Below are 122680 nucleotides of genomic sequence, written 5' to 3' on the forward strand. Positions count from 1 at the left end.
CAAGCTTTAACTTCCTGACTGATGTCTTGAGATGTTGCTTCAATATATCCACATAATGTTCCCTCCTCATGATGCCATCTATTTTGTGAAGTGCACCAGTCACTCCTGCAGAAAAGTACCCCAACACATAATGATGCCACCTCCGTGCTTCACTGTTGGGAAGATGTTCTTCAGCTTGCAAGCCTCCCCATTTTTCCTCCTAACATAATGATGGTCATTATGGCCAAACAGTTCTATTTTTGTTTCATCAGACCAGAGGACATTTCTCCAAAAAGTACGATATTTGTCCCCATGTGCAGTTGCAAACCGAAGTCTGGCTTTTTTGTGTTGGTTCAGGAGCAGTGGCTTCCTTGCTGAGCAGCCTTTCAGGTTATGTCGATATAGGACTCGTTTTACTGTGGATATAGATACTTTTGTACCTGTTTCCTCCAGCATATTCACAAGGTCCTTTGCTGTTGTTCTGGGATTGATTTGCACTTCTCTCACCAAAGTACATTCAGCTCTAGGAGACAGAATGCATCTCCTTCCTGAGTGGTATGATGGCTGATCTTTTTATGAGGGTGTTTGTACTTGCATACTATTGTTTGTACAGATGAACGTGGTACCTTCAGGCGTTTGGAAATTGCTCCCAAGGATGAACCAGAGTTGTGGAGGTCTACACATTTTTTTCTGAGGTCTTTCTGAGGCTGATTTCTTTTGATTTTCCCATGATGTCAAGGAAAGAGGCACTGAGTTTGAAGGCAGGCCTTGAAATACAGCTACAGGTACACCTCCAATTGACTCAAATTATGCCAATAAGCCTATCAGAAGCTTCTAAAGCCGTGACATAATTTTCTGGAATTTTCCAAGCTGTTGAAAGGCACAGTCTACTTAGTGTATGTAAATCTCTGACTCACTATAATTGTGATACAGTGAATTATAAGTGAAATAATCTGTCTGTAAACAATTTTTGGAAAAACGACTTGTGTCATGCACAAAGTAGATGTCCTAACCGACTTGCCAAAACAATAGTTTGTTAACAAGAAATTTGTGGAGCTGAGAAAAACGAGTTTTAATGACTCCAAATTAAGTGTATGTAAACTTGTAAACATTCCCTACTTCAATTGTATGTACATTTTTTATTTTTTTAAATGTGACTACATGCCACCTGAACGGGAGCTCAGCAGGTCAGTTCAAGCATTAGGAAACAACCAGACACCATAGGCACAGCAATCGAATCCTGGCAAACTTTGGACAATTATTTTCCGTGAAACCACATTATCAGCACATTGTTGTTCAAATAATTTGTTCTATTTAGTATGGCCTCTGATAATTTTTTGTCTTCAGCGTTTTTAATAATACCACGGATGCACAGTTTTTGTGCAAAAAATATTGAACTGCCAGGAGACGAGCATTCAACTGACTTTCGTTTATTAGAATTCACACCTATCCATTGAACCACAAAGTTTTGATGGATGCAGAGTGAAATCATTTCTATATTTCCATCAAACGTGTTGATATTTATTTTGAACGGTAGGTGTCCATAATGTGCATTGTGTTAAAAGCTTTGAGTAATGAAACGTTTTTTTTTTTTGGCACAATTTGGTGAAAGCCCCGAAGGCTTCAGAAAGCTTCAGTTTCCCATCACTAGAAATTAGACAGATAAGTATAACTGAATTAAAAATTTAGCCAATGTTGTAGTAGCCTAATTATTCCTGGAGTAACAGTGGAACTGGATAAAAGTGCTTCTTTATTCTACAATTAAAACAACTGAGCTTCAGCACTTTGCATTCATTAAGTTCATTTACAGATAATAAAATTGAGATTTTAATATACACTCAGTGTCAGTTTTTAGGTAGACCACTCCATTCACAAAAAATGTTTTTCTCCTATAGACATTGAGTCAGGTGGCCGCGGCTTCCTATATAAAGCTATATAAAGTAGGCAGACAGGTATGGTATGATCGTAGGTTCCACTCCTATCAGCTAAAAATAAAAAATGGACATACGATCACCAACACGGGATAATTGGTGAGTGGAAAAATGCCCGGTCTGTCGAAACCCAGTTCCTGTTGCGAGTGAGGATTTGGCATAAGCAGCATGAGTCTATGGCCCCATCCTGCCTGGTGTCAATGGTACAGGCTGGTGGCTGTGGTGTAATGGTGTCGGGACTATTTTCCTGGCACACCTTAGGTCCCTTGATACCAATTGAGCAACATTTGAACCCCACACCTTGTAGAATCCATGCCACAAAGAATTCAGGTTGTTCTGGAGACCAAGGGGGTCCAACCTAGTACAAGATGGGTGTACCTAATAAACTGTATTTGAAAATGACCCAGGGACCAATCACAATGGGCATACAAAACAAAACATGATGTGATTGGTAAATGAGTTGCACACACAATCTATTGTTCAGATATTTGCGACTCATTTACCAATCACATCCTGCTTTTTTTGTAGTCCCATTGTGATTGGTCCCTGAACCCATAGAAGGGCATTTTGAAATGTATAAAAGTCTCCATGTTTTATTTGTAAAGTTAGTAGGCTGAACACTGACACTGATGAAGTAAGGGCAAAAATATGGTGGTTTTACTTTTAACAATGAAAAGGCACTTTTTATAAACTTCCATTGTCCACAAAGAGTTGCTGAATTCCCTCTTCACTTCAGTTTGCTCCTCAATTCATGCGCCTTTGGAGAGCAAGTTAGCAGCATTGTTCCCTTCCTCCTGTAGCCTATCCTAAGTAATTAACCCTAAAAGTGCCAACATATTTTTTTGCTTAAAAGTGCCAACGGGGGTCATTTTTAACCCCAAATTGGTAATGATTGCAAAGAGACACTGTCAAGAAGTAAACATTTTTTATTTTATTAATCTTTTGCGACACAAGCAAATTGTTTAAATTCCCCAAATAAGCATATATTTCTTACATTTTCACACATTCACAGTCAAATTTGATGTTTAAAAATAAACGTTTGTGTGTTTCAAGATTTGAACAGATATGTTCATACATTTCATCCATATCCATGTGATGAACATTTGTCTGTTATTCATTTAAAGTGTTTCTGTGATAGTCAGAAAAATTGGCGATTGGGCTAATCTGACCGATATGGGCGATATAGACGATATGGGCACCTGTGCCATCTGACTTTTAGCTTTAACTCTGGAACCCTATGGACTATCAACTCAGTTCCAAATGCATTTGAAAGATGAGACTCACTGTCTGGAAGCTAAATATGTCTTCAAATTCTTGAGTTATTATTTTGTTATAGTGGCTGCCATGTCCCCCAGGAAGCAAATCTGGGGTGCCTCCATGTCTGTACATTGTGCCAAATCACAAAGTTTACTATTGAGTCCACAAATTGAGTCCACATATTGAGTCCACAAATTGAGTCCACATATTGAGTCCACATACTGAGTCCACAAAGGAGAGATACTTTTTCATTCCTCCATATTAACACAGGAATCATGTTCATTGGTATATTTTTGTTGTCAGTAACTATTTGCTTGACAAAGTCCAAACATTTCAGAAGGACCCCATTGGGGAAACATTTACCCCTGTTGGAACTTTAATTATTAATACGAAATAAAAACATTGTCATAGCCTACAATTATTATTACAACTATTGCAGTTCGGCATATGCTTGAAACTATTTTGCAGTACAGTCTGAACATGAAGACCACACGCTGTTCTTCCCACCCTATCCAGTGCACCGCCAAACAGTGATTCTACCACACCGGCTTTCATTAGAGGTCCATGCGCTGGATGGCAGAGCCATCACCATAGTGAGCAGCTGACCACCAAGACCCAGACAGACTGGGAGTGGGTGGAGCAGACACTTCACAGACAGCTGTCAAGGTAGTCAGACTGTCAGACTTTTGGGTTCAAATGGGTCACACTTTTCTGCTGCTCTCCCCCTCTGATGACTCAAACACCTGTCAGGTCCTTCCTGGAATTATTTCCTCTCTCCTAGTTCAAAGTGAAGTGGAGAAGGTTAAGTCCAAAGCCTTATTGGGCCAGATAAGGTAGGCCAATGTATATGATTAGTTATTAGAAATGCAATCGTAATGTAGGCTAGCTAGCCTATTCTAACAATCAATTTACCACCAATCCAACAATCAGAAAATAGATAATAACAAAACTGAAAAATCTAATCGTATGGTGGTATGAAAGGAACTTTTGTGTCCTTTTTCAAAGAATGAAGAGACAGATATGGAGAAGGAAAATGATTTGTATGGTATACCTATTGTGGGGCCACCTACCCTGTTGGCCTACCAACCAGAGTTGAATCAACCTCCTGTTCAGTTTGAAAAGGTAATCAACCTCTCTTTCTCAACCTTTTTCCTCTATACCAACAGTGTGTCCTGCGTTCATGATGACGTATTTCTCATTCACAAGTGACGTACATAATATAGTTTTGTACAATTGAGAGGAGTAAATGAGTGATGATGATGGTGAAGATTCCCTACTCTCGGTCCCAGTGGTGTCCAGCTCTTGATCCTCTGGGGATCAGTCCGAACAGGAAATAGCGCTTGTTCTATGTGACTACTGCCAGCAACCCAGTAAGCCCTTCATATGCCGTGAACAATTGGAAAATAATCCTGACCTGGATTTGAGTGTTGCTGAAGATTATGTTTTTCTTCAGACGATCAATTCAAAGCAAACCAACGCAAGTAACAATGGGCCAGTCTAAGCCTTTTGGTGCTCTTTTCAGAGAGAGGAATGATTGCAGTCTCAGGTTCCTTTATGGCTCCTGGTGTGGATAACATGCTTCTAAGATTGTAGATATGGGTTTGAATCAAGATCCCTTCCACACCCATAGAAGAGGCTTGATTTGATGTTGTGTGTTTGCCTTATTTTTCCAACTCCAACAAACGCAATAGTTTCTCCTGGAATTGGAGTGGGCCTTAGCTGCCGTGGAAGGTGAACAGGAAGATTGATGTGGGTCCTCACCCACCCTTTATGAGCAAACCGTAGAAGAGAGCTGCAAAGGAGTGGACAGAGCAGAGGTGAGAGCGAATTTAATTGATGTTATACCCTGTCCAATTGATGTTATACCCCTGGTGCCAGCTACTTGAAACCCATGCAGTCAGTTCCTCTAATGGAATGATGATGCACCTCAATCACCTCTGACCGTACATGTGCAATTGGACCTTCTTAGACTTAAAAGCTAAATATGGCCAAAAGGAAGCGCTTTTCTGTCAAAGTCTTGAGTTTTGGAGATGGGAGGGTGGTTTGGGATTTCGATATTCAAAGAGATTTCCACTTAACCTCCCAGTGTCCGTCACTCTAACATTTTCTGATGGTGCACTCTGAGGAAAACCAACCTCTGTTTTAACCATTTTTAACTTCAGGTTGCAGGAATGGGGACTCCAGAATACCTCCAATCAGAACAGCTTTTTCTCAAGCTGTCACAAAAAAAACCTTGATACATTAAATTGTCATTTTTTGAATAATCTAACTGATAAATGAGATGCAGTATATTGACTTAGTACTCTTCAAGTCAATACTAGGTTATTTTCCTGTGTTTATAAAGGTGATGGTCTGATCAAAACCATCTCCTACAGACAGCCCAATGGATATCCCTCAGATGGATATCAGAGACTCCTCAGACATCCTCAGCCTTACAGGAGGAGACAGGAAGGCAGAAGGTACACCAAACCTGTACTGTCATTGACACCAGCTTCTCTCATCACTCTACACCTATCCCATTACTGTTCAGGTCCATGGACTGTACCATTTTATTAGCGACTTATTCGTTTGGTAATGTTTTGTATCCTTCTATTAAAGGCTGAGGCTGTGGATCTGTAGTTAACCGCCTCCTTCCTGCCCCCATGGATCCCTTTCCTCCAGAGTTGAAAATTCTAATCACGTTCTGCACATGTGTTTCTTTACCTCTACGTTAATCACAAATGTTGTTCTTCTTGCATGGGCTGTGTCTCAATCCCCCGCATCCGCCAATGGTGGCCTTCTGCACCTGCGGTGGTTTGTCAGACTATGAGACGTCCCCGAAAACCCCAGTGATTGAGATTTTAGTGTATTGATATTCGAGAGAGAGAGAGAGAGAGAGGAGAGAAGGCTGCCTAGATAGATATTTCTCTGGTTGGACGGCCTTATATGCAGCCTTCTCAGGGTCCAGGCAAATCTTTTACATAAGAACATACAAACCAAACATAATGAAAATGCAGTTAGGATCACTCTGACCGGCACTCCTATAGTCCCAGTTGGTGTTAGATAGATCGTGTGGTCACCGTATTTACCCTATTGGCTCACAGCAAAAACTTGACATTTTTCAAACACAATTTTATTGTTGTCTGCTTGTCTTAGTCAATGACCAACTACATTTAAGAAGAGTACAACATGCCTAAAGAATACTTTTCAGCATTGCCTGCTCCCAAGCATTCCCAAAACGTAATATTGTAGAGCTCCCTCATGCCCCTTTTCGCCACGTGAGTAAGTGTATTACTCTAGGCTACCTGGGGGCGGCAGGTACCCTAGTGGTTAGTGTTGAACTAGCAACCGCAAGGTTGCAAGATCGAATCCCTGAGCTGACGAGGTAAAAATCTGTTGTTCTGCCCCTGAACAAGGCAGTTAACCCACTGTTCCTAGGCTGTCATTGTAAATAAGAATTTGTTTTTAACTGACTTGCCTAGTTAAATAAAGGTAAATAAAATATGTGCTAGCTACCAACCAAAACATGAACCTAACCAAGATAAACAAATGGACTATAATGCTAGTGAGTGGAATTACGAACAGACTATACTACACAAGTTAAATGTCTTACCTGTGACTAAATGTTTTCCACACGTGTAGCCTACTTGGACACTGGGTCCCCACAATTTTCCACTGTCACAGGCCAAATAGCCTGAAGCCACAGGGCTCTGCATTACGAACCACAGGTTGGGGTTTTTGACCTGGTACATTTAATAACACGCCATCTTTTCGGAATGTTTTGTTATTTCTGTATGACGAAAAAATCGACAATGAAGTTGGCTCTTTTACACTGGGGGTCAATGGGAAAGAATGTTTGTTTTCCCCAATTTGTGGGCGTGGTCATTATTACGTGAATATCGACTCGGAGTATTCCTGTTCATAAGGGTTTGGAATTTTGGAAGGTTCAACAATCTTTAGTGAACTGACAGTTGATGCAAGACTCAAAACAACAGTCTGTCAAACCTGGAGGATTTATAAACTGTTTTTCAACTTGGTGTACGCAAGCAAAGCATTTTAATGTCTAATGTATGTCATTCCAGATTCATATTTTGTCAATATGAAGAAATATGTTATTGACATCTTGTTTTAGCACTACCAAAATGTTATATTGAAGACTCTGTTTAACTAGCTATCTAACAACTTGCATGAACTTAATTTTGCTAAATTAGCTAAATATATATTTTTAAATTAGCCTAGAGAATAAAAAATATTTAAAAGCAGGTTGTTACATGGTTTCAGTTGCCTATGGAGTCCATGGGGCTCAGAGACAGGGGAAGGGATCATGTCAAATGTTTCAACTTCAATGAAATCTCAGCCCCATCAACACCTTCCTCTTAAGATGTCCCAAGACAGATCTTGATACATAAAGTTGATATTCTCTTGCTGAACAGGTGAGAGTGCAATTCTGGGCTTTCCTTGACAGTTTTATCAACCTTTTACTGCATTGGGCTTAATCAGGGTCACACAGTGTGATTCTTGTTGGTCTCAAATAAATCTGCTTTGAAACAAAAGTATACACCTCACACACAATGGTTATGGGCTTAAACAAAATAAGTGACATGTACCGTGTCGGATAGAGTTTAAATGTATTCCGTTTTGAGTTTGCATCCCAATATTTACACTATATACATCACAGAAAACGGAAATATAACAAAACTGTTTGACATTGAAACACTGGATTTTTGTTGAAAATGTTTTCAATATACTGTATATAATTATTATTTTTCAAAAATATGAATAACCTTCCACCCATGAAGCCAAAGAGGGTGCCTTTTGGTCATTGAGTGCAGGAAAGTGCTACATAGAGGATACATCAAATATATCCCAAACATAAATTATAGAGAAATGTCTGGTCCATGTATTGATTGTTTTGTTTTGTCTTATTAATCAGGGATGCCAACATCACATGCTGCAGAGTAGATAGGATGGACTGATGAAGTAAGTTACGACTGTGCATGCATCTGACATTTTTTAAACATGATAGTTATTGTGTTTTGAACACAGACTATTTTTTTATTTTGTTAGGATACAAGGATGGAAGACGACATGTCAGCAACTCAACTCAAGGTAAGCTGTCACCTAGAAAATACATGTGAGAACACTCCATTGCAAAATATAACAGGCAATGTTATATTGAAGGGAACACAGAAGTGAACACAGGCAATGTTCACTTCTTCCAATGAAAACAGAGTGCTTAACTGATTAATTATATTTTCTGACTTGACATACGATAAAGCTAGGGTCCTAACTGGTGTCAAACATTAAGCCCTTATGGACGGTAGGGCTTTCTGCTTAAGGTGAGCTATTTATAATTACAAGAAAATTGCAGGATAGATGTGATGTTGTTATTGATGTTACTGTATTTATTATATGATAGCTAATTACTTTATTTCTTTCCAGTTAGAATTTTATAAGGAAGCTTTTTATGTTTGTTCTCTAAGCATCATGATGAATAGACACAGTGATCTACTTTTGTAATTTGTCTTCAGATTTGACATCAAATCTAGAAAGATGGGGTCCTACCTCACCGCCAACATTGAGCCGTACCCCACAGGAAGACAGAAGGCTACCAAAATATGGGAATCTGCCTCAGGTGGTACTGCACAGTGTTGTTAATCTCATGGACAAGCTCCATCCCATGTGGTCTGACTGTTTTCTGTTGTGTTTGTCTCTCCCAGCTCACCCATCCAGAAGGCCTTGTGATGCTGGGGCCAGACATCCTGCAGAAACATCTCCAAATGAAAAGCCTGGAGATATAATCTCTGCTGGACCGGATTCAGACCAGCGTGGCCTACCAGCATTCGGCCAATCCCCACAACATTAAGCCCCCGTACAGCCTCATTGCCCAGATGCATAGACTCAGAAGCACATGGAATAACAAACCTTGCCCAAAAGGACCAAAGCACCCATGGCCTCTAAATAAATATAGTATTAGTAACAACCCAAAGCCTGTGTTGTTTTTGTATAAATCTCGTTGCTATGGAACCAAGGCAATTAGCATTTTGCTAACTAGAAAGAACTACAGACCTGTGTTGTTGTGTTAAAATGTTACAAAGAAAAGGCAGTTTATGCTTCTTGTCTGATGCATTTTGAATATATTTTTTGGGTCTACTGTAAATTAAATAATGAGCCAACAGTCCCCCGAAAAAGAAGATGAGGCACCTCACTCTACACAATCACAAGTATGCCTAAAAGATGAAGCTGAGGTGCCAACCACCTTTGAACTCACAGTTGAAAACGTGCAGAGGTTGGAGCAGCAGTTTGAAGGCACAGAATGGCTGTACAGCAGCAGTCGCAACTTGGAGGGGTATGTGGAGCAATGCAGCCAAATGGACTGGGAGGCCGGGAGAATCGAGGAGATTTGTGAGCAGGATGATAATGGTAGGACTACTAGTATTATGTACAGTGCCTTCAGAAAGTATTCCCACCGCCACATTTAGTTGTGTTACAGCCTGAATTTAAAAAGGATTACATTTAGATGTTTTTGTTACTGGCCTACACACAATACCCCATAATGTCAAAGTTAATTTTCCAAATGAAAATCTGAAACGTCTTGAGTTAATAAGTATTCAACCCCTTTGTTATGGCAAGGCTAAATAAGTTCAGGAGTAAACATTTGCTTAACAAGTCACAATAAGTTACATGGACTCAATAATAGTGTTTAACATGATTTTTGAAGGACTACCTCATCTCTGTACCCCACACATACAATTATCATTAAGATCCCTCAGTCGAGCAGGGAATTTCAAACACAGATTCAACCACAAAGACCAGGAGGGTTTTCCAATGCCTCACAAAGAAGGGCACCTATTGGTAGATGGGTAAAAGAAAAAGCAGAGATTGAATATCCCTTTGAGCATGGTGAAGTTATTAATTACACTTTGGATGGAGGATCAATAAACCCAGTCACAACAAAGATACAGGCCTCCTTCCTAACTCAGTTGCTGGAGAGGTAGGAAACCGCTCAGGGATTTCACCATGATGCCAATGGTGACTTTAAAAACAGTTACAGAGTTTAATGACTAAGATAGGAGAAAACTGAGAATGGATCAACAAACATTTTATAACTCCACAATTACTAACCTAATTGACAGAGTGAAAAGAAGGAAGTTTGTACAGAATAAAACTATTCCGACACATGCATCCTGTTTTGCAAGAAGGCCCTAAAGTAAATGCTGCAAGAAATGTGGCAACGCAATTCACTTTTTGTCCTTAATACAAAGTGTTATGTTTGGGGCAAATCCAATACAACACATTCCTGAATAATTATGTAAATGAGATGTGGCTGAATTTAATTTTCAATAAATTGGCTAATTGAATCAAATATATATGTTATTACGGGGTATTGTATGTAGTAGATGGGTGAGATTTTTTATTTATTTAATCCATTTTGAATTCAGGCTGTAAAACAACAAAATGTGGAATAAGTAAAGGGATATTAATTATTTCTGAAGGCATAGGTGCAGGTATATAGCCATGAGATAGCTAATAAGATCAGAATCTTCAATGTAAATAGGCCATGGCAGGTAGATTGCTGTGGTAGACAGATACTTAATTACTCATATGTGCAGTAGCCTCTGGTTAAAATGATAGGCTAAGACATTTCTGAATAGTCTCTTCAGAGGAGCTGGACCTGCGAGACCACATGAGGACAGCTTCTCAGGATCTGTGCCCACGGTATTTACATAATTTATGTTAAAAGGAATCTTGTGACTTAATTTAAGAGTTGGCATATTATGATTTTTTTTTGCTGAATAATTAGAAGTTGAAGGAAAAACTTACAGTGCAAGGAGTTTTCAAGTTAGTGATATTATTTTGGTTGAACTGAATGCCCTGAACACCATCTACAGTAGGTTTGACTCTCCTGAATATGTGGAGGTCTATGCATTCGATGGCAGAGTTATATCCAGAATCAGCACGAGGACACAAACAGACTGGGATTGGGTGGACCAGAGGAGACATGAGGAGCATAGCCAAGGTAAGAGAAAAATGTCATTTTACTTTACAGTGGAGTAACGTCGTAATTACCAGGGGAGAGATGATTGGTGATTGTTATAGGTCAGACCCCCGAATTATGATGATCTTTAAAGTGGAGCATGTTGCTTCCTTAGTCTTCTACTTTATTTTCTCTTGACAAATTCTTCCTTTGTAGTCAACATTCAGTCAGAAGAAGTGACACCAAAACCTGCAGAGGAATCAGGGAGCCCCTTGGAATGTGTGGATACAACGCCTGACTCCACAATGCTTGAGGTAGATGGGCAAAACAAGGATGTTTTAAAAGAAGGCACTCACTTTGACCAATGTAGTACATTCCAATGTAGTACATTTCACTTTAAATGTGATCCAATAAATTGCTATTGCCTGTCTCTGAGTCCCTGTAGTGCTCCAAGAGCGTGCCTTGTGTTGAGGGGAAAAGTCTACATCTTCATCTAGGGCCATTTTAATTGTTACCAATCTAGCAGGCATCCACATCAAAGATTAACATAACTGTAGATACAATATCCTGAAATCTGGAGTTTCTCAGTTCTCAATGATTCATGATGAGCAATGTGGGCACTTCTGTTGAGAGTTTAATAAATGATGAGCTGCCTTTGTTGTCTCTCTTTAGAATCTTCCTAAAAACGAGGACCTGGAGATAGATATGTCCCTCGATAATGAAGTATTGGAAACTCTGAGCAAGCATTCCCAACCTCCCACAGCTTGTAGAGTAGAAACTAAACAGTCACCAACACATTTTGAGATGGTAATGTTTTATATTGTCACTGTTGGATTGTTTTAATATAACTTTCTCAGCACAGTTTTTTCTAAGGACGTTATGACTTAGCCTATTCAACTTAACACTGTCGCGACACTGATAACTGCATTACACATATCATCATTTCTTTCAGCAAATTTGCATGACATTTTTGGGGGAAAATAGCGTAACCTTGGTACATAGGCCACTGGCTTGATGGACATGCCTAAAAGGCACAGGTTTAGTGCACTGTACTGGATGTTGTCAGCCGAACTGAATGTCTGGTCTGCTTCTAGATCAGAAGGGCATCCAGCTCAGACTCATCAGGGGAGATGCTGGAGAGTGAGATGGACTCTATTCCCTGTGAGTACTGCCTACAGCCCAGGAAGCCCACTGTGACCAGAGACCAGATAGTCGACAATATGGACCAAGAGGCGGTGAGGCCTGCGCAAACCACATAATGCTCTCACACAAATCTTAATACTGCCAATAAGGACAAACGTTTTGTGTGAAACTGAAATATTTGTCACCATGGAAATAAGATCCATGGCTTGATACTTGTATATCTCTATTAGAGAGATACTAATAGAGATAGTCCAAAGCTCTAACCACTAGGCTACCCTGCCGCCCCTTAGATTGATAAATGAATCACTTCGATAATTACATTATACATCAATCATGGTTTTTTAAAATATGACTTTGTGTATTTATATTATACAGCTTTAATTCGAGTGAAAAGGCATTTCAACAAACTGGATCTTAATTTCTGACAGAGGCATGTTTGGATATCCCTTCCTCTGATGGGTTTGACATGTTTTTTTTCTTTTTCTTTTTTCTTTATTTAACCTTTATTTAGCTAGTCAAGTCAGTTAAGAACAAATTCTTATATAAAATGACGGCCTACCAAAAGGCAAAAGTCCTCCTGTGGGGACAGGGGCTGGGATAAAAACAATTAAAATAAATATATATATATATATAAATATAAATATAATGACAAAACACACATCACGACAAGAGAGACAAAACTACATAAAGAGAGACCTAAGACAACAACATAGCAAGGCAGCAACACATGACAACACAGCATGACAACAACATGGTAGCAACACAACATGGTAGCAGCACAAAACGTGGTATAAACATGATTGGGCACAGTCAACAGCACAAAGGGCAAGAAGGTAGAGACAACAATACATCACGCAAAGCAGCCACAAATGTCAGTAAGAGTGTCCATGATGGAGTCTTTGAATGAAGAGATTGAGATTAAAGTGTCCAGTTTGAGTGATTGTTGCAGCTCGTTCCAGTAACTAGCTGCAGCGAACCCGAAAAGACGAGCAACCCAGGGATGTGTGTGCTTTGGGGACCTTTAACAGAATGAGGGAGAAGCATTGGGGATAGTCGCATTAGAAGGGGTGAGAGATGAGGAAATGTTGGACAGGCAAGGAGGCATAGCTGAATCAAATAGGAATCCTGACTTAATGAAGTGGTGAATAAAAAACTCTTAAGGATCCGCCCCTTTTTTTTCAATTTTTAGCCTAAAATGACACTCAAGTCGAACTGCCTGTAGCTCAGGCCCTGAAGCAAGGATATGCATATTCTTGGTACCATTTGAAAGGAAACACTTTAACGTTTGTGGAAATGTGAAAGGAATGTAGGAGAATAGGAGAATGCTGATGGAGGACGATAGCACCCGGCAACAGTCAACAAAGCTCTATTTGAAAGTTGAATGCTTAAAACCAGCAAATCAAATTGTTTGGAGACAGACTTGGTGGAGACAACCGAGCACTGAAGGTGATCCTTGGTAAAGGTTGTCACTCCCCCATCTTCGGAAGATCTGTCTGCTGAAAAAGGTTATAATCAGAAAAGTTAACATCAGAATTCAAAACACTCTTCCTTAACCACGTCTCAGTAATGACCAGCACATCTGGATTGAAGCTGTGAACCCACACTTTCAATTGATCTAGTTTAGGTAATAAGCTTCAAGTGTTAACGTGCAGAGGGGCTAACAACAGTAGATGGGCCAGAGTGTACATGCACATTTCCAAATTTCATCAACAGTAATACAGTCAAGGCACGGCATAGTACAGGGAGATCTCTGCAGTGCTGATTTATGACATCTGAACGTGCATCAGATGGCAACAAGATCATATTGTACAGCAATTTCATCAGGTAACATGAATACAAAGCCGGCGAGAGAGGGTTAGAAATGGTATGGGAGGCCAAAAGTCTGTGTAACCAATAGAGAGTCAGATTCCCGAGTGTGGGAACAAACATAGTCTGTCCCACGGTTGGCTAAAGAAAGTTCGTAGTCAACAAAGCACAAAGGAGTCATTAGGCAATTAGCAAAATAGCTAAACGCACAAGAAAATAATTAAATATATAACGACTTGGGGCTAGCCATTGTAAGACCAGTGTCACTTGCCCCAACAGTGTGGTGGGGGAGACAACCAGGGCAGACAGTGAACAGATCGCCAGGTGGAACCCATAGCAGCAGTGCAGCAGGCAACGGGAGTAGGTTGGGAGAAGCTTTCATTTCTGGAGGCAGAGTTCTTGTAGAAAATGCCAGTGTGTGGTCTCTGAACAGCAGGGGGGGGGCTTCAAGGTCTCTGGATTTGGGTGGGGTAGCCTGCCATTTGTTGGGCTCAAAGGCTTCGACACGTCTCACTTCACACGTCAGTGCTAATTGAAGTTGTAACTTCCTGTCAGTTGTTTTGTTGTGAGTTGGCCTGGAAGATGACTACGTTTCTGATGGAGGAGAAGGAGGAGGCTGCATTCGCTGCGATCCAGGGGAGCAGGAAGATTGATGTAAGCTCTCACCCACCCTTCAAGAAGGCTGCGAAGGAACGGGTGGAGCAAAGGTCATGACCAGACTCTCGTATGATTGATGAGGCACTAAAAAGATCCCAATATAATGCACTCTTAATTTACTGTAACTTTGATATGATATCCCACAGCACTACTTTAAAACATCACTGAAATCTTAATGGTACTATTCTCAAACATCAGGTTGAAAGAATGGGACGCCCAGAATTGCATGTTTTCAACTAAACAAAGTAAGTCTACTCACAAGGCCACCACCCCTTTGTTACATGACATGTATTTTCTCATTCTTTAAGATACTGAAAGTTGTTTGGAATCCACTGATTAAAGTGAAAAACTTTTAATATAGTAGAGACAGACATCTTAGGCTGGTGGACTTTACTGACTCATTGTGTTGATGCTTTTAACATTGCAGGATCTAAAGTTAACTTGCGTAACACCATTTGCTATCGACTTTCAAATGAGGTCTGGACTGCAGAGAAGGAAGACTCATTCGCCGAAATGGAAATCATTGATTCTCCGAACACTCTCACACTTTATGGAGAAGAACAAGGACATAAGGTATACTAACTGAACTTTTAATGACAATTTTCAGCACGGGGGATGTTAACAAATAGATTAGCTCACTCAATATACTTCAGTGAAGGCCAATGGCTATGCTTGTGCAGTACATGTCAATTCATGATTGCTGTTTGATTTTATAGGTAAAGCACACACTAATCAAGCTCTATGAGAGTGGTCAATCATTTGTCACCATATTTCCAGATGGAACAGGACAGGTTTTGTATCCTTTTGGAGAGAATATTCAGAAAATGTATTCAAAATATACAATATATTGATTTTGAGTTATATGTTTTTATAACATTTTTAAAAGTATCGTTGATCAGAGAATATGCAGGATGGTCAGATAGTTTACCTTAATGGAGTGAAAGCTATCCATCAGGAAGACTTGCCATTCTCATATTTGCTGTCCATGGTGCTGATTACACCTATGTGATCCTGGAGGACAAAGATCTGGTACCCAACATCCAGGCCATCTTTACATCCAGGGGTCAGGCCACCTGCTATCATCCCAATGGTCTTATATGGTGTGTATAATATAGTATATTGCAAATGAAGAACGAAAATGGTACCCTATAGATTTTTAGCTTCCTTGGTGGCTGTGTAGGCCTATATTTGATAACTTGACATCTAGGGTGTTTCCGAAAATGCATGCTACCGTGCTCCGAGAATGCAAATTCGAGCATGGGAGGGTGGGAGTATGAGTCCAAATCGAAGTATGCGAAATGGCGCACAGACGGCACTTTTCAAATGTGTACTCCGTTTGTGCATATTTTGAAGCATGCATCAATGCAAGTTTAAACAGAAAGTATGCACAGAACATGACGCAACCACATAAAAAAATGATGCACACTTTCTTGAAATCAATTGCGGCCATTATTAAATTGCTGAAACGAGAGAAAATACACTGACTTCGGAATGACATGTTGACAATTCACATCTCATATGTTGCCTGACTACAATATTTTATCTTCATACATACATTAATAAATAAACACTGTGTTAATTTTGGAAGGTTTACCTGCCTACAATACCCACTGTAGTAAGTAAGTCAATAGGGTTAACTGTCTAGCTACTACTGTTAGTTAGCCATATAGCCACGAAGAATTGTTAGCTAGCTAGCCACCTACGAATATTTGACATCTACCTTGCATAACATTAGTTTTAGGTCATTTTGCCTGTTAAACTATCTGGTTAGCTACATTATTACAATTCACATACAGCTAGTTGATAGTTATGAAGTAAAATGTTTGCTTTGTGTGTATCTTGTTTGTTGTCTCTATTGTTGCCATTGTCCTGGCTGAGAAGGTTCAGTGAATGAGAGGTGCAGCGTGAGGTGATACAGTAGGGGGCGTGCGGGTGCTTCTCAAACAGGGTTGGAAATGTTACTTTCTAAAACTGAATGTTATCAATTGAACGACATCTATTGCAGGATAAATCAATGTTAAAGTTTACATAGCTAGCAATATATGGATGTTAAAATGCACTTTATGGGTTGCTTATGTTTGCTTCTTCTAACCCATCGCCAGGGTTGGGTATGTTACTTCTAAATGTAATCCGTTACAGTTATTAGTTACCTGCCCAAAATTGTAATCAGTTACGTAATTTTTGGATACCCAAACTCAGTAACATAATCTGATTACATTCAGTTACTTTTAGATTACTTATGTTATGGATTGGTTATGTAGGCTTCTTATAACCCATCGCTTTCGACCTCATATAATAATACGATTAAATGTTATCTTTACATCAAAAAACAATAATGCCAATAAATATTATACTCCTTGATCTTCAAGAACAGTACTTGGAAATATGGAAGTATAGATTTTCCAAATAGTTTTACCTGAGCATAACCCCAAAACGAAGGACTCACTAGCCAGCCCTACTCTGTTGTTTATGCTTTTGTTGTCATGAAGGTCTGATTGGGCTCATTGATTCGAGTTGGAAAAAAATTGCTGCGCTCATGGAATGGCATGCTTTGAGCACTACTGAAAAATGAATGTCATATGCTGCATTTGCTATAGGCCTGTTGTTTTTGTTGGTGACACTTTGATATCTTGATAATATGCAGCTGTTTAAAGGGCAAATTTATTTAAGTCCAAAAAATGTAAGCCCAAAAATGGATGTAGCAAATACAGATTGCCCCTTTTAAGTCTATCAAAAGTGTATGAGTTTAAGAATGTGTCCTTTAGGCCAATGGATTAGATTTTTTATCAGCATGAATTAGATTGAGCAATAAAAGCCTCACTTTTATTCCACAGGCTGGGATCCGCACTATGCAGCTGTTGCAAGAGCATATTTTTCCATGGCTGTCCACTGGTTTCAAAAACATCGATTGATAGGCAGCTTAAACTTGAATTCAACCATTATTGCATTCAAATACACAATTCAGATTTGTGAACAACCATCCACAACAACCACAATTCATAAGGCACAAATAGCTAAATGAGAGAGTAGCAATGTGACTCACATCAATGTAGATATCAATAATAAGTGATATGCGTATCGCCGTAGACTACACCACTGCTGTCATCCTTACCTCCAAGCTTTATTCAAGTTGGAAAATCTTTGGATGCCGACAGCAGTCGCACCATTGGAAGACCATTGAAAGCCTATTCCTGCTCTTTTCTCACGATCCATCAAACACATTCGGTGTGTCATCATAGTGGTCTCTGACTTGTGGTCAGACTCGCTCAGGTGGAACAAACTTAATATTGGCCTTTTATCAATATTGATTTGAATGGGAATTCAGAGGGGTGTCAAATATATTTTTTTTCTGCAAACAACCTTTCTGAATTTAAAAGTAATCCTCGAAGTAATCATTTCGTTTTTCAAAAGTATCTGTAATCTGATGACAATATTTCTGCTGGTAACATAACGGATTACAGTTACCATTTTTTGTAATCGCTTACATATAACGGACTACATGTAACACGTTACTCCCCAACCATGTTCTCAAATGTAATGATTTATGTGTTCCCCACACTCTCGTCTCACAAGAATGTACTCAAGAGAACGTCCTCGGAGAATGCACTCCGAGCATGAGCATGTGGAACATGGTAGTATACATACTGAGAAACACCGGTAGTATCTGTTCTGCATGTTGGATGTGATTTTGAGTTCCCTTTCAGTCGGTCACTCGGTATGTCATACTATGGAGAGTCAACGACCAATCATATTCACCTGAAGAAAAGTGAAATGACTCCCAACGGGTCGATGGATGCCGAGCCCACCCTCGGAAGCTCCAGCTCCTGGCTATAATACCGGGGCTCGCATTCATTTCCTCAATTCTTCTCTCTTCAGCTCGCCTGACGGAAGAACGTGTCATGCAATTGACAAACTTTTCAAGCACATGAAGACTACGAGATTTGGCTCTGACGTAGGTGTCTGTTAGTGGTGAGAGAGTACTTGTCCCCCTAGATGTTGCGAGTTTAGGTCTTGGTATCGGTTTCTGTGTTTGCTAAAAACCCACTACTTTCTGCTCTGCTTGTGTAGCCAGTACTTCCTTGGTTGAGTAAGATGGCCAGTGGTAAGAATATGTCAAAAAAGGCTAACAAGTCGAATTTGAATCTCCCACTGTGCCTTAGGTTATGTGGTTTCACAAAGAAAAGTACAGATATTCACGAGTGCTGTCCCGTTTCCCTGAGGTGGAAACACGCTCAAGATGCCTTGGTTAGTGTGACCATTGTCTCAACTTCCATTTGGGTATTGGGTTGACTTTGTGAAAAAGATTGGAGCTGCTGGCGAAGGGTCTTCCGGTGAAACAACCTCAAGAATGGGACTGTCTGAGGCCAGGAGAGTTCAGCATTTTATTTAACCAGGCAAGTCAGTTAAAAACGAATTCTTATTTACAATGATGGCCTATTGTGTGCCACCCTATGGGACTACCAATCACGACTGGGAGGGTTCCGTGTTGTTGGGATCTATTGTCCCAGGGGCATGGGAGAGTTCGGCACCCACGACTGCAGATATGCGATCTATGGGTTTGGCCAATGAAAAGTTGAAATTGAGGGCTAGTGGTTTACCTTCCATCGGGATTATGACTATACAGTGGTCACGTGCGCCCTCTACGAGAGGGTTGTATACATATAAGTGGCACACGTTAGAGGGTTGGTGTCTGGTTAAAGGAGTTTCTCCTTTTCAGAGCTCTTTGGAAGAAATGTTTGTTCTTGCAAGATTTTTTTGAGCTGGGCCTTTCTTTTTCCACCTTGAACGTTTATATGGCAGCTATCTCAGTGTGTCATGTAGGGATTGACAACTCTAACCCGGGGTCTCCTCCTCTGGTGATGCGGTTCCTTAAAAAGACGTGCATCTGCTCCGACCAGTGTCTAAGCCTATGGCACCAACCTGTGACCTGGCTTTGGTCTTGTGTCGGCCAAATGCATTTGGGATCTCCATCTCCATCAGTGCACCCTTCCTGTTTGGAGTTCGCGCCAGGCTACTGCAAAGTGATGTTACGTCCTAATGCAGCTTTTGCTCCCAAGGTTATGCTTATGTCTTACAGGTCCTTAGCTTTCGAGCTGTTCCATTTCTGGCCGCCTCTGTTTCCTTCCAGTAAACAACGGAGGTTGCATAGACTGTGAACGGTGTGCGTTTTACACACGTATATGGATAGGACTGCGTTTGTGACCAGATTCACTAATTCAGCTCGCGGCAGGGTGCTTTCTAAGCAGCGTCTTTCTCATTGGATGTTGGAGGCTCCCTGAAATATTGCAGCAAAGGACAACGGTTGGCTAGCGGTGTGTCACTCCACTAGGGGTGTGGCGGCTTCTTGGGCACTGTTCAGGGGCATGTTGATTGGTGATGTCTGTGCTACAGCGAGTTTGGGTTCCCCACATACCTTTTTCCCAGTGTGGCTCATAGTGTTCTTATGGCTGGGTCAGGGAGTGGGTGTCAAGCAGTGAGCAGGTTGTGCATATTATCAGCGTTACCACAGTTTCCTGTGGATTTAAGCCTTGGCAGCACGTGGGTACACCGTTTCCAGGTTACTGCATGTCTCCTGTTGGTTTGAGCCTCAGGCTGCCATGCTTCATCAACTCTGGTCCCTGCTATGTAGCATGTGCGCTATACCAAGTCACTACAGTTTTTCTGATGTTTTGGACTTGTGGTCCCTTGTACGAGTTCTGACATTTCAGGCTCACAAGGTATTGTTCTTGGAATCATGGGATCTATGGACTTGGTCTGCAGTGGCAGCGTGTCAGTGTGCATAGCCAAGTTGCAGCAGGTCCTGGTTCCCTATATGGGTCTCTGACAGTTCAGGACTCATGAGGATTTGTGCAAGTTCTCCCACTTAAAAAGATGAGAGAGGCCTGTAATTTTCATCATAGGTACACTTCAACTATGACAGACAAAATGAGAAAAAAATCCAGAAAATCACATTGTAGGATTTTTAATGAATTTATTTGCAAATTATGGTGGAAAATAAGTATTTGGTCACCTACAAACAAGCAAGATTTCTCGCTCTCACAAACCTGTAATTTCTTCTTTAAGAGGCTCCTCTGTACTCCACTCGTTACCTGTATTAATGGCACCTGTTTGAACTTGTTATCAGTATAAAAGACACCTGTCCACAACCTCAAGCAGTCACACTCCAAACTCCACTATGGCCAAGACCAAAGAGCTGTCAAAGGACACCAGAAAAAAAATTGTAGACCTGCACCAGGCTGGGAAGACTGAATCTGCAATAGGTAAGCAGCTTGGTTTGAAGAAATCAACTGTGGGAGCAATAATTAGGAAATGGAAGACATACAAGACCACTGATAATCTCCCTCGATCTGGGGCTCCACGCAAGATCTCACCCCGTGGGGTCAAAATGATCACAAGAACGGTGAGCAAAAATCGCAGAACCACACGGGGGGACCTAGTGAATGACCTGCAGAGAGCTGGGACCAAAGTAACAAAGCCTACCATCAGTAACACACTACACCACCAGGGACTCAAATCAAGTTTGCTAGAGAGCATTTGGATGATCTAGAAGAAGATTGGAAGAATGTCATATGGTCAGATGAAACCAAAATAGAACTTTTTGGTAAAAACTCAACTCGTCGTGTTTGGAGGACAAAGAATGCTGAGTTGCATCCAAAGAACACAATACCTACTGTGAAGCATGGGGGTGGAAACATCATGCTTTGGGACTGTTTTTCTGCAAAGGGACCAGGACGACTGATCCGTGTAAAGGAAAGAATGAATGGGGCCATGTATTGTGAGATTTTGAGTGAAAACCGCCTTCCATTAGCATGGGCATTGAAGATGAAATGTGGCTGGGTCTTTCAGCATGACAATGATCCCAAACACACCGCCCGGGCAACGAAGGAGTGGCTTCGTAAGAAGCATTTCAAGGTCCTGGAGTGGCCTGGCCAGTCTCCAGATCTCAACCCCATAGAAAATCTTTGGAGGGAGTTGAAAGTCCGTGTTGCCCAGCAACAGCCCCAAAACATCACTGCTCTAGAGGAGATCTGCATGGAGGAATGGGCCAAAATACCAGCAACAGTGTGTGAAAACCTTGTGAAGACTTACAGAAAACATTTGACCTCTGTCATTGCCAACAAAGGGTATATAACAAAGTATTGAGATAAACTTTTGTTATTTACCAAATACTTATTTTCCACCATAATTTGCAAATAAATTCATTAAAAATCCTACAATGTGATTTTCTGGATTTTTTCTCTCTCATTTTGTCTGTCATAGTTGAAGTGTACCTATGATGAAATTTACAGGCCTCTCTCATCTTTTTAAGTGGGAGAACTTGCACAATTGGTGGCTGACTAAATACTTTTTTGCCCCACTATATATTCATAACTGTACGTTTGTGTTTTATTTGCTTGTTTGGCAGGGTGAACCTGACCCAGCTGGGAGGCTCCTGCTGCAGTGACACCGGGGCTATGAGGAGGCGCTGGAGTTGGCTGGACCACGAGCCCCATGTCCATGCCCCTCCCTTCCAGCCCATCTGTCTGACCCTCAGCCCCAACATCAGCCTCCGCATCCAGACACAGGACTGCATCTACCTCACCTTCACCTCTCGCAAGAGCAGTGTGAGGTTCAACGTGGGGGCCAAACTCAAGGTGAGACACTGACATGGTTAATTACAGATTCAAGACACCAGGTGAGTGGCGTATATTACTCTAATCATGCGAGCACAGAATACCATGCTTTATAATGAGCACTGAAGTTGATCACACGTGTCACATCCTTCCACAGCGTTCTACTAACACCCACTCATATCAGAGCTGATCACTTTGCGTTTCCCCAGCTGGAGCACTTGAAGAGCCTGATGTTGCCTGGGCCAGACCTGGACCAGAGACACCTCCACATGAAGAGTGCAGAGATCTACAACCTTCTGCAGAGGATCCAGGGCTATATCACCTACCAGCAGTCCCCAAGTCCACAGAAGGTTACGCCCCAATATAGCCTGGTCTCTCAAATGGAGAGACTGAAGACACCTCTGGACAAGCACCACTCAGTCAAGAAGAGAGTTCAGATAGCTACCAAAGCCAAATAATTCATTTTTCATTAAATTGGATACAGCTACTCGTCTAGTCTCAAAAACAAAACAAAATTGCACAATGAGACAATAGTGCTTATGTATAGTGTGAACAATGAGACAAGGACAGCAGATATACTAATTTGTCATCCTTTTTAATCAGATTGTTCATGGATAAATACAGTAGTTACACTATACACACACACTTCTATACAGAGGATGCCAAAGAAAAAGCTGCAGTTAAGTTTACATTAACTTTGTAATTCATTGAATGTGGGAGTAGCATTAGGCAAATATATCCATAATATATTACATTTCTGAGTAAGACCACTGACTTCTCCATTCCTTTACAGTGCAAAACTGCTCTAGACAAAGGTCCATTAACACCAAGCTATAGAGAAGTCCAAGCATCCCAAATACAAAAGAAAAGGTAAAAAAAAGAAAAACAAGTTCTCAGGGTACTTTTAAAAAAATCTTTTTTTTTTTTACATGTACGCAACAAGTTGAAAAAAAAACATCAATGAAGAGAGCAAGAGGAAGAACTATCATTTGGAAACCACTGACACAGTAAAACAGAAGGGTTCCTTTATTAAAAACAGACCAAGGGAGCAGTGTTTAAACCTGAGAGCCCTGCAGCACAGGCTGTCATAGACCAGAGATCTCCATGTTCATAGAGAAAGGCGGAGAGATGTTACATATCGTGCAGCATGTTCTCTTTTCATTCCGTCTCTTAATCCATTAACAAATGAAGCATAAACGTGGCGGCTGCTCGTCGCTCATTAGCTACCTGACCAATGAATGAAGTTCTACCTCCTCTATTAGCCTGGTTAGAGTGTTCTTATTCCACCCGCTCAACATTCACCCTCATTTCCCCATTTGCTACGCTCACTGAATGTGCCAACTTATCTTGACTCAGAAATGTTGTATTATGATAAGAGAAATACAGCTGATATAGCCAATAACCCTTGTCTGTGTGGATCTCTCCCACATAAAGAAGTAAGCCCAACACCTTTACATTTTATTTGAACAAATTGATTCCAGATCAGTACCAAAAAGAAAGTCTTCATTTCACACTGCTCCTACCAACTGAGTGATTGAATGTCTAACTAGACCACGACATGCTCGGACGCTGTTGGTTGTGTCAGTGTTATGGGTATCTTTGGCCTTGTATAGGATCTCTGCAGGTCGAGGGCCAAAGACTAGCACAGTCCTTCTCCTAGACTTTTGCTCCACAAGCTCCAGGTCGGGCTAGGTCAGGGCTGAAGTAACCCTCCTGTCCAAACCAGACAGGGCTCTTCGGACCAGGCCTTCAGGTTACTTATTCACAGACAACAGCAGGTTCATCTGAAGAAGAGAGAGAGAGAGCATATAAAACTCAGCGAGGACTCACTCCACGAAAAACATCCAGTGTGACTTTGAATGTCGCTCCAGACACCACTACACACACACAGCGAAAACCTGAATAAACCAAGGTTGAATAAATACACTTGGAAAAAAATCTCTCGAGATCGAACAGCCATTTCCAGTAAGAGATTGTAAAACCTTGTAATACCTTGCCCTTGGTTATGATTTTATAAGTGAAGCCAGTGCCAGCTTTACCTGTTCCATAGAAGGGCAAGCGATGATCTGAAGGTCCTCGCCACTGTATTCCTCCTGAAGCAAGGCGTGCAGTCTCTGAAACACCTGCTGGATGTTGTTCTGTGGGAGAAAACAGCAGGTTAGCCAGAGAGCTGCTGGAGAGAAATTATCCCCTCGCTGGTCCCCTTTGTATCCCAGTTGCCATGTCAACGGTGTTATTGTGCACTTAGATTCACTTACTGTAGATTAGCACCTAGCTGTGCACAAAGAGCCATGATAATTACAGAATAATTATTTATTTTTAACAAGCAGGAATGAGGCTTAAAAAAAAAAAAGTAGCTGCAAATTGCTCAGCCTGAGCACCTGCTGAAAATATCCTATTTGTTATGTAGGTGTGTACTAAAACCCCTATGAGCTCCTGTTACTCTACAGGGTTAGCCTGGCCAAAGATCTGTTCATTTGTACTTTGGCAAGACAGCAGAAACATATCTGGGACCAGGCTAGCACAGGGTTGGCGAAAGGAGGAGAGTTTAAACTCCACTGTCTAACAGACACCCACCCGGACAGGCTTGAAGAGGATAAACTCTGTGTCTCTGTTGGCCAGGTACAAGGACATGCTCTGTAACGTGCTTGGCAGCTTGCTCTTCATCACCCTGTAGGTAGCCATCACTATGTCGTTGATCTTAGCTAAAAAGGGGAGAGCGAGAGCGTGAGTCATTTCTCAGTTCCAAGCCTTCCTTCCACCACATGATTTAGAGGTTCCACTGAAATATGATGATACGGTTTCTTACCTGGCTGTGCCCAAGGTTGTTGGGAGAGGTTGTACGTGGGACCTCCTTGGATCGCCATGGTTTTCAGAGCGGACACCTGAAACAACACAAGTTCCCATCTTCCTCAGTGAAGGACAACGTGAGTTAGTCTGGCGATCTTGACTATAAATCCTATTCTAGATTAAGGAAGGCATTTGTTGAAAGTGCTATAGACAGGTACCTGCCAAAATAAAAGGAAAGACTTGAGCAAATGAGGGTCACAAAAGTATAGTCGGTGCTTTCACACAGGTGTGGCTCCTGAATTAATTAAGCAATTAACATCTCATCATGCTTAGGGTCATGTATAGAAAAAAAAAATGCCCAAGTAGCCCATTATTTTGGCTACCATGGCTAGAAGAAGAGATCTCAGTGAATTTGGAAGAGGGATCTCAAAAGAGATCAAGGGGTTTAAAGGGTGTGTGTGTGTGTGTGTAAGTCACCAGATCTCAACCCAACTGAACAGGTATGGGAGATTCTGGACCAAATTCTGGAATTTCTTGTGGAAGAATGGTGTCACATCCCTCCAATAGAGTTCCAGACACTTTGTAGAATCTATAACAAGGCGCACAAGCCGTTCCGGCCCAACACCCTATTAAGACACTTTATGTTGGCATTTCCTTTAATTTGGCAGTTACCTGTAAGTCCAATTCATTATAACCACTTTAATACTGTATGACTTTTAATACTGTATGAGAAAGACCATAGATGATAGGCACTGAGTAGATTCAGAACAGAAGGTCACAATGTTTTAAAATGAAACCCATCACATTTGAAAAGGCCTAGATTCCAGTAGAATAAGATTCACCTTTGAATAGCCCTTTATCTTTCAGTTTTACTGCACAAAATCATGACCCTCAATTACCAGAAAAAGAAAAGAGAAAGTCCAAGGTCAGGTTTTTGAAGTCTGAGCCCCCAGGCTATCGGTCTGCCTCTCCACTCTGTCAGACTGACACGTTACCTTGGTGAGAAACTCCTCCAGATTCCCAACAAAGAGGTGAGTCTGCTGCTGGATGAACTGCTCACAGCTAAACTTCAGATGGCGGTCCACGTCCTTCTTCGAATCTATGTAGTGCTCCTTTATCTCCGGTGATCCCTAAGGTCCAACAGAGAGAGCGAGAGAGAGAGGGGGGGTTAGTAACTAGTAAGTGATAGTATAGATGAAACATTACATATACTGCCAGGTTTTCCTGACATGGGGATAGGACCAGGAGGTTTTTTTTCCTGTGTGAAAGTATTCAGACGCCTTGGATTGCTTAACCTTATACTGTTTTACAAAGTGGGATTCAAATCGATGTCATTTTTTGTCAACAATTTACACAAAATACTCTGAGGTGTAAGTGGAAGAATATTTATTTCGAATTCTTAAGATAAAATAGTCATTGCATAAAATAGTCATTGCATAAATGACTAAAATAGTCATTGCATAAATGTTCAGCCCTTTTTTTTCAACAAGCCTAAATTATTTTACGAGTGACATTTGGCTCAACATATCACATGGACTCACTGTGTGAAATAATAGGGGTTTAATTTTTTTTTAATGATTAACCCTTCCTCTGTCCCCATACATATATCTTTAGGTCTCTCAGTCAAGTATTGCATTTCAAGCATAGATTCAACTACAACGACCAGGGAGCATTTCGAAAGCCTCATAAAGGTCAGTGGTTGGTAGATCAGTAGCAATAACAAATCATAAGCATGGTCAAGTTAATAATTATGCTGTGGATTATATATTAAACCACCCAGACACATCAAAGAAAGTCATTCTTCTGAACTGAGCTGCAGGACAGGAATGAAACTGCTCAAGGATGTTACCATGAGGCTATTGATGATTTTAAAAACTGCTTCAAAGTTCAATGTCAGTGATGGTAGAAAACTAAAACATGGATCAACAACATTGTAGTGACTCCACAATAATTGCCTCAATGACAGTGACAAACTATTCCAAAACTAAAGTAAAACTGCAAAAAAACAAACAGGAAATGAACACACTTTTTGGCCTAAATGCAAAGCCTTATGTTTGGAGCAATTCCAACACATCACTGAGTAACTGTCTCCTTATTTTCAAGCATGGTGGTGGCTGCATCGTGGTATGGGTATGCTTGACATTGGCAAATACTAGGGAGTTTTTCAGGATAAAAAGAAACTGGATGGAGCTAAGCACAGGCAAAATCCTAGAAAACCTGCTTCAGTCTGCTTTACACCAGAGACAGAGAGAGTAAATTACTTTTCAGCAGGGCAATAACCTATTACACAAGGCCAAATCTACACTGGAGTTCCTTACCAAGAAGACTGTGAATGTTCCTGAATGTCCACGTTAGAGTTTTGACTTAAATCAGCTTGAAAATCTATGGCAAGACTCCAAAATTGCCATCTAGCCATGATCCAACATTTTGACAGAGCTTGAAGAATTTTGAAAGGAATAATGGGAAAATATTGCACAATCCAGGTGTGCAAAGCTCACAATAAGATTCCATTGTAATTGATGCCAAAGGTGTTTCTAACATGTATCGCCTCAGGGTGCTGAATACTTATGCAACGACTATATTTTAGTTATTTAATTTCTAGTCATCTTTTATTTATTTTCTCTCCACTTTGACATTAGAATATTTTGTATAGATTGTTGAAAAAAAAAAAAAGGACTAATACATTTTTTTATCTCACTTTGTAACACAAAATGTGAAGAAATCCAAGGGTTCTGAACACCATTGCAAGGCACTGTATATGTATTCTATATTTAAACCAAATCAAAAACTTTACCTCCAATAGAAATTCTAGGATAGCGTTGTGGCTGTTGAGTCTGAAGAAACCAGGAACAGATTTTGGGTTCATCATTTTGAAGGCAGCATCTGATTTGAGACAAACAAACAAAAAGACTCATCTTGCTGAAGGATTAGAGTGCCCTCTAGTGTTACAAATTAAATACTAACTTGACTGAAATTAGTGCTAAAACAGGAACACTTTTATCAAACGCTACAAGTTATACAGTATCTCAAGTTATTACCACGACTATAATAGTCATATGTGCATTTGATGGACACAATGGGCATTCCCCACTGATAATGACAATATAATGACAGGTTTTATGGAGCCAGAACATACATCAGCTGGCCTAATCTCTCCCTCCTCACCTCTGGTTCTCTTCAGGTCCAGAGAGATCTCCTTGATGGCAAAGTCTGTGTGGAAGGGAGCGATCTGTTCCCTCATGATCAGCAGGTGTTTGATCAGAAACAGCTGACCGTCTACCTGCGTCTGGACAAGATGAAGCCATAGCGCTAAGTATAACATCTGAATAATCCAAATGTAACCTTGTTCCAAAAACAAAACTAGCATTGAGCCATTTATAGAGGAAAAAATGAATAACATGCTAATCGTAAAGCTACAGTTGTGTTTCTCAATTACATCGTATACAGGCAGAAACGTATAACACAACACATCACATGCAATGCGCCAACCACCCCAAAAAAAAAATATATAATAATAATAATAATAATAGGCACCAACCTTGTTCTTTAGGATGACATCGGACGCTTTGAGCAGGGAGTGGATGCAGGCAGACAAGGCCTCTTGCGATAAGCCCTGGAAGACTGCTCTCTGGGGGGCCAAGAAATTCAATGCATCAACACAGGGACAACATGGTGGATGGTAGATTAAAGAGATCAAGAGGAAAGGTCAAATAGCATCATGAAATGGACTAGGCTCGTGATTCATTCATATGACTCTCTCATATATCGAAGAGTAAACATGCAAAATGCCAGTTAATCCAAGCACTCACATCTATGCACCTATAGAGCTTGGACAAGCAGACCAGCGTCCGCCTGACTGTGGGGTACCACATGCCATGCAGGTCAGCGGGAGAGATGGATGGCTGCAAGCGGGACGAGTCTATACTACCTGTAAGTAAGGGAAAGAGGAGGGCAGAAAGGTACAACAGTAAGACATATGCTTCTACACCTGCATTGCTTGCTGTTTGGGGTTTTAGGCTGGGTTTCTGTACAGCACTTTGTGACATCAGCTGATGTAAGAAGGGCTTTATAAATACAATCTAAGATATCCGTTTACACTAATTTGTAAACACTGACTTGCGTTACTGGCTCTCCGGTCATTTGGATCTTCAAGCTGCACGTCTGAGAAGGACGACTCCTGGGCCATTAGCTTCATCTGCTCTTCCTTCAGGCTCTGGGCAATTTTCTGTGACCCCATGAACGAGAAAGAGAGAAATGGATTACAAACTGTCTTTATTTTGTATCAAACTTGCCCATAGGAACAGATCTAGGATCAGCACAACTTCCCCAAATCTTAACCATTGACCACAGAAGCTGAGAAAAATGTAATGTCTAGCTGGCCTCAGAGACAAGCCCTTTATATTTTAAATCAGACAGCACCAAGTGTTCTGTAAACACCAACCCCAGAGGCTTGTAGGAAGACAAAACTAAATGCAGTGACTATCAGCTGCTACAGAATCACATAATACAATAATCATCAAGTGGCCCCTGTCCTTGTACCTACAGTCTGGCGTCAATTACAATCAACAAAACATTGCACAAACAGACCACTGGAAATCATGTGTATTACAGAAAGGGAACACTTAACTGTTAAACTCTTAAATATTCCACAGAGGGGAAAGAGGGGAAACAGAAAATGTACAGTGGCTTGCGAAAGTATTCACCCCCTTGGCATTTTTCGTATTTTGTTGCCTTACCCCGAGGAATTAAAATACATTTTTTTTGAGGGGTTTGTTATCATTTGATTTACACAACATGCATACAACTTTGAAGATGCATAATATTTTTTATTGTGAAATAAACAAGAAATAAGCCAAAAAAACTGAAAACTTGAGTGTGCATAACTATTCACCCCCGACCCCCAAGTCAATACTTTGTAGAGCCACCTTTTGCAGAAATTACAGCTGTAAGTCTCTTGACGCATGTCTCTATAAGCTTGACACATCTAACCACTGAGATTTTTGCCCATTCTTCAAGGCAAAACTGCTCCAGCTCCTTCAAGTTGGATGGGTTTTACTGGTGTACCGCAATCTTTAAGTCATACCACAGATGCTCAATTGGATTGAGGTCTGGGATTTGACTAGGCCATTCCAAGACATTTAAATGTTTCCCCTTAAACCACTCGAATGACGCTTTAACAGTATGCTTAGGGTCATTGTCAGGCTTCCCCTCAAGAATTTCCCTGTATTTAGCATCATCCATCATTCCTTCAATTCTGACCGGTTTCCTAGTCCCTGCCGATAAAAAAGCTGACACCACCATGCTTCACTGTGGGGATGGTGTTCTTGGGATGATGTAAGGTGTTGGGTTTGACCCAGACATAGCGTTTTCCTTGATGGCCAAAAAGCTCCATTTTAGTCTCATCTGACCAGAGTACCTTCTTCCATATGTTTGGGGATTCTCCCACATGCCTTTTTTTTCTGGCCACTCTTCCATAAAGCCCAGCTCTGTGGAGTGTATGGCTTAAAGTGGTCCTATGGACAGATACTCCAATCTCAGCTGTGGCGCTTTGCAGCTCCTTCAGGGTCATCTTTGGTCTCTTTGTTTCCTCTCTGATTAATGCACTCCTTGCCTGGTCCGTGAGTTTTGGTGGGCGGCCATCTCTTGGCAGGTTTGTTGTGGTGCCATATTCTTTCCATTTTTTAATAATGGATTTAATGGTGCTCCGTGGGATGTTCAAAGTCTCTGATATTTTTTTAGAACCCAACCCTGATCTGTACTTCTCCACAACTTTGTCCCTGACCTGTTTGGAGTGCTCCTTTGTTCTTCATGGTGCCGCTTGCTTGGTGGTGCCCCTTGCTTAGTGGTGTTGCAGACTCTGGGGCCTTTCAGAACAGGTGTATATATACTGAGATCATGTGACAATTAGATTTGACCTGTGTGCACTTTATTTAACTAATTATGTGACTTCTGAAGGTAATTGGTTGCACCAGATCTTATTTAGGGCCTTCATAGCAAAAGGGTGAATACATATACACAAACCACTTTTACGTTTTTTTATTTTCACTTCACCAATTTGGATTATTTTGTGTATGTCCATAACATGAAATCCAAATAAAAATCAATTTAAATGACAGGTTGTAAAGCAACAAAAAAGGAAAAACGCCAAGGGGGATGAATACTTTTGCAAGGTTCTGTACTTTACATTTGTATCTAGGGGTGACTCACTGAAAACAGCCACATCAGACAGACCCACCTCCATCATCTCCAGTTTCTCAGGATAGGCCAGGTCCCCGGGGGCGGGGTTGTATCCGATGATGTCAGTCTGGATGTAGATGTGTGTCCTGTAGACCAGCCTCTCCTGGACATCCTCCAGCATCTGTTTCACCACCGCGTCAAAGGCCCCCAACTGACCAGCTACAAACATAGTCAGTGTATCATTTCAAATCCAAAGTGCTGGAGTAGAGAGTCAAAACAACTACATTTGTCAATGTTCCAATACTTTGGAGCTCACTGTATATTGCGATCTTGTATGGTAAGATGTTCTGGTAAATGTAACATACAAGTGCATATTTCCTACAAAGAGTTAACTGTACCGGATGGTTAGAGTAACCAGAGTAGGTCCTTTGTACTGTGAATAACAGTACCGTTGTTGTGGACGTGGTCCTCCAGCATCTCATTCTTGAGGATGCCACAGAGCTCCGACAGGGTCTCCAGGTGGATAACGTGGATGATGAGTGGCCGCAGGACGTCGTAAAGCGACAGACACAGCTTCTCCAGCAGCTCACTAGAGGGGGTAAAACCCGACGGCAAGCTCCATTATTCCCATGTCAGACTAGCGAGCACAAGGCTCTAGTGAGTTAACTCACTGCAATGTATAGGTCATATGAGTCATCCTCTTGAAATAATATGTTGAAAGTGTATTTGTTGCTCCAACCGAGAAACACTAGCTAGTATATGAGAAAGCTAGATAATGATTTGCGTCTCACTGTGTTGAATTGTAAAGCTGCCGTTTTTGTTAATGAATGGCTAAGTCAGCAATTACTACAGTAGAGCCATCACATGCTGTAGCAGATACTATTGAGAATAATGACCAGGAAATAGCCATTCATGTGAGCCTTGCCTTCAAGACAAACACCCTGTACATATACTGAAGTAGAACAGGCAGGGCTCTTTGCTTCTCAGTTACAGACACAGCTTCTTCTGCAGCCCACTGGAAGGTTAGATACATTGACATGACACTGTGTTGAATTGTATGGCTGCCCTCAGCAAATTCAGTTAATGAAAACCTGAAGTCAGCAATACAACAATAGAGGTGTCATGAGCTTCAGCAGATACTATGGTGAATACTAACAAACCAGGAAATAGCCCCACCTCCTTGACAAACATATGCAGAATGTGTTGTAGGACAAACTGTACATGCTTCTTACTCACTCCTATACCAGCACTAGGGGATGGTGCTACTTACTCTAGTCTGGGCGTGGGTTTGGAGAAGAACTCATTGTAGAGCTGGTGCTCATCCTGACAGACGTGAACCATGAAGGCACAGCCACTACGCACCTGGGAGGAGAACACAGGACAGACAGAATCAGCACTGGCAAACCATGTTGAAGGCTTCTCAGATAATCTCAATAATCAAAAGTGAATGGATTCTAGTAAAAAAAAACAACATGTGGTCTTACTAATGCACAGTGGTCCTTATTGTTTTGACTGGTCAGGTCTGTGATGGTGGATGTGATGCTGGGGCTGAGGAGCTGCTCTCTCTGGTCAAGGTAGCACTGGTGTATCTCCTCTAACAGCTGGTGGTACCTGGGGATGCCAGAACGTGGGAAATAATTATACGTAGATGACAGAAAACATTACATAGGTGACGTGCTCCAGATAATGGCGTTTTAGCATACAAGAGCCCCATACTTACTCAGGAATTCTCTCTGACCTCTGCTCTATTTGTTCAATCAGTGTCTGAAAGAACAATCACACAATTATTCATCTCTAGAAAGACAACACATATTTGCACACCAAAAGAAGGGTGGCTCAGAATGTTGATGGTAATTCCAAAAGAAAAATGAAGTAGTTCTACTAACTCTGACTTTGGGTGCAGCTGCTCTGAACTTGACATAGTACAGTGTGAAGGCATTGTCTGCGTTAGCCAAACCCAATGGATCCTGAAAGAAAAGTATATTATAAACAGACATACAACTCAAGAGCGAAGACAGTTGATTGTGTACCAGTACCAAGTCACTGTCGATAATAAAAGTGGCCGAGGAGTTCTTCCTACCCTTTTTGTTAACTGGTTGGTGAGATTCTGCATAGTGTTCACAGTGTGAGTCTTCATGAAGTGCATAGCTTTAGACAGACATTGTTTGAACTTGGCCAGATACACTGGGTAGTCCTTAAAGTTTGGCTGTAGGTGAAAAATAACAGAAATAAGTCATAACACAATATAGTGACACTGGTCTACAGTAGAATACAGACACTCTCCATTGAGAGCTGTAAATATACTTACATGGGACGAAACATACTCTATACAGTCATCCAATTTTGAAAGCATTGGTATAAATCCTTCACTGTTTACAGACAGTGTGGGTGAGTTTAGTTTCTGCAAAGACAGAGCGAGAGAGATGATGACCTTTTGCAATGCTCGGGTTAGGAACAAGACTCACATACGGAGACATTTGCTCGAGGGCTTCAAGTGTCACAGCAAAGAAGGATGGATAAAAGGTTTAATCAGAAAACCAGCATACCGTGTTGAGGTTCTCCAACTCATTGAAATAGGAAAGCTTCTGCTGTATGCTCTCAGCCAGATCCACCAGTTCGGACTGTTAAAGAGAAAAGTATATGTTGACAGGGAACTATGATTTTGATAACAGGCTGACGCTTCATGTCCGATGTTGTATTTCATTACAAATGGAAACAGGTCCATACTACTATGATCTGTTGGTACCTTTTGTGCCGCTGACAGTCTCACAGCCTACATGTAAAATGGTTCTCTACCTGTTCTTTAAGGAGCTGTTCACAGGCCTCGTGGAGGGTGCCTGTCTTGTTGGACACAAACAGGTACTGCTTCTGCAGAGAGTCCAGGTGCTCGAGGGCAGCATTCACGTCACTCAGAATAGCATCGCATTGTTCCTGATAACAATTGAGATGGTCTCTCGTTTTCCTGCAGGGGTAACACACAGGGAACATTCCAGTAAATTCCTCAGAGATAGAGATCTAATGCAGTTTAGGGTGCACTGTACATAAATCTACTTTCAATGTGAGAAATCAGCAAGTGGAAAGACATGAACATCGAGTTCACCTGTGCTTAGCTCCTTCATCTTGATCCATTTGCGTCTGTAGCTTTGAAAACCAGGAGAAAAACTGCAACGCAAAAAAACACTGAAATAGCTAACTACTACACAACAAACTAACACATGCAACAATCATATAATATGAAAAATAGTAGACAGTAGAGGCATGTAATGACAGTGTGTGTATGTGCCTCAGAGGCTGCGTTTAGACAGGCTGCCCAATTCGGATCTTTTCTCACTAATCGGATCAGCTCTGAAAAAGAGCTGAAGTGATCGGTCAAAAGACAATTTGTGGAGAAAATATCTGAATTATTAGGCTGCGTTTGTAATCACAGCCAGAGTAGTAGCATTGAAGTGTAATGAACAGCAACGCACCTGTTGTGCTGTCTCTATCCTCTCATTCTCCAGATCAAGCATCTGAAAGCCCTTGAGCAGGACATCTTCTGTGGAAGCTGGTACAGTTGTCGTGAATGGGGACCGTAAAGAGCGGGATGTCAGGCTGCACAAGTCTTCAATGGGCAACTGGATACAGAACGCAAATGGGGTTTAGACCAACACATGACACAATCAATACTGTCATAGATCTTAAAATATGAGTTAGAGCTAGCTTTACCAGGTTTGATTGACAGGTTACTATGATATGAGGTTATGATTCGATGACTAATACTTGGCCTGGTGTGTTAGTGAGAGTTAGCTAAGCCTACTCACAGAAGTCATCAAACAAGCATAACAACTCTGGCAAGTTGTTAGCAAAGTAGCTCGTTAGCCTAGCTGGCTGGTGGCTACTAACTAAGACTCAACAAACGACGTGGCAGACGGTAGCTAGCTAGCTATATATATATTTGAGCTGGCAGCTAGCTAGGTTGAGTTGTGACACTAACTAATGTTATACTCCTTAGCAAGTCCCTCCTGACAATCCTGCAATGCAATCAACCAATTTTCCTTCTGGAATGCATCTTTGCACCTGTCAACTAGCTGCTAAATCGGTGGTAGCCTAGCTAGCTAGGTTATTAGCATTAGCAGCTAGCTTGTCAACTAACCTCTGCGGGAATAGGGAGGTTTTCAGCGGCAGCTCGGATATCCAGAATAGAGTCCGTTTGTTTTTCTGTCAGGGGAGCCATGGCATCTGCCCGCCGGTCCCACTGTGACAGTTTTTCACGCGTTTCTTTATCTGTCAGGTCCAGAAAAGAATGGTCTGTAGACGCCATCATCATTCTCAGCAACATTAAACGTCAGCAACAGACTACTTCCTCTTCCGGAAAAATAGGGGGAGGACTACAGCATCCAATGGTATGACTATTATTTTTCAGAACGATTTCTTACTCATTGGTGGTTGAAACGATTAAAACGTTGCACACATCAATACAGGTGATAAAGGAGTGGTGTTCTCAGGAGACATTTAGTGAACAGTGTATTTCCAGTGCAATTGGCAAATCTGTAATCTGTAAAATTGAGTACACTTTGACATTGTTTCACTAAACAGAGAAATTACACAACCCAAAGTGACAGCATGGAAGCACTCACTGCTGTTGCCCATCCATCCTACCAGTTTTATTATGGTCTTGGTAGACTATCTCAAATCAAATGTTATTTGTCACATGCACAGGATACAGCAGGAGTTAACGATACTACCGCTGCACCATCAAGAGTGTCTTGACCAACTGCATCGCGGCCTGGGACGGGAATTTCTCCATCCACGACCGCAAGACCCTCCAGAGGGTGTTGAAGAAGGCCAAGTACAACACTGGGACCGTGCTCTGATCCATTCAGGACACCCACTCGAAACTGTGCCTGTGGAAGGACCGCAGCATCATCAAGGACCCCATACACCCCAACCACGAGCTGTTCACTCCCTTACCGTCGGATAGATGGTATCGGAGCATGAGGTCTGATACCAACAGGCTCAGAGACTGTTTCTACACAGCAAATGTTCTAGTGTTAAATCAACACAGACTATAGTCTGTATTGGTCCACACTTTTGAGTGTTAAATTAACACTGTGCTTAGTGCTGACCCTGTTACCCTTTGTCAGTGTTAGAGAATTAACATTGTTATGCAATACACCCTGTGTAGTATTTTTAACACTATGAAGTGTATATAATTTACACCATTGGTGTTATGCAATAAAACCTCATATAGTATTTTAACCATTACACAAGTATTTCGCTACATCCGCAATAACATCTGCTAAACAAGTGTATGTAACCCTAAAAATATATTTTGATTTGAAGAGGTTGAAAAGGTGTTGGGTTAATGACATTACAATAATAGTCTTTATTGCCGCATGCAAGTGCTTTTAAAGACTTTACAACTGGCAGGAGACATACTCACACTATAAATAAACATAACAATAGCCTACTAAAACTGGTACAACACTTCCACTCACGGGTCACCACTAAGCCATTCCTCAATATAATTACCCAGTGTGCCTTGACTTTTCAAGTGAATTGTAGAGTTACCACCTATTACTGTATTTGTTAGAGACATGGTTGTTGAATTCATACTGTACATGTTCAGTCCTGTGGACCTCAAGTGAGTTTCTACTTTAGGCAAATGCCATCATTAAAATTAATCTCTTTATGACAATACATTGCATACTGTATATCATATGGCCTTGCTTTGATGGCCAAGTTTTACCCTAACACAGTGGTGTTAGGAACCTCCTGGTTTACAGGCCACATCAGGACTGCAAATCACATTATTCTGGCTTGCAAAGTGATGTGTAATTCCTATTAGAAACCAGTCAGAGTTAGGATATCCAACAGTTTTTATTCACCCACAACCTGCATTCAGAATGACTGTCAGGGTTAGGAACATTGACAAAGTAGTCTACCTAAATCATTTAAACTGGATCAATCATTTAAGTAACAGGCACAAGGTACATATAAGGTACAGGTACATATAACTAACTGATTGGATTAGTTTAGAAGTTTAGATAAACATTTTTTTAATCTTTGTGCTGCATAAGATTAATTAATTAATCAATGTACATGCAAAAACACAGATATTAAATACAATCCTAAAAAATCTAGCTACAGTAGGGCATGCTGGGCAAAATAAAATGGACACAATCACACTCAACACTGATTATTAACACCAATGCTCGGGTTATTTTACACCACTAAGTATTCATTTAATTTTTTGTTGTTGTTAATTGAACTCCTGAATCAACACTAGAAGTGTTACACTGGAAAATCAACACTAGGTAACACTGGCATATTTGCTGTGTACAAATAACTAACAAAACTTGAGACTGCTTTTTTTATTGTGTATAGATTGATGAGGATTTTTATTTATTTATAATGTGGAAGAAGGGAATGGGTTTGAATACTTTCTGATTGCACTGTACATGCTACCGAGGTGGCAGAAAACATTACATGCTGAATACACCGGCCACGAGCATGCGCCATCGCACGCGTGTTGATTTTGTCCATCCACACCCAACTCGATCAGTACACGCAGGTTCAAAAAATTAAAACCAACTGTGAACCAACTATATTATAGTGGGAATTTGTTACTTTTTGAGCAACCCAACCAAAATCACATGTGAGTTACAGATATGTCATTTTCATTAAAAGCAAGTCTAAGAAGTGGTTGATCTGTTTTGTTTTGTCACATAAACTGAAATTATTATTAAAATTTATAACTATTAGGATTTGGAAATGGAGATTTGGAGATTTTTGCATTTGCACCTTTAATTTGGGGGCATGTCGAAACACACATGAAACATTCGTGGACATTAAGGAAGCTTGCTACTGCTAGCCCATTTGTCTTGTGTGGGAAATTATTTAATAACACATGAAGTATTTATGGTCCTTTTTTGTTGTTGTAGAATTTTGACCCTGAGATATACAGAATCGAAACCTAGTAAATAATAGTTAGATTTAAGTTATCTTTAATTAATCTCTCCTCTTTTTTCTTTCAAGCAACCACTTGGGTTTGTATCTTCCTGATTTCCAATAAGGAGGGGACTTGTCCATCTCAAATGCAGACGCTCATTCATTTGCGCAAGCGGTGTGGGAAATGATTTAATAACATGTATGTGTACATTTATTTTGCAGCGCTTGTGCACTCAAGGTGGCCGGTGAGGTTAGTAGTGCACAGGTCAGCCGTTTCTTCACTTGCACCCACCCATAATTGCTAATAACCCACCACCCAACTACACTATATGACCAAAAGTATGTGGACACCTGCTCATCGAACATCTCATTCCAAAATAACAGGCCCCCTTTTGATGCTATAACAGCCTCCATTCTTCTGGGAAGTCTTTCTAATAGATGTTAGAACATTGCGGCCATGAGCATTAGTGAGCTCGGACACTGATGTTGGGCAGTTAGGCCTGGCTCGCAGTTGGAGTTCCAATTCATCGTTTGAGGTCAGGGCTCTGTGCAGGCCAGTCAAGTTCTTCCAGACAGATTGCGACAAACCATTTCTGTATGGACCTCCCTTTGTGCACAGGGGCATTGTCAAGCTAAAACAGTAAATGGCCTTCCCCAAACTGTTGGTCTGGGTTTGGCCGGGGTAGGTCGTCATTGTAAATAAGAATTTGTTCTTAACTGACTTGCCTAGTTAAATACAAGTTCAATAAAAATACATTTAAAAAATGCTTTGTTATTCCTCATCCACCAAACTTTACAGGTAGCACTATGCATTTTGGTTGGTAGCGTTCTCATGGCATCTGCCAAACCCAGATTCGTCCATTGGACTGGCAAATGGTGAAGCGTGATTCAACACTCCAGAGAACGCATTTCAACTGCTCCAGAGTCCAATGGTGGTGAGCTTTACACCACTGCTTGGCATTGCACAGGGTGATCTTAGGCTTGTGTGCAGCTGCTTGGCCATGGCGTCCCATTTCATGAAGCTCCTGATGAACAGTCATTGTGCTGAAGTTGCTTCCAGAGGCAGTTTGGAACTTGGTAGTGAGTGTTGCAACTGAGGACAGATGATTTTCATGCGCCACACGCTTCAACACAAGACGGTCCCGTTCTGTGAGTTTGTGTGGCTTACCACTTCTTGGCTGAGCCGTTGTTGCTCCTAGACTTTTCCACTTCACAATAACAGCAATACAGTTGACATACTATATAAGCTTTTATAAAGCTGAAAGATAGCATCTTAACAGACGGTCCCTAACCGCGCATCGATTCTCTCAAGATGCTGAAAGAATAAATCATATGTCTCTGCCCCTTCCATTTCTTTATTTTACTGCAAGAAATGCCTTATTCTGCACAAGTTCATTATATTAGGCTATGTGAAATGTTATAGATCACATAGTCAGTGTCCAGATTTTTGTTAGGCTGCTATTCCATTTAAATAATCTGAACAGTATAGTTCCCTTGACGTGCAATTTCCCGCCTTTTAGCCTCATGGAGAACTGTGTAAATCAATGACACAATATGTCAAACCCATCAAATGCCTTGCTTGTTAGTGCTCACTAGATTAGTGTCATAGCTGCAACAGTGCGTGAGGATTGCCAGGAAATCACATATTAAAACCCCATCAAAATATGTTGATGTATGTCGATTTTGTGTATAAAGCAAAAAATAATTATGTTTTTCATCCAGGTCTTCTTCCATTTTCTGCAGTTACAAACTAGGATGTGGAACAATGCCACATTCAAAACTACTGGGAACTGGGAACCTAGAAATCTCTGACTTCAGTGCGTACAAGACAACTAGGAACTCGGGAAAAAACGAGCTCCGACTGGTATAAAATCGTATTGAACAGTCATTCAGCTCAAAATTCTGATTCAGGAACTTGGGCCTCTTTCTAGATCTCTGACTATCGCACTGAAGATTACTGACATCATGATTTGACCTCGTTTTTTCCCGAGTTCCCAGTTGTCTTGATCCCACGACAACTCTCTGCAAGATGCGTCCTTCACGGTTTGAAAACAGTGACGAACATCACACGTAGCACCAACAGCTATGTGGGGGGAGGGTTCTTGAAATGTAACATCTCATCAAAATCTTGGAGCTGGGAGCTAGCGGACCATTCAAACCGTTTTTCAATACAAAATTCTCCATATCTCCAAGGGAGACGTGACAGCGACATGATTTCAGAGGAATGGCGACGCGAGACAACCCATCTTGTGACTGTTGAATATGTATACCACCTCACAGTCATCTCACATACAGTATGTAACATAGCAGGCACTTCAATCATCCTCTTTTACTACTTCACCAAATCTTTCCCAAACATTAAAATACTGTTCTGGCCTTCCCTTCTATTTCTGTTCAACTCTCCATTTCGCGTATTTTCTCTTAATTAAACTCTGACATTGTCCTTTTTGCCTCAGTGGATCAAGTTAACTTTTTCTTACTAAGTTCCCAAAATAATTTGGCAATTGGTGTGTAGGCCTATTTGGTGTGCTAGTTAGGCTCTAAAGCTTAGGCTTAGGCTACGCACTAACATGCTGACCACACAGTGAGCGTTGCAAAAATAAATGTACATAAATGTTATCCAATCATTGCAAACACACTGCTCGCGAGTGTGTGCGTTGCCAGGCGCTAAAAGGGAAGTTGGTTATAGTTGTGATGCTCAACGTGCTGCAAGTCCTGTCTCTAAAATCTCCTCATTGGATTTTAGGAGCATATACCCATGTGGGTGATTAAAAGATTACATGACCTCCACACTCCAGTTGGTTGTAGTAATTCACCGTAAGGTTGGTTGCCAACTGCCAAATAAAGTCCAAAGAAGAAAAAGAAGCCTGTAGGAAGGAGGAGAGAAGATGAGAAACAAATTTGGTTTACAGTTTTATCTGTGGATTAAATGTCAGAGTAGAGGACCTTGTGCATTTCAGATAAAATAACAACCTAACGTTTATATCCCAGGACAAATTAGCTAGCAACAGCAAGCTAGCTAGCTAAATTGCCATAAAAGTTTGGTGCTTTTTGACCTGTCCCCAAATTGTTTTGGTATTTCAACCTGCGTGTCCTGATTGCTTCTGGTGTGAGTGAACAAACCCTGTTCCTACAGCTACCCAGTACTTAATTTGGAAACCAAATTAAATCTGTTCGATAGTAACATGTTTTCACAACGAAACATATTTCATTAAACTGTTGACAGCACCTCTATCTGGGCGCTGGAGAAAGAAATTAAGGAGAGAGGGGACGAGATGGAAACTCATGGTGGTGAGATAGTCTGTAGCTAAACGTAAAGTGTCAGTCTATTAATTATGAACATTTAAAAAATTCCCTATTACTAGGCCATTCAAAATCTAAAACAAATTCACTGTAATTGTAGGCTAGATCTGAATGTGTTAAATGTAGACAAATTATGTACCAATGAAATATTAAATCACTATTTAAAAGAAAAAATATTATGCCATGTGTAATATGCGGTTGGCTGTGTTTTTTATAATGGCACAATCATTACTGTAATTCAGGTTTTTTGGGGGGCTTGGGCTCATATATAGGCCTGTGCTTATGCAGAAGCTCTAATATGCATGTGAGTGTTTTGAAATAATCATCACCTTAGAAAGCGCTGTCCATTTTGTTGTTAGGCTTTGAAACAACATCACCAATGACCATATTTCCCACCCAGTTTCAACCTACTGTTGAACTTCTTTCTTCAAGTTGATCATTCACAGTGAGGTGAGTTTTAAAAGCACATACTGCTTTGATGATACGTGTTTGTTGTGATTTTCGAATTGCATTTGCATTGATGTCAGAGTGGTTAAAGAGACAATTGAGCCATGAATACAAGGCCATTATTAGCCTGACGATCGTTGGCGAGTTGGGTAGGCTACTACTAATGCATGCATTCTTTGCTTGCTTAGAGGACAATACAGTGCCACTGACACGGCCCGCTACCAAAATCTGCGGGCTCTCCTTCACGTGGCCAACGTAAGTAAAACATTTAAACGTGTTAACCATCGCAAGGCTGCCGGCCCAGAAGGCATCCCTAGCCGTGTCCTCAGAGCATGCACAGACCAGCTGGCTGGTGTGTTTACGGACATATTCAATCAATTCCTATCCCAGTCTGCTGTTCCCACATGATTCAAGAGGGCCTCCATTGTTCCTTTTCCCAGGAAAGCTAACTGAGCTAAACAACTATCGCCCAGTAGCACTCACTTCCGTCATCATGCCATTAAGTGCTTTGAGAGACGAGTCAAGAATCATATCACCTCCACCCTACCTGACACCCTAGACCCACTCCAATTTGCTTACCGCCCCAATAGGTCCACAGACGACACAATCACAATCACACTGCACACTGCCCTAACCCATCTGGAAAAGAGGAATAGCTACAGTATGAAAGAATGCTGTGTATTGCTGCTTTCCATGTTGTCTGTAGCTTGTGAGGTGTGGAGACACTTTGTTGCTTTTATGAATTTTGTCTTGCTGCTTTTTGTTCTATGTTGCTCTGTCTGTATGCTACGTCTTGCTTGTTCTATGTTGCTCTGTCTGTATGCTACGTCTTGCTTGTCCTGTGTTGCTCTGCGTGTGCTCACTGCTCAATGATTGTCTATATTGTAATTGTTTTTAATAACCTGCCCAGGGACTGCGGTTGAAAATTAGCCGGCTGGCTAAAACAGGCACTTTTACTGAAACGTTGATGAATGTGCACTGTCCCTGTAAAAATAAAATAAACTCAAGCTCAAACAAACTCAATAATATTTCACTCGTGTTTTTTTGTACACAAATATTTATAGAGGCCTCCAATCAAACTACGAAGGTCTCTGTGACATCATTCTAGCCAGGCGATGTCCGTGCACTGGAGCTACGTCATGATCCATGTCTCAAGGGTGTCCGATAGTGAGGTCACGGTACATTTCAGATATGTTCTAGTCTACTTTAGTTGAAAGGATTGGGGTCCAGTGGTCTTAAAGCCATGTTACTTGAGCATGAAAAGAGATGTCAGAAGGAATCTCATCACAGCTTAATCATTGTTGTACAGTGCTGGGGAGTTCTTTAGAATAATAGTGACACACTTTTAAAAAGTGGGTTAATAAAGGATACAGTGCGACATTAATGAGACATTATAGTCAGTGAATTTAATCAAAGGTAAAACACATGAGGTGGTTCTCTTTGTTTCACCTACAGGGGTATCTGAATTCAATTAAAATGACTGTTAAGATTAGGTATCAGACAATGAAAAAGCGTCATCATTACAATTGAGATGTTTTATTACAAATTCACGACTTGAAAAGTGTGTTGATGTCACTTTATTACATGTTTAACAAGGAATGTACACTAGTGTGAAAATAATGATGCAGGCATCAGAAAAAGTCAAATTGCTCAAATACCAAATGTATGTGAACATACAGAGCCAATATGTGAGAAGAAAACAGCAAGGTATTTACAGAGATTGCACATGGTGCATTTAATTACATGTAACTCCCTGTAGGTCTAAGCCCTTTAGATCGCCATATCTACTAAGCTAACATATGGAATTGGTCATAAAATGTATAATTTAGCCATTTGATTTAGAATTTTAGGACGCATGTGAACAGGCACAATGGATTCAACTAGCTACCACATACACAAAGTCGAAATTACAGTTATATATAATCAAATAAATCATTAAAAAACTTTGTGGCTGCGGTAACTAGTGACGACCAGGTACAACTCCAATATAAAAAAAAAATTCTCGAAGTGGCCTGCATGTCCTACTTATATCAGTACACACGTAACAACCTAATCATTCTGAAAGTTATATTCAATCAAATAAGCCACAAGTAGCAAATAAGCGCATTTTTCAAAACCAAATTTGACACACTTTCTTTGACCAGACAAAAAACTCCTGTGGTTGGTGAGCAAAAAATAAATAAAACGCCCAGTTATCCCTCTCGCTTCACCTCTCTGGTCTTTAGCAGAAACACACAAGGAGCTATTCAATATTCAAAATTCCATCACCGTGTGACGCGGTGGTGTTTCAATCGACTCTATAAGTTATTTCTGTGTCGAAATTTAACTTAAAATGGCTTCTATTTCAAATATACATTTTCAGCAATAGTAAGCTTTTTAACATCATAGTGGCTTTCAACAAAGAGAAGATGAAGAATTGTCTCGGTTATTTTGTCAATCATAGTCGAGTTGTCAGTGCACTAAATCACCCTAAGAAGAACTCTTAAAATAACTCTTAACATGCTTATTATAACTCTAATTGTAGAGGGGATCTTGGTACACCTGCATGAAACAGAACAGGTGTAGATGACCAATCCTGTTACGACTGCTTTATGAAGTAATCAGTGGTACTGCCGCTGTGATGCCGTGTCAAAATCAACAGGATGCACACGAACCCTTCATCAACACGCTGCCAACGATGGACACACGGAAAGACGGAAACAACCTTCTACATTTGTAAGAAGGAAATCAACTATTCTCAGAGCTGCATGAAAATACGTTTGACTGAATTTGAAAACGTTATATCCATCTTCCTCTCTCAGCGCAACACGCATACATATAGTAGTGTACATTAATGTGCAAAGCAAGAAATAAAATCCAATAAATGGTTTCCATAAATAATTCAAGAAATGAATTGACTTCTAGTAAGAGCATGATTAGAGACATCTGTGACCATGGCTTTATTCTGTTTTATACAGCATTGGTGATGTGACAAAAAGGCAGCCAGGTGAGGCTGTAATCAGTTTGTTCTGCTCCCTCTGTGTCTCTGTGTTCTATTAGCTGGACTGTTAATCCCGGCAGTCTGTTCCCTCTAGGTGGTCTGGGATGGGCAGCCCTGTGAGGACGGTCAGACACTTGTTCCACACGTTGAACACGGGACAGACTGGCTGAGCGAAGGCGATGTCGAACGTGTACAGGTGCTGTGAGCCGGCGCCATCGTAGAAGGCCAGGGAGCCAGCATCGTAGTCCAGCAACACCCCCACACGACGCAGGTGGGGGGACGGTTCGATGGGCATCTCCTTGCTGTTGTGACGTACTACCCAGGAGTTGTTGCAGCGAGACAGTACCCACGAGGCAGAGTTCTTGCCGATCCACTCATGTTTCGGTGCTGACTTGTAAGCAATGCCCACAGCAAACCTGATAAAGATAGAAAAATAGAATATTGAATGTTGATGGCTCATTTTCTGGTAGTGGTCAAATTGCACCGATGGGAAATGATAGGCCTAACGTCCTAGAGATTTTTGATTTTAAGATTGCATTTAGTATAGTGTAACAGAGACCATGATTGGATTTCCCAATCTGATTCTCACACACATTTGTCTCTCCAAATGTTCTAGTCTGATGTACTTTAAACACCACAGGTTCATATCCTTACCATGTGCTCCCTCCTATCAAGGCTTCCCAGTAGTGGCGCCCGCTGTCGATGTACACATTCCCTGTGATGCCGTAGCTGCCCTGGCTGGTGAAGCGGTCCTGAGTGTGGCTCTTCTTGGACAACGTCTCGTCTCGCTCCACTGTCAGGTTGTCATGGGAGACCTTCAGCTTCTTGTGAGCAGACTTTGGGTCCAACTTGAATGGTTGACCTGTGAATTGACCATTAATAGATTAACAGTAAACAATGGTAAATATGCTATCTCCATATATCAAATCTCCAAAGATGCTTAATGATATCAGCATGGTGCAGCTATTCGAAACGCAAACATACTGTTGGTCTTGAGTTTCCAAGGCTCACTGCTGCGACTCCCTGCCTGATTGATGGCCTTGACGATGAACATGTACTTGGTGCCACACTGGAGTCCATGCACCGTGTAGTGGTTCTGCTTGATGTTGGGCACAATCATCCAGCTATCAGCCGAGTTACACAAACCTAGAGCACAGACAAAGACAATCAGTTAATGGCAGATGAGAGAGAAAAAAACAACCACCAGATTGTAAAAAACACACAATGGAAAATACATTTGTTGAGATAAGAACACCTCCAATGAATCCTTCTCCAATTGTTGTCATTAAATCAAACAATAACATGACCTATTCACTGTAGTATGAACAGGCACTGGGGCAGAAGAGGGCCAATTGCTTGATTCAGCATGCTGTAACCCTGTTAGGGTGATCTATTCCAACAGTCTGTCACTTACATGAGCCACAGGGAAAAATTCAGCCCATAATCTGCCTGTATACTCTTGCCTAGAGTCTGTGCCAGAGAGATACAGAGCAGAGATCTCTGATATCTTATTATCCACACAATGAAATGGTTGTTGCCCCCTTGCTGAAATGACACATTATTTATTTGATCAGGATGGTGCAATGAAGGCCCTGAAGCCAAATACAATAAGAGGCTTTCTATGTATGATTGCCCTCAGATAGCCTACCTTTCATGATTGAAATGTTGTACCACAACAGACGTACTGTACAGACACACCCAACATACTGTGCTGAGGGCATCTAGACAAGAATTGTATACTTACTGACAACATTGGCTTGTCCGGTGAAGATGGCATACTGAAGCTCATAGGAGACGACACAGAACTCGTCATCAGACGTCCAGTGAACAGTGATGGTGTCGTTCGATGCCGTACACAATTCCGCCCGGATTATTGGGGGATTTGGTGCTGCAAATAGAAAAATATAGTTACTTTTATTCACGTCAGTTCCTGGTATGTATCATTTAATGACAACAGTGATGGACAGTTGTCATAACACACAGAAGAGTACAGTATTGCGGATTAACACAATCAGTGTATTTTCTTATGTCCAACGTGTTATGTACAGGGGATTGGAGATCTTAGGTAAATACAACCAAGCCCACTCTTGCAAGTGACTTTTACTTCGTGTCTTTTTCTTATTTTTTATTTAACTAGGCAAGTCAGTGAAGAATTAATTCTTATTTACAATGACGGCCTAGGAACAGTGGATTAACTGCCTTGTTCAGGGCAGAATGACAGACTTTGCCAGCTCAGGGATTCGATCCACCAACTTTTCGGTTACTGGCCCAATGCTCTAACCACTAGGCTATCTGCCGATTCAGGTGGTAAAGTTGCTGCTCATTGAGCTACAACCCACTGCCTCAATACAGAACAGAGGACATGACACCCTGCTGAGAATGTCCTAAAAGCCAGAACAGTCAAAAGCCATTTCATTCAACTGTAAACAAACCTCAAACTGTATCTTCTAAACTTGTGAGCATTTCGTTGCCCTCAGGAAGCACTCAACAAAACACCAGGGGGATTACCCAGTCAAAACCACTGTACACGCCACATAGCTTCTGACATGGGATGCTACACTACCTTAATTTTGCTGGACCCCAGGAAGAGTATCTACTGCCTTGGAGTAGCTAATGGGGATCGATAATAATTACAAATACAAATACAGTGTAACTGTTTTCACTTGGACTGTTAAAGAAATAGATAAACAGGGATTGCACTATACCATAATCTCCTATTTCAGATCGGAGTTATAGATATGTTCTTAATATCCTTAACATCAAGGATCACGTTCGGAATTGCGTTCACCTGTGAGGTAATCCAAGCTTTCCAGCATTTTCTTTTCCCTTGTGAAGTCCAACGCAAACGTATCAAAGGTGTCATTGAGGTTGATCTCTGGTATCAGGATCTGAGAGGATGCTGTTGCCATGGATACTCTGAAACCCAAAGATACAGGATTCACGTGACATTTCTCTTGTTACAACCTGTGACTCTCAGTCAGTTGGGGTTTGGAACGTTATCACCACAATTGGTTGACTTGATAACTCACCTTTCACAGATGCTTTTGGCTGTTTGCAGGAAGCGGGCATGGTCTGTCTCCTTGAGGGTGTGATCAGCCTGAGTGATGAGGGACGATGATCTCTCAATGATCTGCTTGCAGCTGGCGATCTGCTGGGCTAGCTTTCGCAGCCGTATAGCCTGAAAAGAAACAATGGATGATTGAATTCACTGGTGCAGAGGCAGGTACAGTAGACCTGCAGTATCAAGTCTACAAACCTACTTCTCAGGCTACTGCAGCTTCAGAAACTGAAGGCCTACCAAACGCCCCAGGTTCAATTGAGTTGACAGTTCCTTCTTTAACAGTCACAATCAAGAGGTAATTCATTTGTACATAAACAGATCACCATTTTCTCAAATTCAAAACATGCTTTTATTTCATCACATCTGCTTAAATCATTATAAGAGACACACTTTGAGGATGGCATGAGGAGAATCTACATCCTCCATAACATCACCAAGGTAACAGAGCCATTACATCATCTCCTCTGGGAGTATGGCTGCTTGCCCCCTCCGTCCATCGGCAGGGAGCAGAAAGCAGGCTCTGACTCCTGACTGTGACATGAGGCACAGGGCGAGGAAGGAAGCAGTGCTCCTCAGAGGAATCACAGGAAACAGGTGTGATGTGGCTCTGAACATGGCACAGCATGCCAGAGCCATCCCTCCGAGCCCCTCAATCCCTCTCTAATGACACTTATTGAATTTTTTTATCTAACCTTTATTTAACTAGGCAAGTCAGTTAAGAAGAAATTAATATTTACAATGATGGCCTACCCCGGCCAAACCCTAACGACGCTGGGCCAATTGTGCGCCGCCCTATGGGACTCCCAATCACAGCCGGTTGTGATACAGCCTGGAATCGAACCAGGGTCTGTAGTGACGCCTCTGGCACTGAGATGCAGTTCCCCCAATATTGGGGGAAAGGGATGGAAACCACTAAAGGAGTAGAGTGGATTTGTTTAAGTTTCCTAAATGCTGTGCCAACAGTACTCCCTTACTGTTAGTAAGCATACTACAGGATACATACTGTATTGCACGTACACAACCAAGCTATTACAGCTGGATCAGTCACACAGCACTGAACTGACAACACTTTTTCATCAAATCTGAATTCCAGAGGAAATTAGATCATGCATTCTAACAAAGAAGCCGACTCTGGTTGATGTTTGTCTCTTGAGGTAGGCTATATAGTCAGTAAAAGCTGTGCATCTCGAGCAGAGACTTATGGTATGGTAACAACGTACACTCTCAGAAATAAAGGGTTAGATTCGTTTTTAAAGGGGTACAAACACTTGTCACTGTAGTGTTATCCTGTAAGTGTAAGGTATAGTATATCCTATGTACCTTTAGAATGGGGGCATAATTGGACCCTTGTTATTTGTAACTTAATCGGCTGTCCCCATAAGACACGTGTCAAACTCATTCCATGGAGGGCCGAGTGTCTGCGGCTTTTCACTCCCCCCTTGTACTTGATTGATAAATGAAGGTCATTAATTGGTAAGGATCTCCCCCACCTGGTTGTCTAGGTCTTACTTGAAAGGAAAAAACAAAAACCAACAGACACTAGGCCCTCCATGGAATGAACCTGACACCCCTGCCATAGGAGAATCATGTGAAAAACCCTTTTGGGTTCCAAGTAGAACCCTTTTCACAGAGGGTTTGACCTGGAACCCAAAAGGGTTATCCTACGGGGACAATTGAAGAACCCTTTTGAGGCAGGCGTATGTTGAATGTGTTGTTTTACCCAAACACAGTGGTCTGAATCTCCTGGTTTGCAGTTCCATTATGGTGGCTTGCAAAGTGATATGTAATTTCTATTGGAATCCAGCCAGAGTAAGGATATCCAAAAATGTGAACTTTTAATTATCTGCTACCTGCATTTAGAATGACTGCCAAGGTAGGAAACATTTTATAAATGTTACTACCTAAACTATCCCAACGGGAACAACTCAGTAACCGGTGCAATAAATCAAACCACTAACAGATTGTATTATTTCGTTATGTATGTTATTTATCTTTGTGTAGCATAAGATCAATCGATCAATTTGCATGCAAAAACACACATATTGAAACAAACAGTTCTAAAAACAACCTGCAATTAGCATGCTGGGAAATATGATAATGATGGCCGTTGTTTTTGAGATTGTGTGAGAGTGTACATCCTCAGCCTTAACAGAAAGTTCAACCTTGGGGGCACGAGGAGGATGAAGAGCAAGACTGAGCATCTCCCAAGGGATAGGCAGCCTGACCCATCTGCCCTCCTCAGTAACCATCAAAACATACTAACGCCTAAGAAATGACCTTGCCCTCCTTTATCTTGGTGGCTATCATCTGCCTTCTCTGCTGTATGATGTCGATCAGAAGGTCACATTCTTCAAGGAGCTTGTTCTCTTGTCTTGATGCGTTGCACTTGGGAAGAGATTAGAACAGAGATGGTCAAATATATGAATGTGGTAGTTGATGGTTTTTCATTGCGGTGGCTTTGGCCTGATATAGGATAAAATACAGTAGAATCAAACATTTACAAATATTCATTGTTAAAATATAATAATGCTCATATACAGTAACAAAGCCCCTCTGGCTCGTATGAGATAACAGTCCACTTGAGGCACAAGATCTACCTAGGGTTTCCCAGATTAGATCTACACAATACAGTCATCACACACTGGATAGCACAGTGCCGCAGGTGAGAATCAGCGGAGCACAGTCATTGCAGCAGTAGTTCTGTGTTCCTAAATACAGCCAGAGCTGCTACATGGCCCAGTCTCTCTTTCATCTCTCTGTGGGCACGTTGTGTCATCAGTGTCATTTTAGTCCCTCAATTGGTTCATGCACAAACGTTTTTTTTGCTGTGTTCTATCATTCTATACCCCAAATAACCCTTTACCAGGCACATACACACAGACATTCACGCACGCTTGGCAATATTGCGATGTTTATAAGCTACAGTGAGATTAGCCTATATCCTACTTTATACAGATAGATTTACTGGCATATCCACTTTATTGTATACCCAGTGAACATATTCATCTCAGTAACTGTGTCCGTGAGATAACATTATATTACACCGAGAGCTTGGGACTATAAGGTTCTATCTGCATTTTTGTCAAACTTGAGAAATTGACATACCTTATTCTATTCCATGTACTCTACCTATATAGTGCTCTAGATACCCCAATTCATGTTGTTAATTTGAAAAGAATACTATATAAAAAAGTGCTGACACCATTGAAACCAGTGAGGGTTCGGAATTCTAGAGCTTTATGCAGATACAACCTTATACTCCCAAGCTCTCGATATGTCACAGTTCTCTAACATGTTCGCCGAATTGCAAAGTTTTGCATTTCACAGAATCTGGTGAGCTTGAATGCTAAACGACAATATTGAGGTTTGAGGCAATTTCTTTTCTTAAACCAATCAGAGATATTCCTTTTCCTTTTCTATGCACTTTATGTCAGCAACCACTGTATCTATTCTGGCACGTAATGGGTTAAATTTACAATACTCGCAAGGAAGCAATCAACAAATCATATCATCAAATAATCAAACATTAGAAATGACACAGAAACTGGGAGATGTGCCACACAGCCTAATAGGGAAATAGATAAACATCCTTACCTCCACATGTTGGCAAGTCTGAATCAACTTGCCCATCAGAGTTTCCAACTCATTGTTCCTCTTGATTAGATTGCTGAGGTTAGAGTCCAAGGCTTGCTGTGGAAAAAAAAGAATAGAACAAAACTATGAACAACAGAGTATGTAACTGAAAATAATGTTCCTCTAGCAAACTGTACACAACATTTAGAAAGAACAGGGGAAGTCAAAATCACAACCATGCCTGTCCACTGGTGGAAGATGATAAACTAACAGAGAATCCCTTTGTAGGGTCTGGTTGTGTACCATTTGGTGTGTGATCAGTCAGTCAGTAACCTCTGAGCTAGCCCCAATGCCAGAGCTTCCATCTTTCTGCCTGCTCACTAAGCTCCCAAAGTCGAGAGGGACAAGAAGAGCATCTGCCAGAGATTTAGTCAACTAAACCACGCATGCATTAATCACCCACCGATGGCTCAGATCAAACTCTCTCACAGCTTGACGATCTACGGCAGAGTTGTACATCTACAGCTCTGCTCTATGGCTCAGGTGAATATTTGGGAAGTTCTCTTTGGCTGTTATGCATCCAGAAGGTTCTTTACGTTGTATTATTGTCTGGCACAATGATTTAGATTGCAATGTATTACTCTTCTCCATGAAGGATTACATTGTCTTGCCACAGGGTTTATGCAGTGAGGCATAAGGAGGACAGAAGAGCATTGGCTAGATGTCTGAGAGGGGTATTTGTTAATGGTATATAATCCTGGATGAGTTTAATACTGTGATTATGCTCCAGGAGAATTGTTACGTGTGTATGGGTCTATAGATAACATCATGAGCCTACTTCACTGAATAAACACAGTAAGCGAATACAAAAATGGAGTGCTGTACCATTATGTTGCCCTCTAGATAACAGTCAATTGAAATGAACAACTTGTTGAAATACTATTATTTTTATCATATTAAGTACAAGCCCAGATGTATGATCTTAATTTGATCAGCCTGTTGCAGGAGAACTTTCCTGCAATGCAGGACATTTTTAACTTGTAGTATATTTGAGGTTTGTAATTTCCACTTTGAAATTTCCGATTTGATTTTCCCGTAGGAAATAATGTATCATCTCCTACAAAAATAATTATAATCCACATAATAATTCACATTTCCTGTTGTAGTAAACTGGCTCAAATTAAGATCCTACATCTGTACTGTATGATGCAAAGTTTAAAGAATTGAGTGAACAGAGAGCATAGAACTTTGGAGATCTGAAGGTGTCTGTGAAGTCACTGTTTAGCTAATGGTCGGGAAAGCTTTCTCAGGTCGGCCTTTTCGCATTGCGATTTCATAAGGGTCTGTGCGTCAGCCGTCAGTGTGTACAGAAATAGCATATTCTTTTTTTTTACTGCTCTCACCAAGATTATTTATTTATATTCAAGCAGAGGTGATGAAACCATTAGAATAGCTCTGTGCTGTTGTGGATGGAAGGTGAAGAGGACCGACCTGGAGAGCACTGGCTAGATAACAGCTGAGCAAGCTGAAGTAGCCTCACCAGAACAACAACCCACACACTACAACGCAATGAAAAATGCTCCAATGCAGTTCCTAAAGTATGAATGGATGTGTTATAATAATTGAATCTACCGAAAAAGGCAATTATATACAGCAGTGTGTTAATTTGTATGTTTGCCTGTATAGTTGTATAATGCACTTGAAATAATTGCCTTGGTGAAGAAAGTTTACATAATGCAAACACAAAAGACGTTATAGAGGGTATAGTAATGAATGATATGCCTCTTGGTGGGTTAACACTCTGTTGCCAGGCCAAAACAACATTGCTTTATGTAAATAGGGTATTTCCCTTGCTCTCCTGTCTCTCTTCCATAAACGTTTGACAGTTAGGGTGACATGCCAGTTGGCATTTCAACTCCCAACAGGAGATAAAGCATCCACTTCCTCTCAGAGATGATTTATCCTGTGCCATTAATCTGAGAGGATTTGGATCCCTGCAGAAGCTCCCAGAACAACTCTGAGAGGAGAGACAGCAGGCCCATGCTGGAGACTAGATAACCCACTCTGCCAACTCCATCTCTCTCTGTTACTCATTTTAGGTGGACGTGGCCTCCTTTAGCCTTTTGAGGGTTGATGCACAGTTTTTGATCGTGGCCACTGGCAAGTCATCTTCATGGTGAATTTCATTGTTTTGCATGTGAACGCACTCTTCCCAAGAAATGCACTATTTTATAATATATTAACAGAGTTTGAAATAATAAACCAGGCTGCTGCCTGCCTTTTTACAATCGACACAATCAAAGCATTCACCGTCCTTAGATCAGGCGGTAAAATTATGGAAAAGTTGGCAGGACAGTTTCCAAACATCGACAGTGGTCTGACCTGTCCGGTTCTTGTCAGAAAGGAAGAGAGACTGAGCAAGCCAAAGAAAGGTGTGGGACCAAAAGCATTCCTCGTCCGGAGGAAGCAGCTATTCTTCTCTCATCACGTCTGGATTACTTTAGGAAAACAGAACTCCATTGCAGGGAACTGTATAAACATGTTCTATGGTTGAGGCAAAAAGTTGTACAATGAATCATTATAGTAGCGGAAAGGAAGTTGAGAATCTTTCAATGAAAATATGAAAAAATATGTCAGATGAAAGTGAGGGCAAAATGTAAAACTACTGGAAAATTTACAGTACCATAACCAATAACGATCAGTCTCATTATATAAAAGGGAAAATGTATTTTAACCTCCTTACCCTCACCTCTCTGCATTCTTTTTTTTTTACCTTACCTTTATTTAACCAGGCAAGTCAGTTAAGAACAAATTCTTATTTTCAATGATGGCCCAGGAACAGTGGGTTAACTGCCTGTTCAGGGGCAGAACAACAGATTTGTACCTTGTCAGCTCGGGGGTTTGAACTTGCAACCTTCCGGCTACTAGTCCAACGCTCTAACCACTAGGCTACCCTGCCGCCCCATTCATCCTAAGGTAACATAAGAGATTTCAGACATGTACAGGTATCTAAATACTACTGCTACGTCTTTGATTCGTGTTCTTCCTACGTTAGTCAGAGAGTGCTACAGTGCATGTGCCCTCTGGGATGTAACCAAATAGGGCAATGATGGGGGTTGGCAGAGGACCATCAGCATACTGTAGTCTAGCTCGTCAAGACTTGTGAAAATAAGAAATAGGGCCTGCTAAGTGTAATTAATTTTGCAACACATGTAGGTTTCTTTTTGCATTGAGGCCTATGGCTGCATCTCCATGTTCAAAAATATCTTATCCTTTTCAAAAAAAACTCTCTGTTTAACATTATTTATTTAGATAGGATTATTTTGTACTTTGGCTGTTGTATATTTTATAGGTTTAACTTCAAAAGGTGAAGCGGGGTGACCACTTTTATGTTAAAGATGAAACTTTTTAAAATCAAGACAATAGCCCCATGTGACAGACACGGAGCACATAGGACAGTGCTGCAACAACATCAAATGAAGCCAAGACCAGGTCATCCTAGCCCCACTGTGTACGCTGACATGGGGAGATAGTATGGCAATACCTTGGTACTCAGGTCAGGGGGAATAGAAACAGACCAAAAGTAATCATGCACAAGGGTATTAAGGTCTATGACGATAAGTAAGGACCAGTGTGGTTGTGACATTACAATTGCCATGCTCAGAATAACTTCATCCATTTGTTTCTGCCTCAGACATTCTAATCAGATATATTGTAGGATTTGTGGTGAAAAATGTGACCACGCACACTGCTAGCCGTTTTTGTAATTTGATCGGCAACTTACTGTATTAATCAACAGTATAATACTGCATAAACTAAACAAAGTAGATTACCGTAGAATACACAGTAAAGTGCTGTATTTGTTTTACAGCACACTGAAAGACCTTTCTGTAATTTCAACAGTAAAACACTGTAGAACACACAGTAAAATAACCTTATTTTTAAAAAAGTATTAATTATGTTGCATTGTGGGAAAATGTGGGCGGGGAAAGAGTCTCTGGCTCATTAACATATTTTAAAGCATGCCTTGTAAGAGGCTATATTAGTTGGACCTGTGAGTGAGAATGATGTACCCCCACAGAATACAGTAATATACTGTATTTTTGGATTTCTACAAATCTTGTCCTGAAACTCTACAGTAGCTTACTGAACAATTGCTGCCAGTAATTGCTGTAATTCAGAATGTAGTACCATTTTGCATATTTGGAGCACCAAAAGCCTTTTAAACATTAGTGGATGCATGGTATTGTTGTTTCTCACTCATTAACATATTTTGAGGCGTGTCTTGTAAGAGGCTATGTTTGTTGCACCCACTAGTGAAAGTGCTGTACCAATTTATTTGATATGTGGTAGTAGTTACCTAATACTTAATCTGATATAGGAGACAGATCAGAGTGGCAGAAAGTCTAAAATTGTTGAAGGTTGAGTGCAGGGCAAAACAGATCAAAAGGACATGAAACACCTAGTATTCATTAATATGCCTTAATATGCAAATACATACAACCAACTGCTTGCTCTAATTCCTTGTAATTACAGTAAAATACTGTAGAAATAATTGTCTTAGTTTATAGTCACTTTTACTTTATTGTACTGTGTTTCATTGCTCTGGCATGAATTTACTGTGAATATTTCAGTATTGTATTGGCACTATTCAGAGATGACCTAGATAATAAGATGTCTTGTTGTAATTACAATTATTCTGAAGACCAATGTATCCTTAACTACAACATTTTTAGAAACAGTTAGATACACATTTACTTGCTATGACTGTGACGTGTTTAAAAAAAAAAATCAACCTTGGTTTAATGCCCTAGATGTAAGTTGCTATGGACAAGAGCACCCACTAAATGACCAAAATATAAATGTTAAAAATTCAAACTTGCAAAGAACACTGGGTAATATGTCACTGCATGGGCAATTTCAGTAATGTACTGTAAATTAGATTACAGTAACATTTTTGGTGAACATGTTTGGATTACCGTAAAATGGATTACAGTAGCGTACTGTAAAATAAATTACAGTAACTTACTGGCAAGTTGCGGCCAGTAAGTAACTGTACATTTTACAGTTTTACAGTGAGGTAGATAGAGCATCTTACATCTGGCAAGTAATATTGGACATACATGGGTTATAGTTGACAACAAGTCTGCCACTGCCCACTCTTAGTAATACCAGTAAAATACAGTACAACAGTGAAGTAGGGGATAGTTATTTTCCTAGTAATGTAAATCTTGTAAAACGTTTTTTTTTTTATAGTGTTCTCTCTTGTGTTTATGTAACAGTATGATGGCACAAAAAGTGAAACTATGTTCCATGGTGCATATCTATATACTGTATGTATAGATATGTCACTACTCATTACATAAACTATGCAGATCTCGCATAGAGGCCATGAAGCCATCCACAATTAAATGTGGACTATATTCTAAAGGTCAGGTTTACCGAGCATTTGCACATGTGCAAAATATGCTCCTGATATTTTCAGAGGGGAATAAGAGAGCCCCGGAAATGATCTAGATTTGACCTTAATATAATTTCTACTGTATATTGCATCATATTTGATACTCTAGTCTTTAGGTTTTATTCCCCATTGAAAATAGCAGCTATAAAGTCTTAGTAGACCTGTCCCTGAATGTAGAGTCGAAGTAATACTTTAGATACCGTATATATCACCTGGTCTGTTTCCTCCTGTTCGCTCCTCTCACTGAGATAGCAGTCTGGAGTTCTCTGCACAATGACAGCATGATCAAACAAAGGAGGAACTGGTTAAGGCTGATGCTCTGACCTCAATCGCTATACTGCAATCTAAGATTACCGCATCTCAGTTTCACTGGGAGTCTGGGACCAAGCTTGACATTCGCCATTGGCATTCTCTTTGTTGTTGATGAAAGGACAAGCAAAAATAGTTTGTGTGTATCATGTAATGCAAAACCCCCTTTTTATGATTCATGCTCAAGTAGTGTTATATATTTATATATGTGTGAAAAGCCCTGTGGTCTTTCAGAGCCGTGCAGTGGAAGCCATGTGATCCCTAGAAACCTTTTCGCTAGACTTGACACCTCAGTTGCTACACTGTTACACTGACTTCTTATTTACTAAAGGCATTAACTAAACACTGCCTTATGCAAATATATATATTTTTAAAATGTATACGCCATCAATAGCCTGTGATAAAATGACAATAGATAGGCAAAAGACGGTAAAAAATTGAGTTTTAGCGTCTACTTGATGAATTGCAAATACTAAAATAACAACTTTACCGAGAAGACATTTCAACAGTTTACATGTTGATCAATATAGAATGTAAAAGGTGGAGGTCTGATAACATCACAGCCCTGCTCGCTGCATCTCTTGATAGAACTTGTCAAATGTGAGGGTCAATTTACATGTGAAAGGCTAATTATAACACACAGCTGCATGGTTCTGCCTGGTAATAAAGCATTCATTGCTCCCATGAGGTTTCTGGAGCCATGATCGTGTCCCACGGCGTGTGTTGGCAAAATACTAACCCACAAAGCCCAAATCTCAGTGATTTGACAGGGGCTCATTCAAGTCTAAAGTGGAAGGAATGCGTGGCCACCTTTTTTTTGTGTGTTCCAGCTAACAAAGTCTCTCTCATGACGCCTTATTAATATGGCACCATGGAGGGAAAGTGGTTAGCTCCACTTAACCTGAAACCCTGGAAGCAATATTTTTTATTGGTTGGAATTACGTGGCAAATGTTACATTTAAGCCCGTCGAAGAAAGAGTGTGTGATCACTCCTTGTTCCCAAAGCTCTTTGAAATATGAACAGAAATCACATTAGTTGAATGCTGTTGTACTATTGGGGAATCTGACTGAATGGGGATTTCCATTAGCCATTTCTGTAATACTTTCTTTTAAGGTTTCGTACATCAAGAGCCCAGACATCTGTAGATATATAATACATATCATATAATAGTGAGGTTGCCTGATTGTATATTGTGCTCTTGTACTGCACTGTTACCATCAGCAATGACTCCTTATTCACCCATTAGACTTAGTCTGGGGAAACATATCTAGTATGATAAAAAAAAGAGAGGATATCATTGGGGGAACAACTATTTATTGAAATATTGGATAATATGTATAACGTTAATGACTCAAGTTTAATGTGAATCTCCAATATAATTTTACAATTCCATCATCACGATGTCTCTATGACATGTTGAACAATGTGTTTTTTTTTTCTCAAACTGCAGTAGGTCACAGATTTTTATGATACGGCCACAAATAAAATATTACATTCTGGAAACAACACACTGTATAACAATCACATTGTTTTAGTGTTTTTGAAAAGCTGCTGATAGTAAGATAGCAAGTAATGAAAACATGAACTGATCTCTGAAAAATGTGTGGTGAATCTCCACAAAACAAAAAGTGAATGGTCAAATATTGAATTTGATCAATATTTGTGTCACGCAATTCAGGCACAATCTTGTTGATCTAGTATACTTACAAATTCAAACTTGATTTTCATCAAATATGATTTTAAATCTCACCATGTGTACACAATGAGCTCTTCACACTCAGTCATTAACTCCCCAGATGCTCCCCAGACATTCCTGAAGCTGTGCACAGTATTGTACAGTAGCATCTCTTACCTTCAGTTTCTCGTAGCGGTCGCTGAGTGCTGCTACTTGGTGGTCCCGATGCCGACCGACCAGTTTGCACAAGGCACAGATCAACTGTTCATCTGTGACACAGTACATGTTCACCTTCTCGTCCTCGTGCTCCAGACACATGAGTCCCCTGAGGTGGCAGTCCGGCATGGGCTCGATCAGACGGTGGCCAGTGAAGGGCTTCTTATTGGGGTGGGTGGCCTTCAGGCATTCGTCGCAGTAGGACACCTCACAGGTGACACAGGTCTTGACGGCGTCTTGGGGAGGGTCCTGCTCACAGAACTGACACTGCACCCTCTCGCTGGGGGAGGTCATGGCCGTGCTGTCTAGGGCGGCCCGCTCGCGGCGAGTCTCACTGGGGGAGTTGGGCCCGCTCACGGAAGCCTTCTGAAAGCGGTCAATGATGTTCTGCAGAGTGACGTTACGCTTCAGTCCTTCTAGGCCCCTCTGGCTGAGGGTGATGACATAGCGACAGGTTGGGCACTGGAAGGCGCTGATGGACTGCACAGGCTCGTTGGGGGTGCAGTGGGAGACTAGGATGCGGTGGGCACAGTTGAAACACAGGCTGTGAGCGCAGGGCAAGAGCAGTGGGTCCTCGAAGAGCTCCAGACAGATTGGGCAGGTCAGCTCCGACTCCAGTGTTTCCATCTTCACGCACAACAAAGCGGTGTCGTCAGCAAAATCCAAGGAAGCTGATCAGCTATCTGTAGGGATGACATGTAGTACATAATTAGAGAATGGGAGGGAGAGAGAGAGAGAGAGAGAGAGAGAGAGAGAGAGAGAGAGAGAGAGAGAGAGAGAGAGGAAGAGGAGAAAGAGAGAGAGACAGAGAAGTGAAGGGTTCGAAAAGGGTTGAGCTATAGGGGGTTGTCAACCTTCCCAGAATATAAATTAATGAGTGGTCTTTCCACATTCCTAATTTAAGAAAACTGGAGATTACTTGATGTACTAGAGGAATAAATAGCAGGTACTGGATAACACATCTGTGGTATCTTTATCAGGGGTATTGAATGAAATGAGGAAATGAGAAATTAAGACTCTTCTAACTGAGTTTTGGCGTGTTCTAAACCCTTCAGACAAATATAAATGATTAAAGCGCCATAGAAATGAAAGTGATGTTCGTAAAAAAGTTAAGCAATCCATGTTGATCTTAATTTCCCCTGAACTAATACATACATATTTTATAGGGAGGCACATCTGTCCTTATTCCCTGTGATGCAACAACCAAACAACTGAAGACTGTAGTTGGGAAAAACAAACAAACAAACAGTGAATATTTCATGTAAGCGTTTTGAGCTGTTTTGATGATATAACTTCAGAAACACGAAAATGACTCAAGTAGACATACAGTGCAGACAAGAAAAGCCATGTATACTGAACGGCTTGGTCTGGCTAGCTAGCCCAGGGCAGTGCAGGACAGTGAGGCCAGACAGCTCAGTGAAGCAGAAGTCCCTGGCCCTGCCTGTTCACAGCTGGAGCTCCACACTGTGACTGGACTGATGGACACAGAGCCTTTGTTACAGGCCAGTCAGACACCCCAGCTGCGAGTAGACACTCTGACCACCACGTCTCCCTGTGTAAACTCTCTACCTCCACTAATTACGTGTGAAAGAAGGCAAAAGCTCATTATCAGGCCAGCCGGGCACAAGTTGTCTTTGAAGCTGTGAGGATGCAGCAATTACCCCAGGCCCCAGAGCTACAGGCCCGGGTTTGTTCCCCCTCCTATTCTAGTCAAATCCGCAGAGGCACTCAGCTAAGCTACTGTATGAGACAAGAGACAATTGTCTGTTGCACTTGTCTCCCATGTCTGTGATGCAGACAATATGAATGCATCTGTGGGGCTTTGTTGTGCTACTATTGTTGGTTTGCGCAGACATGGAGTTTAATGCAGATGTCTGAATGTGATTTCTTTGGAGTAACAAAGTTCTCTCTGTTATCCAAGTTGACGAGACAAGCTTGCTGGCTAAATGAGTAGGGGGGGGGTGGAGTTTGTATATTCAATGTTCAAAAGTGATGCTCAGAGAGTAGAAATATAACAATAGTTTGTTAGCGGTAAGGAAACATACAGTATAGGCTGCTGAACAGCATTCTTCAGAAACAGTTCGAAATATTATGATAGTTTATGGTTTCCTCCATTAAAAATGTAGTATAATCTTAGCATCATTGACCTTGAACACCCAAATCATCTATTTTAAATGTAATTTTAAATCATCTATTTTTCATGCACAAGTGCACATGACGCCAAGTTTAGATATTTTGCACACTGAAGTAAATTCATCTGGTGAAAAGTGAATGACAAAATCTCAACAACACTTGCTGATAGAAAGTATATTGGTGCTCATGTCTACTGTAGTGTAAGAATAGTTGTTGTTGAGTGGCTACTAAATCCACAGATGATCACCGTCTTGACATTTTTGTCTCCTGTAATGTGTTTGACAAGTATTCCACAAGTCAAACACAACTCATATGACACATGGGTCAGAATATATCTTTTTTGTACAGTAACAGTACAAAAAAATCCTGAAATGTGTGACCGAACATGCCCTGTAAATGATTTAGTCTCCATTCAATGAAGCCAAATAATAGTTCATAAATATGCAAAAAGATCTAAGAGCTTTGCATGAACAATACAAATACTGTATACAAATGAAAACGTCTCAGCCTTGATGTCATCATACAAGCAGCCACTAAAAGCCCTAGAGTTACACAAAAACCCTGTAAAAGTATACTGTGGCAGAGAGCCAGAACAAAGTGCTTCACAGCAACTGCACCTTACGCACTCCCCTGAAAGCTTTCCCATTCATAAGCAGTTTACTTTACCCACCGATGGATTTTGCCCCGCTTTGCACTGCAGAGACATTTCAGTTGAGGGGGAACTTCTGACCCAAATCATGAAAGTATATTAAACAACAACAAAAGAACCCCCCCCCCCGAAACGAGGCGGTGGCAGTGTGCAGTAACAGAAGAGAGGCCAGTATCCAGATGGAACAAGTCTTCATAAGGCAGTAATCCTGCGGTAGCGGAGCAGGGCTGTCATTAACCAGGAACCAGGAGACGGAGAGCAAGAGGTAGCAAGTAGCAAGCACAACAGGAAGAGCTGCCCCACAATTCCAGGAAAGCCAGCTCCACCTACAGTAGGAGAGCCGGCCAGCACTCAATTACTCACTGGAAGTATTGGCAGAGAGAGAACAAGAGAGAGAGAGACAGAGAGAGAGAGAGAGAGAGAGAGAGAGAGAGAGAGAGAGAAAAAAAAGAGAAAGAGCGAGAGGCTGGATATAAGCAGGGACAGAGCTCCATAGGACCCTGGTTGGTCTTGTCAGTATAGCTTTGGTCCTCACACAGGACAGACAGGTCAGTGTCCTCTGTGCTCTGAGCCCTGCCCACTGAGCTCTGATCCAGAGAGGAGAGAGAGGACAGCGTCAGGATCCGTTTTCCTCTGTGACCGTCACCTCTGCCTCTCCAGCGGCACAATGCTGCCCTGTGTGGCAGAACTTTTCTTGGCTCTGTCACCAGGGATTAAAAAAAGAGAAAGCCTGACAACACACAAGCACACATATACAGATGTAGGATTTTAATATGAGCCAGTTTGCTACAGCAGAAAAAAAATTCTGCAGCAACAGGAAATGTGAATTATTATGTGAATTATAATGAATCGACATTTTTGTAGGCGTTGATATACTTTCGTTTGGGCAAATCAAGTCTAAGTGGAAATGACAAACTTTAGATGCCATTTTAAAACTCAAAATCCATTACAAGTTAGCATTTCCTGCCGAGCAGGAACATTTTCAGCAATGAAAGACTGGTCAAATTAAGATCCTACATCTGTACACAGGCAGGCAGGAATGTGCACACACACAGGGGATGGGTTGGGATGGGAGCCTTGCTGGCAGCAGGATTCATTCGAAACACAGGGAGGGCAGGCAGGCATCTCAGATTCCCTGTGCTCCCAAACAGCAAGTTGACCTAGACGGCACAGATTACATCTGTCTGCCTCTATACAGACCATCAGTGTCTCTCACTGAGTTGAGGCAGTAAGCCTACAAAGCTTCACAAAATCATTATTAGACCACAAAAGCACCACATTCTGTTTTAAAATTAAACCATTCCATTTCTAGCCCTCTCCTCAAGAGCAGTGCAATCTGTAGACATGTGTCTCTTCATGATAAGACCTGTGTTCACTTGTAGGTAAGGGTTTGTGTCTACCTTCTACTATTTGCTCTTCATGTCCCTCCCTCCCTCCGGTCCATTTGAATTCTCCTATCATTCAAAATTACATTGAGATAGAATCCCCTCTCTGACAGACAGATCCATACTGTAGACATCATAGACATGCCTTGGTGAACACAAAGGGGTGGGTATGAAAGTGAGAGACACATGGTGTTGGAGATGGCATGGGAATGTGAATGGCATTCTCCTGACTGACTTCATGTGAAGCCTCCAGCTGGGCAGGAATGCCTGCTGTACTGCTGCAGTCTTCTGTACTGTAACGTCAGTGACTCAGTGTCAGTGATTCTCAGTGGGGGAGAGTGGGGTTCATCAAAACACACTCAGGACCCAGAGGTTCCTAATGAAAAACCCATGCCCACAGTTCATTTCCACACCCATAGTAGCCTTACACATGCCTGCTATTTTTATTTAAAACAATTCTACACAAAGTACTCAAAGAACATTGCCACACATATGCAACACATTCATGCAGAATACAAGATGAATTAATGGCATTGTTAAAACACTGTCTATAGGAAATAAAACTTTACTATGCGTCAGTATTCTAGTCATACACAAAGATCATGTTGCATTAACCTTTTTCCCATTGACTAAACATTGATTGATATTGCGTGGGTGGAGATGAATGATCAATTGCCTTGAAGCCAGTCGCCTGTCTGTCCACTGCCAGCTTTGGAAAAAGGCCCATATGAAATGTGACCTTTACGATGGGGCTGGGACGGTCTCTACAGCCAACTGGGGTTGGCACCTACAGTCATTGGTTGGCACTGAACCCACCATCGATAGCCAGTAGGACTGTGCATCAGCGTGGCCTGAGAGAGGGAGAAACACCACACAAAAAGCCAACTAACACCGCCTAATGCGTAGCCACATCTAGACACCACCAGCCTAAAGAGCCCCACAAAGCTCTCGTCATAAAGGTTGTCAATCCCCAACATGTAGAGCCAGCAGGGTCAGATTAAGTGCAGGAAAACTGACAAATCGCTTACTCACAGAGTTAACTGTAAATGGTTTATTCCCAGGGCCCAGACATGCAGGGTGGTATCTCTGCAGAACTGACTGAGCAGTGGAACAATAAACAGGGATAGGCATCACTGCACGTGGTCACTGATAGTTTCCCAGTGTGGGATAGGTGCTTGCATCTTGTATCAAGCATTAGTACTAAGCAATATGGCACTTCAGGGAAACTCTGAATTTGGATATTAGGCCTAATAACTCAATTGAAATGTTATTTAAACTAGAGTCATCCTTGGACAAATATGACCTTTTGAGCTCCCGCGTAGCGCCGCTGTCTAAGGCATTGCATCTCAGTGCTTGAGGCATCAATACAGACACCCTGGTTCGATTCCAGGCTGTATCACATCCGGCCGTGATTGGGAGTCCCATAGGCCGGCGCACAATTGGCCCAGCTTCGTCCGGGTTTGGCCGGGGTAGGCCGTCATTGTAAATAAGAATTTGTTCTTAACTGACTTGCCTAGTTAAATAAAGGTTACATTTAAAAAGAAACAAGATATGTGCTCTCATTTTTGTGCCAATTTTTTTCCCTCCAATTCAAGCACCTTTTTAATTGGCTATGCCAGACTCTTTTATCATCTCTAATGATGGCCGCAATCCATATTTTTATTATTAGAGAGAGAGAGAGAGAGAGAGAGAGAGAGAACTTGCTCTTTTCCCTTTTTTTCCTGGGGCAGATACCTAACATCATTATCTGTAATCCTGTCTTCACAGCGTATCTGTGACCAATGTGTGGCCTGGTCCTGCACCCAAAAGCAGCAGGCTCAATGGAGCGGCCCAACGGTTCACTCTGTCTGCCTAAAGTGATTTACAGCTGTGGCGAGAGGCAGATGATTAGACAAAACCTCTAATCTCCCAAATCTGCACCCGTACACATCACTGTGATTATCAGCAGGGGCCTCATCCTGACCCACATTCACCAAAAACATGGGAATTTACTGCTTTCATATATCAGAAAACAAACCAGGAAGCACAGTGGTGTGCTGTGTTATCTAAGTGGACGATAGAAATCAACATTTGTTTTACTTCAAGGGCCCCTCCACCTGTCAAATATGATTATGTTGAAAAGGCAAACCAGCTTTATTCAGGGATTTGCATTATACTGTGTTTCTACTATTGAGGCGAAGCTAATGCACAACCAATTGACTATGGATTTGTACTGCATGTATGGAATTTTAATGAGAACATGTGACCTGTTGTACATTTCAACAATCATTTCAGTATATTTAATATTTTGATTTATTAGGATTCCCATTAGCCAACGCCAATGGCGACAGCTAGTCTTTCTGGGATCCGAAACATAACGGAAAATACATTATAGACAAAAGACTCGAATTGACATACATTTAAAAACATTAACATGTAGTGTGTGTGCATCTATCAGTTACATATACAGTACATGTCATTACATACACACAACAAGTAGGTCACATGGGGGAGAGGCGTTGTGCCGTGAGGTGTTGCTTTATTTGTTTTTTAAAATCAGGTTTGCTGTTCACTTGCACTATATAAGATGGGAGTTCCATGCATAATATTATCCCTTTGATTATAATAAAGTGCAAGACGTGCCGCTCTGTTCTGGGCCAACTGCAGCTTAACTAGGTCTTCCTTTGCAGCACTTGACCATATGACTGGACAATAATCAAGATTAGATACAACTAGAGCCTGCAGGACTTGCTATATTGATTTTGACAGTACAGTAGGTGTTTCATTTGTTAAATTGATGTCCTGTTGAGGGATATTGATTACAAATGTGTGCCAAGAAACAATAGCCTAGAGTAAGGGGAGTACATGTGAACAGACAATAATACAGCAAAGTATTTTTTTTTGCAGCTGAGAGTCCAATGCTGATTTGATCAAAGATAAGAAACTGGAAACGGAGGCCACTGGTTGGATTGATACATTGCCAGTTAGCCTTTAGCCAGCAAAGCAGTCAAAGAGCTTTAGAACAGAGGGTCTGTTAACTAGGCCAGCTGTTGGCAGGGCCAGTCTTTCTGTAGGTCATTCTGGTCAGTAATCAGAACAGCCAAACTCTCCCATTTCCTCCCTGCTGCTTGGCAGGTGGCATCAGCAGGAAAATGTTGTTTTCTTTCCATAACCACATGAACTTTCACTGAATTCCCTTAAGACTGTTGCTTTCCCAGCAAAGCCCTAGACCAGCATAGATGTCATGATAACAGAATTGGTCGCAGTTGGATTACACTAATCTCAAATTCCAGTCGTTTTAATTAAAACATGATCAATCAAAACATCTTTCGTCCCTTGGTCCCCAAATACTGTACAAATAACTCAGTGGATTAAATTGAGGGTTTATGAATATCTCAAGAAGATTATGCGTCATTGAAATTACTCGAAAATGTATGGGTTAACTTCAAGAGATATATTTTCATTCTTATGAAATATACTGTTTTACATTGCTGCATTGTGATTTCAGATCACCACATGGAAATTGATGGACAACTCAACCCACTGAAAAACAGGTTAAAGGGGGACATCTTGTGGCTGACATAAAAACTGACGATCCCTGACATAATTGAATATTTGGTTATGCTGATGATAGGTTACGAACTATGCATACGCAGACTTCTGAAATACTTTCTGTAGTAGCGTCAAACAAAAAGTTACTGTTGTAGACTCCCAAACAAACACACTAACCCGACTGTACCGCTGCGTCTTTACCTATTTCAACACCTCCAAAGACTGAATCTCAACAAATGATTCACTGACTGACACATTCCATGATACCTCTAGTGGCCAGCCCACAAGGTTTCCATGGTGATACATTATTTACCACACAAGTGATCAAAGAGCAACTACAGAGAAAGTCAGCCATTCTTCAGCTCTAGTGGGAAACAATGACTTACTAATTAATAAGGAAAACCCCAGGCTCCAACAGCAAAGTCTAAATTTTACACTTAGAAAATAAGACGTTCGTAAGGATGACTTGCCCAGAGATAAGCTCTGTTGTAAAACTACAGGAAAGCTTCTGACACAATATTACACATAATGCTTGAGAGTTTAAGAGGTAACCCAGATATCTTTCACTTGTGTTTATCTTATCTTATCTGAGGTGTATTACATTTGCTGGGGCATCAGGAGATGTGTTTTGTATGCATAAGGACATATTTTCAATCCCCTGGTAGCACTAGTATAACCCTCAGACTGTGTAACAAACGCAAGGTCTTTATTGGCAATACACTGTTGAAAATAGCAGCTTCACTTAACAAAAACAGCTTTAATTGACATTTGTGAGAAACCAACATTCTGAACTCGTCACATTCTACAAGCTGAAGAACATTAAAGGCTGGCATTTCAACTGCATTCTGCAAACAGCCTGCTCGATTCAAATAAAGATGGATTACTTCTTGCACCTGTCTTATAAATGATGTTTTCATGACGATCAATGTGTAAACCTTGGCATGATGTCAGCACTGAAATTGGCATACCGGCTTTTCTAATCACAAAAATGAGGTGACATCCAAAGAATGCTGATTACAGACGACCCATCGCACATAATCACACCATTGATGTGTTGTTGTATTGTTTCCTTTCACATTCACATGGCCTCTCCACCGCTGTATTATTCTACACTCTGTAACGTCACTTTGATAACTCATCTGTCGTCAAACATAATGGCATTTCTGAGTGCAATGCAGCAGTGACATCAGCTTTTGAACTGTACCCTGCCTCGAGACTCAGAAACTTGTTCTGTCGACACACTGATATCAAGCACTTACCGCACAGGCACACAAACACAAACACACACGCACGCACACACACACACACACACACAGAGAGAGAGAGAGAGAGAGAGAGAGAGAGAGAGAGAGAGAAACCACTTGCTTGAAGGAAAATAAGCAGCCCAAAGTAAGCAGTAACCTCTTTTTTACCTGCCACATGGCTAAAGTCCCATCATCCACAAACAGGGGGAAAAGAAAAGAGGTCTCACAGTTGACAAGTCTGGTAATACTGTACTAGGCCAATCCACTGTAGCAATCTGGACAAACTAGCTCACCCCTACGCTTAAGCGTTTACCTCCAGTACCAGTATATTGGCTCTGATTTAAGTTTCTGGTCCTCTAACCCTGTCCTCTCAGCCTATTGAGAAGAGGCAGGAGGGTTGAAGCTGTCCTCCTTTTCTCTCTGTTCTACTGAGTACTGTATCTGGCCCCTGTGGGCTACAAACTGTTGCCCTAACCAATCACACAGAGGGGGAGGGACCTCTGAGGGGGGGTGTCTGTTCAGGGATTGTGAGCTGAGAAGCGTTGCCATCTAACACTCTGTTAAGACAGTATATCCAAATGGCACATATGGTATTACTGTACTAGAGCATGTTTATAATCCAATAACCATAAATCATAATTTATGTAGGTTAAGTTACTTGCCGTTGATGTATAAAACCACAACAGGTATAACAATCCAGTTATTAATCCAGAATATCACAATTATTTTTTTTATGTGCCACAACATACCAATGTTGATCTAATTGATGAAAAACACATCTGTAACAATATGAGGTGGTGGTTCTCACACCAGTCCCCGGGAAACTCAACACAGACCAGAGTCATATAGCCAAGTAAAACAGTCAATGACATCACCATGCATGCACTGTAAAATGATGCATTTCATACTACTGTACACCTACTGTAATGTAAATACGGTATCAAAGCAAGTACTGAGTAATGACACACAGTACAATACGTTAATATTGACTGTATTACACTGTAAAAAAAAAGAGTAAATTATACTGTAATTGGAATTAATGAATGAATGGATGAATGAACTACATTTATTAAGGGGAGGGGTGTTGTATTTCACAGTATTTTACTGTAATTACAGGGGATTGGTGCAAGCAGGTTGGCTGCTAGGTAAAGTGTTTACACATTACAGTATACTGTATTGATGAATATTTGTTGTTTTTAATATCACTTGCACTTCTAGAAGCTTTAACAAATGCTTCCAAAATGGTAGCGACGATAGTGCAAAATGCTCAATAATTTAAGGTTTGAAGGTCATGACCAGTCAAAATCATGTTTTTTTATGACATTGGATCAAAGTAAGATGACCAAAGTATGAAAAATGACTGTTGCTTTTATATTGAGATAGTTTTATCATAAAGTTACTGGCTCCCTCCCCCATGTCAAACACTTGGATTCAGGAGGCGGGGTTTATTAAGGCAATAGGGTGACCTCACCCTAACTCTCATTTTAGTACACCAATGGTAACATGGTATTCTCCTACCTAATTTCAATAAGTACCGCCTTGTCAGCAAATATATTTAAAAGTGTACATTATTCATATATGACAAAGATACTTATATGTTTCACCTTTCATCTGTGTCTGGTGTTAGCTAGCTACTTGCTAGCTAGGTCATCATACGCCCCAAAGAGTTTGTTACTGTTGATAATACCCCAAATTACCATATAAATTATATTGTTACGTTACAGATTGTATTATACTTCCACAGAATTAGACCACTGACCTAACAGGTCAGCAACACCCACAGTGGAAAAAAACCAAATGACTTTCATAGTCATATTGGCTATATTGTTACCCATTCGCTTCTTTATGAAAACTGTGTTCATTGTCACAACAGCATCTTTTCAGCATTCTCATTGGAAACATGATCATAATGCTGACCTGCCAAAAAAGCAGAACACCGGGATGTTTTATCTTGACTTCTATCAAACTTGACAAGCACCGTGCAAGTTTCTCGCACCAAGCACACGCTCCATCTTGCCCGGTAAACACTTTTACTGGACATTGAAACATGGAAATAGAGGAATGTGTTTGTGGTTGAAACAGTTGACTGAGACAGTGTTGATAGTCTCAGTTTGTTGGCACCAGTTGCACCGCTCTGTGGTCATGTGGGGAGGAAAAAAAACCTCCTCTCCTAACGTCTGCAGCTACCAGGCAAGTTTGGCAGCCGCCTGTTGATGCCATCACATCGTATAACATCTGAGCAATGCAAAACCTTGGCTTCCATCACACCTCCATAGCTAAAGGTTAAGGTATATACCGTAGCTCAGCTCACATGTTCCCCTACCTGGAATGACCTTTAATCAATGACCTCATGGGATCACTATGACTCTTGATATCTCATAATAAACCCTGTGTTAGTTTACCGTGCTAAGGCTCCAGCACAGCATGCTGGCTACAGAACTCAGGCAGTAATCGATTTAGATTGGTAATTACCCAGAGCCGGACGCCTGCCATGAGAACGCTCATGTTTCCTTTTTCACTTCATACCACTGAAAGAGACATCCAGTTCTTCTTTGGTTGAGCAAAGATTGAGCAATGAATAACAATAGCTCAGTAACCAATTACACTAGAGCAACTGGGCTTACCGCGATGAAATACTGTGGTTTAAAATGTGGTACAAAACCACAGTAGTGTGCACAGTTTATTTTGACAACTAATCAAAACAGAATCCTCTGAGATGAGAAGTGTGTGTGAGTGGCCAGTGCACACTGCATAACGTCTGTCATGGAAATCTGCTCCAGTATGACGTTGATGGCCTACAGTAAATACAATTGCTGCCATTGTTCCTTCTTCATCCTAATCAACATTGGCATATCAGTCCCTCAGAGGGCTGCCACAAAACAATATTGTACAGTTTCCTTAATTTGAGCCAGTTTGCTACAGCAGGAAAGTATTACTGCAGCAACAGAAAATGTGAACTGTTATGTAATTATTGTTCTTGTTTTTTGTAGGAGTTGAGCCATTTTTTGTTAGGTCAAATCAAGTCTGGCATTTTTTGGGTGAAAATGACAATGACTGTAGAAGCCTTTTTAAATCATGAATACACAAGAAGCTTGATCCTACATCTGTAGGACACAATTCCAGCCCTGTCTATTCACTGTATTGTATTGGACACTGGCCAATAGCTGTGTATAAATACCGCCACTGTCAATCAATAGTGACCTCTACTTTCCAGATGGATTTAATGCCAGGCACCACACCCTAATCGGGTACCCCCCCCCCCCCCTCATCCCTCCCTTAGCTGGCAAAAGTTTATTGTGATGTAATTAAGAGGTTACTAAATATAATCAATTTTTGTATTAAAATGTTTCTTAAATATTTGTTTCTAATATGCAAGTGAGGCGCTATCAATTAACTATACAAATGTAAATATGTATGTTTAATGCATTTTTGGCACATTATTCAGAAGAAAATGTTACCTAGAATAAAAATTGTACAACACATATACAGTGCATTCGGAATGTATTCAGACCCCTTGACTTTTTCCACATTTTAATACACTACAGGCTTATTGTAAAATTGATTAAATGTGACCCGTTTCAGGAAACTAGGCTTATGTCGGGACTCATTACTTCACAAGAGACCTGTTAGAACGTAAACTTATTTTCTTTATCAAAATGTGTTTTTGGCAGAAATGCCTTCTCGAACATGTGAATATGCCATCTGTAAAGATTCATCAAATTGTTAAATTACGAGCCTAGTTGGTTTAGCTAAAGAAAAGGCAGCAACCTTCCCTCTAGCCATGATTGGCTGAGATAATGAGTAAGCTGGACATGCTGAGAGATGAGTTTGGATTGGTCTGCCATGTGGCACACTTCTGTCTATTTGAGCTGGTCAGTATGTCTAGGTAATCCTGTCTAATGCATCTTTAAAAAATAAAAACAATTATGTATCGTTTATTAAAACTGCTTATGTGTTGCTCCCCACTTTCTGGAGGACCGAGTTTTGAAATCAGTGGATGATAGCTAAGGAGATGGAGAAAATACCTTTCTTAGCTAGCTAACATTGAATCTGGTTGGTTAGCTACCTTTAGATTTATGCAGGGTAGTAATGTCATGAGTTGGGATTATGGTTAATTGTTTGCCTAGCTAGTTAACGTATGTTGGCTGGCTCACTAGCTAACGTTACATGTATGACCTTATTATTCGTATATCAGAGCCATTTGCTTAGCTAGCTATAGCCCAATGTTAGCTAGCTAACATTGAACCTGGTTGGTTTATTTACCTGTAGATTCATGCAGGGTAGTAACGTCATGAGTTGGGATTATGGTACATTGTTTGCCTAGCTAGCTACATGTTTTACCAAAAGACTCCATTATCCAAGTAAACATTTTGGTGCGTTCGTAAATTCAGTCTGGCCATGTACTCCGATATCATAGCACTCTCATCTGTTTGTGCCAGAGCTCAGAATAACTGCTGAAACACCCATTGAACATGGCTGGTGTCAGTAAACGTCGGCAAAAAAGAGTAAGTCAATTGTTGCCAGCAGCACAGTTAGTCTGGATTACATGAACACAGCCTAAATAGCTCTGCTAGGGCGAGAAAAATGGTCAGAGTGGGATGTTCTCTCATTATGTGTATGGAAGTAGCTAGCAAGCTAGCCAATGTCAGCCAGTTAGCTTGGGTGCTTAACTGCCATTGTGAGGTTCAGAGCGTTGGGTGTGCACTCTGAACTCTCAATCGGACGGCACAGTTACAGTCACCAACGCTCTGGATTACATAACAGCCTAACCAGCTCTGCTAGGGCAGTAATGTTCAGTGATCTGTTCTGTTATTTCTGTCTCGAAGTAGCTATCAAGTGAGTTTGGGTGTTTGATTTTTGTTGTTAGTACAGAACGCTTGGATCAACCCTTAAAGAGATGGGTGGGGTTAAGGTTTAAGAGGGTGTGAATGATGTTGAATGGGTGTAGACAAAGAAGGGCTCCCCATTAGTAGTACCAAAATATTTAAAGGCCATTTTCTCAAAAGTTTATCAACTTTCAAAGCAAAATTACTTTCCCATTGTTTCTCAACTATAGTGTATGATATACCATTTGTAGCTCTGAGTCTCTACTTTTCTCCAATGTAAAAAAGACTATTTCAAATTTTGCTACATAAGAACAATTTGAGCCGGTCGGTCACAAATTGTTTTCCCCCCATCAATCTGCACACATTACCGGGTAAAAACAAAGCAAAAACAGGTTTTGCTCATTTCTTAAAAATAAAAACTGAAATATCACATTTACAAAAGTATTCAGACCCTTTACTTTGTCTTCTTGGGTATGACGGTACAAACTTGGCACACCTGTATTTGGGGAGTTTCTCCCATTCTTCTCTGCAGATGCTCTCAAGCTCTGTCAGGTTGGATGGGGAGTGTTGTTGCACATGTAGTTTCAGGTCTCTCCAGAGATGTTTGATTAGGTTCAAGTGCGGGCTCTGGCTGGGCCACTCAAGGACATTCGGAGACTTGTCCCGAAGCCACTCCTACGTTGTCTTGGATGTGTGCTTATGGTCATTGTCCAGTTGGAAGGTGAACCTTTGCCCAAATCTGCGGTCCTGAGTGCTCTGGAGCAGGTTTTTATCAAGGATCTCTCTGTACTTTTTTCCATTCATCTTTCCCTCAATCATGACTGGTCTCCCATTCCCTGAAGCTGAAAAACATCCCCACAGCATGATGCTGCCACCACCATGCACCAGTTTCCTCCAGACGTGAAGCTTGGCATTCAGGCCAAAGAATTCAATCTTGGTTTCATCAGACCAGAGAATCTTGTTTCTCATGGTCTGAGAGTCCTTTAGGTGCCTTTTGGCAAACTCCAAGTGGGCTGTCAAGTGCCTTTTACTGAGTAGTGGCTTCTGTCTGGCCACTCTAATACATTTCCCAAAATGTAAAAAAAAAACTGTTTTCGCATTTTTGTATTTAATACATTTTTGAATAAGGCTGTAACATAACAAAATGTGGAACAAGTCAAGGGGTCTGAATACTTTTCAAAAATATATACACAACATACAACAATTTCAAAGCTATTACTGAGTTACAGATCATATAAGGAAATCTACATAAATTAATTCTGCCCTAATCTGATTGCACAGCCACTGGGGAGCCAGGCCCAGCCAATCAGAATATATATATTTTTCAGGCTCCAGTGATGGGATCAGCCAATGTGGACATACATATTGCGGGCCGAACGTTCCACCACCCCGTCTGGGTTGCAGAGGTCAGAGAAAAGTGGCTGTTGATTTTGGACCTACGCAGGGCATGTTGACAGCTGGATCTTCGAGCTGAGGTGCTAATCTTTTATGGCAGTCCTGCCATACATCTTCGGTGTTCCCGAAGACTGAGACACTCCAGACCCCAGTACTATCGAAGCCTTGCCCTTTGGAAGAAGACATCTCACCCCCACTAGCAGGCACGTGACCTGTGCAACCCCCCAGTGTACAGCACCCTGTGGACGTGATTACACCAACCATGCCCAGCCTGACTCAACCCCTATTCCCCACACTCATCCAAGCAGTGACCCCCAGGTGTGGACTACAACCAGGTAAGTGACATAACTGTCAAGGACTCCTTCCAGCTGTCTCGAGTGGATGAGTCCCTTGACTTGGTGATGGTGTTCACATGGTTCTCTTCTTTGGACCTTTGAAGCGGCTACTGGCATGTGGCCATGGCTCCAGAGGACAAGGCAAAGACTGCTTTCACCACAGGAAAGGGGCTGTGGCTGTTCAAGACCATGCTGTTCGGACTATGCAACTCCCCAGCAATGTTTGAATGACTGATGGAGAAAGTACTGGCTGGCATGCCTCCTGAATGTGGTCTAGTGTACTTAGAGGATGTGCTGACACATGGGCTGGACTTTGTTGCTGCCTTAGAGGCGCTGAGAGAGGTCATAGAGAGGATCCATGCCGCAGCCTCAAGCTGCACCCTGAAAAGTGTTGCTAAGAGAGGTCACGTTCCTCAGCCACAGAGTGAGCAGCGAGGGCCTCAAAACAATGGAGGACAAAATCGCTGCAGTTCAGGACTGGCCTACCCCCAGAGACATTCACTAAGTACCGGAATTCTTGGGCCTAGCCCAATACTACAGGGGATTTGTGGAAGTCTTTTCAATAGTGGCTGCTTCTCTGAACTGGCTCCTGAAGAAAGGGAATGACTTCCAGTGGAACCAAGAGCAGCAGGTTGCCTTTGAAGCCCTGAAAAAGGCCCTTTGTGAAGCCCCCATCTTCATTGCCCCAGACTCACAGAGACACTTCACCCTGGCCACCGGGTGGGTCTGGGAGCAGTCCTGTCACAGGTAACCCCAGAGGATGATCAGGTAGTGGCATACTATAGACATACAGTACCTTCAACAAGGCGGAGAGGAACTACTCTGTCACTCGCCGAGAACTCTTGGCAGTAGTGGACTTTACTCATCACTTCCGCCACCACCTCTGTGGCCTGCCCTTCGTTATACGAACAGACCATGCAGCTTTGAAGTGGCTTCTCTCCTTTGAAGAACCTGAGAGCCAAGTCGCCCGCTGGATAGAGCAGCTGCAGGCTTTCCAGTACACCATTGTTCACTGTGCTGGGGAGAACCACTAAAATGCTGATGCACTGTCCAGGCGGCCATGTGGTCCTGAGTGCAAGCATTGTGAGCGCACAGACGCTTGTGAAGTGCTGGCACTGTTGCCAGCAGACACTGGTAGGTGGATAGAACAACAGCAGGCTGATCCCGACCAACAGATGGTGTTTGGCTGGGTGGAGGAAAGATCTTGCCCCCCTGCGATGAGGTGGTGGAGCAGTCACCCATAGTGAGGGAACTGTGGTCATAGTGGCCTAGGTTAGAAATAAGACATGGATCACTAAAAAGAAGCAGGTTGGAACCAGCCACAAGTGAGGCTCGTTTGCAGTTGGTATTCCCCGAGGTCCTGAGAGAAGAAGTGCTCGAGCTACACCATGGATGCCCTGGTATAGGACATGTTGGTGTTACCAAGAGACTGAAGCGAACCCACCAATTCTTCTACTGGGGACAATGTAGACAGGATGTGGAGGATAGTGCCCTCACCATAGTGCCCTCAAAGCTCATCACTAAGCTAAGGACCCTGGCACTAAACATCTCCCTCTGCAATTGGATCTTGGACTTCCAGACGGGCCGTCCCCAGGTGGAAAGGGTAGGAAACAACATATCCGACACGCTGATCCTCAACACAGGGCCCATCAAGGGTGCATGCTCAGTCCCCTCCTGTACTCCCTGTTCACTCATGACTGCATGGCCAGGCACGACTCCAACACCATCATAAGTTTTCCGATGACACCACCGCGGTAGGCCTGATCACTGACAACGATGAGACAGCCTGGTAGGAATTCAGAGACCTAGTCGTGTGGTGCCAGGACAACAACCTCTCCTTCAATGTGATCAAGACAAAGGAGATGATTGTGGGCTACAGGAAAAGGAGGACCGAGCCCGCCCCCATTCTCATCGACGTGGCTGTAGTGGAACAGGTTGAGTGCTTCAAGTTCCTTGGTGTCCACATCACCAACAAATCATAGTCCAAACACACTAGACAGTCGTAAAGAGAGCACGACAAAGCCCTTTCCCCCTCAGGAGACTGAAAAGATTTGGTATGGGTCCTCAGATCCTCAAAAGGTTCTACAGCTGCACCATCGAGAGCACTGGTTGCATCACTGCCTGGTATGGCAACTGCTCGGCCTCTGACCGCAAGGCACTACAGAGTGTGGTGCGTACGGCCCAGTACATCACTGGGGCCAAGTTTCCTGCCATCCAGTGCCTCTATATCAGGAAGGCCCTAAAAATGGTCAAAGACTCCAGCCACCCTAGTCATAGACTGTTCTCTCAGCTACCGCACAGAAAAGCGATACCAGAGGGCCATGTCGAGGTCCAAAAGGTTTCTTTGCAGCTTCTACCCCAAGCCATAAGACTCCTGAACAGCTAATCAAATGGCTACTCAGACAGCTCTTTTACACTGATGCTACTCTCTGTTTATAATCTATGCATAGCCACTTTAACTCTGCCTACATGTACATATTAGCTCAATTACCTCAACTAACCGGTGCCCCCGCACATTGTCTCTGTACCGGTACCCCCTGTATATAGCCTCGCTATTGTTATTTTACTGCTGCTGTTCAATTATTATTTTTATTTTTTAAACATTTTCAAATTTCTATTTTTTATTTAACACATTTTTTTTTCTTAAAGCATTGTTGGTTAAGGGATTGCAAGTAAGCATTTCACTGTAAGGTCTACAGCTGTTGTACTCTGCGCATGTGACAAATACAATTTGATTTGATTTTGATTACACAAGACCGCATGGATGTTGCCCACAGATTTGCCCGAGAGCAAAGCCAAGGCAGCTGGTGTGCTGCAAAAGAGAGGGTACGATGTGCATGTGATGGGGCAACATTTTACATCAGGAGACCTGGTGTGGGTGTATGGCCCTAAGAGCGTGAAAGGCAGGAGCCCCAAGCTGGACAGCAACTGGGTGGGTCCCTGCTACATGGTTGGCCGGGTTGGAGAGGTCATATGCCGAGTGAGGCTAGCATGGCCACGCAGTTGTCACCCACCGAGACAGAATGACGGCTTATCAGGGCGAGAACCAGCCCTACTTCGCCTGTAGCTCACCACATCCCAGAGACCGCAACTCACCATCCCACAGAGACTGCGGCTCACACTCCAGAGTCACCCATTCAACCCCCCAGTCACCAGAGGGCCGGACGGCCTCACCTGTGGTTACCCGGCAACATCAGAGCCACTTCCGAGGTGAAGTGGTGACCCCGATGGGGGCACTGGTGCCTCCATCAAGGCCAAACACTACATTCCCTGCTTCCATTCTCGCACCCAGAGCTGGACACCCTTCTCCGCCTACCCCCATTGCTCCAACCCGGAGGCTACAGCGTTCAGATACTTAATCCTTGGGGAGGAGAATTTGAGGGAGGGAGCAATGTAGCGACCATCAAGGTGTAGGGTGGGCAGACCCTGCCCCAACCTATCAGCACCAGTCACATTCAATGTTTATGGGTTTGTCATGGTAATAGAAAAGGGCTGCTCATAGGTTTTGTGGGGAGATAACCAGTGTCTCTCTTGTGTTTATCTCTCTGGGGAGATACCTCCTGCTGGACTGTGATTTATCTAGTTCAGGCTAGGTTGGTTGTTTTCTGCATATCCCCGTTACCCTTTGCATTGAAACATTAAAATGCCTTTTGGCGTTAACTGTATTTCCCTATCAGTCCATTTGTTATTTAAGCTATCGAAATTATAAGATCAGGAAACTCGCAAACGCCACAGTATTTTGATATTTTCACTACATAAAAAATCAAAATGCTAGTGTTGCCTTTTTCACTGGTGTTGCCTATATTTGAATGACAATTCAACCTTTCCAGAATGTAATTTGATTATTTAATTTTCATATATATTCAAATAGAAAAGGTTAATGATGAAATTAAGAAATGTTTTTGATTAGTAATAATTTACTTTAAACAAAACACATTTTTCTATAATAACACAAGTGACTGTAACACCAGTGACCAGAAACACCAGTAACAAATCTTCAGACTATTCCATTAAAACCATCAGGAACAGTAACACCAGTGATGGTAACACCAGTGACAAATCTGCAGAAAATATAGAATATCTAAGATGGTGGCCACAGTATCCAAACCACATTTCTTAAATTCTCAATAAATCACTTAATCATTGGATTTCATCAACTATTTTAATTAAATGTCCCTTTACCCTTACTTTAAACTGTGTAACACCAGTGACACATCTTAAGGCTTCACCTGAAATTGCTAACATATGAAGAGAGAGTGCAGACTCACCATGTGCTTTTGAAAACAGCCCTACATCCAATAAACCTTTGACCAGGTAAGAAGTTTTTTTTATTTTTTATTGTGGTTTTTATAATGGGGTAACACCAGTGACATTAAATTGAGGGACAGCTATTCTCTGTAAATGATTTATATAACGTAGTTGATATTTAAGTATTTTAAGTAATACACAAAACAAATATAATACTTCCCTTGGTATTCTTAGATTTAAAGTGTGAGAAAAAAAATCATTGTACTAACTATGTTTTATGATATATACAGTACCAGTCAAAAGTTTGGCAAGCGTGTACAAAGCTGTCATAAAGGCAAAGGGCGACTACTTTGAATAATCTCAAATATAAAATGTATTTTGATTTGTTTAACACTTTTTTTTGGTTACTACATGATTCCATATGTGTTATTTCATAGTTTTGATGTCTTCACTATTATTCTACAATGTAGAAAATATTAAAATAAAGAAAAACCCTTGAATAAGTAGGTGTCCAAATTTTGACTGGTACTGTACGTATATAAAAGTTTGCAATATAACTGTCTTACATATGTTTTATTAACAATGACCCATGTATGTTAATTTAAAAGTGGTTAAAATGTATAACATTTTGATAATTCGTAATAGTATGATAAACTAATTAAATTATATTTTCAATTTTATTTTGCATAATAAAGGAGCCAAACGCACAAACTAAACTATTCTCTTCATATTAACACAGAGAGAGATGTCACCCTACAAAGGATAAACCGTCCTCATCACCACACCTACTGTGATGCTTGAATTTGATGTCTTTGTTAATAAAAACACAAAACTGGCTCTCCTGTATGTACACACTATCGATAAGATCAGCTGAGGCTTGCGGCCAGCTGACCACGAATCAGAGGGCAGGTCAGAAACTCTCATCATGGAAACAAACAGAGAATCTTGTGATTATCTCTTACCAGTCACTTCTCCACACACAGCCTGGGTGACAGATGAACATAGCACTGGCTTAGACGCCTTGAAGAACGGGGAAGAGCTGAGAACACCACTTTCCTTCCTTCAGGAGCCTCTCTCTCTGACATGGTTGGTCTCTCCTGGTCTCGCCTTTGCCACTATCTGTGAAATTCTCATCTCTCTCTCTCTCTCTCTCACACACACACACACACACACACACACACACACACACACACACACACACACACACACACACACACACACACACACACACACACACACACACACACACACACACACACACACACACACACACACACACACACACACACACACACACAGCCCCTCTCTCTTCTCTAATCCTCCTCATAAAGAGTGCAATCCAAATACCTCCAGCAGCCTGCAGAGACTTCTCAGGCTTTTCCTCTTTGTGTTGTGTTGTTGGCCGGGATCATTAACTTGGTCCCTGGAGACTTTGGGATGTAAATAATCCCCCCCTCCATTGGGAGGATGTCAATCAAACCTGGTGGTGGAGACTGAGGGGGCTGGCTGCCAAGGAGACATCCCTGATTTAAGCAATAAGGCCCGACGAGGTGTGGTATATGGCCAATGTACCACAACCAAGGGCTGTTCTTATGCACAACGCAACATGGAATGCCTGGATACAGCCCTTAGTTGTGGTATATTGGCCATATACCACAAACCAGAAAGTGCCTTATTGCTATTATAAACTAGTTACCAACATATTTAGAACAGTAAACAAGTCATTTTATGCCATACCCATGGTATATTTTCTGATATACCACGGCTTTCAGCCAATCAGTATCCAGAAGCCAAACTACCTGTTTTTATAATGGTAATTAGGAAATTGCAATGTATGGGATAAGAGGGATGTCGGGGAGTGGGGATATGGGGACATGGGGATGGGGGTATGGAAATGGGGGTGTGGGGATTTGGGGATGGGGGAGGTGGAGGTGGAGGTGGCACAGCTGGGCTGGCCTGTACATTGATATTGGAGCGGTCTAATGCACTGCATCTCAGTGCGCCACCCTGGTTTGAATCCAGGTGGTATCACATCCGGCCGTGATTGGGAGTCCCAAAGGGCGGCGCACAATTGGCCCAGTGTCAGCCGGGGTAGGTCGTCATTGTAAATCGTAATTTGTTGGCGAGCCTAGTTCAATAAAGTTAAATAAAATAAAAAATAAATATTGATTTGCAAGAAGATTCTTGACACATGTAATATATGTGTACTTAGCTATTTATATGCATTATTGTTCACCGTACAATTTCATTGTTCATATGCCACAGTTACATATCTACAGGCATTTAGCTTGCGAGTACAGTGTGAGCATTTTCTTCAAGACATAAGATCATTTTTAAATGCATGAGTAGGGATGGCATTGAGGAGAGTTGGCGGGGAGGTGTAAGGCTTTGGTTGCCATGGTGGTGTGCAACAGCTCGACAGTGCATCTTGGCTCTTGTGCCAAACAGCACTCTAATCCTTTCATGGCAAGTCCTCCAGCTCAGCTCTCTCTCCCAGATCAAAGCCTGCTTGTCTCCTACTGAGGCCCATGGCTGCCTGTCACTCTCCTCCTGCTCTCCTCTCCTCACCCGTAAGCTTTCCTCTTCTTACTGTGATGACTGGTCAAATGTTTTGAAAAGGCAAAGCAATTTGTTTACAAAGACTCTCTTCGCACAAGGCAACTGGACTTGTGAAGGGTCTTTCTGTTCTTAAGCTGACGACTTGACATGGAGAGGCTTGAGGAGTGTTACTGATGGAAGGTTTGCACAAAGGATTTATAACAGAGGTGTTCAAGTTGGCGTTTAGTAAACCTGGGTTGCCTGCCCCTCTCTTCACATTTTAGCTTGACAGGAGCTTCCAATTAAAGTGTGTGAATTGTAGTGTGTTAAATATTGCATTAAAACAGCATTATAACATGCATACATTGCCCTCGTTTAAAAAGATCGGACAAAGAATATGCAAACAACTCATGACAGTAACACATATGCTGTACACACGCAAAGCCGTGTTTGATTATTCTCACTTCGCTTGACAGAAGTATGTCCCACCCACTCATTACAATACCACATGTGCCAACTCTAAAAGACACCAACCCTGTACCCATCTGACACACAATTGACAATATATTTCTACACTGTAGAAATACTGCATTGAAATAACTTTTATGCTATAGCTTCTGTATAGTTGCTTCTGTATAGCTTCCAGGTAAAGCACCAGAGTATACAGGATTGGTCCATAATAGCATTTTCCACTCAACTTTTTGAGAAATTCCATTCTGATTGATGCAGCAGTGTTGTTTCCTCAGCAGTTAGGTTATTTGGGGACAAAACGTTTCTACTGGTAACAACTGGTTTAGCAGCAGAAGATCAAGTTCAATATCACACCCATTTGGAGCTGAAATAAGGCTTGAGTGGAAACGGTTTTATTTGGTTACATTTTGAACCACTCCAAAAGGGACATGTCTGGACTGTGGTTAAGCAACTGTCTCCACCTCACCCACATGAAATCCAAACTGATCCTAAATCTAGGCTGACGCACAAAGCTACATTTATGATTTATCTGAGAGAAAAACAAAAGAAACAAAAGCATGATCATTTTTTAACTATTAAAACGTTTGAATAAACTTCCCTCAACAACATAATAATACCATAAACAATCAACTTTTGTTACGTCAATTTGTAGTCTACATCTGACAGTGTTGTACTTGACTGAAGTATATAGCATCCAAACTGATACCGGGATGAATTAGGTTAAACATTACACTCTTGGAAATAAAGGGTACACTCTTGGAAATAAAGCTGCAAGTTGGAACCAAATAAGATTATTATTTTTTAAATTAAATTGTACCCCTTTTTCTCCCCAATTTCATGGTATCCAATTGTTTTAGTAGCTACTATCTTGTCTCATCGCTACAACTCCCGTACGGGCTCGGGAGAGACGAAGGTTGAAAGTCATGCGTCCTCCGATACACAACCCAACCAAGCCGCACTGCTTCTTAACACAGCGTGCATCCAACTCAGAAGCCAGCCGCATCAATGTGTCAGTGCACCTGGCAACCTTGGTTAGCACGCACTGCGCCCGGCCCACCACAGGAGTCGCTGGTGCACGATTAGACAAGGACATCCCTACCGGCCAAGACCTCCCTAACCCGGACGACGCTAGGCCAATTGTGCGTCGCCTCACGGACCTCCCGGTCGCGGGCGGTTACGACAGAGCCTGGGCGCGAACCCAGAGTCTCTGATGGCACAGCTGGCGCTGCAGTACAGCACCCTTAACCACTGCGCCACCCGGGAGGCCCAAATAATGTTCTTGAGATCACTACCACAGGGAAACTATTTTGGAGTCTCGGAAGAATCATAAATGGGATGGTTCTTAAAAGAACCATACAAAGATTCCAAAACCAGAAATGTTTCAGCCCTCCAGGACAGGAATTGAATAGCCCTGCTTTAGGGTTTTAAGCCTTACTTACATATTTCCCAGGGTGCCTTTAGAGTGAATTGTAGAGTTACCAGTGCCACCCATGGCTGTGTTTGCTAGTGACAGAGAGATGATTGATGCATTTATTAATTAACATAACTATGGCCTTCATGTATAACTTTGTCATAAAAATTTAATTATTTAAGACAAGGCTTTCAGTTGAGGGCCTTCTTTTACTCTATACAGTGGCCTGTAACTCATATATTACTGCCCACATCAGGCCTGCAAATCACATTATGCTGGTTTGTGAAGTGAAGTGTAATTCCTTTTGGAATCCAGCCTGATTGGGGATATTAAATATTTTCAGAAGAAAAATCACTCGCAACCTGCATTCAGAATGACTGCCAGGGTTGGGAAGATTAAGATATTAGACTACTGTGCCTTAATACCAACACTGGGGTTATTCTACACCACTGAGTGTTAATTTAACTCATTACAGTGCTAATTGAACTCTTGAATCAACACTAGAAATGTTACACTGACAAACAAACACTAGTTAACACTGGCCAATTTGCTGTGTGCTATGAAAGGGACACATCTGCATGCTTCCATTCATTTGAAGAATCTTTTTAGAACTCTGAAGAACCAGATGCCATGTCAAGAACCCCACACGTAACTCAAAGGTGCTTATTCGGGCAAGAGTTCTTGAAGGAACCTTAAGAACTGAGGAAGAACCATTTTAAGAACCTTAATTTTTTTTCAATGTTAGCAACAAATACAGCTTCATCAAATCCTGAATTCTTTGAATATTCATCAGTGAATTAAAAGTTTATAAATCTCTTCCGTAATTTACACTCAGAAATATTTACTTAGAAGTAATTGTCTTGTATATATGAGCATTTACCATTTGCTCTGATGACTACCATAATATAGAACAATTCTTCCAAACAGATTAATATTCATCCATGCTAAATAAGTCCATTAGTAGCCCAGGGATATTTCCTTGGTGGTGCTTGGCACGTCAAACATAAGAAATTGTGGCTTAGAAAAACCTTCTTGAAGTAGAAGATAAGGGATGGAACAGAGAAAGCACTGAGGCCTGATGGATCCAAGAGTCTAAAGCACATGGGTGTGTCAGAAATGTGTCATATGGACTGGATTAACACAGATCCATCCAACAGTTCATAATTGACTTGCTGTGATCTGGTTGTTGAACAATTTAACTAGTCCACATGATTCCAACTAAACAGATAGATTAATATTGAAGATTTCAGGTACAGGCCATATTCTCAAAACGAGCCATTATTATTCCCTATTTTCAAAAAATGGCTTAACAAGGTCCGCAAAAATGCTTCATTAATCAATATGCTGTTGTGTCCTTCAAATCTTATGTCCTTCAAAAACCTCAAACTAGAAATACAAATCTTAAGGATTCATACAACACAATTACAAATTAACTTCTACTGCACATGTCCAGATCATGGATCACCATGTCAAGAAGCTATGCCTATATATGACACATTCAAGCTCAGGATAAATAGCTAAAATCATCCATTACAACAACTTTCCACAACATTCAGCCCTTGCAGTACAAGCACTACTCACATGCTATGGTCCAGGGTGGTCCTGTCCAACGGAGAGGAGAGATGCAACACCCACTGAACGGTTAAACACTATACTGCATGTCACTGGCACATGGATGAAACTCTGCCTCCAAACAAAACACAGCCACCTAGTTAGTGTGGTGCCTCTCCCTCCCTCTGCCCCTGACCCAGCCGCAGCCGTATGCTCACGGAAGCGTGTAACGGGCTGGAGTAGCGTCACTTGCACTGGGTTATTTCATGGACGCGGCATCCATTAAGGGCTGGGACTGTGCTCTTGGCCCTGACACTCCCCTGTCGCTCCCCTCTCTCCCCTCTGTAAGACAAAAGAGCAAGCAAACAAAGGCGGGGGAGTAGGGGGGAACCTTGGGGATCAGGCTGCACACAGATGGGGTCAGTCTCCAAGGCTCTGCTGCATCGCTGCATCACAACCATACATCATCACAAAAGATACATGAAGAATACACGGCTCAATAAAAGCTCGTCATGAAATTATGGTGAAATAAATGTGCAATTGCAAGGCCATACAATGGGAGAAGATCTAGGGGAAAGGAGGACTTCTTCATTGATGTGTCCATGTGTTGATGTGTCCATGTGTTAGCAAATCAGATGTGAGAAAACGCAGATGTAATCGAAGTGAAAGCATGCTTTAGGCAACATTTTTCAGACTTATTATAAGGTCGTATAGAATATTTATCTACACACTAAAACATCTAATAATAATAGAATCAGATAGGGGTTGTACGGCTTGCAAGTATCAACTTCATGAAAAGCATAATTTTGTAGATTTAGCGGGACACTTATTTGAAGGTTCTATAATGAACCATGCTCATAAAGTTCTAAATGGAACTTGCACTGTTCTGTAAAGAACACTTTCCCAAGGTTCTATAAAGACCCATTAAAAAAAGGTTTTATATAGCACCAAAAAACTTTCCACCATGGTTTCAACCATTTTTGTGGCTTTTGCAAGACTTTTTTATGGTTCTTTATAGAACCTCTCTCAACCTTTCTCAAAGGTTCTTTGTAGATCCTTTTGAAGAACCATAGATACTTTTTTTATTCTGGTTAGTCATTATATTCCAGAGGTGTTATTACTGTGTTCATTGACAAGTGAAATCAGGTGAGCTACCTTTGAAACAGCTGGGTGACCTTATGGAGAGAATTGAGACCCACTGACCAAATTGGTCATCTTTCACAAGACACTGGCCAACGTCATCTATAATATGTAGTGGCATAACACAACACATTAGATAAACTGGAATGACACTCTCACTCATGGTTGCACAAAACGCCGCCGCTACTTACAATTGAATTATCACCAAAAGAGCAAATAATCATTTTGTGAACTATAAATAAGAGCTTAAATGGTCCTTTGTGTCATTATGGTTGCACATAGAACCATCACCCTTTCCAAAGTCCTAGATTTTTGTTGTTGTGTATATTCATTTAAGTAATTTAGAAGATACTCATATACAGAGCAACTTACAATAAGTAGTGAGTGCATACATTTTTCATACTGGTCCCCCATGGGCGTCAATCCCACAACCCTGATGGTGTAAGCACCATGCTCTACCAACTGAGCCACATGGGACTGTGTACTCAACCACCCAAGATACACAATGGTAACTTGAGGGATGAATCCAGCATGAACTGCACTGCACTGAACACAATCTGCACCATTCTGAGAGAACCTCATCACTCCTGTTTAATTCTACCTTACTCTACTGTCCCCAGGGACAGTTCTATGTGCACACGGTAACCATGGCAAAGGTTCACGATTTTAATTACTCTGCTGGCCTATCAGTAAGATGATCTCCCCCAAGGGCTCACTACTGAAACACACATGGTTGATGGATCAAATAAATAAACATAGAGATGCATTTACCTCTGCAGCAGTGTCCTACTACAATAAATGATGAACCCTCCTCTAATCTATCAACAATACAAACAAAAGAATAGCAACGAAGATAACATCTAGTATCCTCTTTACCTTTGCTTCGGGTTTTTCATTTGAGTAGCTGTGGTTGAGTTTCAAGCGAGTGGAACTGGAAAGCCATGTGTGTGCCACAGCACAAGATGCCCTTAATGTAAACAACCTTTGGACTGCATTCTGATTAGCTTGGATAACATATAGTTGGCTGCGAGGGGCTATAAGAGGCATTGACCTGGAAGTTATGCTTTTCCTTTGAGTACAGGGCGGCTATACTACAGCTTGATTTGTCTCCATGGCTACGGCCCTGCCTGCCAGCACTGTGGCATCAGATTCCATGCAGCTTTTCCTCTGCTCTCTCTCTCTCTCTCTCTCACACAAGCTCTAGCCATTCAACGGCAGCCATGATCTGAATTGACACAGTGAGGTATGTTTTTAAGAACATAGATGGGAAAATACTTGGAGATGTGCTGTTTATTAACAGTGAAAAGCAAATTCTCCAGTGTAAAAAAAACAACAAGCATGTGTCTGAGTCTGAGTGTGCACAGCAAATTCTCCAGTATTAAATCAACACTGAAAGTGTGGACTTGTATAGACACTGGAACAATGTTAAAAAATAACAGATTGCCTTTCGAGTGAATTGCAGTTGCCACCCATGACTGCATTTGTTAGTTACAGAGACATGGATGTTGTATTCATCCATTTAAAATGAAAGTAGATTTATTTAAAGGTCATGAACAGTCAAAATCATGTTTTTCATGGAGTAGGGTGATATTTGGATGAAACCAGATCAACGTAAGATCATAAAGTTGGGGTGTCAGCATTTAAAAGTTTACATTATTCATCTATGGCAAAGATACGTATATGTTTCCCCTTTCATCTGTGTCTGGTGTTGGCTAGTTACTTGCTAGCTCGGTCTTCAGCCAGCACAGAACTAAAGGGGCGAAGGGTCATTCAAAACACTCATTAGTGCTGCTGTGAACCGCATCACATAAGACATGACAAATGGGAGATGTATATATAAAATGAAAATACAACATTCATGCAATTTAAATGTTTGAGTAGCTTTGTGTATTACCAAATTAGCTTGAGGTGACCACGCTGCTTGACCTTTATTTAACAAGGCAAGTCAGTTGAGAACAAGTTCTTATTTACAATGACGACCTACCAAAAGGCAAAATGCCTCCTGCGGGGATGGGGGCTGGGAATAATGACACAAAATGTTATAAAAATATAGAACAAAAACACACATCATGACAAGAGAGACACCACCACACTACATAAAGAGAGACCTAAGACAACAAAATAGCTTGGCAGCAACACATGAAAACACAGAATGGTAGCAACACAACATGACAACAACATGGTAGCAACACAACATGGCAGCAGCACAACATGGTAGCAGCACAAAACATGGTACAAACATTATTGGGCACAGACAACAGCACAAAGGGCAAGAAGGTAGAGACAACAATACATCATGCAAATCAGCCACAACTGTCAGGAAGTGTCCATGATTGAGTCTTTGAATGAAGAGATGGAGATGAAACGGTCTAGCTTGAGTGTTTTTTGCAGCTCGTTCCAGTTGCAAGCTGCAGCGAACTGAAAAGAGGAGCGACCCAGGGATGGGTGTGCTTTGGGGACCTTTAAAATAATGTGACTGGCAGCGCAGGTGTTGTATGTGGAGGATGAGGGCTGCAGTAGATATCTCAGATAGGGGGGAGTGAGGCCTAGGAGGGTTTTACAAATAAGCATCAACCAGTGGGTCTTGCGATGGGTATACAGAGATGACCAGTTTACAGAGGAGTATAGAATGCCGTGATGTGTCCTATAAGGAGCATTGGTGGCAAATCTGATGGCCGAATGGTGAAGAACATCTAGCCGTTCGATAGCACCCTCACCTGCCGATCTATAAATTATGTCTCCGTAGTCTAGCATGGGTAGGATGGTCATCTGAATCAGGGTTAGTTTGGCAGCTGCGGTGTAAGAGGAATGATTATGATAAAGGGAACCAAGTGTAGATTTAACCTTAGCCTGCAGCTTTGATATGTGCTGAGAGAAGGACAGTGTACCATCTTGCCATACTCCCAAGTACTTGTATGAGGTGACTACCTCAAGCTCTAAGCTCTCAGAGGTAGTAATCACACCTGTGGGGAGAGGGGCATTCCTCTTACCAAAACATCATGACCTTTGTTTTGGAGGTGTTCAGAACAAGGTTAAGGTCAGAGAAGGCTTGTGTGTAGAACGTCCGGGGAGGGGCCAGCTGAGTATAAGATGGTATCATCAGCATATAAATGGATGAGAGAGCTTCCTACTGCTTGAGCTATGTTGTTGATTTAAATTGAGAAGAGCATGGGACCTAGGATGAAGCCTTGGGATATTCCCTTGTTGATTAGCAGTGTCTGAGACAGCAGATGTTCTGACTTTATACACTGCACTCTTTGAGAGAGGTAGTTAGCAAACCAGGCCAAATACCCCCCAGAGACACCAATACTCCTTAGCAGGCCCACAAGAATGGAATGGTCTACCGTTTGAAAAGCTTTGGCAAAGTCAATAAAAGCATCAGGACAACATCGCTTAGAATCAAGGGCAATGGTGACATCATTGAGGACCATTAAGGTTGCAGTGACACATCCATAACCTGAGCGGAACCCCGATTGCGTACCCGAGATAATACTATAGACATCAAGAAGACCAGTCAGTTGATTATTGACATGTTTTTTTAACACTTTTGATAAACAGGTAATTCAGAAATTGGCCTACAACAGTTAGGATCAGCTTGATCTCTCCCTTTTAACAAAGGATGCACCGTGGCTGCCTTCCAAGCAATGGGAACCTCCCCAGAGAGGAGAGACAGGTTAAAAAGGTCAGAGATAGGCTTGGCGATCATAGAGGCAGCAACCTTAAAGAAGAAAGGGTCTAAACCATCTGACCCAGATGTTTTTCGGGGGTCAAGTTTAAGGAGCTACTTTAGCACCTCGGACTCAGTGACCGCCTGCAGGGAGAAACTTTGTAGCAGGCAGGGGAAAAAGAGGGAGGAGCATTGAGGATAGTCGCACAAGAAGGGGTGGGAGATAAGGAAATGTTGGACGGGCATGGAGGCATGGCAGAGTCAAATAGTAATCCTGACTTAATGGACTGGTGATTAAAGATCTCAGCCATGTTCTCCTTGTCAGTAACAACCACATCGTCAACATTAAGGGACATGGGCAGCTGTGAGGAGGAGGGTTTATGCTCCAGGTTTTTAACCGTTCTTCAGAACTTCTTGGGGTTAGACCCACAGAGAGAAAACTGCTCCTACTTCTTATGGCTGGGGGGCAGTATTGAGTAGCTTGGATGAATAAGGTGCCCAGAGTAAACTGCCTGCCACTCAGGCCCAGAAGCTATGATATGCATGGTATTAGTATATTTGGATATAAAACACTCTGAAGTTTCTAAAACTGTCTGAATGATGTCTGTGAGTATAAGAGAACTCATATGGCAGGCAAAAACCTGAGATAAAAATCTAACCAGGAATTGGGAAATCTGAGGTTTGTAGGTTTTCAAGTCTTTGCCTATCCAATATACAGTGTAAAATTTGGTCCGATTACACTTCCTAAGGCTTCCACTAGATGTCAACAGTCTTTAGAACCTGGTTTTAGGCTTCTACTGTGAAGGGGGAGCGAATAAGAGCTGTTTCAACCAGGCGTCTGGCAGAATGCCATGAGCTGTCTCGCTGCGGCCGTGAGCACGAGCTCTGTTCCTTTTAATTTCTAAAGACAAAGGAATTGTCCATTTGGAATATTATTGAAGATTTATGATAAAAACATCCTAAAGATTGATTCTAAACATCGTTTGACATGTTTCAATGAACTCGAATGGAACTGTCGTCTGAACTAAGTGCCTGCGCCTTGTGAATTTGGATTTGTGAACGAATAAATGATGGACTTTATCGAACAAAACAAACATTTATTGTGGAACTGGGATTCCTGGAAGTGCATTCCGATGAAGATCATCCAAGGTAAGTGAATATTTATAATGCTATTTCTGACTTCTGCTGACTCCCCAACATGGCCGGGTATCTGTATGGCTTGTTTTGGTCTCTGAGCGCTGTACTCAGATTATTCCATGTTGTGCTTTCGCTGTAAACCTTTTTTGAAATCTGACACAGCGGTTGCATTAGGGAGAAGCATATCTTTAATTCCATGCATAACACTTGTATTTTCATCAACATTTATGATGAGTATTTCTGTAAATTGATGTGGCTCTCTGAAAAATCACTGGATGTTTTGGAAGCAAAACATGACTGAACATAACACGCCAATGTGAACTGAGATTTTTAAAACTTTTTAAAAACTTTATCGAACAAAACATACATGTATTGTCTAACATGAAGTCCTATGAGTGCCATCTGATGAAGATCATCAAAGGTTAGTGATTCATTTTATCTCTATTTCTGCTTTTTGTGACTCCTCTCTTTGGCTGGAAAAATGGCTGTGTTTTTTATGTGACTAAGCACTGACCTAACATAATCACATGGTATGCTTTTATCGTAAAGCCTTTTTGAAATCGGACACTGTGGTGGGATTAACAACACGTGTATCTTTAAAATGGTATATAATACTTGTATGTTTGAGATATTTTAATTCTATGATTTCTGTTGTTTGATTTTGGCGCCCTGCACTTTCACTGGCTGTTGTCAAATCGATCCCGTTAACGGGATTTCAGCCGTAAGAAGTTTTAAAGTAACTAACTTTGGCCTTCCGGATAGCCTGAGTGCACTTATTTCTAATTTGTCTGAACAAGAGCCAGTCAGCCTGAATATGCGTGTGCCGAGCAATTTTCCAAATGGAATTCTTGAGGTGGAGTAATTCTTCCAGATCACGGTCGAACCAGGAGCTGAACTGTTTCTAATTTTCTTTATGGGCGCATATTTGTTAACGATACCACTGAAAATATCAAAAAAGAAGCGTCTTTGAGGGGGTCAAGCTGATTATACACCAATTTACAGAGGCCATGTCAAATCAGGCCATGACAAATCAGGACAGGTTGTTTCACTGAGCAGCCATTACAAACACAGGCTGTAAAACAGTGATCACTAAGGTCATTACAGAAAACACCAGAATGATACCTAGCAGGATTATTTGTAAAGATAACATCAAGGAGAGTAGCCTTTTCTGAGAAAGATTTAGGGAGTCCCGTTGCTTTAGGACTTGGTCAGGTGGTTTAAGCATGTCACTGTTTAGGTCGCCTAGCAGGACAAATTCAGACTTAGTGTAAAGGGCCAGGAGAGAGCTTAGGGTGTTTAGTGTACAGGCCAGTGCTGATGGTGGCCAATAACACCCGGCAACAGTCAACAAAGAGTTATTTGAAAGTTGAATGCATAAAACCAGAAAATCTAATTGTTTGGTGACAGACTTGGTGGAGACAACCGAGCACTGAAGGTAATCCTTGGTAAAGATTGCCACTCTACCACCTTTGGAAGATCTGTCTTGACGAAAAAGGTTGTAACCAGAAAGGTTAACATGAGTATTCAAAACACTCTTTCTTAACCACATCTCAGTCATGACCAACACATCTGGATTGGAGCTGTGAACCTACACTTTCAATTTATCAAATTTAGGTAATAAGCTTCTAGTGTTAAAATGCAGAAAACCAAGGCTTTGAAGAGAGCATAAATCAGTGAAGCAGATATCAGAGCACAAATAAGAATTGGGGCTTGTAGATGGGCCAGGGTGTACATGCACAATCCCAGATATAAGCAGCAGTAATACAATCAGGGCACGGCAGAGGACAGGGAGAGATCTGCAGTGTTGATTTAGAACATTTGAATGTGCATTAGATGGCAACAAGATCATAATGTACAGCAATTTCATCAGGTAACATGAATAAAAAGCTGGTGAAATGTGGTTGGAATAGGATGGGAGGCCAAGAGTCTGTATAACCAATAGAGAGTCAGAGTCCCGAGTGTGAGAACAAACATAGTCAGTACCACGGTTGAGATAACAAGCAAGTTCATAGTCAACAAAGCATGCAAGAGTCATGAGCCAAATAGCATAAAGCACAAGAGAAAAATATAATGACTTGGGGCTAGTCATTGTAAGTTCAGAGTCACTTACCCCAACAGTGTGTGTGTGTTGGAGGAGAGCGAAAGCTCAGGAGAGAGGAGGGAGTGTGGTGGGGTTACCTGTACCAGACAGGGGGAGACAGGCCAGGGCAGACGGTGAACAGATCACCAGGTGGAATCCAAGCAGCAGTGCAGCAGGCAACGGGAGTAGGTGTTGCACCCACTTGGGAGCAACTTTTTTCGGGAGGCAGATTACTTGTAGAAAATCCCAGCTAGCTAGCTAACGTAGCTAACAAATCTCTGTCCACTGTCTTTTCCATGTGGAAAAGGCGGTTGTTAGCTAGCTATATCTTTTCAGTTTCGGCAAATGGTCCTTTACGACGTCCAAACATGCTCAAGAGTTTTCACGCCTCTCACTTCACACTTCAGTGCTAATTTCAGTGTGTTCCAATGTGTTTCTTCTGCAGGTTTTGGTTTGTTCTAAGTTTTATTTCTTGATGATCCTTGGTGGTAATAGTCCAGTCAGATAATGTTGCCCAAAATCAAGGTTTAGTGGTATGGAATTGTGATTCAGAATGAAGGTTTTGATGTTGATGGTAGTATCCTGTATAAGTCCTTGCGAAAGATTCAAGTTTATCTACATTTATCCAACTCTAAATTCTACCAAAGTAAGGCGAGCTCATTAACCTTTTGCGTGTAGGGGGCAGTATTTTTGTTTTTGGCTAAAAAACATACCCATTTGAAACTGCCTATTTCTCAGCCCCAGAAACTAGAATATGCATATCATTGTCAGATTGGGATAGAAAACACTCTAAAGTTCCCAAAACTGTAAAAATATTGTCTGTGAGTATAACAGAACTGATATTACAGGCGAAAACCTGAGGAAAATCCAATCAGGAAGTGCCTCTTATTTTGAAACCTCTCTGTTCCTATGCATGCCTATGCTCCATTTAAAGGGATATCAACCAGATTCATTTTTCAATGGCTTCCCTAAGGTGTCAACAGTCTTTAGACATAGTTTCAGGCTTTTATTTTGAAAAATGAGTGTGAAAGATCACATAGCGTAAGTGGATAGGTGTGGGCTCTCAGAGTGAGTTTTGTGCTACAGAGTAAAGCGCCATTGTTTCTCCTAGTGTTATTGAAAATCACCCGGTTGATATATTATCGAATATATATTTTAAAAACAACCTGAGGATTGATTATAAATAACGTTTGACATGTTTCTGTGGACATTATGGATATTATTTGGAATATACGTCTGCGTTGTCGTGACCGCTCTTTCCTGTGGATTTCTGAACATAACGCGACAAACAAACGGTATTTTGGGTATAACAATAATCTTTATGGAACAAAAATAACATTTGTTGTGTAACTGGGAGTCTTGTGAGTGAAAACATCCGAAGACCATCAAAAACTATTAATTTGATTGCTTTTCTGATTTTCGTGACCTAGCTACTTAATGCTTAGTGTACATAATGTTTTTCTATGCTATCGATAAACTTACACCAACGCTTGGATTGCTTTCGCTGTAAAGCATAATTTCAAAATCTGAGATGACAGGTGGATTAACAAAAGGCTAAGCTGTGTTTTGCAATATTGCACTTGTGATTTCATGAATATGAATATGCTATGCTATTCAGCGGTTGCTGACGAAAATGATCCCGCTAACGGGATGGGTAGCGTCAAGAAGTAAGATATCTCCCCACCCACTCAGTCTGTCTTTTCAAACTTCCTGGTAGTTAGCCATGAGAGACAAAGTACTCAAATGTTTATCAATTCTATTCGAAACAAATATTATGTGTGATATTTTAGTCACTCAAAGGCTATTTTACATGGGAATCAGAATGACTGTTCGGGAAATAAGTATTTCATAAGAGTTTGAGGTCCTACACTCTAAACATAAGAACTCTGTAAGTGCTGAATTAACACTCATTGGTGTAAAATAACCCCAGTGTTGATAAAATAACCAGATTTGAACCAAAACCACTCTCATCATTATCATATTTCCCAGCATGCTCTATTGCATGATGATTTTTAGAATTGTTGTTTCAATATCTATATTCTTGCGTGTACATTGATTGATTAATTAATCTTATGTTTCTCAAATATAAATGACATACATTTTCTAAACTAATCCAATATGTTACTGAAATGGTTGTTCCAATTTAGACGCTTTAGGTAGTCTAATATTGCAGTCTTCCCAACCCTGGCAGTCATTCTGAATGCAGTTCGTGGGTGTTTAAAAATGCTCAAGGTTGAATATTGGCACTCTGGCTGAATTTTAATAGGAATTACACATCACTTTGCAAGCCAGCATAATGTGGCAGGTTGTGTGAAAAACCGAACAAGCATAGGTTAATTAAACCATCAATTTAGTTTTCAATCTGGGTTGCCCAAGCAGATGGAATAATGCAATCTATAGGTTATATTCAAGGGCATGGTTTATTAGGGGTGGGGCTTTAACATAGTTAATGTCATTCCTGGTGATCATGTTAACTTTGTTCACAACAAAGTCATATTTTAATTGAACACAATTGCACATTACATTTTTATACACAAATATAAATGCCTTTATTTTCATATTAGTGCTACATAGTGGTTACTATCACATTGGGCTTTGCATATGCTTTCAAATGTCATTCAGTGTCAAAATCATTTTTTTTGTGAAATTGGATGATATTTGAAGGAAAGCAGATTAAAGTATGATGACCAAAATATGAACAGTTATTGTTGCTTCTACATAGATAAAGTCTGATCATATGGTTCCCTCCCCTACGTCAAAAACGTGGATCAATTATTAAAGGGGACAACGTGACGTCACTGTTATATTCTAATTTTAATATGCCAAAGGTAACATGATATTCTCTAACCTAATTTCTATAAGTACCACCTTGTAGCCAACATCAGAGAAGGCATGTTTGCCGAGGGGTGTGGTATATATAGCTAGATAGCTACTCTACTGGAGCCAAAATTTAACTGTAGGCTGTCAGCAAATACAGTGCATTTGGAAAATATTCAGACCCCTTGACTTTTTCCACATTTAGTTTTTTCCCCCACATCGATCTACACACAAAAGCCCATAATGACGAAGCAAAAACAGGTTTTTAGAAATGTTTGCACATTTGTAAAAAACAACTGAGTTTACATAAGTATTCAGACCGTTTAATCAGTACTTTGTTGAAGCACCTTTGGCAGCGATTACAGTATGACGCTACAAGCTTGGAACACCTGTATTTGGAGAGTTTCTCCATTCTTCTCTGCAGATCCTCTCAATCTCTTTCAGGTTGGATGGGGAGCGTTGCTGCATAGCTATTTTCAAGTTTCTCAAGAGATGTTCAATCAGGTTCAAGTCCGGGCTCTGGCTGGGCCACTTAAGGACATTCAGGGACTTGTCCTGAAGCAAATCCTAAGTTATCTTGGCTGTGTGCTTGGGGTTGTTGTCCTGTTGGAAGGTGAACCATTGCCCCAGTCTGAGGTCCTAAGTGCTCTGGAGCAGGTTTTTTACAGGATCTCTCTGTACTTTGCTCCATTCATCTGTCCCTCGATCCTGAAAAACATCCCCACAGTCCCTGCAAAACATCCCCACAGCATGATGCTGCCCCCACCACGCTTCACCGTAGGTATAGTGCCAGGTGTCCTCCAGATGTGACGCTTGGCATTCAGGCCAAAAAGTTCAATCTTGGTTTCATCAGACTAGAAAATCTTGTTTCTCATGGTCTGAGAGTCCTTTAGGTGCCTTATGGTAAACTGCAAGTGGGCTGTCATGTGCCTTTTTACTGAGGAGAGGCTTCCTTCTGGCTACTCTACGATAAAAACCTGATTGGTGGAGTGCTGCAGAGATGGTTGTCCTTCTGGAAGGTTCTCCCATCTCCACAGAGGAACTCTGGAGCTCAGTGAGAATGACCGTCAGGTTCTTGGTCACCTCCCTGACAAAGGCCCTTCTCCCCCGATTGCTCAGTTTGGCCAGCTCTAGGAAGAGTCTTGGTGGTTCCAAACTTCTTCCATTTAACAATTATGGAGGCCACTGTGTTCTTGGGGACCTTCAATGCTGCAGAAAATGTTTAATACTCTTCCCCTGTGCATTGACACAATCTTGTCTCAAAGCTCTACAGACAATTCCTTCGACCTCATGGCTTGGTTTATGATTTAACATGCACTGTCAACTGTGAGACCTTATAGAGACAGGTGTATGCCGTTCCAAATCATGTCCAATCAATTGAATTGACCACAGGTTGACTCCAATCAGGTTGTAGAAACATCTCAAGGATGATCAATGGAAACAGGATGGACCTGAGCTCAATTTCAAGACTCATAGCAAAGGGTCTGAATACTTTTGTAAATAAGGTATTTTTATTTTTTTTTACCTTTATTTTACTAGGCAAGTCAGTTAAGAACAAATTCTTATTTTCAATGACGGCCTAGGAACAGTGGTTTAACTGCCTGTTCAGGGGCAGAAAGACAGATATGTACCTTGTCAGCTCGGGGATTCGAACTTGCAACCTTTCGGTTACTAGTCCAATGCTCTAACCACTAGGCTACCCTGCCGCCCCGTATTTCTGTTTTTTACATTTAATAAATGTGCAAAAATGTCTAAAACCCTGTTTTCGCTTAGTGTTATGGATACAGGTATCCTGTGTGTGCATCCTGTGTGTGTATTTTCTTTCCTTCTCCCCTATTCACAGGTTTTGCCAATCAGTCATCAATCAGTCAGCAATCAGAAGACACCTGCTCTTTTCCCTTACCCAATCACATCCCCTTTCCCTTGGTTTAAAAGTATCCCAATCAGTTCTTTCTAGAGATCTGTCTTTTGTTTTTGCAACTACATGTTACTTTGTCCATTATCCTGGGAGTATTGTTTTGGTTATGGTGTTTGTTTGATGGTGGGAAAAGGGGGTACCAAGACAAGTCGCCCATGGGCATACACTAACCGTAGGTAAATAGTTTCTAAATAACACTAGTTAGAACTGGGCCACTGTATTTTATTGGTTAGTGAGCTAGCTGTTGTTGAAGCCGGTAGACTAGCTTTGGGGTGTTTTTGGATACTTATTATTTCTTTCCTTGGGTCCAGCTCAGCCCCGCCTTCCCCCCCATTACCATTGGTGTGGAGTGTTTGACGGTAGATTTACGTTGTCTGTGGTTTTTGTTCTCACTGTTCCTTTTCACTGTTATAATTTGCACGAGATATGTCACAGGTCTCGTTTCCATCCCCCCCCCTAGACTGCAGGGCCAAAGGGATTTGTAAAACTTTGTCATTATGGGGTATTGTGTGGAAAAGTTCAAAGGGTCTGGCTACAAATGCACTCTATAATTAAAGGTTTACCCTCTTCATCCATATGGCAAAGGTACTTACATGTTTCCCCTTTCGTCTGTCACTGGATCTGGTCTTCAGCCAGCATGGAACAAAAGTGGGGCAAGGGTCATTAACAACTCCGACACAGTTGTCAAGTCAACACATCCTTCAGTGCTGTGATTTTCTTGGTAAGTTTTGATTAGGATCCAAGCTGGCGTAGCAGTAGGACGTGTGTGTTTGTCTTTGTCTTATCCCGTGTAAATAGTCTTTTTCGTATACATCTTAATCTTATCTATCTACTAACTAAGTATACTTTCCTGCAACTCGCCTCACCCAATGCGGTACGGATCTGCTATTTGTATTCCTTATAACTGGAACTTCCATCAGGAGCTAGCCAGCTAACTAGCTACTAGTCTTTGTTAGCCACGGCTAGAGGTCTTCACCTTTTTCTTGGTCACCAGCCAGCCTTAGCTCGGACAACACCTGCCAGTCTGCACGGCGCGATATCAACCCAGAGCATATCGGACTGCTTCTCTTTACCACATCACTGGATTCCTGACGCTCTGGCATCGCTGCAAACGAGTGGCTACTGTTAGCTAACGCCTCTGTCCTGAAGCAAGCACCAGCTAGCCTTGAGCTAGGCCCATATACCTGCTAATTCTAGTGCTACAATACCTCCTTTGCCAATTGGCCTGGACCCTTTATTATCGACACGGAGCCCCGCCCGATCCATCATGACTGGACTGCCGACGTGATCGCCCGATGTGGTCTCAACAGGCTATTCTGTTATGATGTCGCCGAAGAACCATCTACTAGCCCCGGCCCGCTAGCTTTTCTGAATCCTGTGTCCCTAAATCGCCTAACGTAGTAGTGACTACCAAATGACACCCTGACTCACCTATTGCTGCTCTTTTCACCCTATTATCACTCGGCTACACAGCTGATTCCTCCTGGACTGTTTTAATAACACTGTACCTCATTTTGTTTACCTGTCGGCCCCAGCCTCAAACTCAGGTCCTGTATGTACCTAACTGACCCGCTCTGCACATTCATCACCATTTACCCGTTGTTGTCTTAGCTTTCCTGATCATCACCTGTGATTGCTTTATGCCTCTCTCTAATGTCAATATGCCTTGTCTACTGCTGTCTTGGCTAGTTCTTATTGTTTTATTTCACTGTAGAGCCCTCAGTCCCACTCAAAATGCCTTAGCTTTTTTTTGTCCCACCACACACACATGCGGAGACCTCATCTGGCTTAACTGGTGCCTCTAGAGACGAAACCTCTCATCATTACTCAACGCCTAGGTCTACCTCCACTGTACTCACATCCTACCATACCATTGTCAGTACATTATGCCCTGAATCTATTGCCCATGCCAAGAAACCTGCTCCTTTTATTCTCTGTCCCCAACGCACTAGACAACCAGTTCTTACAGCCTTTAGTCGTACACTTATCCTAGTCCTCCTCTGATGTAAAGGTTAACCCAGGCCCTGTAGCCTTCAGTTCCACTCCTATTTCCCAGGTGCTATCATTTGTTGACCTCTGTAACCGTAAAAGCTTTGGTTTCCATGCATGTTGACATCAGAAGCCTCCTCCCAAAGTGTGTTTTATTCACCCATTTGTACTTTTAAGTGACCTAAACTGGCATATGCTTATACCCCGTCCGTCCTACACTCTAAACTAGATGCCCTCAATCGCACACAAAATATCAAGGAACCTACTAGGCAAAACCCTAATCTGTAAACCCGGGCACCCTCATAGATATCATCCTGACCAACCTGCCCTCTAAATACACCTCTGCTGTCTTCAGCCGACCACTCCTCATCACTGTCAAACGCTCCCTAAAACACTTAAGCGAGCAGGCCTTTCTAATCGACTTGGTCCAGGTATCCTGGTAGGATATTGACCTCATTCCGTCAGTAGAGGATGCCTGGTTATTCTTTAAAAGTGCTTTCCTCACCATCTTAAATAAGCATGCCCCATTCAAAAAATGTAAAACTAAGAACAGATATAACCCTTGGTTCACTGCAGACTTGACTACCCCTTAGACAGCACAAAAACATTCTGTGGCGTACTGCATTACGCAACTTTTCAGGGAAGTCAGGAACCAATATACACAGGCAGTTAGGAAAGCAAAGGCTAGCTTTTTCAAACATAAATTTGCATCCTGTAGCACAAAGTCCAAAAAGTTCTCGGACATTTACCCTGTTGAGTGTAGGGGGCAGTATTTTGATGTTTGGATGGATCTCTGATCCACCTCAAAGCAGACAACACCATTCTGTATACTTCTGGCCCTTCTTTTGACACTGTGTTAACAAACCTCCAGACAAGCTTCAATGCCATACAACACTCCATCTGTGGCCTCCAACTGCTCTTAAATGTAAGTGAAACTAAATGCATGCTCTTCAACCGATCGCTGCCTGCACCCACCTGCCCGTCTAGCATCACTACTGGACGGTTCTGACTTAGAATATGTGGATCACTACAAATACCTAGGTGCCTGGTTAGACTGTAAACTCTCCTTCCAGACTCACATTAAGCATCTCCAATCCAAAATTAAATCTAGAATCGGCTTCCTATTTTGCAACAAAGCTTCCTTCACTCATGCTGCCACATACACCCTTGTAAAACTGACTATCCTACCGATCCTTGACTTTGGCGCTGTCATTTACTAAATATCTTCCAACACTCTACTCCGACTACATCCAATTTGCTATCACAGTGCCATCCGTTTTGTCACCAAAGCCCCATATACGTACTACCCACCTCTGCGACCTGTATGCTCTCGTTGGTTGGCCCTCACTTCATATTAGTCGCCAAATCCACTGGCTCCAGATCATCTATAAGTCTATGCTAGGTAAAGCCCCACCTTATCTCAGCTCACTGGTCACCACAGCAACACCCACCCGTAGTACACTCTCCAGATGGGAAATTTCACTGGTCACCCCCAAAGCCAACTCCTCCTTTGGCCACCTTTCCTTCCAGTTCTCTGCTGCCAATGACTGGAACGAATTGCAAAAATCACTGAAGCTGGAGTCTTATATCTCTCCCACTAACTTTAAGCATCAGCTGTCAGAGCAGCTTACTGATCATTGTACCTGTACACAGCCCATCTGTAAATAGCCCATCGAACTACCTCATCCCCATAGTGTTACATATTTTTTGCTCCTTTGCACCCCAGTATCTCTACTTGCACAATCATCTTCTGCACATCTATCACTCCAGTGTTTAATTGCTAAATTGTAATTATTTCGCCACTATGGCCTATTTATTGCCTTTCCTCCCTAATCTTACTACATTTGCACACACTGTATATAGATTTTTCTATTGTGTTATTGACTGTACGTTTGTTTATCCCATGTGTAACTCGTTTGTCTCACTGCTTTGCTTTATCTTGGCCAGGTTGCAGTTGTAAATGAGAACTTATTCTCAACTGGCCTACCTGGTTAAATAAAGGTGAAATTATATATTTATTTACTTTAATTGCAAAACTGCTCACTGCATCCAAGTTGCTTGACATAGGCGTTTCAATGAGCTGTCAGTCAAGGTGAGGTCATCAATATAAGCTCCCTGCCCACTCAGCCTGTATTTTCCTACTTACTGGTAGCTAACCATGAGACAAAGTACTTTTCAGTATGACTGTCCAGGACCTTTAACACTTTCAAAAGTGTTAATTTAACACCAGTTGAGTGGTGTTAGTGTACATTTCACACTTTCTGAGTTAAATGTACAAAATAGATTTTACTTTGCACGCTATGACTAGCTACCATGGCTCACTCTAAAACTTGGACATCCTAAGCACAAAGAAGTCTGCAGATAAAGTGACTCAAAAATCATTTGCAGAGAAACTCCGGGAAGAGAGTTGCAATAATTTTATTTTGCCGGAGAAACACTACAATACTGAATGTCTGTTGGTTTCCCAGTTAAATAGGGAGAGGCAGTAACTTACGGGAAAATAAGGTTATGTTTAGTTCCACAGCACAGTCTAATAGCCAAAGCCTGTTGGCTTTTCTTGTTTCCTGAAAAATGTATCATTCTTTTGTAAGTCTGTGGTGAAAGCCTGACACATTCTTTTCTGCTTGGAGAGCCCTGTAATTGCTTCCAGCAGCTTCTGATGGATTTTCTTACACTGTTAGACTATTAGATGTATGTCTTTATTAAGCAAAATATTAACTTAAAGCTGTTTTATCACAACTCTGATGAAAAGGTGGGAAATGTCTAGGTAATTCTCAGATGTCTCAGACAGTTACACAGCTAAAAACTGCTTAAAAATCATTCAGTTAAACCTTTAATACAGACTCTATTGTACTGTGCCTTGTATCTCTCAGAGTTTTACTAAGACAGCGAACAAAGTGGAGACTGGCTGGGGGGAGTGGGGAGTGTGAACATCTGCTGTTCTATGCTCCTGTGTCCTATCCTGGGAGAGCCTTGGATAGGATGAGTGCTGTAGGAACCCTCAGAAGGAAAACCAGCTCTTAGAATCTGGGTCTGAGTTTTGGGTCTTTGTCTGGCTGGGTGAATTCCATCCTCCCTACACTACAGGCTCTGTCAAAACACCATCAGCTCTGGTTTGGTCTGGTCCCTCAGTGGGAATAATTACATGATGCATTGTTAGAGGAGGAAATGGGTTATCATAGACAAGCAATAAAGTGGATAGATGTTAGCTATCACTTCTTGGGATATCATTTTTTACACTATAGGTTATAGTTTCTGTAGAGGGCCCTGGCTAGATGGGGTTGAGTAGTCCTCAACAAGAGTTAACTGAGAGAACTTGTACGCTTCATATCTTTGGCTGGCTAGAAGCATGCAGAATATCCTCCTTTCATTCCTTCTCCATATCTCACTTGCTCTAAAGTCTTTGCAGGACACATTCCCCAAACTTGGCTCCAACAATAGATTTCAAAATGGTTTAAACAGTCGCCTTTTCCACTGAGCTCAGATTGTCTTCTCTGGGAACTGGAGCTTGTGCTCCAGACTCCAACAGCAGAGGAGTATCCAACCACACATTGTGGTGACTGACTCACACTCAGCATCACTCTTTCCACAGTCAATGCTACAGTATAGTACAACCCTTGGGCTCACATCAATACAGATGTGTGCTCTGTCACAACCATTGGCTGGGAATAATATAGGAATGGACAAAGCCATTGATCACATGACACCATTGATTCCTATGTGAAGACTCAATAGCGCATTTGAAGCCAGGGAAGTCGGGTTAAGATGTGCATGCACTTTGAGTTACTACTCCAGGTAGGGATGTTGCAGGCTAGCTCAGTGTTGCCCCCCCATTGAGTATCTCAAGTTGAAGGCCGCCCGGGTACTACAGGCTGCCATTAGCTACTAAATTATCCTCATAACTTCTTCTGTTTGCAATTTTTAAATAATCGAGGACATACATCTGGTGTAATATAATACATTATTGGTACCATGATTCTCTTAACAAAAAAAATGCTTTATTTACACAAAGATTGACCATGAAGTTTGACATGGTCCCCCTAATGGGGATCCTGTTTTTTTGCAAATGCCTGCAGTACCGCAGTCTGCCTTGAACTTCGTGGCTCCAATTAGAGTGGGCAGTCATTCTCCCCTGGTCACAACACCCAGGCCTAGCAAATTCACTCTCACTAATGGCCCTGGCTCTCTTCACCTGGGATGGATACATTGGGTTCATTTATCATTAAGAAGGATAGTAGTGAGGCAAAAGTGGGGTTTAAGAGTTGATAAACCAACAAACTACAATTCACATTGCTAAACGTAAATAAAAAAATCACAAAAAATCCATTGCACTCAGGATCATTCTTAATTTTTTTTTTTTAAAGAGCTGGTTACAGAATTCAGTCCTCAAGGCAAAGAAAGCACAACATATTAATGTTGAGAGAAAGTACAACTGTTTCAATCTATTTAAGACAAAGTTAACAAAGAAAGTGTTTGAAGTGTTAGATCACTACCAGATGCATCTGGGCTGCACATGAGGGAAACTAGAGAGAACCAAAATGAATATACCAGATTCCCACTTTTACCATTTTTGGCTCAATTAAATGTACTGTATCCTTTCCTAAAATAACATGGCACTGCTGTCGTTTCCACCAAAAAGCTTTAGGTTAAGATATATGACATAACGTTTATTTGAAATTATAAGATTTATGGTGTAAAATTACAAGGAACAGAACCCTTTGACCACCTTATGTACAGTAGCCACATGACAGTTGACTGGATCCCTGAAATGAAGTATGCGTACATTTTTCTGTTTAATAAGCCAAAGTCAGAACAGTTTCCTCTTTGTGGTACCTGGTAACTCACTGGACCTGTCAGCAGGTATGATTCATGTCCACACCAGTCTCAACCTGTTCTTTTACAGCAATTCCTGCTCCTCCTTACTTGGAACACACTCTCTCTCTCACACACACACACACACACACACACACACACCCTGGGACTTCAACACCTGACCAGTAGCTCAGTAACAGGAATTCACTTACAGCACATTCCTATTCTGTTCTCTCAGACTGGCAGAAAGTGTCAAGCAATATTAGGCCCCCCGAGTCTCATCAATATCCATTTAAGAGAGATTGATCAAATCTTTAAATAGGCCTTTGTTATAGTCCTTTGATGCAATACTGAGGATGTATTATCCTAATCACTTTGTAATCCCTAATCACATTCTCTGCCTTTGCGCAAGAAATTGTACACCGTGTGCAGGGGAGACAACAATGATGAGTCAGCAATGGTTAGCTTAACAATTTGGTTGTTGAGGGACGCAAGTGAAAGTCATGGAGAAAGTTACACTGTACAAAAACTAAATTCTGAATACAATTCATAGTCTCATCACTATTCCAATGTTGCCATTTGTCCTTAGATCTCTACAGTATGTATCTTACCTGGCTCCCCATGGCTGCCATGTGTGAGTCTCTCCCAGGTGAATAATGGCAGAACAGCAGAACGTGGCCAGGCAGAATGTCTCCGTCAGGCAGCAGTCAGCCAGGATTCCTCTGGTAAAAACATACAGGAGGTTGGAAGGTGTTCTGTCTCGCTGCTGTACACTCCCCTTCATCAGGGTGTGTACACACACATACCATGTTGACACACACTCTGCTTCTCATCTGCCTCACAGGTTTACACAGGAGCATAGAAAGCTGGGCTGGGGTGAGTCCTTCCACCCCAGGGGAGCTGACATTACAGTAATGCCTTTAAAGTTGTACCCACACACAATGTACAAATATTTCCATTTGAATTCACCCTAATTATACTCACTGTAAGTCATCATTCCACCTACCCATATGGTGGGGGAACTTATCTGTTCTGCACCAAATATGCACAAACTTAGTAACTTATTGATTATCTTTTGGTAGTTAGCTGCAAAATACAACAACAAATGAATTAGACTTAGGAGGAAAGTCAGGGAGACTTGTGTTTGCTAGGTCTGTTAGCCGTGGGTGGAAAATCAGTTCCTGATAATGGGGATTAATGCTCTTTCATCTTAACAGTGTATCCCACATGGCCCTGGGCATTCTCCACTGAGATACCACAGCAGAGAGGATGTAAGATAAAGAAGTCTGGAACAGAATGAATCTCCCTAGGCATCATCCTACGCTAACAGGCAACAAACCCGTTGTAATTAGAAAAAGGCCGAATTGAATTTCTCAGCTAAAGACCCTAAAACCTGCGGGATTGATTGCAAATGTTTGAAAAAATGAACGATTTCATCACAGTGGTGTGATCTTATAGGTCTGAAGTAAACATACCTCCCTGAGGACAAGTCATACTTTATGCTAACTGGACTTTTTTGGTAACATGGCAGAAGGCTCAATGAAGACCTTAGAAAACCTTGAGGAAATTCCCTCAGTTTCAGTGACTCCAATAAAATGAAATGACTACTTATTATCAAGGCCTATCTTCTGCTTAATTGCTGCTTGCTTTCACTTGACATTTCTTTGATACATAAAACGCATAATTATATGGTTGGAAACTAGATTTATCGCTCAGGGTCTCCTGCTTTGTCTGAGCACCAATGTTTTACCCCAATCAATTTAGCAAGCATTAATATTGAAATTAAGACATGCCTTGGAATGTTAACTAACAGCCTTCAGCGTTTTCTCCAGTGAGTTGTACACTCTTCAGACAAAAGGGTTTCAAAAGGGTTCTTCGGCTGTCCCCATAAGAGAACCTTTTTTTCGTTCCAGGCACACTCTACTGAATGTTGGGTTAAAAACAACCAACAAACTCATTACCAAGCGTTGATTGGTATCAGCTGTGTAGTGCTAGGGCAAAAAAAATACATGTGAAACCAGGTGGGGCACAAGAACCGAGTTTAGGAAACCCTGATTTTCTGTAGCTATGATGCACCGCGTCAGATCTGAAGACTGTAGTTGGGGCTTAGTAGGAGCTTGGTTTTCAGATAGTTATTTTTGCTCACTCGTGAGAGTAAATATAATTCCAATTAATCTGTTCTGTTGTAAAGTCAACACATTTTACGTTTAAGGCCATGCATTATTAATTTATCCATCACTTTCGTGCTGGGTTGACCCAACATGTATGTATTTATATATATTTTTTATTTTCCAGTCCATAGGCAATGACTCCTAAAAATAACCTATGTGTGGGGTGGCATTAAGATTGTTATTGTAGACCACCCACGAGAGTAAATGTCATTCCTCTTCATCATGTTGCTTACATTTCCTGAAATATTATTGCCTGTTACATATTTTAATACACAACAAATAACATTTAAATATCATGAAGTGTTAACTAAGAAATATACTTTTGTTGGTAAACAAAAGGTGTGGACTAACAGTGAAATGGTTACAGGCCCTTCCCAACAATGCAGAGAGAAAGAAAATAGAGAAATAATGGAAAAGTGAAGAGCCAGTGTAGTAGGATTCAATCTTAGTCCTGTAACAATGCTTTGCTTGTTTGTTGCTTCATTGGCAGGGCGTAGCGGGAGTTCTTATAAACGTCTGAGTTAGTGTCCCACTCCTTGAAAGCGGCAGCTTAGTACTGATGTTGCCGGTAAATCCATGGCTAATAGTGAGGACAACATCATCGATGCACTTGGCATACACATAGTCAATTTGTGTTAAGACTCACTACACAACAAAAGTGTCAGTGCTCAACCTTAACATATACTGAAAAACACAACAGAACAGATTAACCGAAATTACATTTACTCTCACAGGTGGTAAAAAATAGCTATCTGAAAGCCAAGCACCTACTGAGCCACACCTCCAGTCTGATCTTACCGGTGGATCATAGCTCAATAACCCATCTAAGTGACACAACTGACTGGGTTAAAAATAACCCAAAATGTGTTCTGTCCATTCTTTACCCAGCTTTGGGTTGTTTTTAACACATATTTTTTTTAGAGTGTAGAACCCTTTATCATTCCAGGTAGAATCCCTTCCAGAGAAGGTTCTACATGGAACCCAAAAGGATTCTACCTAGTACCAAAATGGTACTACAAATGGTTCTCCTAAGGGGAAAGCCAGAGAACCCTTTTATGTTTAGATAGAATAAGAGGCGCTAAGAGTGTAGCAATTACCTTTGGTGAATGTGTACTGAACAAAAATATGAACGCAACATGTAAAGTGTTGGTCCCATGTTTCATGAGCTGAAATTAAAGGTCCCAGAAATGTTCTACACACACAAAAATATAATTTCTTCCAGAGTTTGTGCAGAAATTAGTTTACATCCCTGTTCGTTAGCATTTCTCCTTTGCCAAGATAATCTATCCACCTGACAGGTGTGGCATATCAAGAAGCTGATTAAACAGCATGATTATTACACAGGTGCACCTTGTACTGGGGACAATGTAAGGCCACTCTAAAATGTGCAGTTTTGTCACATAACACAACGCCACAGATGCCTCAAGTTTTGAGGGAACATGCAATTGGCATGCTGACTGCAGGAATGTCAACCAGAGCTGTTGTCAAAGAATTGAATGTTCATTTCTCTACCATAAGCCGCCTCCAATGTTGTTTTAGAGAGTTTGGCACTTCGTCCAACCAGCCTCACAACTGCAGACCACGTGTAACCACACCAGCCCAGGACCTCCACATCCCGCTTCTTCACCTGCAGGATCATCTGAGACCAGCCACCCAGAGAGCTGATGAAAATGAGGACTATTTCTGTCTGTAATAAAGCCCTTTTGTGGGGAAAAACTCATTCTAATTGGCTGGGCCTGGCTCCCCAGTGGGTGGGCTCCCCAGCTCTAGAAAGAGTCTTGGTGGTTGCAAACTTCTTCAATTTAAGAATGATGGGGCCACTGTGTTCTTGGGGACCTTCAATGCTGCAGAAATGTTTTGGTACTCTTCCCCACACAATCCTGTCTCGGAGCTCTAAGAACAATCCCTTTGACTTCATGGTTTTGTTTTTGCTCTAACATGCACAGTCAACTGCGGGACCTTATATAGACAGGTGTGTGTGTCTTTCCAAATGATGTAAAATCAATTGAATTTACCACAGGTGGACTTCAGTCAAGTTATAGAAACATCTCAAGGCTGATCAATAGAAACAGGATGCGCCTGAGCTAAACTTCGAGTCTCATAGCAAAGGGTCTGAATACTTAGGTAAATAAGGTGTTTCTGTTGTACATTGTTAATACATTTGCAAACATTTTGAAAAACCTGTTTCGCTTTTATTCAGCTTTGATGAAATATATTATTCGTACTATCAAATAACATAAAATAACGGCACGGAATTCTAAGCAAAAGCATGTCTTCTAAATGAACTAGTGTAGCCCACAGCCATATGGCATAGCCAGATCAGGACCTGACGTAAGGACACCTCAGAGTATGTTACTCTGTTCTTCTGAAATAGACCACATTTTCTTCATATTATGCTTCTTTTGACCTGTCGAAAATAAATAATGGATTTACGTATGTAGGCTATATTACGTGGATTTATTAGACTTTTACAAATGTAGATGTTCCAAAGGTCTGCATCAGTGGCTTGTGTGGAAGCCAGTAGATGCAATATGTGTTTATGTTAATTAACGGTCAATTACTGTGAGACCGACAATCCCCGGCTGGCGTAATTCCATGTCCGCCAAACCCCTAACCGTAACTCAGTAAAATAATTGAAATTGTTGAATGTTGCAATGTGATATTTGCGTTTAGTGTACATCTGAGAAACAATGCAATGTTTCTAGTTATTTACTTTGAGATATTTGTTTTGTTTTCCCCTGGAATTTGTTCGTCTTGAATCCCAAGAAAGTTACCGAAGGGGGAACAAGCTAACTGTATTCACTCGACTACTGTGATGATGCTTTCACTATGTAGTCTCACCTGTAACAACACAGATGTGTGGTCTGTAATATAAGTTGCAGAACATTCAACACAATAACTATTTCCCACCCGACATTAATATTTTGTCGATGTCTCAAGAAACATTGCAAAGCAAGTGTAGTTATGGAGAATAAACGAGCACTGCTAAGCAATATTTCAGCTTCATTCTATTTTACAGTCACTTTTGAGAAGCCACATATTAATAAAAAATCTGTTTACAAGATCAGTCTTTTCAAATAGTTTGTCAACGAGACTGCTCTGGACTGCTCCAAATGTGATTATTTTACAGCCTAGTTCTAAAATGGATTATATATATTTTTCTCCCTCATCAATCTATAGACAATACACCATAATGACAAAGCAAAAACAGTTTTTTAGAAGGGTCTGAATACTTATATTATTAACGCCATATTGCCATGTATTTTTTGTAATTCAAATCGCAAATGCGTTACAAAAAAATACCCTGAAATATCACATTTACAAAAGTATTCAGATCCTTTACTCAGTACTTTGTTGACGTGCCTTTGGCAGTGATCACAGCCTCAAGTCTTTTGGGTATGGCTCTACAAGCTTGGCACACGTGTATTTGGGGAGTTTCTCCCAAACTTCTCTGCCGATCCTCACAAGCTCTGTCAGGTTGGAAGGGGAGCGTAGCTGCAAAGCTATTTTCAGCTCTCTCCAGAGATGTTTTATCGGGTTCATGTCCGGGCTCTGGCTGGGACACTCAAGGACATTCAGAGACTTGTCCCGAAGCCACTGCAGTGTTGTCTTGGCTTTGTGCTTAGGGACATTGTCCTGTTGGAAGGTAAACCTTTGCCCCAGTCTGAGGACCTGAAAGCTCAGGAGCAGGTTTTCATCACAGATCTCTGTACTTTGCTCCATTCATCTTTCCCTCGATCCCGACTAGTCTCCCAGTCCCTGCAGTTGAAAAACATCCCCACAGCATGATGCTGCCACCACCATGCTTCACCGTAGGGATGGTGCCATGTTTCCTCCAGATGTGACTCTTGGCATTCAGGCAACAGACTTCAATTGGTTTCATCAGAGAATCTTGAGAATCTTGTTGCACATGGTCTGAGACTCCTTTTGGTGCCTTTTGGCAAACTCCAACCGAGCTGTCATGTGCCTTTTACTGAGAAGTGGCTTCCATCTGGCCACTCTACCATAAAGGCGTCTGTAGCTCTGAGAATTACTGCTCTTTGTTGAAGTTGCACAATTCTCTGGTAGGAGTTGGATACTCTGTGTCTTTATTGGAAGTGGCTTTTGATTACTATGATGAAGTAGAGTGCTAACACATTTAAAATAAAATAAAATGTTTTGTTAAGAATCAGTTGGCCAGAATAAGGACATATTGAGGTTAACCCAAACTGATCTCCTGTCCCACCATGTCGAATGCATCTGTATCCCATTGTGCTAAAGTACACTATGTCGACCCAAGGACAGATCATCTAAATAGGAGAATCGAAAAATGACCTCTCTCCTAGAGGATACCAATATTTAAAATGTTTTTCAAAGTTCACACACATACGCTACATGCAGTGGTGTAAAGTACTTAAGTAGTACTTTCAAGTATTTTTTTTACTTAAGTCATTTTTTGGGGTATCTGTACTTTACTTCGCTATTTATATTTTTGGCAACTTTTACTTTTACTTCACTACATTCCTAAAGAAAATATTGTACTTTTTACTCCATTCATTGTCCCTGACAACCCAAAGTACTGGATGCTTAGCAGGACAGGAAAAGGGTCCAAATCACATACTTATCAAGAGAACATCCCTGGTCATCTCTACTGCTTCTGATCTGGTGGACTCACTAAACACATGCATCTTTTGTAAATAATGAGTGTTGGAGTGTGCCCCTGGCTATCCATACATTTTAAAAACAAGAAAATGGTGCTGTCTGCTTTGCTAAATATAAGGAATTTGAAATGATTTATTATTTTACATCTACTTTGATGCTTAACTATATTTTATCAATCACAGTTACTTTTGATACTTAAGTATATTTAAAACCAAATACTTTTAGACTTTTACTCAAGTTCTATTTTGTGACTTTCACTTTTACTTGAGTAACTTTCTATTAAGGTATCTATATTTTTACTCAAGTATGATAATCAGTACTTTTTCACCACAAAAGTATGTGGACATTTCATATCAGTGGATTCGGCTATTTCAGCCACACCCTTTGCTGACAGGTGTGTATAATCGAGCACACAGCTGTGCAATCTCCATTGACAAACATTGGCAGTAGAATGGCCTGTACTTAAGAGCTCAGTGACATTCAACGTTTCACAGTCATAGGATGCCACCTTTCCAAGGTGGATGCCACCTTTTCACAGTTCATCAATTTTCTGCCCTGCTAGAGCTGCCCCGGTCAACTGTAAGTACTGTTATTGTGAAGTGGATTCGTTAAGGAGCAACAACGGCTCTGCCGTGAAGTGGCAGGCCACACAAGCTCACAGAACGGGAGCGCTGGAACGTGTAACGTGTAAAAATCATCTGTCCTCGGTTGCAACACTCACTACCGAGTTCCAAACTGCCTCTGGAAGTTACTGTTTGTCGTGAGCTTCATGAAATGGATTTACAAGCAGCCGCACACAAGCCTAAGATCACCATGCGCAATGCCAAGCATCGGCTGGAGTGGTGTAAAGCTCACCACCAATGGACTCTGGAGCAGTGGAAGCTGGCAGTCCGATGGACAAATCTTGTTTTGGCGGATGGCATGAGAATGCTACCTGCCCCATTGCATAGTGCCAATTGTAAAGTTTGGTAGAGGAGGAATAAAGGTCTGGGGCTGTTTTTCATGGTTCTGTCTAGCCCGTTAGTTCCAGTGAAGGGAAGTCTTATCGCTAAAGCATACAATTACATTCTAGATGATTCTGTGCTTCCAACTTTATGGCAATAGTTTGGGGAAGGCCCTTTGCTGTTTCAGCATGGCAATTCACACTTGCACAAAGCAAGGTCTATACATAAATGGTTTGTCAAGATCCGCGTGGAAGAAGTTGACTGGCTTGCACAGAGCCCTGAGCTCAACCTCACCAAACACCATTGGGATGAATTAGAACACGCGAGCTAGGCATAATCGCCCAACACCATTGCCCGACCTCACTAATGGTCTTGTGGCTCAATGAAAGCAAGTCCCCGCAGCAATGTTCCAACATCTAGTGGAAAGTCTTCCCAGAAGAGTGGTGGCTGATATAGCAGCAAAGGGGGGACCTACTCATGATTTTGGAATGAGATGTTCGACGAGCACGTGTTCACATACTGTTGGCCATGTAGTGTATCTACAGTGCCTTCAGAAGGTATTCATATCTTATTATTCCACATTTTGTTGTGTTACAGCCTGCATTTAAAATGGAAAAAAATTCTCACCCATCTACACACAATACCCCATAATGACAAAGTGAAATCATATTTTTTGACATTTTTGTGAAATGTATTGGAAAAGAAACTCAGAAATATCTCAATTACATAAGGATTCCCACCCCTGAATCAATTACTTCGTAAGATGCACCTTTGGCGGCGATTACAACTGTGAGTATTTTTGGGTAAGTCTCTAAGAGCTTTCCACATCTGGATTGTACAATATTATTCTTATTCTTTTTTAAATTATTCGAACAACAAGCTGATTGTTGATGGTTGCTAGACAGCCATTTTCAAGTTTTGGCATAAACTCTCGAGATGATTTAAGTAAAAACTGTAACTAGGCCACTCAGGCGCATTCAATGTCATCTTGGTAAGCAACTCCAGTGTAGATTTGGCCTTGTGTTTTAGGCTATTGTCTTGCTGAAAGGTGAATTTGTCTCCCAGTGAAACAGACTGAACCAGGTTTCCCTCTAGGATTTTGTGTGTGCTTATGGACATATTGTGATAATTTTTTTCCTTAAAATCTTCCTAGTCCTTGCCTATGACAAGCTTAGTCATAACATAAATACACAAAGCGTGGTACTCAGTGATGTGTTGTGTTGGACTTGCCCCAAATATAACACTTTGTATTCAGAAAATTATTATTTTTGCTACATTTTTGGCAGTATTACTTAAGTGCCTTGTTATAAACAGAATGCATGATTTGGAATATTTTAATTCGGTACAGGCTTCTTTCTTGACACTCATTTAGGTTAGTAATGTGGAGTAACTACAATGTTGTTGTGAAATCTGAGGATGGATCATATCACAACCATTAAACTCTAACTGTTTTAAAATCACCATTGCTCTCCCTAAACAGTTTCCTTCCTCTTCGGCAACTGAGTTAAGAAAGACACTCGTATCTTTGTACTGACTGGGTGTATTGATACACCATCCAAAGTACAATTAATAACTTCACCATGCTCAAAGGGATATTCAGCATCTGAATATTTGTTTAATTTGAATTCTTCATATCTACCAATCGGTGCCCTTCTTTGCAAGGCATTGACAAACCTCCTTGGTCTTTGAATCTGTGCTCACTACTCGATTGAGGGACCTTACAGATAATTGTATGTGTGGGCTACAGAGATTGGGTAGTCCAATTAAATCAAATCAAATTTTATTGGACACACACATGGTTAGCAGATGTTATTGCGAGTGTAGCGAAATCATGTTAACCACTGTTATTGAACACGGAATGAGTCCACGCAAATTATTATATGACTTGTTCAGCACATTTTTACTCCTGAACTTATTAAGGCTTGCCATAACAAAGGAGTTTAATACTTACTGATTTAAGATATTTCAGCATAACATTTTTTGTTACTTTCTAAAATGTTCTAAAAAACTAAATTCCACTTTGACATTTTGAGTCATTGGGTGTAAATCACTGACACAAAATCTCAATTTAATCCATTTTAAATGCAGGTGATTACACTACAAAACATTGAAAAGGTAAAGGTATGTGAATACTTTTTTAAGGCACTGTCTTTTCATTTCTTATTACACTGAAATAATATAATGGGAAGGAAATAAAGCGTGTTAGCTCAAATACAGAAATATGCTCAATATACTTCCTTTTGGATCATCTCCTCACAGGTGTGATTACTACCTCTGAGGGTTTAGAGCTTGAGGTAGTCACCTCATTCAAGTACTTGGGAGTATGGCTAGACGGTACACTGTCTTTCTCTCAGCACATATCAAAGCTGCAGGCTAAAACTAAGTCTAGACTTGGTTTCCTCTATCGTAATTGCTCCTCTTTCACCTCAGCTGCCAAACTAACCCTGATTCAGATGACCATCCTACCCCTGCTAGATTACGGAGACATAATTTATAGATGGGCAGGTAAGGGTGCTCTCAAGCGGCTAGATGTTCTTTACCATTTGGCCATCAGATTTGCCACCAATGCTCCTTATAGGACACATCACTGCACTCTATACTCCTCTGTAAACTGGTCATCTCTGTATACCCATTGCAAGACCCACTGGTTGATGCTTATTTATAAAACGCTCCTAGGCCTCACTCCCCCCTTTCTGAGATATCTACTGCAGCCCTCATCCTCCACATACAACACCCGTTCTGCCAGTCACATTCTGTTGAAGGTCCCCAAAGCACACACATCCCTGGGTCGCTCCTCTTTTCAGTTTGCTGCAGCTAGCGACTGGAACGAGCTGCAACAAACACTCAAAGTGGACAGTTTTATCTCAATCTCTTCAGTCAAAGACTCAATCATGGACACTCTTACTGACAGTTGTGGCTGCTTCGAGTGATGTATTGTTGTCTCTAAATTCTTGCCCTTTGTGCTGTTGTCTGTGCCCAATAATTTTGTACCCATATTTTGTGCTGCTACCATGTTGTGTTGCTACCATGCTGTGTTGTCATGTGTTGCTGCCTTGCTATGTTGTTGTCTTAGGTCTCTCTATATGGAGTGTTGTGTTGTCTCTCTTGATGTGTGTTTTGTCCTATATTATTATTCTTATTTTTATTTTTTATCCCCCGTCTCTGCAGGAGGCATTTTGCCTTTTGGTAGGCCATCACTGCAAACAAGAATTTGTTCTTAAATGATTTGCCTAGTTAAAGAAAGGTTAAATAAAATAAACAATGAAGATGTTCTTTTGAATAGCAGACATTCCTTCTGTTTTACATGGAGAGGTAGCTGAACAGAGGTCTAGAAGACTGAATATGAGGTTAAAACAAGCACCTCAAATGAAATGAAACATTTATTTTTGTCACATGAGCCGAATACAACAGGTGTAGAACTTACAATAAAATAACAATAATGAGACTCTATACAGGGGGTGCCGGTAACAAGTCAATGTGCCGGGGTACAGGTTAGTCGAGGTCATTTGTACATGTAGGTAGGGGTAAAGTGACTATGCATATATAATAAACAGTGAGTATCAGCAGTGTAAAATCAAAGGGGGGTGTCAATGTAAATAGTCTGGGTGGCCATTTGATGAATTGTTCAGCAGTCTTATGGCTTGGTGGTAGAAGCTGTTAAGGAGCCTTTTGGATCTAGAGTTGGCGCTCAAGGTACTGCTTGCCGTGACAATTTTTTGGGCCTTCCTCTGACACCACCTAGTATATAAGTCCTGGGTGGCAGGAAGCTTGGCCCCAGTGATGTACTGATGTACTACCCTCTGTAGCGCCTTACTGTTCGGACGGAGCTGCCAATTGAGAATGAAACAAAGCAGATCTGTCCAGTGGTCTGTCAGTCTTAGTGAGAGCAAGAATGTTTCACATTAAATTACTAACAGAAGGAAGGCTGAGAAGGAAGGCTGTAATTATATGTCCTGGCTGAATACAGGATCAAGGAATACACTGTGCTAAATGTGGCAACGTATAAGTAGAAACTTTACTAGACCAATGTCACTGTAGCATTTTCATTTTATTTGTATGGGGACAAACACCTTGGCCAGGAAGAGCATGAGGAGGAGCAGATGGGTTGGTGCACCCACAGTGCTGGTGTCTCCGTTCTCACCAGGACCCTGGCAAAAGACAAGGAGAAAACGTCTGTCAGGTTTGGCCAAGGTACTTTATGCAGATGACTTGATATGTGTCCTACTAATCTGAAGGATGACTTCAAATTAGTAATGTATGTTTTTTTGTTTTTTTTGGGGTGGGGGTGCATTTGATTTAGGGCATTGCCTGTATATGCTATTTAAATAAGTTCACTTATCTCGGTGCTAATACCTGAATAAAATATCAAGGAAGCCAGTTTCCTAAAATATATATGTTGTCCTGTCCTTCAAATATAAAAGGTATTGCTCAGAATCAAAGACTGGCAAAAAAGTGCACCCAATTCCTTAAGCATGTCTTATCTTTAAAAGTCATGGTGATAATCTGAAGTCAAGTGAAAAAATGTGGGTCCTCTAAGAAGATTTTGAATTGGTGTAGGCTAAGAGGCTTAATGCAATCAGTGTTAATCCTTTAATCGGAAAGAACCTTTTCTCGAACATAAAGTGGTGTTCACTTCCTCAAATGGGTGTTTCTAATGACTCTTTAATTGGTAATGAGTGTTTTAGTAGAATACTAGTAGAAATAGCGAGTGATCGGCTCGACGCGTCAGAAGTTCTTCTAGTAGGGATAGCAGCTAATAATAGCAGTACTAAAGTAAAGCAGCATAAGACATTATGTTCGGGCTGTTCAATGTTTCCATTGATCACATTGTTAACAAAGCATGTGACAAATCTACTGAGACTGGTTGTGGAGTGGAGACATATTCTCCTGCTCTTGAATAAGTTGTAATGGATGTTCTGTTCCTGCATCTCCACCCACAGTCTCAGCTACAACCTTCCTTTGTCCTCTCTGCAGCTGCTGCCACCAGTAAAAAGGTAGGATGGACCCCCTGTGAATGACTCAGACTCCTCTCCTCCCAGCCAGCGGATCAGCATGCATTTGTCAGTACAACCCTGATAAGAGGTGAAATCAAATATTTCAGATTTGTCAATTGGCTCTACAGTACATTGCACCAATCTCTTCAGAGCAATGTTGTTTTCCTATGACGCTTTTCTATCCCAGACCTGGTCTGTTTCTTCTTAGAGAGGATGAATTTGCATGTGTAGTGGTGGAGGAAGGCCTGTTTCACTCTGTAGTGCAGATGGAAAGTGGAAGTGGAAGTAAACAGCAGTGTGGTTGGTTGGATTGGTTGGATTCCCTATAAAAATGCATCCAGACATCCTGCTCTGTCTCTCTGGCCTGGTCAGAGAGTGTGACGAGCTCTTTGGTGGCCAGAGTGGAATAGCAAAGCCTTTACACAGCTGTGGAGGCAGATATGGCCCACGTAGTTTAACCACATTTCTCAGTGCTGAGTAAATCCCCTGGCTTTGCCTAACAAGGAGTAGACTGCTTTTATTATAACAACAGAAGCCAGATGTCCTATTTTGGCAATTGTTCTAACGAAGAGCAGGGTGACGACTGGACATTATATTCAGCAGCACATCTTTAACACACCCACTTGGAGATCTTGTTGAATAATGCACAAAGGCCTAGTGATCTTTTACTTAAACCAAGCTTCAAAAATGTATTACTCGCAACACTGTCTGCATTGAGAAACTGAGCAGAGACTAGGGTTGCAAAGGTAGGTTATATTACTGGAAACTAAGTTTACCAGTAAACTACCAGAATTGTGTTATCTTTCAAGGATTTTATGTAATCTGGCTCCTTTGGGTACTTTAGATTATCACAGGTGTCTGTAATAGCCTCTGGACCTCTGTGACACTTTATAAGATTATTTAAAAAATAATAGAATGACAAAGCTGTAAACTAAATATACACCATCAACTTAGTGAATACCATTGGTGTTTAAACCACCTAAGGTCGAAGTCCGCGTCCCAGTGGGAATCTAATTAGCATAATAAAAACATCCCCCCCCCCCAAAAAAATCTGTCAGTTAAATCTAGAGTTATCTGGGTTTTTTTTAATATTGGATGCTGCATCCGCCTATGTCGCACTTCCGAATCTGCTGTGAAAGGTTGACAGAGCTAAAGCGGTGTTTGTCAGACATTGAGACAAACCCTGAAAATCGGTCTTCTCACAAAATCATCTGTAGCGTTCCGAACGGCTTCCAAAATATTATGTTTCATGTAGTGAATCTGTTATTCTATGTGTTTGTATGGGCTAATAGCAGTAAGATCACTTCTTTATTTAATTTTTTACATCAAATCATTTTTGAGGATTTTTTGGGGGATACTTCAACGGGTCTTAAAATTAAAAATCAAATAGCTAAATAATCCTTGTTATGACCTTCTTAAAACAATTCCAAATATCTTAGCAGAACACTCACTTCCCCAGCTTAGACAGGGCTTAGACTGTTTAGTGCCAAAAATAAGTGGATGAATACATGTAAATGAAAAAATAACAAATGTTTCCTGATCTTTCTTATATCGCTCAGATATATGAGAGATATTTCAGAACAAACTCACTTTTGATAATGTTTGGGGACTATATGCTGTTCCATGTAGTGAATATGGTAATCAATGCATTTGTAAGGGCTAATAGCAGTAAGATCAAAATGTCATGCCCTGACCTTAGAGATTTTTATGTCTCTATTTTGGTTTGGTCAGGGTGTGATTTGGGTGGGCATTCTGTGTTCTTTTTTCTATGTTTTTGTATTTCTTTTTCGGCTCTCAATCAGGGACTGCTATCTATCGTTGTCTCTGATTGGGAACCATACATAGGTAGCTTTTTCCCACATGGTTTTTGTGGGTAGTTAATTTCTGTTTAGTGTTTTGCACCTTACAGGACTGTTTCGGTTTTGGTTATCCTCTATGTTATTTTTGTTATAGTGTTCAGTGTCAATAAAAAGCATGAACACTTACCACGCTGCGCTTTGGTCCGATGATTCCTCTTCCTCTTCTTCAGACGACGAATACCGTTACACACAAAAAAAAAACATTTTGATCAAATAATTTTTGTATATACAGTACCTGCTTATTCCAGGGTTTTACTTTATTTTTACAATTTTCGACATTGTAGAATAATAGTTAAGACATCAACACAATAAAATAACACATATGGAATCATGTAGTAACCAAAGACGTGCTAACCAAATCAAAATAGATTTTATATTGGAGATTCTTCAAAGTAGCCATCCTTTGCCTTGATGACAGCTTTGCACACTCTTGGCATTCTCTCAACCAGCTTCATGAGTTAGTCACCTGGAATGCATTTCAATTAACAGGCGTGCCTTGTTAAAAGTTAATATGTGGAATTTATTTCCTTCTTAATGCATTTGAGCCAATCAGTTGTGTTGTGACAAGGTAGGGGTGGTATACAGAAGATAGCCCTATTCGGTAAAAGACCAAGTCCATATTATGGCATGAACAGCTCAAATAAGCAAACGAAACCACAGTCCATCATTACTTTTAAGACTTGAAATTCAGTCAATCTGGAAAATTTGAAGAACTTGAAAGTTTCTTCAAGTGCAGTCGCAAAGACCATCAAGCGCATGATGAAACTGTCTCCCATGAGGACTGCCTGTAAAGGGGGTGCGTGCTGGTTGCAGGGAAGTCAGGCGCAGGAGATCGAACTTGGTATAAATGGAGCAGTTTAAATTTGTGCTCAAAAACTCAGAAAACCAAAATATACAAAATAATACAAGTGGGTACAAAACCCATCGCACACCAGAACATACCTTGCACATAGCTTACAAACAAACAATCACCGACAAGACACGAGGGGGAACAGAGGGTTAAATACACAAGATGTAATCGATGGGATTGGAACCAGGTGTGATACAAGACAAGACAAAAACAAAGGAAAATGAAAAGAGGATCAGCGATGGATAGAAAATCGGTGACTTCGACCGCCAAATGCCGCCCGAACAAGGAGAGGGACCAACTTCGGCGGAAGTCTTGACACTGCCACAGGAAAGGAAGACCCAGAGTTACCTCTGCTGCAGAGGATAAGTTCATTAGAGCTACCAGACTCAGAATTTGCAGCCCAAATAAATGCTTCACAGAGTTCAAGTAACAGACACATCTCAACATCAACTGTTCAGAGGAGACTGCATGAACCAGGCCTTCATGGTTGAATTGCTGCAAAGAAGCCACTACTAAAGGACACCAATAAGACTTGCTTGAGCCAAGAAACACGAGCAATGGACATTAGAATGGTGGAAATCTGTCCATTGGTCTGATGAGTCCAAATTTGCGATTTTTGGTTCCAACCGCCGTGTCTTTGTGAGATGCAGAGAAGGTGAACAGATGATCTCTGCATGTGTGGTTCCCACAGTGAAGCATGGAAGGGGAGGTGTGATGGTGTTGGGGTGATTTTCTCGTGAAACTGTCTGTGATTTATTTAGAATTCAAGGCACACTTAACCAGCATGGCTACCACAACATTCTGCAGCAATATGCCATCCCATCTGGTTTGCCCTTAGTGGGACTATAATTTGTTTTTCAACAGAACAATGAACAAACACAACACCAGGCTGTGTAAGGGCTATTTGACCAAGAATGAGTGTGGTGGAGTGCTGCATCAGATGACCTGGCCCCCACAATCACCCGACCTCAACCAGATTGAGATGGTTTGGGATGAGTTTGACCGCAGAGTGAAGGAAAAGCAGCCAACAATTGCCAGCATATGTGGGAACTCCTTAACTGTTGGAAAAGCATTCCAGGTGAAGCTAGTTGAGAGAATGCCAAGTGTGTGCAAAGCTGTCAGCAAGGTAAAGGGTGACTACTTTGAAGATTCTAAAATTACTACATGATTCCATATGTGTTATTTCATAGTTTTGATGTCCTCACTATTATTCTAGTTTTGAAAATAGTACAAATAAAGAAAAACCCTTGAATGAATTGGTGTGTCTAAACTTTTGACTAGCACTGTATATTTCGTTGATACCTCAAGTGGTCTTAAAATTCAAAATCAAATAGCTAAAGGATCCTTGGTATGAACTTCTTAAAACAATTCCATTTAGCCTAGTAGAACCCCCTCCCCCGGCTTAGACTCTGCCCAGGCTCTGATGGGTTAATATGAGAGTGTCAGCATAAAATATGTTTTACAAACTTTTATTTATTTACTATGTCAATATGTATTTGTTGTCAATGTTTTGGTGGCAGTTGTGGAAAAAATGTCAATAGTTGGAAGATTTGCGGCGTGAATTGAAAATAATGTTAAATAATGAAAATGGATGCTTTTTCATTAATTAGGCTATTTTCTCTTGCGCCATATGGTTTAACTACTAGAAAGCCAATGACATTATAGACACAGATATAATAAATTAATCCTATATATTAATATAATGTGTACTTTGTACAGTAATTTTACAGTATAAATGACCAAAGTTACAATTGATTGCCATATATTTGCTGTTCATGACCAAAATTACTGGTAGCTTTGGTAAATTATAGATAACTTTGCAATCCAACAGTAGCTGAGACACACGCTGTAAATAACTAAAACCTACAAAAAGGAAGATACACAACCATTTATGGATATTCAGCAAAATAACATAGGTATTGCAACCATGGTGAAGATAGAATGTTATAATTTAGAAAAAGTTGAAATACAGAAAATATTCCTAAATGTCCCTATTGTAATAACAAATTGGAAGATATGCAATGCAGGAAAACACGGTCATCGAGAACAGGACATTCCGTTTGGTCATGGTTCCCTCTTGTGGCCGTTCAACTAAATTATTTGAATCTAGGTCACAATAACATCAACAAACACTGTATTTTAATTTACAACATCTATATGCTCAAATATTTAGTATAATCTCACAAAAATCATACTCCACCCTTAAGCAAACAGAGTTAAGTGGCGAAAGGACCATATAGGATTGGGCATGATAACTCACCCCACCCATAAAAAGATAAGCCAGTAATCAGGAAGCGAGTTTGCCTGTGTTCCAGTCTGGGGAGAGGAGATGTGAACTCCCTGTGGTTATGTCTGGGACCCTCTGGTTCACTTCCTGGTTTGTGAGAGGGGTCTCTCAGAGACCAGACAGCTCTGGCTCCGGCACTTCATTACAGTGTTGAAATGTGCCAGAATGAAATCTTTATGGAGTCTGCGGAGAAGCTGCAACAAGAGACACCTTCCGTTCCAGTTCATTAGAGTGTGAACCACTCACATTGTTCCTGACTTCCCTTTACACAGAATGGGCACATAAGAAGTAAGAGCGAGAATAAATCATTGCAGTACTTGTAGTAGTTCGAGCATACTGACAGAACTCTGTGAAGTAGAAATTAAAAGGCATTTCAAAGACAGTAAGAGGT

General features: G+C 41.3%; 2 protein-coding genes and 1 long non-coding RNA gene across 6 annotated transcripts; 1 reads left to right on the forward strand and 2 right to left on the reverse strand.

The window, feature by feature from the left end:
* Window positions 1-22919: 22919 nt before the first annotated feature.
* Window positions 22920-35654, reverse strand: cog3 (component of oligomeric golgi complex 3). The gene is made up of 23 exons (XM_024389072.2): window positions 35443-35654; window positions 34778-34924; window positions 34411-34472; window positions 34107-34272; window positions 33857-33931; window positions 33619-33711; window positions 33391-33516; window positions 33197-33277; window positions 33031-33074; window positions 32795-32921; window positions 32581-32672; window positions 31760-31899; window positions 31369-31529; window positions 29250-29358; window positions 28943-29061; window positions 28672-28761; window positions 28299-28419; window positions 27928-28016; window positions 26129-26263; window positions 25153-25228; window positions 24921-25048; window positions 24383-24481; window positions 22920-24127 (listed from the first exon to the last, which is right to left on the reverse strand). The coding sequence occupies exons 1-23, from the start codon at window positions 35626-35628 to the stop codon at window positions 24098-24100; spliced, it is 2496 nt and encodes an 831-aa protein (XP_024244840.1). The 5' UTR covers window positions 35629-35654; the 3' UTR covers window positions 22920-24097.
* Window positions 35550-36981, forward strand: LOC121841000. Its single transcript, XR_006080033.1, has 2 exons — window positions 35550-35692; window positions 36009-36981. It is a non-coding gene; the product is annotated as an uncharacterized LOC121841000 (long non-coding RNA).
* A 6570-nt stretch (window positions 36982-43551) lies between these two features.
* On the reverse strand, window positions 43552-105287 carry mid1 (midline 1). 4 transcript variants are annotated; one of them, XM_024389073.2, is made up of 10 exons: window positions 105155-105287; window positions 59228-59949; window positions 51626-51721; window positions 50309-50416; window positions 48000-48148; window positions 47759-47886; window positions 46715-46858; window positions 45955-46116; window positions 45625-45832; window positions 43552-45386 (listed from the first exon to the last, which is right to left on the reverse strand). In XM_024389073.2, exons 2-10 carry the CDS (start codon window positions 59891-59893, stop codon window positions 45038-45040), a joined length of 2010 nt encoding a protein of 669 aa, XP_024244841.2. In that variant the 5' UTR covers window positions 59894-59949; window positions 105155-105287; the 3' UTR covers window positions 43552-45037. The 4 variants fall into 4 exon arrangements, with proteins under 4 accessions (XP_024244841.2, XP_024244844.2, XP_024244842.2 ...); XM_024389076.2 differs by lacking the exon at window positions 105155-105287 and adding an exon at window positions 79975-80172; XM_024389074.2 differs by lacking the exon at window positions 105155-105287 and adding an exon at window positions 68377-68628.
* Between the last annotated feature and the right edge of the window lie 17393 nt (window positions 105288-122680).

Source organism: Oncorhynchus tshawytscha, linkage group LG26 (genome assembly GCF_018296145.1).
Source record: "Oncorhynchus tshawytscha isolate Ot180627B linkage group LG26, Otsh_v2.0, whole genome shotgun sequence".
Classification (NCBI taxonomy): Eukaryota; Metazoa; Chordata; class Actinopteri; order Salmoniformes; family Salmonidae; genus Oncorhynchus; species Oncorhynchus tshawytscha.

Excerpts from the sequence above, each read along its gene's own strand:
- cog3 (XM_024389072.2), bottom strand. The coding sequence starts at position 35,628 with ATGTTGCTGAGAATGATGATGGCGTCTACAGACCATTCTTTTCTGGAC. Across the intron at positions 34,473-34,777 it reads GGATAGAGACAGCACAACAG|TTTTTCTCCTGGTTTTCAAA; the intron begins GTGCGTTGCTGT and ends TTTGCGTTGCAG. Across the intron at positions 33,278-33,390 it reads CCAACCAGTTAACAAAAAGG|GATCCATTGGGTTTGGCTAA; the intron begins GTAGGAAGAACT and ends CTTTTCTTTCAG.
- mid1 (XM_024389073.2), bottom strand. The coding sequence starts at position 59,893 with ATGGAAACACTGGAGTCGGAGCTGACCTGCCCAATCTGTCTGGAGCTC. Across the intron at positions 51,722-59,227 it reads ACCGCTACGAGAAACTGAAG|CAAGCCTTGGACTCTAACCT; the intron begins GTAAGAGATGCT and ends TTTTTTCCACAG. Across the intron at positions 47,887-47,999 it reads GCCAAAAGCATCTGTGAAAG|AGTATCCATGGCAACAGCAT; the intron begins GTGAGTTATCAA and ends TTTGGGTTTCAG.